Source organism: Acipenser ruthenus, chromosome 3, assembly GCF_902713425.1.
Source record: "Acipenser ruthenus chromosome 3, fAciRut3.2 maternal haplotype, whole genome shotgun sequence".
In the NCBI taxonomy this organism is placed as follows: Eukaryota; Metazoa; Chordata; class Actinopteri; order Acipenseriformes; family Acipenseridae; genus Acipenser; species Acipenser ruthenus.
In genome coordinates, this window is record NC_081191.1 from 27,502,067 (window position 1) to 27,646,245 (window position 144,179).

Sequence of the window (144,179 nt, forward strand, 5' to 3'; positions counted from 1 at the left end):
TTTAAATGTTGAATTTTTTACTGCATCAATAGGCCAAAAAAAAGGTTAATATTGCCTGCTTCTTTTGTGGTTGCACAAAATGGAGGATTGGTAACATGAGAACACCAGGTTACATCATATAGGCTCCTCCTTCTGGGTGGAGTAACTCCCCACCCCAATCCATCATCAATAAGTAGTCAATGTGCACATGATGATTCACATGGTTCAAAACTAGTGACCACCAAATGCATATCCATTCAGTCTACTTTGGTTACCTGGCCAGTAAATCTGCACCAAAGTTTTTGTTTCCAGTTAATTTAATATCATCTCCATTTATTCCATTCGACTTGGCTGTCTGGATTCCAATGGGTTTCAGTAACAGGCCAGAGAGCTGTGATGCTGCAAAACTGCTGTGATTGGCTGGCACTTGCATCATAATTCTCTCTGCAAATCAGAGTAAAGGGGGAGGAGTCCCTGCTCCAAGTGGAGAAGCAGTTTTCACAAATACTCTTAAAGGTATAGTTACATTTACAAGAGTATTCTACAACTATTAAATTGTATACACTTTCAATTTTAAATAGCAAAGAATGATATGCACGTTTACATTCTTATCCTTGGGGCTATCTCAGTTGAAAAACATGGCATATTTTAAACCCACTGGCACTTGAAAACAAAACAAATAAGACAAAAGCAACATTTTACTGAGCACATTTGGAATCTGGGAATAGTGTAAAACTGAAGGAGCATAGTGTCATGTTCACACCAAATAGAAGGTATTAAAAACATCTGTTTCCACAATTTTGTTGCTTTACCTTGCTTCCAGTAAAACAACATATAGTGTTGACTATTTAGGATGTCTTTTCAGTGCGACAGAACTAGTGAAATGCAAAACTAGTGAAGGACATCTACTTGAATTATTTCTGAACATTTTTCTACCCAAATACCTATTCTGTTTTTGTCTATCTGCCTCTTTCACTTTTGTTTTCCAGCTGCAGACATTTGGGATTTCACAATTACATATCAGTTAATCTGGTCAATGTAAGATAAATAGGGACAGATCTAAAGGCTATACTCTGAAAGCCCAATGTATAGGTAGAAACAGTTATGCATTGATTGGTGGTCAACAGATAACAACTCCAGTAGCACAAGGCTGTTTAACATTATGCTACGTCATCACCACTTCCTGCTGCAAGTGATATTCATTGGGAGATATCAGTGCCAGTACTTTAACACTGCTAAGAATTAATGAGCTAAAGTGGTAATACAAATAGTTTGATTTCAGAGCTGATTACATGTATCTTGTTTCCCTCTTGTTCTTCAGGGAGTCCAAAGCTTTGACGCAGGAGATAAATATTTCAATAACACAACATGGTGGGATCTCTCTGAAAGTGAATCACATAGAAGGAGACGGAAGGTATTTTTTTTTATTGATGTACTCCCAGGTTGTCCTTTTCATAAGTGGTTGAAATGCCAAAATGATGTAAATGGGAGTGTGTCAACCCTTTCCAACTGGTAAAGCAAAATATTATAAATTGGCTCTGTAGACACAGGAATTATATTTTATTTGAAGTGGTGGGGCCTATGCGTGTGAATTTCCTGCATTGAAAACCCCTACCAAACACAACAACTGAAGTAATATGTAACAACATTTTCTTGTTGTTTTATGTGTGATATCACCGTGTAACAATTTTTTTTTTTTTTGGTTCCTGGGTAGTAAGTGTTATTTCCTAATTGCTTATGCCTCAAAAGTATAGAAAATGGTTATTATTCCCCACAAACTTTGCTTTTGTGACCAGGACAGTGATATTTTGAAATTTACCTATTTTCCAGAACATTCCAGATAGATTCAGTGCTGAGTAAACTTGGAGTAACTTCTAGAACTTTCCAGTAATATAAATAGTAGTATAAATACAGGGGCCTTAAGCCCACCAGTTCAGTTTAGTTCCAGCTGCCTAAGTGGATACATTTCTGCATTTTTCTGAGATGGCATCAAGAAGCTGCAAGCATCCGGCAGACGCATTTTGCTATGTCTGCGGCCAATTTATCAAGACAAGAGCGAAAAAATACTCCGTGGAAGCATCTGCTAAGATGTGTGAGGCCTACAAGGCATATTTCGGCATGCCTGTCGGGGATCAAGACAAACCCTGGGCACCTCATTTCACCTGCGAGCACTGCAAAAAAACTCTGGAAGGTAAGATGGACAATTGTTGCTCGGAATTTTATGTTATAAAATTTGTTAAAATTTTTAAAATTGTAAAAGTTTTTAATTTTAAAATGTTTTACAATTTTCAATGTTGTTGAAAAAATATATCATATATGAAAAATGTTGCGAGAATCTCTTACACATTAGTCATGGGTGAAATAAATGTATTTTTGTAGGATGGTACAGAGGGGAAAAGAGAGCCATGAAGTTTGCTATCCCAAGAATTTGGCAGGAACCCACTGACCACTCAAGCAACTGCTACTTCTGCATGGTGGACCCTTCCAAACGTCGGACTGGCAAGAATGCACCTGCTATCACGTATCCGGACGTTCCTTCATCCATTGCCCCGGTGCCACACTGCCATGAGCTCCCCGTACCCACTCCTCCTCCGGAGAGCAGCCGTCTTTAGAAGAGAGCAGCAAGTCAGAGAGCGAGGAAGACGTTGTAGATCCAGATGACAATTTCAGAGGTGGAGCTGAGGAGAGAAACCCATACTACCCCAACCAAAAAGACCTCAACGATTTGATTAGAGATCTTGGTCTCACCAAGTCCAATGCCAAGCTTTTGATGCCTAGGCTCAAGCAGTGGAACTTGTTGGATGAAAGTGTGCAAGTCGCAGATCAGAGGAAGCGTCACCAACCTTTTTCCAGCTTCTTCACCCGTCAAGATTGGCTCTGCTTCTGCCACAATGTGATCAGTCTGTTCGAGGCAATCGGAATCGCCTGTAACCAGAATGAGTGGCGCCTCTTCATTGACAGCTCATCCAGGAGCCTCAAAGCCATGCTGCTCCATAATGGTAACAAGTACCCGTCTCTTCCCCTGGCTCACTCGGTGCACCTCAAAGAGGATTACAACAGCATCAAGACCTTGCTGGACGCCTTGAAGTATGATGAGTACGGCTGGGAGGTCATAGGAGACTTCAAAATGGTGGCATTCCTGATGGGTCTCCAAGGGGGTTTTACCAAGTTTCCCTGCTATCTTTGCCTTTGGGACAGCAGGGACACCAAGGCGCACTACCACAGGCGGTACTGGCCACAGCGGACCGAGTTCTCTGTGGGGAGGAACAACGTCAAGTGGGAGCCACTGGTGGACCCCCGGAAGGTGCTGATGCCACCACTGCACATCAAATTGGGCCTTATGAAACAATTTGTCAGAGCTCTAGATAAGGAGTCGGCAGCCTTCAAGTACCTTCAAGACTTCTTCCCTAAGCTGTCTGAGGCAAAGGTCAAAGCCGGTGTCTTCGTTGGACCACAGATAAAGAAGATCCTGGAGTGCAATGAATTCCCCAAGAAGCTCACTAGTAAGGAGAAAGCGGCTTGGAACAGCTTTGTCGCAGTGGTTCGGGGCTTCCTGGGCAATCACAAGGCCGAAAACTATGTGGATCTGGTTGAGACTCTGGTGAAGAACTACGCCACAGTGGGCTGTAGGATGTCCCTCAAAGTCCATATCCTTGATGCTCATCTTGATAAATTCAAGGAGAACATGGGAACGTACTCGGAGGAGCAAGGCGAGCGCTTCCACCAGGATATACTGGACTTTGAACGCCGCTACCAAGGACAGTATAACGAGAACATGATGGGAGACTACATTTGGGGGCTGATTCGTGAAAGTGATTTACAGTATAATCGTAAATCTCGAAAAACTACTCACTTCTAAATCTTTTGTAGTCATTTTTGTATTACTTTAGTATAAATACATGTTAATTTGGATTCATATGTTGTTTTTTTCTGACTTTATGTGAACGAAAATTCACCCGTTTTCTCATTGGAAATAGGTAAATTTCAAAATATCACTGTCCTGGTCACAAAAGCAAAGTTTGTGGGGAATAATAGCCATTTTCTATACTTTTGAGGCATAAGCAATTAGGAAATAACACTTACTACCCAGGAACAAAAATTGTTTTACATAGTGTTATCGGCAGTAATGAATACTAAAATGTACCCAATATCTTTTGTACTTTTAAGTTTCAGTTAATTTTGTATTTGGTGTTGTAACAAGGTAAGGAGTCCTGTATATGTGTTTGTTTATTTATAGAACAGGGTACCCCTCCGCCCCTGTGCAGTTTATTGTTTTGTATTTGTTTTGTTGTTGTTGTTGTTGTTATTATTATTATGATGATTATTGTTGTTATTGTTATTGTCGTTATTGTTCTGGTTTGTTTGTTTATAAATATAACGGCGGAGCTGTGTTTTGTTGTTATTTTGTATTGTTTAGCAGTGTGGATGGGAAGCCCCATTCACATTAAAAACCTTGTGCAGAAGGTGACCATCTCCAGAGTTAATTGTTTAATTGTTGCTAATCGGGAGATGGTCACCTGTCTATAAGCCTGCAGTTCTCCCAGCTCTAGGTGGGTGTTCGTTGGGTGTTTTGTTGATCTTTTTATTTTGCTCGGTGAGCAGTGTTTTTTTGTTCAGATATTTTATTTATTTTTGTTTGTTAAAAATAAACGGCGCTTAGCAGCGTCTTTTTGCCCTGCAGTACCTGCCTGTGTGTTTTCCTTTCTGCTTCTCGCCTGATGTCACCGCTATGTCCATCCTGTCACACGTGGTGTCCTGCGTGGGATTGCAGCGCCTCCAGGACCCAGGCCAGAAAAGATACCACAGGTTTTTTAATTTTTTTATTTTATTTATTGCTTTGTGGAGGATGGGGAGGAGACAGCTGCAGCGCAGGAGATGATGGTCACGAGACCCCACCCAACTGGGACCCCCATATTGGGAGGCCCGAGCAGGAGCAGTGGCGGGCTGAAGGGGCCCCCCTGTGCATCATGTGCAGGGAGTTTGGGCATGACCGGGAGGACTGCCCCTATGACGACCCCTGTTTCTGGGAGGCCTATTCGATGGGGACGGCTGGAGCAGCAGACCCCATCACATCCACAGCCCAAAAGGGGGGGAGGCTGAACGTCCTGCGCCCGAGTGGGAGGAGCCAGTGTGGCCACAGCCCAGGAAGGGAGGAAGGGTGCCTGCTGTTCCCGCCTCAGCCAGCCGAGGGACCATGCCTGCTGCTTCTGCGTCCACCACCAGGGGCAGAGCAGCAGGAGCTGCCTCTGCCTCCACCACTTCCAACAGCAGGAGCAGAGCAGCAGGAGCTGCCTCTGTCTCCACCAGCGCCACCAGCAGAGGTAGAATGCCTGCTGGTCCCACCTCCACCACCCTCAGCAGAGAAAGACCTGCTGTGCCCATCTCCACCAGCAGAGGGAGCATACCTGCTGGTTTCCCCACTGCAGCCAGAAGAGGAGGAGGTTGGCTGGGAAGCCCTCCTCCACAGCAAAGGTGTGCGATGCTGTTGCTGCATCTGTGGGGAGTGGGGGCATTTCCCAGTTAACTGCCCCCTCACAGAAAGGGGGGAGCCCCTGCCGCCTTCGCCGCCAGAAAGGGGGGAGCCCCTGCCGCCTTCGCCGCCAGAAGAGGGGGGAGCCTCTGCCTCCTCTACCACCACCACTTGGAGGAGAGGAGCAGGAGCTGCCTCTGCCTCCACCTTCACCAGGGGGAGAAGTGGAGAGCGCTGCCGCCGTCGCCTCCCGAGGGTCCGCTGCCGCCGTTGCCTGGGATCGCCGGCTCTGCCTTGCCCGGGGATGCTGGCGCGTCACCACCCAGGGATGCCTGCCTTTCTCCGCTCGGGGATGCCACGCCCGCTCCGCTCGGGGATGCCACGCGCGCACCGCTTGGGGTGGCCTGCTCCGCATCGCCTGGGGTGACCTGCTGTATAGTATAGCTATTATGTATATTGCCTTATTTTATGATAATACAACAAAAAATGGACTATGATCTTAATATTTAAGTAACTAGCGCAAATATAGTGTTAGATGGTGGATTGTGCCGGTCGCCGACTTATTTTGAAAACCTTGAATTATTCTTATAAACAAAAACAAAAACAAATCAGTGTTAGATACAGCAGGGGTGATGGACGAAATGTCGAGGCATTTAGAACATGACTAAATGACGTCTTTAAAAGATTTATGATCTCTGATAGGGGTATGCACATTATATTGTTTGAGGTTTACAGAGCAACCTTATAGGCTAGATTCACCTAGGCATTTTATTGTATCAGCAAAAACAGTCCTCCAATAACTTGCAAGTTTAAAGATGTGTTTCAAAGCATTTGTATTCAAGAAATCCCATTCATATTTTCTTTCCAAGCCTGGATTATAGTTGTCTTTAGGTACTGACCTCTAAGTGTTTGTTGCAGAATGAAAAATACTGAACTGACTTAAACTCCCTGAAACAAAATAGCAAACACACATGTAGACTAAAGGCCTCCTACACACCGGACATGATGCAACAAGCGAATGTGTCGTATAACACACCGCACCACAAAAAAAATAATAAAACATGTACTTTTGATACTAGACGTTCACACTGCCTGCGATGCGACGGGCAAAACACTGAAGCGACACAAAAGTGGTGCGAAAAAAAATAGGAATGGTGTCTATTTTTTTGCGATTGTCGTATGGCAGCTAGGGAACTGACCAATGAGTAACAGCTTCCCTTGCATGCCTTAAGTACACAATGGCGGAAGAAAAGAGAATTCTTGCTGTATTAAAATACCCAGAGCTGTACAGCGACACAAATTATAAAGATACGACAATGAGGGAGAACATCTAGTAGTCGGTTTCCAGGGAGCTGGTGTGTGTGTGATTAGTTTACCTTTAACTAAAATAAATATTCTTAAAAGCTATTATGTATTCTACATTTTTATTAGCTGTATAACAGGACTAACACATGAGTGATTTTTTTTTCAGCTGATGATACAATCAGAGACACCTGTCAAACAGTAAAAACAAAAATATATTTCTGCATTTTATTAGTATTTTATCATACTGTTGCTACTTTTCTTGCTTTTGTTATTTATCATCTCTTGATGCTTTACATTACATTGATCTGTGTGAGATTCATAACCTTTACAGTTAAACAAAGCATAAAATATGGTTTAATTACTATTAGAGATGTCACGATAATAACCTTTTTTATCGCAATATTAGTCCAGAAATGATCACGATATATTGAGTATCGCGATATACCCACGTCCGATTTTGAAGTCATTGCAAAGTTTTCCCCCATTTTTTTCTGAAAGTAAAGTCATCATTATTACGAGACTATCAAGAAACACATTTGTTGTAAGTTAGAACAATAGTTATTATTTTGAGTTGTTTCTTACTAGTTTTACAATCTTAAAATGCACTCGCTTTGAAATGGGGCCCTTAGTGTTCTCAAAAATAAATACATAAATAAATAAATAATATCATCAGTCCGAAGTACGGTGTGGATATACTGGATCAAATGGCACGGCTGTATTCTGTCAAAGGTGGTACTTGCAGGTGGCCTGTGTCTGTTTTTTATAATGTTTTGGACCTGGCAGCCATCAACGCTTTGGTTTTGTACAAGGAGTGCACTGGCAACTCAATCACTCAGAGGGACATCATTTTGCAGCTAGCCCTGGAGCTACGGCAGAAACATTTTTAAGAGACAGCATTTTTGTTTTATGCTATTTTTATAACTAGTTATTTATGTTTTATAATTTTGTATGTGCATACAGATTTTTACACCTGTTTACACAGAAGTTTATTGCGTAAAGTTTATTTTATTACAGTTTTTCATGTTTATGTATGTGCTCTTTTTGAAAAAAATAAGAAATGTTTAATGTAAATACAGTGTTTCTGCTCTGAAAATGTTATGTATGATGTTCATAAATAAAAAATATTAAGTTGTATCTGATTAGTTTGTTTTTCATTTTCATATCGAAGCCGTTTTAAAATGGAGCCGCACATTTTGCGGGTGCGGCGGTTGTATGTAGTCCGAAATCTCAGCGGTTCTAGTGTTAATTGTTTTAAAAATATACCCACAATTTTATTGTTGCTACTAAAATACCCAAACTAATGTATTATTTAGCTATTCACACTCAAGCATCATTCTTACAGTAGCTATATAGGGCTTAATGCCCTTCAAAAATGCACATTTTCACAAACAATTTGAACACTGAAAAAGGCATATTTAAAGTTAGTGCATTTAAAAAATAAAGATCTTAGAAAATATTTAATAACCCCCCACAAATTAACAAAACAAATATGATATCCACACTCCTACAGTATTTCTCAGCTGTGCATTATCAGCAAAATAAAGTATCCAGTATTATAAAATCCTAATCTTTTGTAGTAATAGCTGTCTGACAGGTTGCTTTGCAAAGCCACATAAGCTTTAAAATACTTTTTTTTTTTTTTTTCTTTAGTAGACTTTCATTTCCATTGGAAGATGCAGTTCTCACTGTCTCTCCTGTAGATTGGGATGATGATCACTGATTTTAGTTTTTTTTTTTTTTGTTTGTTTTTTTAATTTGCATTGCTTGTCTGATTGCCAAAGCGACATGTTGCCATTTTTTAAAATTATTTTTGCTAGTTTGATTTTATTTTGCAACATTTCTTTGACATTGCTTTTTCAGGTATACTTTTCCATGTGCATCGCGTTTCATAGCTACAGTACGCAGGCTTGCATGCTTCCACAATGTTCAAATTACAGTCAGCCAATATGCATTGATGAGTTTAGTAAACTATTGGCGACGAAAAGTAAAATATTAGCTGTTAAGTCCAAAAATGTGTATTTGATTAAAATTTCAAACATTTATCATTTAGCTTCAAGTGTGTGTGTTTTTTTTTTATTGTGTTGTTTTTACAGTATTTTTTAAATTACTGTTTTTATAATCGTCCAAGCAGCAGGGAGTTTTGGATATTTTAGTTTTATTATATTTCACTTGAGTCTAGCGATTGAATTAAGGGCTCATTTTACAGCATTTTAATTTATTTTAGATCCATTTGAAACTATTCCATGGATATTATACTTGCTTACTGTATACTGTACTGTATTTGGTGGCGTGGAGACGCTACAGACTACTTTTAAATAATTCTACTGATGCCAGCCAAAGCCACGAAGCGAACCTCATATATATATATATATATATATATATATATATATATATATATATATATATATATATATATATATATATATAAAAAATTTGGTTTAATTTATTTAAACAGTTGTGTGTGTGTAAATTACGTTCAAACGATTGTTTCTTTCCCTTACTAGTCAAGCCATCTAGCAGTGCAATAGGGGTGAATTCTGTGTTAGTCTGCCTTTCACTCTGACTTATTTACATATACACATGTTAGTTATGTGTGCAAAAGTATGTATGTTCAATGAAAGTGTCATTCATATCAACTACATTTTTTCACATTAAAAATGTCTTTGTTAGACAAATAAAATACATTAAATATTTTTAAAGTTTGCAATATAATCCCTGTGTGGGAATGGAACCCAAGACATGCAGCTTGCAATGCAGATGCCATAGCTTACACGCCACGAAGTTTGTACTCTATTATCCTGATTTTGTATTGAAATTTTCCATCTGATTTTGCAAAGTATCATAATAAGCTTGATCTGTTGACTTAGTATATTGTAACATTTTCATGTTTAGGAAGTAGTATTCGGCAATGGCATAGCTAGGGTTTTTTTTTTTTTAGGGGTTTGTCGTCGTCCCCGTCCCCCCCCCCCCGAATGAATTATTCAACTATGTGGGACAATAAAATTATCAGCCATGTAGAAAAATCTCGATCCAGCCCCCCCCCCCCCCCCGAAACATAATCACAGTATAGACTTTTGCAAAATATACTTATAGAACAAACTTTAAGTGCAGGCGATTTTTAAACCAACACAAAACAGACTCATAACTTTAAATATGCCCACCTAAAGCATCTTAAAAAATAAATAAAAAATATTTATTGACGATTTTATTTTTATTTTATTTTAATTTTTTTCAAATAAAAACTGCCCGTTGGCTGTAAATGGTGGAAGCTGGTAATGCAAACAGTAAACCTAATCCTGTTGTGCCCAAGCAAACATCACAAGACTCATTGAATACAAGATGAGCTCCCACTTGTTTACAATACATGCATCAAAAGTGAATTGCACATTTATCGGTTTTAAGTGGTACTGCATGTGGAGGACCAAGATTGTCAGGTAAAGTCAGGGAGAAAATCTTAAAACTGTGTGAATAGATTTTACAATCTACTGGGCATTTCTGAAGATTGATTACAGATTGATTACGGACTGTTGTTGATGTAGATCAGTGGTACTCAACTCCTGCCCTCGAGATCTAATCCAGTCCAGGTTTTTACTCCAAGTAGGTTTTAGTGTAGTTAATTGAAACTGCGAAGAGGCAATTAACTAATTTAGGACCTGGTTGGAATAAAGACCAGGACTGGAATTGATCTCGAGGGCTAGAGTTCAGTACCACAGATGTAGATCACGATGGCCTATTTTATTGCTGTTTTGTAGGCAGTCTAAGGCTTAAATTAGTCTCTCTGGGTTATAGGTTAACAATTTGTATCCCCTGTGGGATGCATGTTGGCGTGTATCATAATTTCATATGTCTGTCCAACTGTTCTTACATTTTTAAGTCTAGAGAACTGCTTATCCAAATGTAATTTAAAATGCTAAGAACTTTCTTGAGCAAGTTATAAATGTTCTAAAAACATGGGGGTAAATAGAGGTTGTATTTTTTAACTAGACTATGTATGTAAGTATCCATTCTATGATTCTCTCAGTAATGTTCAGTTACAGGTGGTGTCTAGCAGATGTGATCCATTTCACTGCCACATTGTTTTCACCTCTGGACAGATCCATTTTACTTAATCATATGATATACAAATCATGATATTCGATGATGTCACCTGAAATGCTTTGTTTTTGTTTCCAAAAACTCCTATTTCTAGTTTTAAAATATGTAGTCCTTTTAAAGTTCTCCATGGACAACCTTCATGTTCATGGTACATTAATATTTACTTAGATCAAATACTATGTCAATGATACTAATACTTAACCTTTTCTTATCTTTCAGCCAAGGTACCGCTCCAACACGTTCTGCTGCAGCCTGTGCAAGTTTTGTACAAAAAGATTATGCGCCTACAAAGCCCATGTACTGCGTTGCCATGAGGAGGATGAGGACCTTGAAACTCTGGCTGGCTGCCCTGTCTGTCCATTCGCTTCCCATCCTAAAGTCATCAATCAGCACTTTAGGATCTTTCATACTATGCCACGGAAGAATCTGGCTTCACAGTCTGTACCCAGTTCTGACCCGACACCTCTAAATGCTGTGGATAGATTCTCCTGTCGCAAATGTTTCTTTCAGGACTCTTTGTATTACTGTATGAAGAAGCACATTTTAGTGTCTCATTATCCTACCTTATTGAACAGTTACTATGGGCAGCGATCAGAAAATGAAATTCAGTCCTGTAGGGAAAGTGGGATACCCCCTCTCAAATTTTACTGTAAAATTTGCAATTTGCCTGCTGACAGCTCAGAGGCTTTGCTATATCACATCTTGACGTCAGATAAGCACAGAGAACTGGAGATTCACTTAAAAGCCTTAATTCACGAAAACACAAAAACAGGGAAAAGAAACCAGATGAGGGTCCCACAGATAGCCCCTAAGGTGAAAGTGTCTCATCAGGTTCTGAAACTCTCCATGTTGCCTGGAACCAGTGGGCAGCAGCAGCAGCAGCAGCAGCAGATGAAAATGGTTTCACTTCAGCAGAATAAACCATCTCAAGTCATGGGGCCTCCCAGACCTCCTGCAAATACCCCAGGCGCTGTTGCAAAAACTCGGCTTCCGAGCCCTCCTGTTTCTCTTACAAGTCCTATCCGCACACCTGTGGGTCCACCAGCAATCCATACGGTCCCTGGAGGTGCAGCAACTCTAATACGTGCTCCTGGCAGCACTCAAGCCTTCTACCCAGGGGGATCAACATCTGCTCTCATACAGATGGCCACAGCAGCTGCTAGGAGCTCATTGCCTTCCACTTCGTCCATCACAATCAATTCTCTGCCTTTTAGAAGGACAACCGCTACCTTACCTGCCCCAGCCCGGGTTGTGACATCCTTGGTACAGGCCTCTAGCCACTCAGGGTCTACTGCTATCGGTTCTTCCAAGCAAAATGTCTCATTGCAGCAGCAACAGCGCCTTACTGTGGTGCAGGCAGCGGTTCCACTTAACAAACTGGGGTTACAAGCACCAGGTACTCAGCCCCTCCTTGTTTCCTCACAAAGACTGAACCAAGCCATTTCAGCTGTCAATCAACCCAAAGGTGCTATGCTGGCCTCACAGTCTCTCTTCAGTCAGCTGATTCCAACAGGCAATAAAGTGAATGGCTTACCCACCTACACTCTGGCACCAGTTCAGGTGACAATGCCAGTGCAGTCTAGAAGTGTGCAGAACCTTTCAGCATTACCAGTGCCGGTGCAGATCCCCCAGGGAAATACAGTTTCAAAGCTCCAGACAACTAAGCCCATTCAGACAGTCCCCTGCCAGCCTAATACAAACTCCAAGCAGGCTAAACAGTGGATAACTTGCCCAGTGTGCAACGAGCTGTTTCCCTCCAATGTTTACCAAGTCCACATTGGAATAGCTCATAAACAGTGTCCTACCAATAGCAGTAATGCGCATAGACTTGCAGCCCGGGCGCCATTTTTGAAGAAGATTAAAGACAAAACCCTCAAATGCCTGCTCTGTAAAACTTTGATTTCTGAAAAAGGACTTTTTGAACATTTGTTGCATGGCTTGAACTGCTTGTACTGCCCTGCAATGTTCAACTCTGTTAAACAGTTAGTGGAGCACACAAATTCTGAGCACAATACTAAACAAAAAGTAAATGGTGATTTCATGAATAAGGAATATCGGCTTTACACTGATGACCATGGAGAACTTGTATTTCCCTATTTTGATTTGAACACTGCTGCATCCAAAGAGCAAGTGGGGGACAAAGAAGTTCACCTAGCCCTTGTCACAGGAACTCTGGAGGTCATCTACATTAAGGTGCATATTGAGGCTGGTCGGCCAGTTTGCAGAATAACTCAGAAAGCCCAGACTAAAGATTGCCCTTTTTGTCCTGAGAAGTTTGAGAGCTCTGAGGAATATGAACTGCATCTGAAGATGAAGCACCATATAATGCCTACAATCCACACCATTTTAAAAACCCCAGCTTTCAAATGCATCTATTGCTGTGGTGTGTATACAGGAAAAACTACGTCAAAAGCAATATCTGTCCACGTGCAGCGCTGTAGGTGTGCTCCCAAGAACACCAAGGATTTAGAAAAAACGTTCAGTCCAGACTGCAGCATTCCAACAGTTGTGTCTGTGAACGGAGGATCCCAGAGGTTAGTCATAGTGCCAATGAAACAAGATTCTCAGATGACTTCCAATTCCAAGGCAGACAATCCTGGCTTTCAGAGTAACCTTAGGCTTGAAGTGGCAACGAGAGATTCTGCAGATGCCAGTGCGAGAGAAAGAGAACTTATAGCTACAAAAAGGAAGAGGATTGACTCTGATGGTGGTGCCTTGTCTTCTGCACAGGAGGAGCCTCTAGTGCATCTCGAACTTGACCCCACTGGCTTCGAAATGCGTGCCTATGAGGCCCGGAAAGAGTTCCTCAATGACTACTTCAACAAAAAGCCGTACCTGTCCAAAAATGAGGTGGAGGTGCTTGCGTCCCGCTTGTGGATTAATAAGACTGATGTGGCTTGCCACTTTGGTTCCAAACGTACCAGATGCTTAAAAACCATCCAAAAAAACAAGGCAGTTGTCCTGTTAGGATTTAATATGTGTGAACTAAAGAAAGTAAAACATGACCTAAATGTTGCTGAACTAAATGATGATTGAACTGTTGTGAAATTTAAGGATTTAAGGAACTCCACCCTTCCTAAAAAATATACGCTAGTACTATTTTTATTACATTTTAAATGTACAGCTAAAAACAAGTTACCCAAAGCAAAACTGCAAATATGTATTTTGCCTCAAATGCACTAAGGACAGCAGTGCCGACCAGAAATGATCAAAACAACAAGGACTAATGTTGACAAGCCTGGAAACCTGGGAACTGACTGTTAAATCACACTTGATTCTCATTCTGATAACACTGATGTCTTCTCCAAGACAAAATAAACAGTTACTTGCTCTGTGGAAACTGAATGCGTGCACACAACACATTTAAGTATTAATACAAGGTAGCAATGTCCACATGGGCTTTTTTTTTTTTTTTTTTACATATATATAAAAGTGTGTCATGATGTGTGTTCTGTATTCAGTAAATATCATACTAATTATCCCCCTATTTTGTTGCAATTATGTACATTTCACATACTTATAATCCATTTATAGACAACAGCTTGTTACAGAGTTTATTTTTTATTTTTATTGAACTGTGACCCTTGTTATGCAGGATAATTCTGCTGTTTCTCTTTTGTTGTTTTTGTTTGTTCCTTTAACTTAATTTCATGGTTTGATGTGAGAGGGAAATATATACATGATAATTGCATTGCTTATGGTTTTCTGTACCCTTTGTACGGTCAGGCTACCTTATTTAAAAGCTTTAGATTCACTAAAAAGTGTGTCAAGAAATGTTGAAAAGCTTTTTATAATGTAGGGTTTTGTTAAACAAAACTTAAATGCTTAACAGTTGCATTTTATTTATACTTTTAAAACAGTTTAAAATCCATTGGATACATGTTTTGCTTTAAATTGTGCTTCATAATTTTCTACATGAAATGGTAGAGCCTCTCACTGTGTAATGTGAACAATCATGTTTTGGCTTGCAGATGTACTAGTTTTCAAGTCTACGGGCAGAGATGGAAAGTGTGTATACTCACAGGCCCTATTTTGTGGACATCTTCTAAAGCAAGGTAACAACCTAGCAACCTTTCTCTTGCTTCGCGCTGCATTGAAGAATGCTGGTAAATTTTTCAGTGTTTAAGCCTGGTGGTTTTTAAAGTTTTTTCCCCTTAAAATACCATTGCCTCACAAAAGTCCTGAACAAATGAAGATTTACATGACACATCCCCTGAATTTCAGTCCATAAAGTAAAATAATTCTAGCTTGGTTCCACCCCAGACCATGAAAGCCTTACAAGTGCTTTGTTGTAAATAAATAAATAAATGACAGTATTGGGGGGGGGGGGGGGGGGTGCATTTTGCTATAGGAATAGATAATATCTATTTATATTACAGTACTTAGGCACTGTTCAAAGTAAAATGGTAATGGTTTCCAAGAGGTCATATACCACATTACTATTGTACAGGTGTTATTTATATAAATTATACTTTTAGGTTTGTTTTATTTGGATACGTTTGTTGAATAAAATAGTAAATAAATGCTAAATTAAATTAAACTAGGCTGTAGTGCCTCCCCCCCCCCCCCCTTTTTTTTTTTTTTTTTTGAAAAGCAAATTATAGTAATACAAATAAATTGTTAATTAGACAAAGTGAGCAGCAGCTTCAATATTGGCTTTTTTTTCTTCTTTTTTTTTGTTTGTATATGCAAACAGTATTTAGTTTGGATTTGTTTTTTTATACATATTCTTGGACCATTTTAAGATACACTTTAAATTGTAGAATTAAATGCAGTGCACAATGAAAAGTCTAAACTTGTTTTGTAGTTAATTTCTGGTTCATGTGTAGTTGGAACCGTTCTGTTTGTGGTCTGTATACATCTTTCATTCACAGCACTGTGTTTGGAATAAAAATAAAAACATTACAAAAATGCGTTGCTTGAGTTCCATTCGTGTTATATAACCTTATATTTTGGTGGTCTTGTCCACCCCCTCGTCTATTAAAAGACCATTCAATTGAAGTTGTGCACTATTAAGCCAGATTGGCAATGTTGTTTGATAATGTACAGGTTCTAAAAATGTGGTATGATGCACTGTAATAGAAAACCATTAGGCTTCTACTAGTCTAGCCTAACTCAAGTCAACTAGAAATTGAGTTTTCTCTTAACAAAAAACAACTGCATGTCATAACTGAGAAAATGGTTTCAGTGCCACAAAGTTTTTTTTTTATCCTGAGGATAGTGACAGTGTGACTGACACTGATCGAAAGAATCATATAATACGAACTATTCGTATCATTGATATTAGTTTAAAGCAATGCAAGTATATACATTTTTACTAGAAGTACGAAAACCAAAGAATACAGCTGTGTACTAAACAGTAAAACACTCAAAGTGTACTGTCTGTGCAGCTATAACTTAGTCACATGACCTCAGTGCGGCAGCCATATTCAATCAGAGTTCAAATCATTTCATTATAAACAACACATTTAAAACAAAGGCCCTGCAAATATCACAAAAAGTCACTACCTTATTGTTTCTGAGATACAAAGCTTTGGCACTGTGGTGACATTTTTCTTGTGTGACACTCATGATCAAATTTAAGTAGAACATCACAGAAGTCACATAACCCCATTACGGCAGCCATCTTAGGTCACATATTAAAGTGAAAGGTTCCGGTAGCTCCAGGGAAGCTTAAATACATACAGTAGCAGGGTGCGTAATAACCGGCGGTAGTTGCTGCAATGCCCAAGCTGCTTGCCGCAATGCCTCTCAAATAAAAAAAATTTAAAAACTTATGGCAAAAGTTGCCTGTAAGCCTGCCCGTCATTGCCGCCGATATCCATCAGCACCAGGACATCTGATCTACAACCCGTTCTGTCACAATTCAATTTAATTCGGTCTATTCTCGTCCTGCCATTCTTTTTACTGTGCACCACCCTGCACTAAGTGACGAGAAAGACGTACTGTATCATTGGTTAATGACGGGCAAACAGAGGGAGGGACGCTGTTAGACTGAGCTCAATATGACCGCTCTTCCAGGAATTTTCAATCACGTGTTCACTGGCAGTCACTGATTTTTCTGTCTCTTTGCACCATGCCAACACAAAAAATGTCTGAAATGAAAGGATTGACCTAATGTGCACCTATTTCTTACCTGAACAACTCGACAACAATAATAATAAAAATAATATTAATGTGAACTCAGTTGGCAAGTACTGCAGAAAGGATGAGATTAGACATAATGAAATTGAATTGTGACAACAGGTTTTAAATTGCAATTATTATTATTTATTATTATTTATTTCTTAGCAGACGCCAATATCCAGGGCGACTTACAATTCTTACAAGATATCACATTATACGTTATTTCACATTATACAGATATCACATTATTTTTACATACAATTACCCATTTATACAGTTGGGTTTTTACTGGAGCAATCTAGGTAAAGTACCTTGTTCAAGGGTACAACAGCAGTGTCCCCCACTGGGGATTGAACTCACAACCCTCCGGTCAAGAGTCCAGAGCCCTAACCACTACTCCACACTGCTGCCCAATACTTTAAAATGCCACGATTCAATACACATTCTAACTTATTTCATGTCTTCAGTGTATAAACATTTTATAAAGACATTTCAATGACCGTTGCTGTTTTGTGATTTGGTGTTATTCCCCCCCCCCCCCCAAAAAAAAAACAAACAAAAAAACACACACAATAGGTAGATAATTATTAGTTTAGGTAGCTATGACATGGTTCAAGTAGCAGCTCCCTGCGTTATGAAATGAGTAGGAGATAACCAGGGACAGATTTTGAAGGACATGGGGGACCTATGCATATTAAGGCAAATGTTGTTATTGGCATATTGGTTAATCCGGTCCTGCATTGGGGACAGAGAATGGGGAGCGGGGAGCGAGCCAATTGTATATGAAGTGGGGGAGCGGGGCGGACATTTCCAGCCCGCTCTTTCACAGCACTGCGAAGGACTGAGCACAGTTTTATTTTCCATCATGCCTGTGCATGGTAACAATTCATTTTCCAGTTTCAAACCAAAGTGAGGCACTTTTATGTTTTGCAGATTTGAGAATTTCATTTAAAAAAAGGCTTTTGTATTTAATATGATTGGCGTTGCACTTTATAATTCATTATGGAGAGAAAAATATATATTCTCCCGAATGTAGAGCTGCCATATGAGACTCACTCATATGTGTTCATGTGTTGCTTTGAGCTCCCTATGAGATATTCGGATACAAACAAGCCCAGCATAAAGCTAATTTGTTTTGTTAGTTTACCAGAAAGTCCAGCAGCTAATATATACAATAGCAGCAGAATTGTGGGGGGAGAGAGAGCAGGAAAAAATGAGCTGCTAAAACATTACAATTTTTGAGTTGGCAAAGTCATGAGTTGTGATTTTTATTTGAGTACAATGCTAATTTAATGTTCAGAGAAGACAGGGAGAGCACTTTGAAAGAAAAACAATGAAATAGAAAGAAAAGAAAAACTAAAGAAGACAGGAAAACAGAAATACTGAGATCAGAGCCAGCCAGCCAGAGTAGAGCACAGAAAGGTGAGGGAAGGCTCTATACAACACAAAAAATCAGAATAAATGCAAATACAAAAAAATAATAATAATATCTGAAAAGAAATCAGTATAGCATACTACTAAATGCTGTTGAGAAATTCAAAGAATTCAAAATTACTACTAACTGCTGTGTAAAATTCAAAAAATGCAGAGTGAAGTGACAGTTGAAGAGGGCCTGCTAACTGCCACAGAAATTGTTACAATTTCAAATGTAACAATTATGGATAGACTGAGCAGCAGCAGCGAAATCCAATACCCAGGAGCAATACAAGCAATACAAGAACAGAGTGCTGAGGGAATCCCCAGAGACTCTGACACTGTGGACTACTACACACTGGGTCACAGCAGGACCAAGAACAACCTGCTATTTTACACACAGCACCCCAGCGCCTGCCACATTGCCCTGTGCAGCACCTACAACAACATCAGGAAGACAGGCATCGGTGGTGGCAGACAACTGACAGCGTTCGAGAACAGTGATGCACACCGCACCATGCTCAATGTCAATGTTTACAACAATGGCACTATCATGGTGCAGGGCAGTGAGAGCCGCCTGGGCTCATTTGAGCACAGCTTCCCAGCACTGAGAGAGAGAGAACTGTCACAGCAGCTCAGGGACGAGGTGCACAGGCTGAAGACCTGGAGGAAGACAACCAGGCCACGAAGACAGAGCTGCGGAGACTGAGAGAGGAGCTGACCAGGACAGCACATTACAGATAGCTGAGGAGCCTGCAGAGAGAGCTGGAGGGACTGAGAGGCAGCCTGCTACACACAATATTTATGTTCAATATTTATATCAATGAGTTAGCTACAGTGTTGGAGCAGTCTGCAGTCCCTGGCCTCACTCTACACAATACAGTGATTAAATTCCTGCTCTACACAGATGACCTGGTTCTGCTGTCACCCATAGAGCAGGGCTACAGCAGAGCCTGTCGCTGCTAGTACAGTACTGTCAGAAACAGGCACTGATGGTCAATCTGGACAAGACCAGAGTTATGGTCTTCCAGAAGAAATCCAGATCTCAGGCAAACAGGTACCGCTTAACTCTGGGCAACACCGTATTAGATCACAGCACCAACTACAACTACTTGGGTCTGACCATCAAATTTTGAGCCAAATTTTTACAAATAAAAATTTGGCTCAAAATGTTCAACTCCATCATACAACCAATCCTGCTATACGGCAGTGAAGTGTGAGGGACCCCTCGTAAACCACAAATTCAAAAACTGGGACAAAAACCCAACAGAAATCCTACAACTGGAATTTTGCAAAAATATCCTGCAGGTTCACAGAAACGCCCCCAATAACGCCTGCAGGGCTGAGCTGGGACTGTTCCCCCTTCAAATCCTTACTCAGAAGAGAGCAGCCAAGTTCTGGTTCCACTTAAAACATGCAGATCAGGACTCCTATAAATACAAGGCCCTACTAAGCAACCAGCTCTCCCCAGACAAGGACCCCCTGGGCCAACTGGTTTTGAGGCTCACAAAACCGAGCCACACTCAAACCAGTGAGCCTCAGATACAAGCCACAACAAAAATAAAGATTCCAATAACAATAATTCAAAAAATTGACCATAACTTGAACAAATACACCAAAAATTGGAAAATTGAAATAGAATAAACAAATAAACTGGAATGCTATGGGGCCCTAAACAGAAATATTAAATTAGTGGAATATCTAAAAATTAAAAATACAAAAGAAAGACAAATTCTAACAAAGTACAGACTCAGTGACCACAGCCTGGCCATTGAAAAGGGCAGATATAAAAAATCCTGGGTTACCAGAGAGGAACAGCTGTGCAGTCTTTGTGAACTAGGGAGGATGAAACAGAGGTGCACTTCCTGTTATTGTGCTCAAAATACATAGAAATACAGGGGAAATATATTCCTAAATTTGAGAGCCAAATACCAGAATTTAAACTCCTCTTGGACTCATTAAAGTCCCCATCCTACTGGGAGAGGAGGAGCGGACTGCAAATCTAGCAGCCAAATACGTATCCGCCTGCCACAGCCTAAGAGACAGTGTGTAGACACCCTGCAGCAACACATGACTGTGTGAGGGGGCAGTTGTACTGTTCCTGGGGAAGGGGGCTGTTCTTTTTTGCTCATAGATGTGTAATGTTTAGTAATGTTTATTTGTTGTATTATAAATTTATTTGGCAATACTATACTTGTAATATAGTCATGCCAATAACAAACATTTGAATTTGAGAGCATGTGGCTGCCTGTCACAGCTTTTATCTATTTGTTTATTTAGCAGACACCTTTATCCAAGGCGACTTACAGAGACTAGGGTGTGTGAACTATTCATCAGCTGCAGCGTCACTTACAACTACGTCTCACCTGAAAGACAGAGCACAAGGAGGTTAAGTGACTTGCTCAGGGTCACACAATGAGTCAGTGGCTGAGGTGGGATTTGAACCGGAGACCTCCTGGTTATAAGCCCGTTTCTTTAACCACTGGACCACACAGCCTGAGAAACACTGGGTGAGCACTCTAAACTATGGCACCACTGGGGTTCACATTCTGTTAACTGCTATTCATTTTAATACTATTATAAATCTCACTGTACTGTTGTTGTTATTGATATTATTATTTACTGTTACTGTAAATATTTCCTTTACCATTTAAATTACCATGAACATATTGCTTTATTTATTTTAATCGGTATTTTTCCATCTCATCGTGCAAAACATTAGCAATACTGATATGTTGTTTCACATGCTATGTACTGTAATTGCTTTGGCAGTGCTGCTGATGTTAGTCATGCCAATAAAGCACCTTTGAATTTGAGAGAGAGAGAGAGCGCAAGCAAAACAAAACAATGTTTTATTTTTTTCCATACCTGTTCATAGATTCCTTCTATGGACCAGTAATAGCATTGCATTCAATAGAACAAAACCATGTAGTTTAACAACAAAAAAAAGGGAATAACTTATGTCCTTTACTTCTTTCTGGGGGGTTTCTTTTGTAGTGCGAGAAACAAACACTATGGACTTATACCGTTCTTGCCGGCTGCAGTCACCCACTTTTGAATTTCCTTCGGCCTCCCGCATTGTACACATTTACCCGCTTTTTTTTCTAAAATTTCAACCCCAAAATGAAAAAGGAAATTTTCTAAAATGTAAAGCGGCATACTATGCACATTTAAGACAGGAGAGGTTTTTAAATTGGCCCTAAAACTGAACTAAATGAATATGTAAATTGAGCGTCATGAGTCATACATTTTATCCTGCAGACTTATGCCTCTGATGTAATAGGACTAGGGACTAATCTTTCCCAGGAGGAAGAGGGTGTGGGGCATTTGGTATTGTACATAGCAGAAAGCTGCTTGCATGAGAGACTCAGAGACCAGGTACGCTGTAATCGAGAAAGAAATGCCTAGACGTCTAAAAGAACAAAATTAACCAAAAGCAAGCTTCTGTGCACTCTCTTCCTATTTGTGAGGGCCCGTCCGCCCTCGTACAGTTTTTTGTAAAATGTGCTAAACAAACGGCGACCTTGTGGGGACCCCAATTCTGCTGGAGGCCCTACGCTATAGCGGAATTTGCATATAGGTTAATCCGTCCCTGGTGATAACCATAACGAAACTAAATCCTTTGCAACTATAAATTTCAAAAACTGTAAAACTATAAAGTCTCTCAAATGTAAGCATCTAACATTATGTACATCCAGCTGTTTGATCGTCATTGTGATGCAGAGCACTCTCCATTGCCTGACGAAGTTTCTATGTGGAGTTTTTTTTTATTTTTTTAAAGCCGCATTGTTTGTACAGGTGGCATACCTGCCAACCTTTGGGAAAAACCAAATCATGCGATTTTTGTTTGGGCGGAAGAATCATGTTCTAAATCGGGAGTCTCCCTTAGCAGGTATGAGGTTCTACAGGTTTTGTAACAGCGGTTAGCAAACTCATTTGACCACTACTTTATTAAACTCCAGCCATCGGTAAATCTTCAGCCAGTTTGGCTGAAAATCTCTTTTTTAACTTTCCTTTCACTGGCATCGCTTATTTGTGCTGTTGTATCATTAAGGCTGTATCTAAGACCCCGTTCACACTACTGTGCTGGCTCAAGGCCATCGCATATTTAGGTCTGCAACCCCGTTCACATTTGCGGTTTAAGGCGTGTTCACATATGTGACTGAAAAGCAGGCCTAAAATGTGGCGAATTGCTTTTTTTTTTTTTTTTTTTTTTTAAATGGCACTCAGAATGTAAGAGCTACCGGGATATACAGTAATCCTCGATTTGTAGCAGATGTTTCTTACTAATATTTTTTTTCAATGCAGCACAGTAGCAATTTTATTGTATAATATATATATATATATATAATTGACTATTTTGACAATGTTATGGTGTGTAACAAACAGGGTGACGGTTAGAACGCAGGAAACAGCAACCTGCTAGTGTTCACAGGTATAAATATTTATTTTCGTAATGGATACTTCACTCATTGCAAACGACTAACAGGTTGTAAATACAATGACTAACATTCACAAGACAAGCTCACGACTGACCACCTAATACTACTGCTCCCTCTTAAGAAAAGAAACGGCATTAAATACAAAATTATTCAATAAACAGTTACACGTGGAATCATTTTATATATTACACGTTTCTTCTCAGTTATACGTCTTTGTTTACAAACATGATCGTTAAACTACTTGTTATTATTATCATTGTCATTATTATTCTCTGGTCCCTAACCATTACAAGTAAAGACTGAACATCAGCATTACCCCGATCTTTAGGGTGATTGTTAATGTTTCCAGCATCTTTGAATAGCTCTGGATACTTACTGAAGTAAACTGAAGCCTCATTCAGCACTGAACTTGAATACCTGAAGCAGTTTTATAAGACAGGTATGTTTACGTAAATTTAAAACAAAGTTGCCTGTGTTCATGTTTTGGTACTTGTATTGATTTGGTTATTATCAAACAAACAAAAAAAGCCTTGCCCCTCCTCAAATGTAAAACAAAAAAAACTATGACATCATAGAAAATCCGCGTTTTTACGTGTTATCATAGAAAATGAGATACGAAAAGGCAGTCTGCTTAGCGTTCATACAAATGTAAAGGCTGGCCCTGGTCTCGGATTACAGGCCCCGGGCTAAATCTAGGCCGACACTGATCTGCCTTTTCTTTTTTGGAGTGTTCACATATGAGAAAAGGCAGCCCTGAGTCGCCCTAAATAGCAAGTGTGAATCGAGTCTAAGCCTCTAGTGTAATCTATGTATTAGACGAGTTTAGTAAAAATACCTTTTATATTTATTTTTTGCCAAATCACACTTTGTATTTTTTCATTATGAAAGTTTGTTGTTTTTAAATTGGATTTTTATTTTATACCATTTTATTTTTACATAAAATCACTCGGAAAACATTATTCATTTCATCAACATATCTCTGTACAGTATTTCTTTTGTTGTTTTATGAATGAGTATGAAATTGCCTTGGTGCCCTTGGGTTGGAGTTATGTTTTGCCATTTTGCCCCCTAGAACTGTCTTGCCCTTCATAACCTTAACTTCATTCCCTGTCAGTAGAGACTACCTTGTACAGTTGCAAGGTTTGTACCACAGTTGGTTCATGTTACTGTATATGGAGTCGTGGATATGCACATTCAAATTCATATTAACCAGACAAATACTAGTTTTTTTTTTTTCTTTTTCTTTTTATTATCTACCTTTTTAATTTGTTGTATTGCTTACCGACAACTAGTTAAAAAAATACATAACCAAAAATATATTATATACAGAAACAAAACAAATATTGCATTTGACGGATTGAGAATGTGGCAAAAACAGCATTTTAATACCTTTAACTGGAGGTGAGGGAAGAAGTTCAGTTTCCAAGCCTGTTTCTCTTGTTTATAGCTGCAAAGGTTGGGTTTCATATATTATATATTTTGAAGCTAGTGCATGCATGCAAGGCACAATATGAACAACTTTTTTTCGCCATAATTTATTGTTACCAAGTACAGAAACCAAGAAAACCTTGCACATTTCTGAAGTCACAGATGTATTCACGGTAACAGTTACTAACAGTCCACATAATCCAGAGCCATTTTTGTACCACCAAAATATTCCATAATAAATTTGTATTTAAGACTGCCACTTCAATTGATGAAATCATGCAATAGTCATAACAATCTATTTAATACATAAACAATTTAAAAAAGAACACAGTATTTGACATGGTAGTAAGACCTGATCTATAAAGCTCTGTGTGTCAATTAATTGGCATAAACCCCAATCAATTAGTTTTGCATAACATTTGTAAAACATATTTCAGTAACATTATTACTGCTTAATTTGTTGTGCTGCATATCTAATTTTACTAGCGCTTTCCAGTAATAAAACAGTACATGAAATGTTGCTATTGCATCAGATTTTCTCAGTTTGTTTAACTTAGAAATTCCCCTACAGCACTGGAAGTTAATGGGTTACCCAAAATAAAAATATAAAAAATACAAAAATCCTGAAAAAAGCTACCAAAGAACCAAAAGATGTTCAGCATAACAGTTTTGATTTTAAAGTCTTGGTTCACATTTTTAAGGGACAGCACATGTTACGGCAGCTTCATCTGGAATTTAAATAAGTAACATAACAACAAGAGACCCCAAAATGTAGTGCCATTGCTCTTATGTATATTATTGACGAGTGCCCAAAATACCTAAATAAATCACTCGCCTTTAAGAGAACACACTTCTTTTAAGTCAACATGGGTTGCTCGATGAAACATCATTAAACCTGTTCATTTTGCAACAAGTTTGAGAACCAGAGATGGTTTAAAACAAATATGTTCATCTTTGGGCACTTGTCAAAAATAAACACTGAAAAGTTCCAGCCTTATGTGTATGTACTGCCGACAAATAATAAAAACAATTTTAGCCAAAAAGGTCACACGCATTTTTGTTGTGGTTTGTAGATAGACTAGTTTATATATTTACTATTTATATTTGATCCCTCTTGGTGTTTCATTTAAAAAGGATGCATTTTGAAATTGCCTTTTTCAGTGACAATGCAGTTAAATACTAGTTACACACTGTAGCATTAGAATAATTAAAAGCTTCCAGTATAGTATCAAAAAACATCTACTGTCTACTAGTAGCATTTAAACTGAAAACGTGATTATGTGCAGTAGGAGGTCCAAGTCCTCAAGCGCTACTTTGGAGCATATATATATATATATATATAAAATAAATGCACTTCTTGTATAACTCTGTTAAGCTCCATTTTTCTTAAGTGCTGATGATACCCCCAAAACTCAATACCTTTGAAAGAAACACCAGTCTTCCAAATGGATATGTCTTGAGTCCAGTATATTCAGTGCCTTTGGCTGGAGAGGATGATAAATCATCTCGTGGAAGAAACACACTCTGCTGGTCTCAGATCCATCCTTACTGTCCTGAGTGTGGAGAAAAGTAATCCTCTGTCCTGAACACTGGGGGAGGCTCCTGCTGTCTCCTTGGAGTGGTTGTTTTCTATGGTGAGATGATGTCATTATATTTAACTGTCAGTGTTATTTCTGGAATACACAAAACCTTATTTCAAACACTGACTAAAAGAACGAATGCAATCGTTTTACTGGTACGGGTGTTCAATATTCGATTTGACCCTTCTAAAGTTTGTGTTGGATATCTTCAAAACAATTTTTTATAGTTTTTTGTTTACACTGCAAACCTGCCTAACAGATTACTTTTTAACATATCATCATGGTCGTATCGTGATCAAATAGTTTGTGGTGCTCCTGAAAAAGCATTAGCAAAAATGAACAACAAGAATGTTTCGGTTTAGAAAAAAAAACAAACACCAACTGTAATTAAGACAGAGTACTCTGTTGGTGTGCAACATACTACTTTATTAGTATATATTTAGATTATGTAATGCCTTGTGACATTTTTATTAAAAGGGAGAGTACTTACATTAAGAAACGCTGGGACAGTAATGGTGCGAAAGATCTTTTTGAAGGCACTGGGAAATGTTGCAAGGTCAGATTCTGCTTGTGTTACCTGTTCCTCCATCACAGTCACGTTATGACCAACCATTTTAACAAAGGCCTGAATAATAAGTAAACACACATTTTATTTAATCAAGTGTTGCCCACACTAACAATACAGTGCTCTGTATCCCAACATATCAATGTATTACATAACATATGGTCTGTAGGGAATTGCAAGAAAACAGTTAAATGAAGCATTTCTGTAAATGTACACACAAACAAGTCACAGAATTATTATTATTTATTTCTTAGCAGATGCCCTTATCCAGGGCGACTTACAATTGTTACAAGATATCACATTATTTTTACATACAATTACATTATTTTTTACAGATTATTTGTACATACAATTACCCATTTATACAGTTGGGTTTTTACTGGAGCAATCTAGGTAAAGTACCTTGCTCAAGGATACAGCAGCAGTGTCCCCCACCTGGGATTGAACCCACGACCCTCCGGTCAAGAGTCCAGAGCCCTAACCACTACTCCACACTGCTGAGAATTCCGAGATTACATTATTTTCTTGTATTCTGCGACTAATATTTTTTGTATAACACATTTAATAAAGGCAATACTTCTCTAGCATTGTTGGTGCAAGCTGGTGATGAAAATTGGACATTTTTTGCCCTTAATAAAGAACTAGAGCAACAACAACTTGTAATTCACTACCTTTTTTTGCGTGTTCAAGGCTGCAATGCAAGTCACAATTCATGTGTTATACATGTGAACGGAATAATGGGCCAAATTTACTAAGAAAGTGCTCAAACTTCATGATTTTCTCTGCATGTAATTAATAAAAAAAACAACGAATGAAAAGTGAAAAAAGAAACTTACATCCAGCTTATCAATTTTTTTATATATCTTTCTCATTTCTTCAGACTTCCTGTGAATTTGAGGTAGACTGTCGTTCACAACCTGAGTGGTATCATTTCGAATCTGGATGAAAATGGAAAAAGGACTTAAGCAGAAAGAAACAGCATTATCCAAACACTGATCTGTTTTTTTTTTTTTTTTTTAAACCAGTGACCATGATGCTGATTATTATCCTGCCATTGGGTGAGCTATTTAAGAAACCTTTCTAATCATAGCTTAAAGTCTGCTACTTGTAATCTGTTAAGTTAGTGGGCTTTTTTTGTGTGTTGTAATTATTATTCTAGTTAAATAAAAAATAAAATAAAGGGCAACAAGAAAAGTTAAACCAAAGCCCTGGTTATCACTCCTTTCTGGACTCCAGTAGTTTATTTTGTTTTCAAAATTCTCTTGACTGGTTCAATCCTCTTTTCCATCTTTCTAAGCAGACACGTTTAACTTGATGTACAGTAGGCTATTATGTTTTTAACTTTGCCATTTATCCATGTCATACGCATCAGTATGAGACACTTTCTATAGAACCAGACAATTTCAAAAAAACAATACCATATAAAGGATTGTACATCCATTGTTTACTTGAATTGATATTGTCCGTGTACCCAAAGTGCACTAACTTCCATTTTACATAATACTTACACATGTGAATTTCCTTTGCCAAAGCAACTACTTATGGCATCTCCTGGGAGACTACTTAAACGACAATACAAATACGATCAGCAGCCTCCTCCTACAGTTCAAGTTTCAAAGATAGTGTAACTTTTTAAAGTTACATACCATGTCAAGCATTCCAACAAACTCGTCCACTCTGGTAAGCATTTCCTCCAGACTCTTCTCTAGACTTTCAACCTTTAAAAAAAAATGGTATCATACAATGCTTATTTACAAAAGCAGGACTATGTGTTTTAAGCAGCTTTGCAAAGAGCGAGCAGCTTAATCACCAGCCTTCCCAAGCTCTTCTGACAATACAGATGTCAGGACTGCCCAGTCCCTGACCACATTCTTGGCGCCTCCTTAAGACTCACCTCTTCAAACAGCACCTGTAGAACTCCTCTGTTTGTATCCTGGGACACTATCACCCTTCATGTAAATGTGCTTTATCTGCCCCCTATTTTACTGCATTTAATCCTGTACTTCAGAATACTGTAATCTGCCAAGTGTTTAACCTGTAGTACTTTGTATTTAATCATATCCTGATGTAACTATCACTATTTAATCATATCCTGATGTAACTATCACTATTATCTGCTGTATTATTGAATTGTGGTTTGTCACACTTGTACTTTGCATGAACAAAAGTTATTGTATTTCTTGCTCTTATTGTATTACTTGTATTGTAACACTTGAAATGTATTTGCTTACGATTGTAAGTCGCCCTGGATAAGGGCGTCTGCTAAGAAATAAATAATAATAATAATAATAATAATAATAATACGGCTCTTTAATCACAAACACTTACTTCCTTGGATATTGTTGCTACGTGATTCTAAACAATATGGCGCTCTCAATATTTTCTTCATAGACTTTTTAAAAAACTAATTAAAATTGGAGAAAACTCTTTCAAATCAGGAGATTAACAATCATTCGTGTATAATGGTACACTTGGTGTCTTGAAAACCAAAAAAAATTCAAACCTACTATGTCGAGGCACGTTTCTCGGTAAATTCACGCTCGGATTTTATTATAAACTTATTTGTAAGTGTATATGAACGACTTAATTTATTTTTAAACAACAATAGTAGTAGTTGATAATATTAATGGAAAATACGTGGACTAGCTGACACCGATTTATTATTCTGCTGTACATTTTAACAGTTGTGCTTCGTTGTTCTCTGTAGTATACAGTAATATAATAATAACAATGAACATGATAACATTACATGTCTATACACATATTGTGGTGTATTTTTTTTATTTTATTTTTTGTAGTCTATTATTCGGACAGTTTCCTACAAATCGGCAGATCTTGCCAAAGCCATTTAGGGACCAGCAATACATAAAATTGATTAACGAAATTGAAGTTTTCTTTCTCAGAATGTTTCTGAATGGTGGTTGCAGTCTCCAGCACAACACTAGACCATGCTGTTTACTCTTTTTTAAAAAAAATTATACTAAGAATGACCTCTTACAAATTAATTTACAGAGGTTTTAAAACACACTAATGCCTTCTCCCATTGACTCGCCTGCTTGTTTAGAGCCACCTAGCAGCGGATGTGACGTCACACTAAAGCAGTGCATATCGAAGCAATGTTAAACTGTTTCGAGCATCTCATTGCAACAAAACAAAACAAAAAAGTAAGTAAGCAATATTTTATTTGTTGGACACCTATGTCCCTTGTACCTTATAGGCTAAGTTAACCAGCTAAAATTAAAGTTAAGGCATTGCGGTCTGGCACAATTCTAGACCATATGAAGGTGCACAGTAGCTTTTAAATAAGACAGGAATCAACCACCTCCTCTGCTACGTTGGCTTTGAGGTATGAAGAGTAGCTTTTTGCAGTACGTTCCAGCAGTCTCTCCGGATCCCCGTCCTCCTGCGGGACTGCCGCACTGAAGCTGTGACTCTGGGAGATGTTGCCGCTGCTCAGCCCTTCACTAATTACTGATCCGCTGCTCTCACTTTGTGAAACATTACCGCTGTCTCTGCTCACATCGGTAGCCGAGTCCTCTTCGTCCAGCCGTTGCTCCATCTTTACTGTTCTTGCTAATACAGTCAGCTGATTTCAATCACGTGGGGAACAGGACGAAGGACGGGGGCCGAAAGGGCTCAGCTTCGTAGAATTTGCTGATGGCTTAATGGTAGTTTTGAACTGTAATTGAACATTTGACCATTCGATACAATAATATGTTGAAACCTTAGACATGTTGAAGTACACATTTGCAAGTAACCTGATGATTATTAAATATGAATTGATTGAAAACTTAAATTTAACAAAACTATATAATTAGCCAGTATGGTAGCACAATTTTCATCATATAAAACCATACGACTATATATTCATACAGCATTAGGGGTTGGTGTGAACTATGGAAGACACATACCCATGTATGTTAATACATTGTCATTTTTAGACATTTTTTTTTTACTATGATAAAGAACACGAGTCTTTTAAATGTGGCCAGTTGCATAAAGGAATGTACAAAATACAAGTATTTAGCAGTAGGGCACGGTACCAGGGAGAAACTCTCTAAATCAATAGTCTTTTATTTGTATAAATAGCAACTATGTTACATTGTAAAATAAATAAATAAATACATTTTAAAAATATTTGAACTAGGAACTGCACTTGTACACTTTCTTGCTTCTTAATGAATAATCTACATTGCATGAGCATGTAATATACTAGAATATGTGCAATTCTAAAAGTTTAGCATGACAAGTAAGGCTTAGTAAACGTTTAAGACACATTTTAAACCACATTTTTGGGGGTTATTTTTAGAATACAGTAAAGCTATTATTAATGTCGACGAAGACGTGCTTATACATGTTTACAGGAATCTTAATTTATGAATAGAGTGAAGGAGGGTGTCTCTTGTTTAGCATGGTAATCTTATATACCCCTTGTTCTTATGACCAATTCTTTTTTTGCTTTAGCACTTTTGTATGTGTTACATCAGTATACAGTTGATCTGCCTGAACTTCCATGGTTGTTTTTGTACAGGCCGAATATTGTATCTAGATTTAAAAAGGTCAGATCTCAGTGTGAACAGGGCAAACAAAGAAAATGCAGGACCACCTTTATTACCATCTTTGCAAGGGCGCCCTCTGGTGCTTAAGGTTTGACATAACTATTTTATCCTTAAATTGCGAAATTTTTACTGATCCTGCTGATTTACCTGGAAAATAAAGCCTCTTGGAAGTAAAAGGTGACTTGAGTGCCCTGAGGTCAAAAAACTTCTGTTTCTATTACTAGTGAGCGCCGAGCACTTTAAAGCTTCCTTTTGCCTTTTCAAACTGTTTTTTTTTTTTTTTTTTGTTTGGTTTCTTCTAAAATGCCTGGTCAGCAGGTACCCATATAAGAAATGCCATCAGGACAAAGAATGTGCAAGTATTTAGAAAGTGAGTAATGGAACAATCCTTTCCTTGATCAGATGGAAATATGCCCCATTCGTTCACTGAAAAAGTAATTTAATCCCTCTTTGTCCTTAAAGGTGTAGTTCCCATGATTTTAGTTCAACTTTTCTTCCTAAATAGTTTAGCTTAGAAACTCTGAAGGTACTACAATATAATTCTGCCCTCTTCCTCGTGTTGGTCAGTGAACGTTAAGAGTATTGCTCTCTGACCTTTTCAAAGCAAACATTTAAAGGATAAGCAGCTGAAAATCTGTGTTAAAATGCTTCGACCTGGTTGCTCTTCAGATATAGGCAAGATCAATGCTGACTTCTATAAAGACTTTTGGGCTGATATAGCCTATGTTACATATGATGATATGCTATGTATAAGGCAGAGAACAAGAACTGAAGAGCAGCTTCTGAACTTGGTGAAAGCACTCTAACAAACACCCAAGGAAACAATAATCAAGAAGGCATTTGAAGCATCTTACACTTCAACTCTGGGGTCTTTAAAAGCCCGGCATTGGGGAGAAGATTGCTCTACAGTGCTGTATCTCCAGAGACTGTTAAAACATGCACTTGCATTAACTGTTTCAGAAATGGTACTTTTTTTTTTTCTTCAGTTTGCGATGCAATTTTTACACATGCATGTTCTGCACTGCAAATAATTACTGGTCTTGAAAAGTAAAACATTTGTGGTTTTAAATTAAATCAGTTGCAAAAAAAAGAATTAATATTGTTTTGTTTGTTTTGATAATCTCTTGAAAAACAAATCTGATGAACTTACTTGTTTTTTCATGTAAATCTGAGATGGTCAATTGGGGAGTTCATTCATTGCACAGAATGTAAAACTGTAGAATATATTAAACAGAGAGCCTTATATTCTATTGTCAAATTTAACATAACTGTTGAAAACAAGTTTTTATTAAAACTATAGATTTTATCTTCACCAGTAATAATCTCTTTTAAAAAAATCCTACCTTTATAACCCATGCTTGTTCTGTTTCTACAGTATGCTAATTTCCTCTTTCAGTGATAATCTGTTCACCCCATTTGACCACTTCTTATAAATCATGACCACTGCCTCTTACCAAAAGCACCCACCTTAACCGCCACCATTGTTTAATCTAATCTCTCTCTTTGAACTCCCCATTTCACCTATTTTGTCTTGCTTCCTTTATCTCCCTGCACAAGCAGCACATATTTCCTGAAATGCCCTGTAAAAGATTCAATGGCAAAATGAAAATGTCAAATGATCAGGGTGCAGACAGGTAGCTTGCATGGGAAATGGGCTCCTCGGTTCCAAAGTGCAATAGAAAATGTGTGACAACCCAATGCAACAGAAACACCCCTTGAAATTCAATTGAACCAAACATCATCAATAAGGATTTTGAATTTAGAAAAGCAGGTGTTATTAACTCAACAGGTATTCAAGCATTCATCAGCTGAATTTATCTGAAGACCAGCAATAAGGAAAAATGAATCAATTTCAATACAGCTCTGGTGAATAAAAACACATCACAAACACTGTGCGGACCTCTCTATTTGCAGTGCATTGCATCCCAAGTTATGACATCTGCCAAGATAAATTGAGGTTATCAACCAAAGCGGAGACAGGGGAAGGAGGAAACAAGCACACTGTGCCCGTGTGACCAGACAAAAAAGTAGAAACACATGCCATCTACAACACACATGAAAACAGGTCGTCCCTCTAATGACTAATTTGCTACGTAAATGGTATTCATTGCCTACATGTATTCTTCACTGTATTAAAACTGCATTTCCCAGTTGCAAGTTAGCTCAAGTGTCATGACTCATGATGGACAAGACAGCCAGCCTCTGACAGACTTTGATAGATAACATGTTGTTAGAATTTAGAAATGGTCAGGAATTGCAGACTTCTTACATTATATCAGTGGCGTATTTGCTGCCCCTACACCGTATTATGGCCAGTACGAAACAAGTACGGCTTGTTATCATTCTACTGAAAAAACAACAACTCTGTAACATCACCAATTCAGCTCCCGCCTAGGGGATAATATTAAGAATGCCATTTAAGTTCAACAGATAACAGTACAGAAGCAATGTTTTTCTATTTTTTTATTTTTTATTTATAAGACATTTTGTTTAAAAATACAAAAAACATTTTCAACAGACCGTGGTAAGAAAATAATATTGCAGAGTTGTTTTGCATATAAAATTAGAAAAAAAAACTATTAGTCAGACATTCCATGTCCTGCACTAAACATTAATAAAATACTAGCTCTTTGTCACAAAAAAAGCTTCAAGATCGTAGTCAAACTAATACAAAAAAAAAAAAAGTGAAATGTGTAAGAAAGTAAGACTTAGGTAAAAAAAATAAAAATAAAATAGTTTGATTTAAAAATGATGTCCCCTGTCACACTAACTGTAATCCCAAGTGCAGTTTAACTTGGAAATTGCTTTACTATATTGAAATACAGAGAAGGCTTTTCAAATCAACACTATTTCCATGTAGTTTATCAAATATTTTAAACTTGGTACCACAAACTGCAATAAATTTAGCATTTAAATGTAAGCCTTATATCTTGTGAGAAAAATTCCAGTAAGTCTACACAACTATAACTCAGACATCTCCTCAATTACTTTCCATTTGTTAAATTATTGGTAAAATATTTTTACACTGGCAGTGCAATTGGATATTATATTTACATCTTCCACCTCCCCACTTCCTTTACTCAGTAAGAACAAGCCCCCGTCACCAGTTTTAAATCAGACAACCAATAAACAAAAAATAAAATGTGTGAAAACCTGGAAGTAAATTGTGATGCCAACAAATTAAAGTTTTTGAAAGTGGGTGTAACGATTGACCTACAAATGCTTGAATGAAATTGACCTTTAAAAGATACCTAAAAGCCAGACAGGTGACTCATTGTTGTATGTGTTTCCCAGGACACTTTTCCCTTAACACGTACATTTTAGCTTTTCGCCATATATCTGATTTCTCACAGAAATAAAAACAATTCTACAAAAATGGACTATAATACATTATCATGCCATTATAGTTATTACTGTTATTGTTTGTAACAGGTAAGTCATGGTTTATATGCAGACATACAGTACTCTACAAACCTTGTATGGTGGTACTAAAGAATCCAGCAAACTTTGAGACACATTTGTTATAAATAATAAAACCTTAAACGATACACTATTTCTTTCCTTAACATTAAAAGGTTACATTTAGTGATGAAGACTGATTAGGATCCTGACTATGACTGTTTCCTACCAGCAAGTGGTGCTGTCCTCAATGATAATGAGTGGAAGAGTTCCAGCCCTTTCCTTAATTGTGCTAATCTATATAAAAACCTCTCTCTAGTGCTACTTAAATAAAAAAAGAAAGATTCCAGCTCAGTTCAGCATTCATTTTCTTTTAGCATTTAAACAACAAAAGCAGAAGCAATGTGGTTTTTATATTGGGTCTACGTTAAAAAAACAGGCCGGTTTCAAGTTATTTCTTTACAACCCCCCCCCCCCCCCCAAAAAAAAACTCCACAGCCATACTTCAGAAACAGCAGTAGAAGCCACCTAATTGCACACCTCTGCCTTAGGTGAGGGAAGGCAGTTTGCCTTATTGCACAAGGCGTTTATACCCAAATGCAATTTGCATCAGTTTTTGTTATATAAAATATTTGTTACAAAACTAGTAACAAAGACATTTGAAGATTAATTTTAAAGGACAGGAAAACAATAGGCAACATTGTTTGTTACCTGTGTGGTCCAGTGGTTAAAGAAAATGGTCCCTGGTTCAAATCCCACCTCAGCCACTGCCTCATTGTGTGACCCTGAGCAAGTCACTTAACCTCCTTGTGCTCCGTCTTTTGGGTGAGACGTAGTTGTAAGTGACTCTGCAGCTGATGCATAGTTCACACACCCTAGTCTCTGTAAGTTGCCTTGGATAAAGGTGTCTGCTAAATAAACAAATAATAATAATACTAGTTATGTAACATAAGCACATTTATTTTCCTTTCATGAAAGAATATGCAAATACGCATTATGGTTAAAGCATGTGATGTATCTGGCCCTTTGAGTTTTTCTGGCGTTCGGTCATTGAAACCGTTTAGTTCCGACGACATGGAAAGCATGATTCCGTGTTATATGTTCAGCATCAGCAGTAAAACTATAAGAAACTAAATGAATATGACGAATGTGACTGCCTTCATCAGTGTTATACCTATTGTTTAACCTCAGCATCAATATGTGTAAAGCACTGTGCAAGAGACTGTCCCAAACATCAGGAAATGAAGAAAACATTTCATTCTATTTTTTCTTCAAATAATTTCTCTCCTTTTACATTTCTGCATAAAAACATTAAAACATTATTATAAATGGCTGTTCTTGATCTGACTAATCAGTAGTAAATAGGTGGCAGTAGTATTGGTGTACAATACAGTACTGTATTCTTGTGAATAGAGTAAATATAATTATGTTCTTGATGGTTGCTTTTTTTAAAAGGGCTATATGAAAATTAGCATGAGTGGTTATTTAAATACAATGCGTCTTTACACGACTTACATTGTTTTCCCTGTGCTACTCCCTGTAGCTACTCAATCAAACTTCAAAACGTAAAAAGGCAAGTTTCAAGCACAAAACTTTGGTAATCCCTTAAATTAAAACACATACACAAAATGTGATTGGATTTCAGCAGAGAGAAATCATATGGACGCTGTATTGTTTGATTAAATTCCATGTGCAATTAAGAAGCATCTACTGTATATTTTAAAATGAAAACAATTCTCAATTTAAGTTTACAATGGACTATTGGGAATATCAACCATTATAGCAGCAAAATGTCCTTGGAAATCACAAAAAAGGTCAAAACCTGTTAATCTTCTCCACAGGGAAATTGTGGTCCCCTCATAAACGGGAGCGCCAACCCACCTCTTAGCTTTAAATTACACAGTGTACATTTTTTTTTATTATACCTTAATTATTGTCTCTCAAATTTGATTTTCTGTAAGACAGACAGAGGAGATACAAGAATTAAGAGCATCCACAAAAAAAATTTAAAGTGTGATAACGGTGCCGTCCTCCTCCACTCCTCCTCTGGGCAGGACAAGGCTGTGTCTGGGGTCTGTCCTCAAGCTATTGAGGATTTTATGGAGGCTGCCGTTGCTTTCCCTGCTGATGGATCCCCTGTTGCTGTGGTGCTGGAGAGAGAGTTCCTTGTGCAGTCTGAAGCTCAGGTTGTTGTTGCCGTTGCTGGGGTGGGACTGTACAATAGAGGTGGAGGCGTTGGAGATGGTGGAGGGAGGCCGTGGGGGACTGGGTGGCGTTGGGAGCTGGCCTCTGGAAGAAGAACGTTGGGACAGTGGTTTCGGAGGAGGCGTCGCCGTTTTCTTGGGCTGCTTGAGGCTGCTCTCGATGACAATATCGGCCTCCTCGTCGCTGTCCATGTCGTCCGGGTGGAAGTTCTGAAGAAGGTGCTGGTTGAGGCCGGAGGGGGGCGGCAGGCTGTGGTGGCCGGTGGAGCTGCCACTGTCTGTGGACTGGCCCGAGCTGCCGGAGGTGCAGCTGCTGCGGATGATGTTGTTGCGCTGGTTGACAGGCTTCACGGTGATGATGAGGTTATGGCTGTTGGCTATCATCATGTCTGTCACCTGATCCAAGGTCTTGCCCGTCACCTCAATGCCGTTGACCTCCAGCACCTCGTCGTTGACCGCCAGGAGCCCCGTGCTCTCCGCCAGCCCGCCCGGAACCATGCGCGAGATGAAGATGCCCGGCACCTTCTCCAGACCGTGCGGGGTGACCCGCACACTGGTGCCATCCCGGATGTAGAAGCCCAGAGGCTTGTCAGAGCCGTGGCGGTAGAGACGTACCCGTCGGTGGGTCTCGGGCAGAATGTCCACATCAATGATAGAGGACACAGGACGGAAGTCCTGTGGCATGCTGATGCTGATGTGCGGCCGCTTGCGGTTGACATCGTTGCGGAGGGTCACCACTGCTTTCTTCCGCCTCGTCAGGGTGTTGGTGCCGAAACTGCTGTAGTCGACTTCCTCTGAAATACAAAGAATAGAAAATTCTTAGAATAGATACCTATGGAGGTGTCCATGAGTACTGATAGTCTGTGGATTCATATAAAATCAGTCATTTATCAGAATTTCCAGTTACATTAAACTACCATTTACCATTATTGAAAATAGAAATTATGGATCAATATCACCAATTCATTCAGTATTCAGATATGATATAATCTCCTTCTCCTTTATCATAGCTTGTCATAACTCGTACAAGTCTAGGGATATATTTTGCTACTTATCTCAACTTGAACAAGCAATTTGTTATACATTACACTAAAAATAATTACAGCATTTCTAGACTTCGTTTTCATAACCATAGTACACACTTAAAATTGTAACTGTTTTTGTCTAAATTCTGAAAATAGGTACAAATATATAGTAACAAAATGTAAAGCAAAACAAAAACAAAAAACGATTCCAAAAAGGCAACTACAGTTTAAAGTTCTACATATATTTAATTTCTACACACAAAAATAAACAAATAAAAAGTAGACAGTGACTCTTAAAGTACTGTGAAACACACAAAAAAGAAAAGTAATTGGAAATGTTCTGAAATGGCACCACAACAGCACCACTCCCTGTGCTTACACAGCTGCTGTCTATAGGGCTGCCTGCCAGGTGAAATACCAGTGCTTAGCCAGATAAAATTAAATAAACAAGCACATTCCAGAGAGAAGCAGACTTGCATTGGGCTGGCCTCTGCACATCTGAAAGTGTGCTTATTCTCTCCTCTGGGGAGTTGTGGAGCAGTAATTGACAGCTCTGGAAAGCACTTCAAAAGGCAAAATTACTTCCACCAAGGACAGCGGCACTTCAGGCATCTTGGGAACCAGGCCAGAGGATCATTACATCAAGAAGTGTCGTTCCTCCGGCCAAAAGTGGGCTTAGCTGCTTGCAAAGGTACAGGCAGAGAAGGCACCCTACTGTGTCCTGGACTGTGCTGCTTACTTGCAACTTTCCAGAACTCTGTGTGTCCAGGGTCAAATCTCAGACTTTTTTTTTCTCTGCTTTCCCTGAAGTGTTTGAAATCAAAAGCATTACACTACATGTACAGTTTTCATAAAAAAAGTTAAAGATTCTTAAGTTAACTCTTAAGTCAAGGTTCTGCCTATTGAAAAAAGTACCAGTGCTTTTCTGGGTCGACTACACCACAAATGATCTTTTAATGGTACTGACTCCTACATGATCAATGGAATGACAGCAAAACTCATATAGCTAATCAGATTTTTTTTTTAGCCTTGTCTTTTACTGAAACACTGCATTTTTTTTTCTTTGTTTGTGCAGCTGCCATGTTGAGTTTCAGCAGAGACACGTGAGTGAAGTCACATGATGAATAAACTCAACTTGCCAAAAAAATGCACATGGTATGTCATCTTCAGTTACTATATGATACATTTAAATGTGTATTTTCGAAATTAATATTTTGATTACATTTTTACCACAAATTTTTATCGCGTTTCAAAACGTTTGAGATGATGATATTTCTGAAACAGTCGTTTTTTTTAAAAGGGAACTAAAACTAAAAAAGTCAAAATTATGAGCAATGTGATTTCTACAGAGGGAAATCAGAGAATCAGCTGCAAGTCAGACGCAAATATGCTTATGTTAATGCTTTGCAAGAATGCCCTCAAAATGATATGTTTACCTCGAGATGTTGGAAGTCTCGATTTAAGGTTGATATTTATGATAATAACTTGCGTTTAATTTTGAGACACGGAGCAGGTTTTTGTTCACCAAATGCAGCTCCTCTATCTGCTGTGGTGAGGGTGTATAAATCACTGAAAGTGAATATAACAAACAGGACTGGTAGGATATCAGTATGCTCTTGTATTTACCCAGCTGTGCGGGAATGCACCGGCTGAGTAAGCACGCTTTAGAATCACTTCGGAGACCCGACACTTTGTTAGGGCAGCTAACATCCTTGGTTGGGAGCACTAGTTTAGGCGCCTGTACCAGTGCGGCGACTGAAGCCTCTACTGGTGGAAATTGAGCCAAACCCAGCTTCTCCTTGTCATGCAGGCTGTATAGAGCATCCATTGAGCGGGAAACAGCTGGAGCTGTAGCCGCGTGACTCCAGGAGGATTGTACCTCGAAAAGAAAATCCGGGTGCACATGGAAGAGGCAGCAGGCTCATCAAAAATGGACTGTCTCGTCTCATCTATAGGCCAGGGCACCTGCAAAACCACAGTGGCCTTCTTAATCAGTGGCAAAAGCTCTGCTGGCAGGGAGAGCTTAACCCTTTGAGTAGTGAGTTCTAAAATGCACTGCCGGTGTCGTAGGAAATAAGTTTTCCAGGAAAAAAGTTGACCGCGCAAGCGCAGTAAGGCAAAAATAGACAAAAGTAAGGCGGGGCTACAGTTTGATTAAAGGGTAGGTTCACTTCATGGCTTTTTATTTTTTATCTGGCCGTTTTATTTACTAGACTGTGTATATTGGTGCGTGTTTGTGCCACTGTCTTTTCGTATGAACTTTTAAAATGTGTGATCGACGCCCTTTATACGGTAAAATGTTTTAAATCCCTGTCTTTTTATGTTTCAATAACATCGTTGTCAATCAGATGTAGTTTATGTGTGATCGCGGAGATTTATTTATATATTACATTATTTTACACGTCAAAATGTTGTCAATCTTTAATCAAAATTAAAATGTTTCAGTAATATAATCTGATGACATGCTGCATCCATCATATTAGTATGACAAGGTCGTATTTTTACATTTTAATATTAGTATAGCTGTAACTTTACTACAGTTTAGACGTAGCAAAACCAAGTATATACAGTACCTTGATTTGTCTGCATGTCTTATGTTTACTTAAAAAAGGTTCTAGGTTTAGGGTTGTGGTTTTTAAATTGGGATAGGGTGGAGAAAATTAACCACAAATAGCCAGACGAAAGTTGTTTTTTTTTTTTTTAGAAAGGAATTGTGTCGTGTACTCAGGTTGGGAATTAAAAAAAAATCTCTCATGTTGTTTGCGCACAATACATTAACATAAATGCCATATTCTTCGTAAACGTGACAATTGTATTCCTTGCAGTAGTATTAATAAGGGATAAGATTTGTACTATGTAAAAAAAAAAAAAAAAAAAAATGTGAACACAGGGAGAACATGCAAACTCCAAACAGACAGACCCCTGAGGCCGGAATCGAACCCAAGACCCTGGAGCTGAGGCAGCAGCGCTTATTCTCCTATTATCCTAATGCCTTTATATAGTTAGTATTTTATTAGTATTATTAATGAGATTTGCGTGCATGTCTCTGATTGCAGTATACACAAAGATGCAGTTTTAGTAATAATTTGAAGCTTTAAATACAAATGGGAATATGTGTTTAGAATAGTCATGTGCAAATAGTTCAGAAGATTACATTTAAATACAAATGCATTTACATTTAACACCACATCTGCTTTACATTACACTGTACAGTTCATTTTAAAATACATTCATATTCGTGTATACCCGCCTAAAAAAAAGGCGCAATTTGTAATAACTTGCTACTCCGCTAGCGTTACTGCATAATCGATCTGTAAGTATTTCTTTGAAACACTACCTGTACTTACCTGCTGTCCATACTGTAGTGCTTCCCAAAACAAAAACACCTCCAGAAATGCAAAATAACGTCAATACGTAACACATTTTGCTAGTTAACGTTTGTTACACAATCAGAAATGTAAATTTACATATTCATTTTAAATTATTTATTTGCTGCTAATATATATTACAGCGATATTCACATTCCCTTATCTAGCGTAATATTGTCGAATATATCCGATCTACATGTTAAATGTAAATTATACGTACAAAAGTCATTTTAAATTATGCATTTTTGTTAGGCTAATATATCGGATCTAAAGCGATATTCACATCATCTTATCTGGCAGCATACTGCCGAATAAATCCGATCTACTAATTGATATAAATTATACTTACAATCATACAATTCATTTTAAATTATTTATTTGCTGCTAATATATATTACAGCGATATTTACATTCCCTTATCTAGCGTAATACTGTCGAATATATCTGATGTACATGTTAATGTAAATTATACGTACAAATGTAATTTTAAATTATGCATTTTGTTAGGCTAATATATCAGATCTAAAGCGATATTCACATCATCTTATCTAGCATCATACTGCCGAATAAATCCGATCTACTAATTGATATAAATTATACTTACAACATTAATTTAAAATTATTTATTGTTCATTAATATTTGATCTACTTATTTCCTGGCTCGATCTACATATTTCCTAGCCTAGGCTCGTTTACATTAGAAACAATGGAACCTCCCCTTTAAATTCTAGAGCTTGATCAACTTTTTTTCCTGATCTACTTTTTTCCTGGGACACCGGTCCTATGGGAGTGAGGTCTTCTGCATGCGCTTGATTATTAGGAGTACAGCGTACAAATAAGCTGAAAGCTATATGGTTTGTATGTATGTAATGAATACTGACAAAATACAGACACATAATTTTTACCGTAAATAAATAAAACTTAAAAAATTTTTTTTTTTTATTTAGTCACAGAAAAAAGTTTTGACTAAAAAATAAAAAAATATGTATGCAATAAACAACATGGTTGAACAACCACAAAAAACACGTCCTAACAAAAAAAAAAAAGGGTGAGAGAGCGCAACATGAATAAATCATATCCGGGTAAACAGGTTTGGCGGAGGGAGTGAGAGTGTCTAACGCTTCAGCGTATGATACTCCTTGAAGCATGGAGCAACACACAAAGCTTGGTGCCGCCTCTTTGCTGGACGCCTGTCACTTGATGCTGATGGTAAATATTCTTTGCTTATGTCTTCACTGACACACTCAATGACATGCGATTCAGTGGAAGAATTGTATGTATTTGAATTTAAATCGGAATCTGAATTCAGTATTATTTCTAATACTTCTTTCTTACTGAGCAATTTTCGCCAGTGTACAGACACCGCAGACATTTTTGTGATGGTTTATTGTATGTAATTCAGTCAATATCTGGCAGAGGGCGCAAGAGACCAATAAAAGGTGTTACAGAAACCTAGTGTTACAACATCATGTGATCAGGGGTTTTGTAGGCTCAGTAATTCAAGTTTAAAGTTGCAGAACGTACCGGTACGTTCGTACTCCCTAGGGACCAGAGAGCAGTGAACGTACCAGTATGTTCGTACTTCTCAAAGGGATAACCACAAGGGGTGTGCTGTCTGACTCCACCTCCTCAGAGGGGAATGTCAGCTCTTGTTCGCCATCCTCCTCAGAGGCGGCGATGGGACATCACATCATACTGCTGCCAGTCTGTGCTTGTAGCTCATGTAGCTGCTCTGCAAGCAATGTTCTCTGATGGGAAACAGCTGCCCAGAGTTTCTCCAGCTGTTTGGAGTCCACTGATCTCTTGGATCGGTGACTCTCTCTTCTTTGGAGAAGGAGAGGCAGAGGAGGATGAGGAAGACCATGAAGACAGCTTCTTAAATATAGTTAGCTTAAAATGATTTAATAAATACATGTGCATTTAAAATGGTTACAATTAGGATTTAAAAATAAAACTGTAGACATTAGGTTTGCATTTTATGTTGCACGTCAATGACTGGGAATAAAACAACAGCTGTAGTGGGTGTAAATTAACACTAGTTGCATTGTACATTTATATTGTGTTGGTTTTTGTTTTGATGCCAATACTGCAGCCAAGACTGAACCTTATGCAGGTTCCTTTTCTTGTTCTGTAGGAGTGCCAGTAGTGGAAAGGAAATCTGGATAGAACAGTGCAACTAAAATGTGACCCGCAGGGCACACTGCATCTGGACAATCCAGCAGTGCTTTTGAGTCATCTCTCTTCTCTGAGGCAGCAGGGTGCTCTACAGTGGGAGGCCTTGGCAACAGCAAACAAGCTGGGGCTAGCAGCAGAGGTGAAGTGAGCAATCTTTTAAGGCAGGTTCTTATACATCATAAAAATAAAAAATTAACTAATGAGGTATTTCATAACAATACATTAACAATTACGTTTTGTAGAAAAGGGTTCACATTGGACATTAAAACAGTTTCCAGAGGAACCCTGGGTCTACAAAGTTTGACAACTGGGTGGGACCGATCGACAAGTAAATGGTTTCCTGCCCAAGGCCACAAAATGATCTTACTGGCTAAAGTGTGATTCAAACCCACCACCACCTTGTATCCTTTTGCTCTAGTCTAGACCAAACATTAAAGTACTCTAGTGTACTGTAACACATAGCAAAGAATGAACAGGTTTTTTTCTTATGCCGGCATCAGTATTTGCTGTCCTAAAACAATTGCGGTTTATACAGTAACTTAGCAATTCTTGACAGTATACTCGCTCTCATATCTTGGCAGAATGCAGCGCTGTTCTTAACTCGGCTGGGTGAGTAATTGTGAACACTCTGATCAAAGAATAAAGATGGTCGTTTTGAAGGTAGCCAGATGGAATGCTGTCCTTGGGAAGTCTGGCAGCTAAATGATGAAACTTATTTGGTTTATGGTGTTTAAAACGGCCACAAACCCACACACACGCAATCCTTGCCTGAACGCACATGACCATTCCCAAATTACACTTGAAGAACTCACAGGTGTATGCTGTTGCCTAACAAATAATTGTGTCCAACCGTTTTATTTATAGAAATCAGGGGTATTGTAGAGTTTAATTTTAGGAGGGACACCTTCCACATCCCTTTTACCTTTTTCCACCAAGAGATATTCAGAAAGGTAATGCCAAAAGTTTCTTGTATTTTAATCTGACAGAAAGACTGCTAAGAGAGCTATTAATATCAAAGTTGAACTCAAGCCTGAATAGAGGATCAGCTGTAAAGCTTGAACTTGTCAAAATAAGAGTTCATAAAGCAACTTGTTCCAAAAGTAAAGGTACAGCTAGTGAGACATCAGTGTTTTGTGTCACTAAAAACTGCTGTTGAGCTCTTCCACTGATCTAAAGGAGCAGCTCTTCTACCTCAGGTCAGTTAAGAATCTAAGAACGCTTATTCAAAGTATAGCTAAAACCTATAAGAAATAATGTTGTAAGTGCAACGTTTGTGCCTTCATCACTGTACTGTATGTGGTGGTATTATTAGGTAGGTGTGCCCCCACCCCCTTAGGAAAGGGGCCAAGGTGTGAAGCCTTGTGAAAGTTGGATGGTGGGGGATTTTCCAAAGGAATAAAAATGGCAAATATATCGTTATTTATAGAATAGTCCTGTGAGGTTGTGGCAGAGTGTCCCGCCCCTATTTATTATTATTTGTATTTGTTTGCAGCGCGGATAAAAGCACCGCGTCTTTTGGTATTGTTTTTTATATTTATAATTTAAAAATCTGTGAGGATGCGTGGCTGATCAGCTACTGATTATTTAACTAGCTGACAGTCATGCATCCTTGCCAAACGCGTGGAGACTGTGGCCGAGGGGTAATAAAGATAATTAACAGCTAGTTAACCCCTCGGCCAGAGTATAAGAACCTGCAGCTGTCCGTGTTGTTGGGTGTACAGAGAGGAGGTATGGGGAGATAGAGAGGGGACAGAAATTAACAATTGCTAAAACGTGCTGGATTAGCCAGCATGACACTTACTTGTTTGTCTGTTTATTCGTTTGGCCCTCGTGCCCTTTTGTTTTTGGTTGTTTTGTTCAAATCGTTTGTTTTGTTTATTTAGTTAATAAAAATCAGCTGAACGCCGTTGCGTTCAGTTTCACCAGCCCATTCATTGTTTTGGTTCAGTTACTTCCTGGTCCGTGACGTCACCACACCTCACCACTGCGAGCCATCCTGCCACAGAGGTGCTGTAGGAATATCCCCTTTTGGGTTAACATGTATATTTTCTTTCACTGCATTGCTTCACAAATCTGCAGGAAACAAATTCAAATGCAACACACTAAAAAGTCAATAAGGTTATATGGTTCTTCCAAGTGCTGCAAGGATAATAATACCTTCACCCCTTGCTGTGCTAGAATGGAGATATCAGTCACAGGGTTCCCCTACTCTGTCACGTGATCAAGCCGAGGCAGTCTCCGACACATGGAATTCCTACAGACAGCTCAACAGGGACAGGCCAACAGGCAGCTATGGAATGCGAGGGCCGCAGTTACAACTGTGACACTGCCATTCCCTGCCAAATCACACAGACAAATGAGGGGGTTCAAAAAGAACTGATACCCTTTTTTTGTTGTTTAAACTATGTATTTCACACAACCAAGATCTGATTAAAATGAAACAAAAACATCCTCAATACTGAAGTCAATACTGTAGGTGGTTCAATATTTGGGTAAAAATAACTATTATACTTACTCTCAGGAGGACAGGCACCAAGGCCTGTTGCTAAAAAAAAAACAGCTTTCAGGCTCTTCCCCAGTTGTAAAGTTTGATGGGTCTTATCAGTGAAATTAATATGCCACATCTGAACACTGTGAATGCATGTTTGAGAGAAGATGGCAAAACAGCCCAATAGTACAAAGAGATCTGCAGTGCAGAAGGTTGTGTATTTAAAAGGAAGCCCTCACCCTCTGTTGACTCAGCTGTGAACAGGCCCTTTTTCACATTCTTACATTACTACAGGTATACAAGTCAATGGAATTTCTACCAGCTGGAGGAGACCTAGACTAACCATTCTTGATTTAGAAACTAAAAGTGTGGGAGGAGGGAAAACCCTCCACAACCTTACTGGCTATGAAACCGCGAGATGTCCTGATGGAGATGTCCTCTGTTTATTTCATTTGTTTTTTGTGCAAGCCTCCACCTCAGCCATCTCTACCCTTGCAGCTACTCCTTGGGCTTCAGTTTGCCATTGTCCACATGGCCAGGCAACTGTCCCTCAGTGAACGCAAATTCTTATCCATAAAAACGTACTTAATCCGTTTATTTATTAGTTATTCTCAAAAATTTATACTTATTGGATTTAGTGGTTTTCATGCATGTTGTTGCTATCCACCTGTTAAAACATGACACAATGATACAGTACAAGGAATGTTACCAACAGCTCTGCAGATTTGTTTGTCAAATGACAAAAGCTGCCGTGTGAATGTGCTGCTGTGAGAGTGCAAGGCTATTTGTTGTTTTTGGTGTGGCCGGGAATAATCGTCCTGATAAACAGAGGTTTCGAGTACCTGCAAATTGTGTCTCCCTCCTTCATTTTCCACCGTACGCTACAATATCATTTTGGGAACAAAAATGCCAATATTCGTTATAAGGTGAAACACAAATAATGCTCCTAATCCCAGTCCCTGACAACCGCATTATAACGGGGTAGCACTGTATGTATTGATTTTTGGTTTTAAGCGATAAAACACAATAAAACACCCCCGATACAAAAAAAAAATGAAATTGGTGGATAGCCAATAAACACCGGAAAACACTGGAAAAACTGTGGGAATGGTTAATCTATTCACGTTGACTTTAACCTTTTCCCATAAAAAAATAAAACCTACTACAAAAATAATAATAAATACATTTCCCAGTGCTGCTGTCCCGCCTTCCTGACTTGTATCTATCATTGATTCGTTCTGAAGACTTTAAACCCACCCCAACTACTGAGTGACAGCACATTCCTACATTTGTATTGGAGACTCTGCTTGCAAGATTTAAAACAAGATTACAAATCAGGATGGAGGATTTAAAGCTGTATTACAGTTAAGACACGGAGGACTTAAAACAGAATTGTGGTGAAATGTAAAAAAAATGCCTACACACAAAAACCCCAGAAGAATGTGCCCGTGACCATAGGGATTTCATTGTGGAAGACAGCAAAGGAAAGAAGGTACAACTTAAGTGGGCAAGTACTGTCGAGTCACTATACATATTTTGACAGAAAAAAAATAATCAAGCATTTTGGAAAGTAACCGAAAACACTAATTTCATACAGTAAAAGCCCAGAAAAAAACGATTTACATAAAACCCGAAAATAGCTAAAAATAAAGTAGAGAAAAATACAATTAATAAAAACAGAAAAACAGAAGCCCTATACATATATATATATATATATATATATATATACACATTTTATATATATATATATATATATATATATATATATATATATATATATATATATATATATATATATATATATATTATAATCCAAAAGTTATGGATGTTCTATAAAGCTTTACATCTTTACATACAAGAATATAATTGTTGAAGGAAATCAAATTCATAGAAATTTGTGAATTGTGGGCATCTCCCGTTTCAAAATGCTGAATAAGTACTGAGGAATAGCATGTACAATCTGGCTACATATAACATTATTTCATGGGTTTGAGACGCCAGCACAGAAATACTTTGATTAGCGTAACCGCTTGCCAGTCAGACTTGGTATTCAGCAAAGCAACTGCAGTCAAGTTATTTTAATTACAAAGTTAGCATCCACGTACATTTCTCAAGATAAAACCATGTAATACAATTCACTCATTAAATTCAAATGATACAAGCACGGGGCTCCCACTCCAATCCTTTAAAAGCAGTTGAATTTAATTAGGAGAATGAACTGTGTGCTTCTGAAGGAGTGTAATTCTCTGCATTACTAAGGCAAGGGAGGGGTGCTGCTTGTAAAGAAGAACTTTTCTATGCCAGTTGAAACCACCAATGTTTCGCCACCAACTGAAAAAATGCCTTGTTATGAATGATAAAGCTCAAAACAGTAAGCAATAAAATTGTAAAATGGGCAATCCTTTGCAAAACATATTCCCAGTATTTTTTGGCCGACACATGGCTTCCAGCCACAAAAATCTCAGTTTCAGTAGCAGTTATCCAAGCAAGAGCCAGACGCTTACTCTGCAGTTTAAACTCAAGAAATGTTTTAAATAAATAACTGTTGCCAATACAGCCCCCTCTGCCAACCCCTCCTAGCACATGTTTTCTTTTTTTCTTTTTTGTAATGCCTACAGACATGACAATTTACTGCAAACAAATACAACACAGGGAGCACTTCTCATAGATATGCAAGTTGTTGTGACAACAACAACAACAACAACATCATGTATTTTCTTGTTTTATATCGGAGCTAGAAAATATGGTAAAAAGAAACAGATGGCCACCATAACCCACCTTTGCGTGTCCTGTCAAGAAGCAAAATTATCAATTGCTCACCAATTTCTACTTTCAAAGAAACCATGATCTCTTAATACTCTTCCCTCAAGTTCAAAGACTGCTAAGGCTTAGCTAGACTTTACAGCAGACAATAACATCAGCTCTGCTATAAAGGTTCCCCTGGCAAGACTGATCTCTCACCCACCTGTGAGGTGTACATAACCTAATGTTATTAATACGACCTGCCTACTGGCAGGGTAGACTGCAATGGAACATTTGGACCACTTCAAAGTGACATCAAAATTAGGCTTGGCACACTTGTTCTAAATCGTTTGAAAAAAAAGTGCAATTACTAGCAAATACCAGGAGACTGTACACATTACTATAATTGGTGGGCATAGTTAAAAAAAACTCAAACCTAAAACAGAATTAAATTGCTCTTTTCTTTTAGCTGTTTATTCATGTTTCTAACAGAAATTGCTATGTAGTGAAAATGCTGGCGACTCAAACCTTCAACAGAGAATATCAGGAAATAGAATAAAGACCGGGAGATACTGTGTTTGTCCCTCAGATCTGTCACTGACCTTGAGTCATCCAAATGTGTAATATTATTTTGACGATGACAGTTATTTTCTAATTAACAGGTGGCAGGCATTGCTGTTGTCTAAAGCCCTTGTTTCTGTTGTTGTTGAAGTAGTCTTCTTATCTCTTAAGACAAAGCTGAGCCAACCAACTCACATGCTACATGTAACCCAAGCTGGACTGCGTCCCAGGACTCAACATGTATGGTAAAAGTGATTAGAGAGCCGCCCAACAAATCCCTGAACTTTGCTCCCCCCCCCCCCCCCCCGTTTAACATTTTGGAACCATTTACAAACAATTCACAATTAAAGCAACAATTGTTACTGTAATTGTGACTTCCAAATATTTTGTTATCTGGAAAGGATTAAACTGGATTAAATTGCACCTACAGGCCTTTCAAACAATGATGTTTTGGGAAGCTCTGTAATATAATCCCAGTATCACAAAGGTGTACTGTTACCACACACAGTTTCTGCTAAAACAGAAGGAATATATTTGAGGCCCCTGTAGAGTCAAAACCTGGACATGTTTAAAATACACACGCATGCACCTACAAAAACTATGCTGAGCAGACTCTGCTGCTCTTCCAAAACAGCAAGTGCAGATTGAGAGCCTAACACCACCCCAAAGTAAGTTTACTGTGCTTAAATATTTTTGTAATTAGTGCCTGCCCTCCCACCCCCTCCCCCCCCAAAAAAATCACACCAAAACATCCATCAACCCTTGCTTTCCATTTCCACAGATAAACCTGCATGAGGGTATGCGGTAGTAACAGAAGTTGAGTCTAAAGGGAAGAGACAGCACATTACTAAAAATGGACAAAATCTATACATAGGCAATTCGTTTGATATCACAGAAATGAATTTCAGGCCTTACTTTCTTTCTGCAAGGCACAAAGAAGGAGGTCTTTAAAGGCTCCCTCCAAATGTTTTCAATTGTGTTTCCTCAGCACTGTGTTACCTCCCCCCCCTTCATTACTAGCATGATACTGTAGAAGAAACATCTGGGACAAGTTAAATGGTTGCATAGCTGGGTGGTGTAGTTTTTCTTTCTTTTTTTGTAATGATGAAGTTCTTTTTTTCCCTCCTGGTACTGCTTGTCTTCAGGCCCCTGAACAGAATTAAAATGGAGGAGATATTGCTTGTTGCCCCTTCCCTTCAATGGAGCTATGAATCCAAAGCAAGAAATGTGATGAGTGTACTACTACTTCCTGACAAAACCTAATCAATACTGGGCCTAATTTACTAAGCTTTTGCTCCACTGCAAACTTTGTAATAATCAAAAACAAAACAAAACAAGATATGTCATTGACATAATACACTGCCAAGGATACAAATAAAACAAAATACGAGTCAGAGTCAATCCAAAAGTAAGTTTCCACTTGTCTAAAATAACAGAACCTAAATCAAAACTGGGTGAGTGGAGCCCAATATATCTCAGCCAATCAAGAATCAGTTACTATAGTCTACATACAGTATGTGGATCATGGATCACTTATTGTAAAAATTCTGGTGAGTGGATCTTAGTCTAATCTTTCACCACAAGCTAATGTGGACTCTGAGAAACGGACATGCCAGGTATCCCTGCAACTGGATGAAGTGTTCTGAAGAGAGAGAAACTGCAAGTGTCAGGATAACAAACCTTTGCTGTGTTCAAGAGATTTTTCATTGAGCATTTTAGGACAGTAGCAGAAAATCAGGGACAGGTGGTGTCCCTTACTCCAACCTCAATGAAGGCACCACAACACACAGTTATTTAAACAGCATGCTGTTCAGATTAAATGACTAATTCACACTGCAACTGTATTTCAATGCCCCATCCTAACTACAAACATGGAACCTGGTCTACAGCAAGCTCAGTTGTGAATCATCCATATGCTCTCTATACCAAATGTTCTGAACAATCTGGACTGTCCCTGTTTGTAGCCATTATATTGTATCAGCAGGTCATTCAGAGTAAGTGTGAGCAGTGCTAAAAATAGTCAGGTCACTGTTTGTTTGTAACATATTTTCATTCAGATTTTCATTTTCCACTCCAGTAAACTCCCTCCAAGTGACTCTCTAATTATTCAGACCACTCTCTGCCAGTCCCTTTCAATTTGGAGACAATCACCTTCAATAAAGACCATTTTACTCAGTCCCCGAGAGTGGTCGTAACAGAGCAATAAAGGTAAAACCTACAGAAATCAAAGGCAAGAGCTAAAATTACGTACCTTTTGAGCAATTATATTGATACAGAATACTTTTAACAATTTCGTTGATATGGTTTACCCTCAAATGTTTTGCCATTATTAAAACATTGTCTCTCTTGGGATGACTTAACTAGACTTGTAGCTTGAGTGACCCATTGCCTAGAACACCTTTATTTTTTATTTTTATTTTTTTTACAGAACTCATTTTCAGTACTCAGTTCCATGTACTGTTTGTGGTGATAGTAAAAAAGGACTCTGGTGCAAAGGGTTAAAAATAGTCTGACTACCCAACTCCAGCAGTGTAATAGGAATAGAGGGACACCAGCATTTCACTGTTAATTAAGATAACCGCCAGTTCCAGTAGGCTGTGGCAAATAGATGCTAATTACTCAAAAATACAAATTCTGCATGCTAGATGCCATGGATAAGAATGTCCTGCTTCGTCAAACAAGTCTTGCTCTTGGGCACCAATAAAATGACTAAATATCAAGCTGCAAACTCCTTGTATCCATGGAAACCAGCCTGCAGGCCTAAATACAGCTTCCTTATGCAAAAAAAAGCAATAAACAGGGGATTGAAAAGGCAATTGTAAAAAGTTTCCCTTATAAACTTTGTTTCCTTAGGAATACGTACAAAGCACTGTACACATGGCTATTACAGAAAACTGGCTGCAAAAAGAAACGTGCACATCTGGTGGCTTCATGTCTGTGAACATCAGCAAGATAAAAGCAACTGAACACTGGTGGTCAGGAGTTTGATTCTTATCTAACCATGCAGTGACCCTGTAGATTCCATTCAGAACATCTCCAAATAAACTATGCTGTCAGATCATTTAAACATACAGTACTGCATTTGCAGGAACACGTAAATATGCATTTTCACAGCTGGTAGTTTAAGTCGTCAGTTGAAGTGACTCTACTTGTGCTAAAATTGGACTGCAGAAATGTAAATGATAAACTGCTTTTTTGGTAGACAAGAGTATGAACTGCCAATTGAGTAGAAGGAACAACCTCCTGACTTGCATTTTTTTGTGAAAAGCTCTTTTTGTAATTGAGGACCAAAATTTGGTCAACTCCGTCAGACACTATCAAACAACATTTTATTCTGATATAAACAACCTAAGAGAAGTTTGAGGGATTTAAATCTTTGATTCTGGTTAATGTGTTTGGAAATATGTGATAAAAGTGCGCTATACACATTTATTGTTATACCTATACTTACATGAAATGCTCCATCACCAATTGTTGAAATCCTACTCTCTTTTTAGATAAATGACAAAAAAATATCTTTAAAAACAAAGGAAAAGCACTGGGTGTTAAATAACAAGTATATTGTATAACAACCCTGTTTCTGGGAAAAATCTTAATGTATTTTCCATATTATTCATTAAAAAATCAATCTGACGGAGTTGACATCTATCTGACGGAGTTGACATCAGAGCACATGAACAAGCTACCCAACAATGCACATAACTTTCTCTTCTCAAATTCAAATTCATTTTTCAATGATAATTACTTTGATTCAGGAAAAATCTGCAACTTATAATTTCTAATAAGTCATTTTATTGATCAAAACATTTGATCCTTATAACTGCAGAATGAGAACTAGATAATTAAATGTATCATAACAGTTCATCTCGATACACATCAAAACCATTTAAACATGACTAACATCTCTGAAAACACATTCTGAACACTAGAACTTCTTATATAAAATATGTCTTATGACCACTATTACCAAAACATGGTGACCTTTTAATTTAAATGATCTAGCAAATTCATTTTAATCTCAAAGAATCATAGTGACTTTATTGAGTCTGACAACACAAAATAACTATTTTTTTGCTAGATATGAACTACAGTTTAGCACAACACATGCTCTGAATACACTGGAACACCGTGAAACTTGGAGTTTGATGAGATTGACTTTAGCATGTATGCTTAAGAACAGCAACTACATGCCAGAAAATAAACTCTGCTTCATATATAGAACATATTGAAAAAGACTGAACCCCTAAAAAGTAGTTTTAGTTTAGTGAGATACTGCTCAGTCATAAGATTCAGATGCTATCATTGTCTCTCTAGTAGCAGCCCAAAAACACTAAATAGGATATTGCTCAAAGTCACAAAAGGAAAGTTAATGACTGGGCAGGAGATGATCGATATGTTAGTCTTCAATGAAGTCCATGGCCTCTAGAGAAATGCTGTAGATTTCCCTTGTACTGCTTGATAGAAGCGGCGAGGCATTTCCCATCAGTTTGACAAGGATGTCGGAGACTGGGCCGAAAGAGAGGTCTTTCCTCCCATATTTAGGTTGAAATGGGGGTTAGGACCATGGGGATGCAGAAATTCCACCTTCTCATCATTTTCTTCTGCATCTACAGCGATTGCTTTTGCTAACCACCAGTGATCGTCATACACGACTGCCAACAAGTCTCCATACTCAATGCTGCCAGCTGTGATCTTAGTTGTTGTTCCCTCTGGGCCCTCCTCTGACTCCAGAAGCTCCTCCATCAGTAGCTCCAAATGACTTGTTCTCTCTTGGTTGGCAGATGCATGTTCTTTTGACTTTGAATCAACTGTGGCCTCACTGATCCTAAATTCAGCTGGACTTGATGTTTCGCCCAAATATCTTTCAATACTGGCTCAAAATATGCCCAGATTGCTGCTGCATCTTGTTTTTTGACTCTGTGACTGTGCAGAATCCTGCTTTCTCTGTGTTAGTGTAGTAAACACCAGTGTGGAGGTTGATTTGTGGCAAATTTTGCCCAAAATGAGACGCTTGGATTTCTGAATGGTATTGCTTTCTTATTATCCAATATTTTGATGGTCATGGTTAGGGCCACGGAAAATTCACGATTTCACAGGAAATCATGTATTTGACTGCCTACCGTGAAAAGCTGTTTTGTTACATTACTCTTCACCAGCTTTTATCATGTAGAAACCATAGACAACTACATAGAAATGTCTGCAACAATAATAAAACTACAACTAATAATAGATCTTATATTTATCATGGTGTCCGTCTTGGATGTCACATATTTGCCACGAGATGCAATCCCTGATTTCACAAGCTGTAGAGATGAAATTGAATCTTACAAGCACCATGCCGCTGAAAGTGACAAAAATGTCAATATTGTTGATTTCTGGGTGAGGTCTGAAATCAGATTCCCAAACATGGCAACAATTGCACGCTGCTTTTTGTCAAGTCCACCAAACTCCGTGGATGCAGAACAAGCAGTTTCAGCATATGGACAGGTTTTTACACCACAAAGACAAACCACGATGCTGGCCTTCAACAAATAACTAGTTTTCTACTTAAAGGCCAGATCATTGTTGAGTGTGTGTGTGTGTGTGTGTGTGTGTGAGAGTGTGCGAGTGTGCGAGTGTGTGTGTTTGTGCACAGCACGCTAGATGGATAAAAAGTCGCATACGATTTCTTCTTGTTTTTCCTGTTCTTGTTCATCAGATTATTTTGTATAGGCTGATTCGCTCAAGTAGCACGATGTTATGTGGTTTTAAAACTTCATATACAATTTAGTGTGTGTGAAGAAAAACACATACACATGTCACTTGCACTTAACCCTGTTTTTAACATTTTGTTTTTCAAAGTCAGCATAACGCTGTACAACACAGTCCGTTTAATTACTGTATGAACATCGCCTAATTTTAAACGTTCACAAAACTCGACAATGTTGCCGAATTTGTCATTTTGTTTTGTTTTAATCTTGTTTTGTCTGCTTGTTACTTTTTTCAGCCAACACATTTAAATGACCCTTGTTTGTTGCATTTTAAAAGATTGTTTTAAACGTTACAATGTAAATGTTGACTCAGTAGCTACCATTAAATGTTTCAACCTCGGTGACTTTCTTTGATGCGCTATTAATTGTAGGCAACTTTTTTTTTTTTTTTTTTTTTTTTTAAATAAAATGGCACTTCCGTGAAATGTATATATTTTTTTTATTGTCATTCGTGAATTTTCCGTGGCCCTAGTCACGGTACATGGTTCATGGTACGTATATCAAATTGTGCATGAAAACAATAAGGGTGTTCTAACAGTAAGACTTTACATGAATAATGTAAATTATTCTTATTCCCTTCTATTACATGTTTTGTTTGTAACCTTTTTGCTGATGACAGTTGATATTAGAGGAAAATAATGTGTTGGTCAACTCCATCAGTATAGCAGTCAACTCCGTCAGACAAAAAAATCTGACGGAGTTGACATCTGACGGAGTTGACAAAACACATTTTACCTCTTAACAAAGCAGAACAGGAGCAACCGTTTTGATTTTTTTCAGTCTGCTAACTGGTACTACAACCTAATCAAAATAAACATATTTTGTTCATAAATCAATATCAAATCTTAATGGTTATGGCTGAGTTGACAGCTTATGGTTGTGACCATGATGAAATCATTATATTTTGTTGAAATTATCAAAAAAATGTTAACGCTTACCAGACCATGTGCAGGGCTTTTGCACTCAGTGGCAACAGGAAGTGTGAATGGGGTCCTAAGAACATAGCTGTCTATGAATATTCCTGATATATAACCTTTTTTTAAAAAAAACTGACGGAGTTGACACAAACCCTGTACACTTTTTGTTGGAGGCCTTGCTTAAGCATAAATTTGATTCAATGTCACACATTACTTTGGCCATGTTTTTAACAAGCCTAACTTTCAGTAATTATAACTTTTTGAGAGATTTTACAATTTTTAACCCTTTTTTGAAATACCTTGTTTTGAGGTCTGTTGTTTTGTACAGGGGATTTCTTGGGAGACACAAAAGTTGAATAGTGAAAAATTGTAACATATTTCCAGAATAACTTGATCAGTTGTAAACATATATGCATGTCACTTAGGGTAAAGACTTGACCACATTTTCCAATTTCTAATGTAATTTTTACATTAAATAACATAATATGGTATGGCTGGACGAGTTTTGTCCCAATTCTCAAGAATGCCTGAATTGTATAAATATCTTTGGCTCTGGATCTCAGATCTTTACAGATTTGAATTATGCTCTGGAGCTGGGACCTCCCGATACCATTCCCCAATTGGGTACATATCCCCTGCTGTGTGGAAGCTGATGATATCCCTGTTGCAACTCCCCCAGATCAGGGTTTCAGTACCCCATTAATTAGCCGCCATGATCCCAGCCCCCTCACAGCACCACCAGGCAGCACATCAATAACACACCGCTCCTTTCAGTCATCAAAACTGACTTAAACCAGACCTCGGACAGATGAGCACAGGAGGCTTGAGAACGGGCAAGAAAAATAAAATCCCCAAAAAACTAAACACGATAAGGTATTGAGTCCAGATGGGAAAAAGCTGTGAAACCAATTCCCTAAAATAAGCTTCATACATTTTACAATTGCTGGTATTGTATTTAACAGACAGCTGCTCCTCTTTTGAAGCCTCACACAAGGTACTGTACTGAATAACACAAGAGGACTAAAACAACAAGGACTTCATTTAAATCCTCTACACAACAGACAAAATGTCTTATTTTGAAAAAAATCTGTATTTGTTGAATTTCATGTTAGTAAACTAAGTTTTGTCACAATTATGGTCACAAGATCATTGACCACTGGCGTGTGGTTAATCCTTGTATCTGGTTTTACTCTTCTCGCATGAATATTTTTAATACCATACCCTACTAACTTTAAAATCACACTGTATAACGAAACTATAAACAAGTCTTTAGGCACTGGGTAATTCTAAAGGTAGTGTTATAACGATGAAGTAGTCTTAGGAATGCAAGCCTAAAAGCAACTCTATTGTTAAATCTTTGACTTTAAAACTACACAATGAAAACAGATAATTTCAGCTCTTGACAAATAGTCGACGCTACGCCTCGGGAGAAGTAAAAATATCCCAAATAAGTGGCTGTCCCAATTAAACGCGAGGCATTAAAACGACCTTAGTCCCACTTTTTATTTTTAAATGTAAAGAAAAAAAATGAAATTACATCACATTATGATTAAATATTAAACACGTAATTTAAAATACAAGTCAATTAAATCGCATCATATCATAAGGCGATGTTGAAATGCCAACTTTCTTTGCAACAGCAGCCTGAGAAACCACAGGAGACCCCAGCTCCTTCAAGAGTTTAACGTGGTTTACGCAATTTACGCAAGTCACAGAGTAATCAGGTACTCACAGCACTGTGCTACTGTGAAAAGCGATCTCCGTTCATCATTTGAAAATATTGTATCCCAATTAAACTGTATAACCATCCAACTGAAGTAGGTATGGGAGGGGATGATACTGGTAGACAAGAAACAGAAACTACTAATTAGTTCACAATGACCCCCCCCCCCCCCCCAGGCTGATGCAGGCTATAGACAGACAGACATCAAGACTCTCCATACTGAGATGCATACTGTACAACAATCTTATTTAAACTATTATACTGAATAAACAGTATACTATCCTATTCTAGTTTTCGATAACTAACACCATATTTTTACATGTATAATACTACACATACACAATACAATTTTTTACTGTTTGGCAGTTACAGTATTCTACTGGTTTTAATTAATCCTACATAAATAAAGAGTTTCAATTTATGTTTCAATTACAAAACTACTCTATGGCAGAGAAAAGATCCCTAAATACACTCCCCAGGTACAACCTCTTTTCTGATAATTAAAAGGGCTAATGAGTCCAGGAGCATCCTGTTCTAACAAGAGACAACCCATGCTTTGAAATGCTCCAATACAGCAGCATAAATCATCAGGCACCTGGTTTAACACTGCATGATACTGCATGATGCTGCACCTGTAGATAATTCTAAGCTAATGGCAATGTGTTTTCCCATATTAGCCATGTACAATGCACAGTGATGAATGGAAAATTAGGTTTGTTAAATACAACACAATACACCTTGTGTACAAAACAGTGTTTTTAACGCAATTTTGTATGATTCATTCATTGCCTTCCCCAAGATGGTAGAAATTAAAAATATTTTTCCACAGTCCAGTTGCTTTGATGCAAAAAGCAACTCAATAATATAAAATTATGCATGATATCTTAAATAATCCATGCAGGCTATTTATTTAATACAAGTCCCTACTTTTATTTATATGTAACTACGGGTACAACCCGAAATACACATACTGTACAAGTGTGTGTGGTTACAACAAAACAAAATACAATTTGCCAGAGCTGGATATAAACTAAGTATACTATAGATTAACTTTTGTTGATGGAGATTTGTTATTCTTTTGTGTTAATTTCAAGTTGCAGGAGGTGTCAAATAACTTGCCTTACTCCACAGTTCCTTATCCACTTTCCAGCAAGAACATTCATCCAAGAACGACCCACGCTACCTTTACACAATACCCAGTAAGTTGCCTGTGGAAAAAGTTTGGACACAGATGGGATAGGATAACAAAATGTAATAAAAGTCTCAAGACAATGAGCAAACAGGTTATTTGCATATAGGTGTGGTACTTTTTGTGTGCAAAAATCAGTCTAGTCCATGGCAAAAACAAGTCAGAAAACAACAAGTGCCCACGTAAGTAACGTTTCTGAAAGGAAGAAAAAAAAAATCATAATTACTTCCTCTTCTAGCTAAATACTGTGCTGTGGATACAGTTTACATAAACATTGTAACCCCACATTGCCTCTCCCTTTGTACAGCTACCACAGACAACAACAGTTTAATATTTGTTTAATTCAACAACAGTAGATCATGTCATTTTAGTGACCACATCCTTAATGTTTCCCCTCCACCGAGCAGCATTTAGCTACACTATCCATACAATTCGGAAAAATAAATAAAAATAAATCAGAGCAAGACTTATTTGTGTCACCACCAGTCATGTTTGATGCTGTAGGCTGGGCCCTGGTCCAGTGACCTTCATCACAAACAAACTCTAGTACAGGAAATATGCAAGCCCCAAAGGCTTTATAGGAAGTGAATTTAGGAGCTTGTTTATCAAGACGCACCTTCCGTATGAAAATGGCTCTTTGAAAAGCCAAGGAAAAAAAGGGATGTACTTGTTAAGAGTTTGGGGCCTCTATATATATCCAGTTCTATCTCATCTCAGGTCAGCATTAATCAACATGTATTTCAGGAGGACTTTGTTTAAGTCTGTCTCATTTAACAGTTTTAAAAGATTGGTGGTCTGGCCCATAACAGTGTTCACTACAATTGTCAGTCTCAGGACCCAGGACCCAGGGCTAAGTGGCCAGGGGTACTCAGGCCAGGATTGAGGTACATTTGCAGGGCTGTGAGGAGAAGGAGAATTATATATATATATATATATATATATATATATATATATATATATATATATATATATATATACACACACACATACACACACATATACATACATACAAAACATATTCCCAGTATTTTTTGGCCGACACATGGCTTCCAGCCACACAAATCTCAGTTCCAGTAGCAGTTATTCAAGCAAGAGCCAGACGCTTACTCTGCAGTTTAAACTCGAGAAATTTTTTAAATAAATAACTGTTGCCAATACAGCCCCCTCTGCCAACCCCTCCTAGCACGTTTTCTTTTTTTCTTTTTTGTAATGCCTACAGACATGACAATTTAATGCAAACAAATACAACAACAACAACAACAACATCATGTATTTTCTTGTTTTATATCGGAGCTAGAAAATATGGTAAAAAGAAACAGATGGCCACCATAACCCACCTTTGCGTGTCCTGTCAAGAAGCAAAATTATCAATTGCTCACCAATTTCTACTTTCAAAGAAACCATGATCTCTTAATACTCTTCCCTCAAGTTCAAAGACTGCTAAGGCTTAGCTAGACTTTACAGCAGACAATAACATCAGCTCTGCTATAAAGGTTCCCCTGGCAAGACTGATCTCTCACCCACCTGTGAGGTGTACATAACCTAATGTTGTTAATACGACCTGCCTACTGGCAGGGTAGACTGCAATGGAAAATTTGGACCACTTCAAAGTGACATCAAAATTAGGTTTGGCACACTTGTTCTAAATCGCTTGAAGAAAAAGTGCAATTACTAGCAAATACCAGGAGACTGTACATATTACTATAATTGGTGGGCATAGTTAAAAAAAACTCAAACCTAAAACAGAATTAAATTGCTCTTTTCTTTTAGCTGTTTATTCATGTTTCTAACAGAAATTGCTATGTAGTGAAAATGCTGGCGACTCAAACCTTCAACAGAGAATATCAGGAAATAGAATAAAGACCGGGAGATACTGTGTTTGTCCCTCAGATCTGTCACTGACCTTGAGTCATCCAAATGTGTAATATTATTTTGACTATGACAGTTATTTTCTAATTAACAGGTGGCGGGCATTGCTGTTGTCTAAAGCCCTTGTTTCTGTTGTTGTTGAAGTAGTCTTCTTATCTCTTAAGACAAAGCTGAGCCAACCAACTCACATGCTACATGTAACCCAAGCTGGACTGCGTCCCAGGACTCAACATGTATGGTAAAAGTGATTAGAGAGCCGCCCAACAAATCCCTGAACTTTGCTCCCCCCCCCCCCCCCCCCCGTTTAACATTTTGGAACCATTTACAAACAATTCACAATTAAAGCAACAATTGTTACTGTGACTGTGACTTCCAAATATTTTGTTATCTGGAAAAGATTAAACTGGGTTAAATTGCACCTACAGGCCTTTCAAACAATGATGTTTTGGGAAGCTCTGTAATATAATCCAAGTTTCACGAAGGTGTACTGTTACCACACACAATTTCTGATAAAACAGAAGGAATACATTTGAGGCCCCTGTAGTCAAAACCTGGACATGTTTAAAAAACACAAGTATGCACACACACATGCACACACATAGAAAACTATAAGCAATGATATTTAAAGCAAACCATATTCTATAAGTTCTCATGATCAGATCCCATGAGCTGTGAGGCTGCCAGCAAACCAAATGGTACTGGTTTCATTAAATTTCATGGGACTTGACATTAACTCCAGTCCTATTCAGGGTAAACATAATTTATTCCTGCTCTAAATACAGAGGCTGTCAGGAGGTTTTAGAATCTGAAGTTTTAAATCAATACTTAGCCTAAGCATTATCATGATTATTACAAATAAACCACTTTTTTTTTCTGACCACTATCTACCATTTGTGCAGCATAAATAACTCTGGTTTGTAGGATTTTACTAATACTGTATACTTTTTAGTCTGCTATGTAGGATCAATTCCCATACAGTGTACGGACCATCAAGATTTTGCTGTTTCCTTACAATAACTGATCTTGATGCGTTTACAAAATAAATAAAAAAAAACTCTATGTACTCTGGCTGTTCCCTGCTACTTTGGCTAGCACATAATTTGGAACCTTCAAAACTGGCCAAACTGACAAACTACTGTATATGGTTAGCAAGGCAAATTGAAGAAATACGGATCTACAACGTAAATGTGGAACACTTCAAAACAACACAGCTGTACTTGTGTACACATGTCATGTTTGATTTTGTTCCACCAGTTTGAATTATATTTAGTAGTCTTTCTACAAAGATAACACTTTGTATTTTGAGTACAAATGTAAATCAAACAAACAGACAGGGGGAATCAAGTTTGGCAAGTCAACTCAGTACCTGCCCTGTCAGGACCTGTTAAAGCATGTCCTTGCACCTTTGCAATAATTATTGTGAAACAGAAATATCCGGGGTGTGCTGATGCTTTCACGAATAATTCCCTTTAAGAAGTACTTGGTCGGCAGATATTAAATATAAAAAAAACACACCCGTGTCTTAATGTGTTGATTTCAAAACAGGAAGAACTGCCCTTCCCTCACCTTTAAATTGAGTACAAATTACTAGCTATTAACTTCCACATTGAGCGTTTTAAAAGCCGATTGGAAGTGAATTTTCATCCATAGCGCATACATCTGTACCAAGGCCGTAAACTGACAATGAAAATATGATGCAAAACTAGCAAAGGTAACCCATTAAATGCGTAAACATTACCTTTTGTTAAACCAAACTGTAGCAACCGCTGTGAATTCACTCAATTCACTGCTGAGATGATGCTTTTCTGAGGAAACTAAGGAAAGTGATTTTTTTTTTAATTTCTTATCAAAAGGTTAAAATAAAAGGTAAGATATAATTGCTTATGATATATAAATGCATTTTTAGTTTCATCAGTTTGTTTTTGACAGATACTCAATAATTGTGTAAACAAGGGAAACTGAGGGACCGCATTGTTTTGTGTTGAGTAATTACACAATTTTATTTCATTTAATTAATACCTAACAATTTCCAATTTCTTAAAAGGTAATTACTCAGAAAATACATTTTCCCTCTGAATTCTAGGTTTTAAAAGGGGAAGTCTCATTGGGGCTTTTTAAAAATTATTATAAAAAGAAAAACATTTCGATCTGAAATCGCAACTAAAATGTCTGAAATCTCCTCTTGTTCATGACTGTGTAAATGAGACTTTCTGGTATAAAAGTAACCCTTTTTTTTTTTTTTTTTTTACGGATTTGAGCACTTGGATTCTAAACAGCATGGCATATGAGTTTTTCACACCCATTGTGGATAGGGACGCCTCTGCAAACACTTAAGCAATACAATCCCATTCTCTCTGTTTCACAGCTGCCCTGGAAAATAACCAGATCACTGACAGATGGCCATAAACCTAATGTATTGAAATGCCAATACTCCCAGCACCTGTAACTGGAATCTTTCAACCAGTAACTTCACATATATAGGTCAGGAGCAGGGTAACCCCACACAGAGGGACTGAGAGGAAGCCATGGTTCGCCTCTCTCCAGAATCCTTTGAAATTAAGTTCTCGGATGGTCACGCTAACGACTGTGATATTGAAAGTGATCCAGAGTTATAAAAACACTCAATGGGAGAACTTGCCACTGATTTTATTCTGAGAGCTTCAAAACTATTTGTAACCTGACAAAGTTAGCTACCTTGTGCATTTCTAGACTAAAGGTATTGTTTGTTTTAAAATGATGTCTTCTTGATTTTCCCAAAGCATATATTGTAATCCATCATGTATCCGACTGTGATGGGACCAGAGCAAGGGCAGATATGTAAAAAGTCAGATAAATGAATCCTGTTTTAAATAACACATTGACAGCTGTAACAATTACTAAATTCACACAATTATTGTTTAGAGATTCAGCTTTTATTTGGGAGCCCCCCTAAATCCCTTGTTTAGAAAGATACAGGGTATTAATGCTTGTGACAGAGTAGCCGTCTGCCGTGTGGGTGTGTGCATTCGCTGCTGAGTGACAGACAGGCGATCAAGACTGAAGTTTGAAGGTTGAAGTTTATACGTCCCACAGGCAAACAGGATTTATTTACATATCAACACACTGAACCGCTCACGTGACTCTACCAGCAATGGCAGCGCACGAAGCACATACAACACAGTGTACGAAAACTTTGGAAGGATCTACAATCTCTGAACTAATCTTCTCTGTTCAAAAATAAACTAACACAGCTAAAGAGATTGATCATGGCTAGGGCTGGGATTTAGTCACGGTGGTCGCATTCCGTGACTCTTGCTAGTGTCCTCGATTTTTTTTGATGTGTCTGACTTGTGGGGATGTCAGTAAATTGTGTTCCATCTGTATGTGATTTTATTGGAAAGTGTTTATGTTATTAAACTTCAAATTTTTTTAAAAAACACGTTTGTCGTTTATTAATTTGAATACATAATTACATATTTTGAACTAGCTCCGACACTGTACATTGCTCAGGAGCCGTTGCAGACCTTAACACTGACAAAAATGAGGACATTTTCTCTCTACCACAATGTTCTTAGGGAAAACCGGTGTTCCATTAAGCCCACAAACCTCTCAACATACAACATGCTGTACCAGAATAAAATGTGAAAAGAAATATACAAAAAACAATGAACTTGAACCACGACAGATGAAATCGGGGAGCACGGAGACATTGTTTTTGAACTTTTTGTACTATATTAACTGCCAGCGTTCGCTGCGGGACATACATTGAACAGTTTTCTCTTTTGAATTTAAATTATTGTTCCACTTGTTGTTTAACTGTTGTACGGTTCCACTTAATTTAATGTACATGTCTCTTGTCAGCCCCACACCCTTTGTGTTATCCTCGTGTGTGTATTTCTCACCCCCCGTGTGTTACGCTTCCTGTCTGCTTACCCATTCCCCTGTTTGCGTTTTTATTCTCTGCTTAGTTCAGCGCTTATAAATGCTACTGTTAGTTAGTAGTCACCGTTGCAGAGCAAATAAAAAAGCAACACACTGAAATTCCATTTGTTTGTCTCGTCCTTCTTTGCTGAACCTGTGCGCACCAGGCGACACAATATGCTTTTTATTAAAGACAGTTATTTTTTTTTTTTTATCCCCGTTACTTTATTCTTTCTCTGTCATTTTCTCCGTGATTTTGAACACATTGACCGTGACTGCTCCATGATTTACATCCAAACTTTCAGTGAAAAACTCCTAGCCCTAATCATGGCGGATAAACGGCTAGGGCGGATATGCAACGGATTACTGTACTATGAATAATAATATGTATGTTTACCGTTGTATTTGAAGGCTTTTGTGAAGGGTCTACACACTCTTTTGTTTCTTGCTTTTGAATATAAAAGCAGTAGCCAAATAATAGCAAATTGCAGCTCTAATTGAATGTGACCTGAGAGAGAGAGGTTATACCCCATTAACCCATAGCAAGCTGCCTCCCTAGTGAATAATATCGTAGCCTGCTGATGAAATAAAACTAGTCCCACTAGCAAAATACTTTCCTAAAAGTCTGTAAGTTTGTGTTATGGGATTAATTTAGCCGTCATACATATTAGTAGTGCATGAACTACGCAAACCAGAAATAATGACTTCCATTCAGCATGCTTTTATGTGTGGGTGTGTGTCACTGAACCCATCCAACTGTGACACTGTTCAGAGCTGTTTATACATCTGCAAAGCAGATACGCAGCCACGGTTTACTACAAATCAGTATAAATGAAATCCTTTCCTTTGCTTCTTACAGGTTCTAATTTACAGAACAGAAAACATGTATAGACATTTCATTTTTGTTTATTTATGTTCATTATTAAAGTAATTTTAGCTAACAAAACAGTTCCACAAAATTCCTCTGTCGTGCACCTATTCATTTTATAGGTTTCAAATGTGCAGTTTTGAAAGAAACACATGTTATAGCAAAAGTGTTCATTTCAAGAAAACTCTGTTGGAAGTCATGCTTTTTTTTTTTTTTTTTTAAATCAGCTGTTTTCTCTGTTATTGACATCCTTTCAGCCAGCTGAATGCTTTTACCCAGAAAACACTGCTGAAGTAAAATGCCCCAGGGAGCACAAGTGCAAACAGATAACCCAAGAATAAGGACCCAAGTAGGACAAGATATCATGTTAAAATAAAAATACAAAATAAAAATACAAGTGTGCTAGAGCATGTGTTTCTTTAGAAACTTCACATTTGAGATGGCTAAGACTTATGGAATTATTTTGTTAGCTACAATTATTTTACAATCACAGCAATCAAGTTTTTGTTAATGCGCATTTCAGTAGGGGTATTCTAGCATGTTTACCTGTGTAGGAGATGACATTCTGAATAAAGTATTAATTATGTATTTGATTATAAGTTTCTTTACTTCTACGTTAAAGTTTTATTTTCATATTTTGATAAGCAAGACATTTGCAGTCTCTCGTATCGTCTGTGCAGTGAGCCAAAGTTAGCAGGTGTCTAATCAAGATGTGTGGAGGAGTGGAGACACAGTGTGAAAACAGAACACCACAAACAAAGGACTAGTTTGAAACAGATTCTAACAGATTAGGTTAAAATAATCTGTAAAATGCTTAAATGTGACGCACTATAGAATGTGATAGATTTGGGCGAGTTTCCCCCCTTACCAGGAGGTGTGTTGAAGGTGTGTGATAGCAGGGTGGATCCATACTGATTGGAAGAGAGTATAATAAATGGGGTGGAAATGCTAATATATTCATAGTATTTAATGTAATGTTTTTGTTTGAATCGTCAGTCAATTCTTTGATTTGAATCCACGGACATCTGTGTTATGATACAAACGTATACGTTAGGGCATGCTGTGACCTCCACGTCTTTGCTTGCTTGTATCTAATGTTTATACGATAACATTATTTTCTTTTATACATATAAAGTATCTGATAAATAAATAAAAAAAAAACATTTGTCAAATGTATTTCTCCACACCTGGTAGCATTGCAAACAGGAGAAGCAACTAAGAAGAAATGAATAAAAACACTAAAATATATATAATTCTGAACTAAAAACAAGACTACAGTCTTGACCATTTGTTCCTAGGTTCCTCTTACTGGTTTCAGGCTGTGACTACTGCCTGTCCATTTCATTTTGATACCTATAAATATTGTAATAGATAACCGTGAGAATAACTTCAAGACAAACCGTGAGATGTTGCCCATGCACATCAATTTTAGACAGCTGCGTTTGATGCTACTGCAAGTGCCAATTTCAACAGGGTAATAAAAAGCAAAATCTGCTCGAATCATGGTTTTAGCAAGCATGAGCAGGAACATCTTTTCTGTTAATTAATGTAAACACACAGCCTCCAAACTGTGTCAGTGTTAATGTAAAAAAAAATAATTAGTAGATGTGTGGTGGGATCCATGAAGCATGACCTTTAGGGTTCACCAAGCTTAGCCAGCACAAAACAAATCACATGGTTGGAAAAGGCCATGACTCCTCTGAGGGAAAGCAAATATTTAGCTGCTCTGTGACAACTGATAGCTGAGTCTGGGATCAGTACTGAGATCACCCTGGTCAAGTAAAAGAAAAAGGGATAGAAAGGTAATGCTTAAAAAGAGAGCCGCCAGTTTGGTGAAAGCAAACAAAGAATGTGGGTTTCTACCCATTAGCTTTCAAAAATCATTTGGGTACAAGAAAAATAAAAAAAATACAAACCTGCGACATGCAAAATGACATCATCCACTCTAAAAGGAGGTTAATACAGTTATACGTTATAGAAAATGTGTATTTCAAACGAGTTAAAAGTCAATCAATCATTAATCATATATTTTTCCTATAGCGCCCCAAATACATAATAAAAATGTCTCAAGCCGCTTCACAAAATCTACTTAAAAACAAGAAAATATCTCCATAGAAGCCTGGTCGAACAAAAAAGTCTTCAGTCTAATTTTAAACAATGAGATTGTGGGAACACTCATGATGTTTCTGGGAAGAGAGTTCCAAAGTTTAGGAGCGAGACATCGAAAGGATGAAAAAACTGTCTGAAAAGAAGGTACACAAAGGAAGTAGGCATCAACAGAGCACAGTGCTCGATTTGGGACATAACGCGGTATAAAGTTCAGACAAATTGGAAGGTGCCAGGTCATGCAGATAAGTAAGCAGAATTACCTTGTACTCTATTGTTTAGTTACAGGGAGTTACAAAGTGCATAATATTACTGTTGATAACCAAAAATATTTATTGAAGAGTTGTTGTATATTGGCTGTACTGTACTTTAAAGCAGGTCGAGCTAACAGAGTTCAAAGGACAGCTATTGAGACAATGGGGATCAATATGACCATGTGTACAAATCTTCCTAAACTTTGCTATATCCATCTACAACAGCAGATAAACCATATTATCTTTACGTGTAAAAATGTAAGTGAGACATTCACTACGGATAAAAAAGCTGTTCAGAGTATCAGATTCTGATACTTTCAATAACTTGTATGAAAAATTGTTAGTATGACATATGTATGTACTTAACAGGCAGACAGAGGAGCTCCTTAAATTGGCAGGGTCTGATACTGTAAATAATGTGTAAAAGAATGTCCTAATCCTGTTTCATCACAAATGGATATGCATGCCTCTATTACATTCACAAAGTGCTGCCTCCACTGTATTCGAATGGGGGACAATAAATGTTATGCTAAACCAGCCAACTGCCCTACAAAAACGGAACTATGTAAGGAAGCAAAGTAACCCATCGTTTTGGTAACTGGCCTTGGAATTTGATTTACACTGATGTAACCTCAAATTACCAGCCCCTTTTATTGTTAGACATGCTGCACACAAATAGACACATGTTCAATTAGGCTTGGCAATAATACGACAGCCTGGTGTCCACACAACCAAAAGACTCCGCCACCCAGGTTTTATTGCAGCTTTTGTGCAGTTCACAGCAAGAACAAGGTTTCCCAGAACCAGACAGCCACACGAAGGTGGAACAGTTACATTTTGTTTAATGCTTGAACCGTACTTACAGTGCAGCAGTTTAAACATTTTAATGCTTCGACCAGGAATTATTCATGTTTTTGTGGTATTTACACTTTACCAAATTAACTGATAATCTTAACAGTAGATGCTCAAAGCACAAATGGAGGGTCTTATTATTTTCAGTGACTTAATAAAAAAAGCACTGCATTAATTAAAGGTCTACACTTTTAACTGGAGAAATAATACAAAGAAAATTAAAAAAAAATAAGCTGGCAGAGCTTGTCATAAAATTCCCATCGGCTTTGACAGTAGCTTCAGACAGTTTCAAGCAGTGTGTTCGATACACTGGACAGTTTGGAAGTGTGGATATGGTACCTTCGAGTTCCACTGTGTTGACTATTGATTAATTCCTAGTTAGAAGTTAAATGGTGTTGAACGGCCACTGATTTATGAAACATATGTTAAATAATCTGATGTGTGATGAACTGCAATATAAACTTGGTTTATAATACAAAGTAAAGTTGTAATTGCTTATTCTTATTCATAACTACAGCATATGAATAAGAATATGCTGTGTTCAAACTGGGATTTATTCCCCTCAAGACCTGCAATGTCAAAAAAAATGGTTTACTTACAGCACTGAACCAAGTCCCTGATTAATAACGTAGGGGAACATTGTAACTTCATTTTACAAACCTACTTTTATAGTTATAATAAGGTTTTAATATCAGTTAACCCTTAGCGGTCCATTTATTCAGCGCATCTCAGGCACGTCAGGTCCAATTTATTTTCACACGCGCAGTTTATTTTAGATGCGCTGTTTAGAAGTATTTTTTCACAGTAAAACAGGTTTAAAAGGCACTGCATATCAACAGGACACTCAGTACTGCATCTCCAGCCCCGCCCCACCCCTTGTTTGCTGTATTTTTCACATACCTCTTCATAGTCGTGCATACCAATAAATCATCTCCTGATCACTTGTTTTATCACCAAACTCCTCAATAATGCGATCCAAGTCATTATTTTATTTCTATAACATCTAAAAAAAGCTCTGCAAATGTTTGTAATATTCTTTGAGCGCTGGATGCGGAAGCAGCTATCTTGTTTGTTTATGTCTGTGTTACCTCTGTGGTGCCGGGGTTATGTGTATTCAGCTTCTCTCGGCTCCTATTGCTCTCACTCGGCCATTGAATGGTTTTCTCGGCTTTTTCCGGGGAAAAAAACAACTTTTTGATGATGTCGGACCAGAAAGGGAAAATTGCAATGTCGGACCAGGTCCGACATAGGACCACAAAGGGTTAATATGTACAGCTGACTGTCTTACCGGAGTACAGTAAGTGTGTGTTCTCGTGAGCACTTTGGAAGGGCAATCGGACAGCAAACGAAGCCGAGTGGTTCTGTCACCCAGAGTGACAAACGAGACAACTTTACATATTAGCCTATTATAAATCATTTTTTAATAAAAGAAAAAAAAGAGAACAGTTATCCATCTCTTTAGAATGTTTGTCAGTTGGTAGTCCACAGTGTATGAGACAGCACTTACAGTCTGGCAAAATACGATGCACTGGAATGTTCTGAAATCCGGTGTTTTGATTGGCTGAGAGTGGATTTATACTTTCATTAAGTATGTCGCCAGTAGAGGGAATCAACAACATGAAACAAAGATAAGGGCCTTTAGGTTTGTAAATGTCTGAAGTGTCAAAAGAACTGAATGCCCCAATTCCATTACCCTCATTAGTTTTTAGTGGTGTGAGTCATAGTTTTGTCTCCTCTGGAGCATGTGCTCAATTGTTATCTACAGCAAGCCGATAGCAGGGAACGTCAGACATGGAAAGCCCCTCTGTATTTTCAACAGTCATGAGTATAACACAGAGTCCACATCATATTAACTGCCGGCTGCTTTGTTCAATGATAACACTATGTAACACAATTTTTGTTCCTGGGTAGTAAGTGTTATTTCCTAATTGCTTATGCCTCAAAAGTATAGAAAATGGCTACTATTCCCCACAAACTTTGCTTTTGTGGCCAGGACAGTGATATTTTGAAATTTACCTATTTCCAATGAGAAAACGGGCGAATGTGTCTTTTCGTTCACATAGTCAGAAAAAAACAACATATAAATCCAAATTAACATGTATTTATACTAAAGTAATACACAAATGACTACAAAAGATTTAGAAGTGAGTAGTTTTTCGAGATTTACGATTATGCTGTAAATCACTTTCACGAATCAGCCCCCAAATGTAGTCTCCCATCATGTTCTCGTTATACTGTCCTTGGTAGCGGCGTTCAAAGTCCAGTATATCCTGGTGGAAGCGCTCGCCTTGCTCCTCCGAGTACGCTCCCATGTTCTCCTTGAATTTATCAAGATGAGCATCAACGATATGGACTTTGAGGGACATCCTACAGCCCATTGTGCCGTAGTTCTTCACCAGAGTCTCAACCAGCTCCATAGTTTTCGGCCTTGTGATTGCCCATGAAGCCCCGAACCACTGCGACAAAGCTGTTCCAAGCCGCTTTATCCTTACTAGTGAGCTTCTTGGGGAATTCATTGCACTCCAGGATCTTCTTTATCTGTGGTCCGACGAAGACACCGGCTTTGACCTTTGCCTCAGACAGCTTAGGGAAGAAGTCTTGAAGGTACTTGAAGGCTGCTGACTCCTTATCTAGAGCTCTGACAAATTGTTTCATAAGGCCCAATTTGATGTGCAGTGGTGGCATCAGCACCTTCCGGGGGTCCACCAGTGGCTCCCACTTGACGTTGTTCCTCCCCACAGAGAACTCGGTCCGCTGTGGCCAGTACCGCCTGTGGTAGTGCGCCTTGGTGTCCCTGCTGTCCCAAAGGCAAAGATAGCAGGGAAACTTGGTAAAACCGCCTTGGAGACCCATCAGGAATGCCACCATTTTGAAGTCTCCTATGACCTTGATGCCATCTCAGAAAAATGCAGATATGTATCCACTTAGGCAGCTGGAACTAAACTAAACTGGTGGGCTTAAGGCCCCTGTATTTATATTACTATTTATATTACTGGAAAGTTCTAGAAAGTTCTAGAAGTTACTCCAAGTTTACTCAGCACTGAATCTATCTGGAATGTTCTGGAAAATAGGTAAATTTCAAAATATCACTGTCCTGGTCACAAAAGCAAAGTTTGTGGGGAATAATAGCCATTTTCTATACTTTTGAGGCATAAGCAATTAGGAAATAACACTTACTACCCGGGAACCAAAAAAAAAAAAAAAAAATTGTTACACAGTGTAAGCAGGGACTATTTGAAATTTCACCTATTTTGATTTTCTGACAAGCATGGGGGGGGGGGGGGGGGGGGGGTTGTAACACCACATACATCAGTATTTTAAATGTTAATCTTGCCAGAAAAAGCCAACCCAAACACATACTTTTAGCTATTGCTGCTTTACAAAAAATTGTTCCCAGCAACTTCAAAAATACAGAATTGCATCCCACAATAGCTCCATATTCTTTTTGTGGAGGTTTTAACTCCCCTCCCAAGTCTTTTACTTTGCGTATAATTTACTCTATTCTGCACTTGCAAGTTAATAAAATGCTTTAAAGTGTGCCTGTGTATAAAGGCCTGCTTTATAATGAGGGACTACTGTATATTTGTGTGTGTATTAATAACAGTATTGTAATGTGTATTCATACTTTGCTCAAGGTGTACAGTAAATGTTTACCTGATGCTGCGTGCTCTGTTAAACCATCTATTATTTACTCTTCACAATTGTCCTTTTTGATGTTAACTGCATTTAATACAGACACCCAGGATAAAAAATAATGGTGACCCACCCAAAAAAAAAAAAAATTCAAAGGCACTGCAAAGGATCACCAGTCTGCAGACCAGACCCTGTTTGAGCACAAACCTGTACCATTGGTGAAACAATTTACAGCTTTCAGTTGTTAAAATGCTACAGGTTTACAACCATGTTCCTGCCTGCAGTTTAAGCCTTTTGCCTTTAAATTTATAAAAATTATCCTTTTCCCTTTAGAAACCAATACAACGTAACCATAAACTTACACCAGTCAGCACTGAATTGTATTGTTGGTGTTTCTTTAATAAAGCTTTACAATGCCTTTATAATAAGTGGTGTACTTTTATTTTCTTATAAACTTCACAGTTTAACAGTCTTACTGTTTAGAACCAGCACGTCGGACTGTAGTTTATCATAAACCAGAACCTCTTGATGGAATTACATTATTATGTACATTATGTACAGTTGTGTGTACATTATTTATTATACAGGATTGCCAAATACATGACAAAAGCAGCTATTTAGCAACAACATATGACACAGAACACTATTCAAGCACTCCTTGGTATGTCTCTTTTTAATTATCGTGCCTTTCGGCTCTTGAGTTTTCTGAAACCTGTTAAGACATCTATGTCACGAAACTCCCACAGGTAGTATTCAACACGAAACTCCCACAGGTAGTATTCAGCATCACAATGCCTCCCCTGGTAAAATAATACATTTTTGTTGTCTACTATTTCAATAAATGATACTTTCCAAATTCTGGAAAAAAATATGCAATACAGTAGAATCTTTTCTATTATATTTTGGGAAGTTTATTCCAATTAGGTTTGAAGTTGGGGGAGGGGCCTTTTTCCCCTTCATATTTGTTTAAAGTTTAGTCTAGGATTGACTCAGGAATTTCCCCCCAAAACAGCAATACTACTCAGTAATGACACTTGCAAAAACAAACCCTAAACTCTACTGCTGAAGAAAAACAAAAACAAAAAGTACTGGATTTTGCCAAAGAACCTGGTGCCCCTCTCCTGTGAATCCACTCCCGTTAAAAATAAATAAATAAATAAATAAAAAGAACAATCTGTTTTAAAATGACATCTGGATAGATTAACTTTGCAACTTAAATGCTTGACTTTTTATATATGTCTGCTGGTCTCCAAAATGGGGTCTTACTAAACCCTGAGGTCAATGGCTTTAGCAGCATGTGAAACAACTTGAGCTGTTATTGGCGTGACAAAGCCACACAAGTGGTGTCCCCCGACCCATGAGTAATGTGACTGACCAATGAAAGCACATGACTGCCCAGGTACAATTACATTGTTAACTGACATCCAGATTCTGCTTATACAATGGAGAAGCACACAATGGGGAGGCACTGTCTCTGGAATGGCCCCCAGTCACTTTATATAGGTGTGGGAATGCACCAAGACTTACGTGGTTCTGTGAATTATATCCAAGCTTTGCTTCATGGATGCAAGAAACGCACTCCAGTGAAGATTATAGTAGTTACTGTACGTACAAGTATGTCAGACTTCCAAGAAGTATTAGAATAGATAAATGTATATGGAATGACTGGAGAGGGGCAGTTGTTGTCTATTTTACCACACTCAAATTCCTTGTTTGCTAAATATATTGGTATCCACATAGATCATCATCGCAATTTTTTTTTTTTTTTCTCAGTGATCTATCTGAACCAGTACAGTGGATATTATCCATTTACATCCATTTATTTTTGGCTAGGTAAGCAAAGTTGCCATAGGCTCATTTTTGTTTCCACCTCTATTTGTACATCATTCAATCTCCCTTAATGGTGTGCTAACCAAGGCTTAAATACAGATTTAACAAAAACAACAAAATGCTTCCTTATTCCTGCTACCATCACAACCTGTGGTAAAGGTCAAGTTGTATGGATGGTCTGGCCAGAATATCTCACTTAATGTATTTATTTTTTAACAAAGATAGAGAGAACCAGTGATCATTTTAATAATGTTGAAAAAGAAAACGTTCAGATTTTGTTGCTTGAATTTTGCACTGGGGAAGATGCTTGAAAATGTCACTGTAGTACCACCAGTACTGTAGTTCAACAGTTGTCAGAAAAAAAAGTTTCCTGAAAGTTGCCTGGTCTTTCATAGGCTTCACAGTCACCACCGTAACATATGCATACTGTAAGTTTGTTGATTTTGATGTTGTGAAAGTAGCCCCATGTCTGAAACGTCGTAATATAACAGAAGAAAAAAGTCCCCTCCCAAAGCAGACACCATACATGAAAACTTCAACAAAATGTGGGTTACAGCATGTCCATAAATTTATAAGGATACAGAATGCACAACAACTCCTTTGCCTAAAACTTCAATTCAGACTTCTGAACTTTTTTCAGCTCAATTGATAGAAAAATGGGGCACCTATCTGGTAACAGTCAGTCACTCTGCATGTGGCCTGACAGCTGTGAACATCAATGATGTTCTTTATTGAACTGCAATCGAGGTGCTTGTTTGAGAACAGCTTGAAATATTTAATGATGGCACAGAATGGTAGAATTTGGGGATGGGGATCTTTGCAAGCCAGGAACAAGCCATGTCACTATAGTAGTTCAATCAATCAATCAATCAATTTTATATAGCGCCTTTCACAGTGGACCACCATCACAAAGCGCTTTATAAAGATGCAGTAATAACAAGAAAATATATAATTAGCTGCTGCTATCAACCAGCCACTGAAGAAATAGTTCCCACTGTGCAGAGATTACACTATGTTAACCTACTAAATTTTCTACCTTTTAGATTTTACTTTTAGCAGCACTGTGATGTGCATTGAGGATAGCAGGTTTTCAATTGCTTCTGCAATTTTGTTGATAGTTTGTTCCCTTCTCATGATTATAAATTGGCACCACCACTGAATTACAAAAAAATAAATAAAAAAATAAAATAAAAGAATAATCTGTAATGTTTTCTTTATTTTTTATGTCAAATATTTATTGGAACAGGAAATTATGGTACCAATATACCGTATTTCTTCGAATTTAAGACACAGCCCAAACTTCCCAATTTGAGGAGAAAATGAAACATAAAAAAACATGCATTTACAAAGATACAGCCTTAATTATGCATATGGAAGCAGTTTGCGGCCATCTGCTATCACGCAGAGCATTACAGTTATGAGCTGCTTCTCATTACTCACACCTGTTTTTCTCCCAATTTGTGAGCTGTGGTATTGCTTGGCATGTCGGAAAATACGGGGGTCTGATCAGCATTTCTAATCTGTTCAAGCTGGTACTGTTTGTTAGAAACGCTAAAATTGTAAAAGCTTCTCTTTAAATTCCTCAGGAAGCTAATGATGCTTCTTTGAAAATGGCTGCTTGTATGTCATGGATGATTCGAGATCGGGCAGTAACGTTTTGGTTCATCTTTTCTCGGCAGTCACTCACGTTGCTGTCAGTTGACTGTTTGAGTACTTGGGTAGTTGCGTCTTTTGTTGTCGATTTTAATACACACACCACTATACTGTAATAATAATAGGCCTAATAATATCTTTATTTTTATAAAGCGCCTTTCATAGTGGACCACCATCACAAAGCACTTTGAACAGGCTGTGAACTGTGCATGCAGAGTCACTTACAATAGGACATTGATTTAACATCTCATCTGCAGGATGGAGCACAAGGAGGTTCAGTGACTTGCTCAGGGTCACACAGTGAGTCAGTCAGTGGCAGAGGTGGGATTTGAACCGGTGACTGTCAGTGGCAGAGGTGACTTTCTGGTTACAAGCCCTGGACTTTAACCACTGGACCACACTGCCTAGAATTTAAGACACAGGCTATTTTTGAGAAGCAAAAAATGGTTTAAAAAGTGAGTTGTAAATTCAAAGGAATACGGCAAGTCTTAATAAAAACAGAAATCTGAATAAGCAGTCGAAGAGAATAAACATAAGCACCCTATTGCGTATCTACTGACTGTTGTAAATGTTACTGAACTTATAAAAAGGGGTAATTGAATATCAATTAAATGATTATTTATGAGTTGCAAATAAAGTGTTACACATAAAATCACAATTCACATCAATTCACAAATGTAGGCAGTTTAGTGTTAGTTTGGTCTAAGAACCAGGAGTGCTTTGTATCTAAATGCCAGTTTACTGACTAACACAGTGTGAGAGCAAATGGCATAAATCTGACCTACACACAGTACACCATAAGGGCATGCTCATGCTACACATTTCTAATAGCGAGACTGGTTACGATTGACGATTATTATTTATTTATTTATTAGCAGATGCCCTTATCCAGGGCCACTTACAATTGTTACAAAATATCACAATGCAAAGTACTGCATTATAAAAATATCACATTACAAGTTATCACATTATAAAATATCACATTACAGGCAGCAGTGTGGAGTAGTGGTTAGGGCTCTGGACTTTTGACCAGAGGGTCGTGGGTTCAATCCCTGGTAGGGGACACTGCTGCTGTACCATTGAGCAAGGTACTTTACCTAGATTGCTCCAGTAAAAACCCTGGGTAATTGTATGTCAAAAATAATGTGATATCTTGTAACAATTGTAAGTCGCCCTGGATAAGGGCGTCTGCTAAGAAATAAATAATAATAATAATAATAATAATAATAATAATAATAATTACAGAATATCATAATACAGATATGAACAGTTATAAAAGTATGATAAGATCACATTCAAGTAACAGCAAAACAAAGACTACAGTAAACCGATGTTATAAACTGCATCAGTTACATATCGCTCTGTCTCATTAATACTTCTGGCAAATGTATAGATCTCATGCATTACCCCATTTATTAATAATGACACAACAAATTTTGCACAAAGGAATTCTGCTTCCCCTTCTCTTTGGCGCCTTCTAACACTCACAGCGCGTCACTTAATCCAACCCAAATAACTTACAAAACCACACAGTAATAATTCAAAGATGTGTGTCTTCGACACATTTGCACTAACCAATTATATAGTGTTTGAGAGTTTGGAATTTGGTATTGAAATAACGGCATACAATATTTAAACTTTTTTTTTTTAATGTTCTGACTATCAGAATAATGTGAAAACTGAGATTCAGAAAGATTAAAATCTATGAAGTTTATTTTATTGCCGTTTGTGTGTGTTGTATAATGAAGTTGGTGTTTTTTTTTTTTTTAAATAAGTAACCCGCAAACGAAACTGAGCGTGTCACAGACATGGCACCACGGCTAAATCTGGAAATGCTGTTGCCGTGTGTCTTAAAAAGAGACTGTTATATAATACAATCCACTTAGAAAAGTATGTAAAACATAATGCTGATGTACATACTGCTGGACAGGTTTCCCCAAAAACTCTCATGTTTAAATACTTTCCACATGTGGTAAAAACATCCTAATCAAGTTTCATCAAAATTGGCTATGCAACCCAACCGGGGATAATATATTCTAAGTTATTTTGTTTTGTGACCAGGAATGTTTATTTGCCTACATTATTGGTAAACTACTGCAAGTCAGCTTCATTCATTGTCACTATTTATGCTCCGTCCCTTTGAAGTACATTAAAAGGATCCGACTGCATGGACATATAATTGCTTCCCATTATATAAGGCTGTAATGATATTGCATAAGCTGTGCTATGGCCGATGTGCTACGACATACACTTTAAATGCTTTTAACTAGCAAGTATTTGCTACCAGCCAATGCTAAATTTAGCAAATTACTCTTTTGGAAGCAAAAGCAGTCTGCTTTTCAACATTTGTATCTCAAGGGAATGTTACAGAATTACACAGTGTTAAAAATAATAACACGCTGGAATTCGTAATATCGATGAATCACACAATACAATAATAGCCAGTGCTCCCAACAACTTTTTGCCAACTGCCCAGTTGAAACAAAAAGATTAACCCTTTTGTTGAAGCTGAAGTCTCCACAAACAGAAAATGATTTATCTTCAAAGAAACCCTGAACTGTTTATTAGTGCTTCTTAAATGGTTATAAAGTTATTTCAGAGCTGTATACTTTTAATAGGAGGCCTTTGGCACAAGCTAAAGGCGCCTAAACGGTTACCTTATAAGTAACGTTTTCAGCATTTATTTAGTCTATTTCAATGTTTATTAATTCCCTTTTCCGGTTTATATTTCTTTTTTTATGTTTTATTATATATTTAGTTTGCTTTTATTTTTAGAAAAAGTGAACTGACTGCCTCTTTCAGGTATAAAAAGTTTTTATGTGTTTGCTTATCGCATCCTGAGAACTGTTGGGCTTGTTCCTCTACTTCAACAAAACACCGCAAACTGCACAGTGAACGAGGTGGCTGTTTTATCAGTGTTTATTGTTAAAATCAAAAACTTTACTTACTGTATAAGCCCATGGTGATAATACTATCTCTATAGGAACGTCCTAGAAAAGGGGTTTTGCTTCTTAAGTTGCAACACAGGACTTTTTTTTTTTTTTTTACCTCCTACTGTCCAAAGAAGGAAAGTGGCGTAGTGAAAAGAAGTTTTCAAGGAAAGAAGAAGTTTGTGTTGCTAAAGCTCAAAATAACTTTGGGAATGTGAAAAGCCAACATGGTCAACTGGTAGAACTGACACAAGACAAGCTATGGACCCCATGTATTACACACTGACTGCAACTTTTCAATGTTCAATAGGCTTTATCAAAAATGCTACTTTTCTGTTGTTTACTCAGATTGGTATCCCTTAAATGTGACTCATCACGCCACAACTGTTTTTATATGCTTAACTTTCATGTAATGAAGCACCACTGGTAAACTGCAGACAGAACCCCACATCACAAAACCACTAACATCTGTGTGCGATTTTGCAGCCTCAATAAAGTAAATATAATGCAGATGTGGCAGGGGTGGGCCAATGGAAGGGGAAGTGTAGGCCGAGAGAGTCTTCTCCGTTACTCTCTCTGCTGTCTGAACCTGAAGCAATACACTACTTTGTATGAAATCCAGAGTTGATGTGCCTTTTCTCATATTTACTCTTTTTCGTGCTTCAAATTTTTTTTCCCCTACTGTCAGGGGTTTATTCATACATGTGTAAACCCATCCTGGTGTTCTGTGAAAAGGATCCATAAGGGTACTGTACCAGATTCAAGTAGAACAACTATTTATGGGCAGTGGAAACAAGTATATTTAAAATGTAATATTTTGGTCTTTGGCAGCATTTTAACCTTTCATGTAACTACATATATGCATGCTAATAAAACTTTTTTTTTCTACATATTTTGGGGGAAAAAAATATTTTGCACTATCCAATCCAGTGGGTATTACCTACTAGAGAACTGACTGCAGTTTACAAGACTACTTACTAAAAGCCACAGTTAGTGAGAGTTTAAGATTAAAAATCTAAATCAACAGCCTGATGACCACTCGACTCTACTTTTGGGTTCTTTCCAACTCCACAGCAGACAAGCAGATCGATAAAGTCTTACCTTGTTTCTGTATGAAGACCCTAAGCAAGGGGTTGGCCATGGAGACAGCCTTGCAGAAGTTGTCATCGTTGTTAATGGGTAGCAGATCTCCGTGGACGTCAGCATAGCCGAGCATGACCTCAATGTTGGATAACCGGTGAATGTGAAGAATGAGCTTGTAGAACTCTTCAAATTTGCCAGGTTTGAATCGATCCAAGGAGAATCTTCTGAATTCTGCCCCATACTTGAGAGAGCAAAAAATAAATTAAAAAAAGTATGTTAGAGACGGTGGAGTAACCACACACAGTAAACACTCTTAGTGCATGATAGTGTGGAAGCAACAGCATGGGAGAAGTACAGTCGTGGAAGAGTACAGAGCAGTAAGGAGGAATTACATGTTTAAATTACATCTTGAATTGCTTTAATCAGAAAACACTACAGCTTAAAAAGTCTAACAGCTGCGTGTCTTTTTCTGATAACAAGCTGAACTCAGAACAGCTGATTCAAATTCGCTGCCGGTCTGAGACATGGGGAAGGGGCGGAGCCAGCAGCAAACAGAAAACAAAAGCCAGCCAGTGTTCACAGCGACAGCGTGGGATAAGTACAGTCTTGGAAAAGTACTGAGCAGTTTGAAAGCAGGTTGACAACTGCAGAAGCTAACCTAAACTTTAAAAAGGTCTTCAAGCCAGTAATCTGTGACAACTGCATGATGTGGGAAATCCGAGAAAACCCAACAGAGCTCAACCAAGTGTGTGTAAAGTGCCGCACGATCCAGGACTTGCTTAAACAAGTAAGTGTGTTAGAAATGGAGCTGTAGGAAATGAGACAGCAACAGGAGTTTGAGGAGCTGACACACCCACAATTCATGGAAGTCTGCACCCCTAGCAGACTGAAAGCCACCAGGGAGATGGAAGAGAGTCGAAACAGCTGGGTTCAGATAGGCAGAAGCAGGGAAAAAAGACACTTCGTCAAACACAACCACCAGAAATCCAAACATCCAACAAATTTGAGCCACTTCAAAATTTAGATGACCAAAACCAACATCAAGAGAACGAAAGGAACAACATCCATGACCCTATAAACAGCGCTGGCCAGGCAACAAAAAGAAGGGATGTCATGATTATTGGGGACTCCATATTGAGAAACACAGCAAGTTCAGTTTGCAGTTTGGACCCTCTTACTACAACAGTGTGCTGCCTTCCAGGAGCCTCTGTCAAGCACATCACTGAGAACGTGGACAGGCTCCTAGAACGAACAGGAGACGACTCGGTAGTAGTCGTCCACATTGGTACAAACAACATTGAAAGAGACAGGCCAAGATCACTGAAAAACAAATTCAGAGAGCTAGGAAGGAGTCATACTTGCCCCTGCCATCTGATAACGGAGGCCATAAGGAAACAAGCTGACTGTGACTGCATTAGCGCTCAAAGAATATCATGGACATTTGCAGAGCTTTTTTCAGATGTTATAGTAATAAAATAATGACTTGGATCGCATTATTGAAGCGTTTGGTGATAAAACGAGTGATCAGGAGATGATTGATCGGTATGTAAGACTATTATTATTATTATTCTTATTTATTTCTTAGCATATGTGAAAGCTATAGCGAACGAAAGGGTGGGGCGGGGCTGGAGATGCCTAGTGAGTGCTTTGTTGATATGCAGGGCCTTTTAACCCTTTGCGGTCCATTTATTAAATGTGCGTCAGGCGCGTCCAGTCCAATTTAATTTTCACACGCGCAGTTAATTTTAGACGCGCTGTTTAAAAGTATTTTTTTTCACAGTCAAACAGGTTTAAAAGGCCCTGCATATCAACAAAGCACTCACTAGGCATCTCCAGCCCCGCCCCACCCTTTCGTTCGCTATAGCTTTCACCTATGTAAGAAATAAATAATAATAATAATAATAATAATAATAATAGTCGTACATACCAATCGATCATCTCCTGATCACTCGTTTTATCACCAAACTCCTCAATAATGCGATCCAAGTCATTATTTTATTACTATAACATCTCAAAAAAGCTCTGCAAAAGTGTTCTCTGATGCACTGATCAGCCAGCTTGTTTACTTGTGACCGCCCCGTTATCTGATACCAGGGCCATGTATGACTATTCATGAGATACGCCTTTTTTTTTTTTTTTTTTTTTCCCCCGACTTGTCTCGGCTCCTGTCGTTCCCACTCGGCCATTGAATGGTTTTTCGGCTTTTTCCAGAGAAAAAACGATTAGAAACCTGTTTTTTGCGTTTCTAAAATGATGTTGGACAGGGTCCGACATTGGACCTGATAGGAATAATTGCAATGTCGGACCAGGTCTGACAATGGACCGCAAAGGGTTAAACCTGTTTGACTGTGGAAAAAAAATACTTTTAAACAGCGCGTCTAAAATTAACTGCGCGTGTGAAAATGGAAATGACGCGCCTAACACGCACTTAATAAATGGACTGCAAAGGGTTAAAAGACAAGACCAAAACTGTGGTATTTTCTGGAATACTGCCGGCACCTTGCAAAGGACCATATGGACAGTTGGAAATACAAAATCAAAATGCATGGCTGAAATTGTGGTGCACACAGGGAGGCTTCATCCTTTCTTGAACATTGGAGCACATTCTACAACAAGGACTATCTATATAGACGGGACGGACTGCACTTAAACAGAAAGGGAACCAATCTACTTGGAGAAAGGATCCTTGAGGAGGTCCAGAAGCATTTAAACTAGAAAGGAAGGGGGGAGAAAACAAAAAAAAAACACAAGGGAGACCACATCAAAACAAAGGCAACAACTCAGGTAAGACAGCTATTAAATGCATTTATCTTAATGCTAGAAGTCTCAGAAACAAAATGTTAGAACTTGAAGCTACTGCACTAACAAGTAACTACGATGTGATAGGTGTTACAGAAACTTGGTTGTCTGAGAGTGATGGAGACGAATATAATATTAGTGGGTACACACTGTATAGGAAAGACAGGCAGGACAGAAGAGGTAGAGGGGTAGCGCTATAAATAAGAAATAGTCTTGAAGCCCAGGTGTTAAATCCTGGGCTTCAAGACTATTGTGTGTTAAATCTGAAAACAAAGCCGAGTCAATATGGGTCAGAATAATGGACAAAAATTCAAAGGGCATAATAATAGGAGCATGCTATAGACCGCCAAAGTCAGACGCTGAGCAAAATAATCTGTTATACAATGACATTAGAAATGCGTGTAGAAAAGGAGAAGCCATACTAATGGGGGATTTCAACTTCCCCCATATAAAATGGGAGAACCCGGTGGGGAGCACGACGGACGAAATTGAAATGGTGGAAATGACAAATGACTGCTTCCTAACGCAATTTGTCAAGGCACCAACTAGAGGGGAGGCATGCCTTGATTTAGTCTTTTCAAATAACAAAGACAAAATAACTAAAACAGAGGTCAGAGAGCTATTGGCAAACTCAGACCACAACATGGTCTCATTTGAAGTGATTTTTAAAACCCAAAAAGTAATGACTAAAGCTAAGGTTTACAATTTTAGAAAAGCAAACTATGAAGGTATGAAACAGAGACTAACAGAAGTAGATTGGAGTAAAATAGAGAAAACATCCACAGAAAAAGGATGGCTGTTTTTTAAAAATATAGTACTAGAGGCGCAAAACAATTACTTCCCAAAGGTAGACAAATCTAAATCTAAAACAAAATGGCCAAAATGGTTTAATAGTTCAATTAAAAAAAATATTCAGCGAAAAAAGGCACTTTACAGAGCGTTTAAAAGGGACCAAAAACAAAGTACACAGAAAGAGTACTTGGAACTGCAAACAGAAGTCAAAAAGGAAGTTAGAAAGGCCAAGAGAGAGATAGAAATCAATTTTGCTAAGGGGACTAAAACCAATTCCAAAATGTTTTTCCAATATTATAACAGCAAGAGAACATTCAAAGAAGACAAAGAAAAAAAAAATAGCAAATATATTAAATGATTACTTTTCACAGGTTTTTACATAGGAGGACACAGACAACATGCCCCACATGTCGACCTGTTCCTATCCAGTTTTAAATAACTTTAGCATAACAGAGGCAGGAGTGTTAAAGGGACTAGGAGCTCTTAAAATAAACAAATCCCCTGGGCCGGATGAGATCCTCCCAATAGTACTCAAAGAAATGAAAGAAGTTATTTACAAACCGCTAACCAAGATCATACAACAGTCTCTTGACACAGGGGTTGTACCGACAGACTGGAAAATTGCAAACATAATACCGATCCACAAAAAGGGAGACAAAACCGAACCAGGTAACTACAGACCAATAAGCCTGACTTCTATTATATGTAAACTTATGGAAACTATAATAAGATCCAACATGGACAATTACCTATATGGTAACAATATCCTGGGAGACAGTCAGCATGGTTTTAGGAAAGGGAGCTCATGTCTAACTAACCTGCTTGATTTTTTTGAGGATGCAACATTGACAATGAATAATTGCAAAGCATACGACATGGTTTATTTAGATTTCCAGAAAGCTTTTTACAAAGTCACGCATAAAAGATTAATTCTCAAACTGAACGCAGTAGGGATTCAAGGAAATGCATGCACATGGATTAGGGAGTGGTTAACATGTAGAAAACAGAAAGTACTGATTAGAGGAGAAACCTCAAAATGGAGCGAGGTAACCAGTGAAGTACCACAGGGATCACTATTAGGTCCTCTGCTATTCCTAATCTACATTAATGATTTAGATTCTGGTATAGAAAGCATACTTGTTAAATTTGCAGACGACACAAAAATAGGAGGAGTGGCAAACACTGTTGCAGCAGCAAAGGTCATTCAAAATGATCTAGACAGCATTCAGAACTGGGCAGACACATGGCAAATTACATTTAATAGAGAAAAGTGTAAAGTACTGCACGCAGGCAATACAAATGTGCATTATAAATATCATATGGGAGATACTGAAATTGAAGAAGGAATCTATGAAAATGCCCTAGGAGTTAATGTTGACTCAGAAATGTCTTCATCTAGACAATGTGGGGAAGCTATAAAAAAAGCCAACAAGATGCTCGGACATATTGTGAGAAGTGTTGAATTTAAATCAAGGGAAGTAATGTTAAAACTTTACAATGCATTAATAAGACCTCACCTAGAATATTGTGTTCAGTTCTGGTCACCTCGTTACAAAAAGGATATTGCTGCTCTAGAAAGAGTGCAAAGAAGAGCAACCAGAATTATCCCAGGTTTAAAAGGCATGTTGTATGCAGACAGGCTAAAATAACTGAATCTATTCAGTCTTGAACAAAGAAGACTATGCAGCGATCTGATTCAAGCATTCAAAATCCTAAAAGGTATAGACAATGTCGACCCAGGGGACTTTTTTGACCTGAAAAAAGAAACAAGGACCAGGGGTCACAAATGGAGATTAGATAAAGGGGCATTCAGAATAGAAAATAGGAGGCACTTTTTTACACAGAGAATTGTGAGGGTCTGGAACTCCCCAGGTAATGTTGTTGAAGCTGACACCATGGGATCCTTCAAGAAGCTGCTTGATGAGATTCTGGGATCAATAAGCTACTAACAACCAAACGAGCAAGATGGGCTGAATGGCCTTCTCTCGTTTTTAAATTTTCTTATGTTCTTCTTATGTTCTTATGATTGATGGATACAGGCTTGGAAGCAAGTGATGCCAAATGAGGCCAAATTAAACAGACCCAGAACTGAAGCACTTGTTTAGAGATTTCAACAAGATTTTGCACGCCCACACACAGCAAAGGTTGCCCTGGAATACTTTCAGGAAACAGTACAATGATTGTATACCACGGTCAAGCCAAGAGTTATGAATTTCAAACATTTGTGGCAAATTGGAAAACACCAAGATACAGGACTGAAGAAAAATTATGGAAATAATAATGTGATGCAGTACCAAATACAATTGGTTTGTACTAGAGGCCCAGAAGTACCACACAAACATTGCATTGCGTTTATTTACATTGGCTGAACAGCAGATAAAACATTATCCTACTACTGAGCTTGCTAATCTTACAACAGTGCCGTCTATTTAGTAACTTGCATTCAAATGACTAAAGATTTAGACTTTGTATGGTGACAGGCTTGTTTTGGCACAGATCTTTCCAGTCAAGGGTCCTCCTCCAAATATAAGCTTGGTCTGGCAGAAGAGTTGGGTTTTGGCCCCCCCCCAAAAAAAAATACTTTCGTTGCTTTTATACTAATCAGTGAACAGGTTTTTATTTAGTTATTTTTTGTACTCTGACAAACAAGGTCAATACAGTGTTATTGCATCATTCTTATCAATGCATCATATACTTAGACACAATGTAGAAATAATGAAATAATGTATTAAGAAACGTTCAACTTTTTTTCTTTATTAATATACTGGCACCCCCCAGTCCTGTGTGAGCAGAACTGCAGCTCATGGTTTTCCAAATTGCAACTATATCAACATGTTGGCTTCAAAGTGACAGAGGTTGGCAGCATTTTAAAATAGTTTCTGATGAGAAATCACTTCTAATTTAAAATGTCAACTAGATTTATGTCAGCAAAAAACTAAAAGCATGAACCCAAGCCCTCCGCCAGTCTCCCCAAAAAACACACACAAAGTTCTTGTTTAGTATGCTGGTTTAATACAGACTATTACTACATATGACTCTGTGGATAAGGCTTTTGCACTTGAATTCAATAACTATGCTGACAGAAACTCAAAGTAATCAAATTAAACTAGTTTCAATGCATGCACACTAAATGAAGCTACCTTAATAAAAATAAACCGACCAGCTCACAGAAGCATATAATTTCAAGCAGCTTCCACGTATTTGTCTGCAGTATCCCTTTTGCTTGTTCTCCAGCTGCACCCATTTACTGCTTATTCTAGTTACACAATGGTTTGGGACCTCAACTAACATTTAATTTTATTTCATGGGCAGCAGTGTGGAGTAGTGGTTAGGACTCTCGACTCTTGACCAGAGGGTCGTGGGTTCAATCCCAGGTGGGGGACTGCTGCTGTACCCTTGAGCAAGGTACTTTACCTAGATTGCTCCAGTAAAAACCCAACTGTATAAATGGGTATTTGTATGTAAAAATAATTTGATATCTTGTAACAATTGTAAGTAGTCCTGGATAAGGGCATCTGCTAAGAAATAAATAATAATAATTTCAATACTTTTCTATTTGGCTGTTTCAGTCAGTTTAGCAACATTATTTAATTTCTTAATTCACTTTTTTTTTTTAAATCAAAAACTTCCAGTTTCAGCATTTTACTGCTTACAATGCATTTCTTAACAAGTTAGGGTACGCAGGCTGAGTGTTTGCATATGCCTACTAGTACTCGTACCAGCATCTTTCACCAACAAAGCCTTTTAGAAACCTAAAAAAATGCCCTACGCATCTGAACACCCAGAATAAGTATGAAGCTGCGGTTATCCCTACTGAGGGCAGTTAGAATCAATCAGGTAAGTTGTCATAACTTTGGATTTATGTTACCATAGTAAAATGATTAAGGGATGTTAATATGAATGGTTTACATGCAGTAAAGTGTACGATGAGCTCCTGAAAATGCCACCGGCTTAGCTGGGACTGTCGACATCTTTTTCATTGTACAAAAAATAAAAATCAGTTTCGGTTCTGTTTTATCTTTTGTCAGTATCTTGGTTTGGAATTTTATGCAAATGACGGTTTCCGTTCAGTTTCAGTTTGGGAAACCATAACCATGACCATTTTGTAGCCCTACCTTAAATACATAAAAAAGGACTGTTTTTAGAAACTCTGAAGGCAAACTTATTTTTAGCAGTTTTATCCCATTGTGTTTTGTTTTGCCTCTTTTGTATTTCTTTCGTTTACACTGGTGTGTATGTCCTTCTGCACTAGGACTACCATTGCTGGTTGTTACTGCAACTGCAATTGCATAAATATAGTAAATAAATCCTGCTTTCCTGCAAGCCATGTCAACATCAACCTCTGTGTCTCTGATGTTTGCCAGCAGATTCCCTCACCCCTGTTACAGTGAACAGCAAAATAACATGATTTGGCAGCTCATTACTTTTTCTGATCTTTGGCTGTATTTTCTCATTTCACAAGCATATACTGCAACTCACAATAATGTTCCAATGTGGCTTACAGGATAACAAACAGATCATTGTAACTATTTAAATAATGCATAATATTCAAATTGAACACTCACCTGGGATAACTGAGTACTTCAGCATTGCAAAAAAGGTAACATATTTATAACTTCAGAAACAAAAACAAAGACAGCTAACGATAAGCAGTGGTTTGTACTGACTGAGGAATAGACTTTGGAGGAATGTGACCTCAATTTCAACACTCCTAGGTGCCATGTGTACTAAAACAACTCAATTAAATGTGATTATAGAGTCATGGCACATGTCTCTTAGTTAAGGGAAAATGCAACCTACTTAACTGACAAAGAAAGGTGTTATGTAATTAGTTTTCTAATTTGTCAAAAGAATAGCAACATTGCTTACGAATGATAAGGGACAATTGCATTGGTTACAGGCAGACACTATGCTGACAGGCGCCTTGAGAGCTTGAGAGCAAGCACACCTCAATCCTGACCTGAACACCCTCGGCCATTCAGTCCTGGTCTTCTCTAAGCCACAATGTCATTTAGTTATGTGATTTGGAATCATTTCTGCCGCAAAAATTCACATACTGATACAATGTATGGTAAATGACCTGCAACAAATTATCTAAAGCCCTACTACTGTATCAATGCCGTTCTTTATTCTAGTTAAATATTTTTGGACCATTTTAAAAAAGCAAAGGTGTTTCCTGTTTTTGTCCCTCATTCTAAAAATAAGGCATAAGCCTAACAGGAATATTTTCCAAGAAAAAGTAATTGTACAACTCCTATATAAAAGTGCCTCATAGTAAAACCATAGCAAAGTGTAATAAATTATAGTGGAAGCATGATATAACATGGATAAGCAGTGTAAAGCCCAGAAGGGTATGGTTAAAAAAAAGAAATTGCCAGTATAGTATAAGCATGGGAAAACTGCAAAATTACCAGTGTCAATTTCTAGGGCTGTAGGTAAGCAAATGCAGATATGGTACGATGAGTTAATTACCGTATTCCTTCAAATTTAAGACCCACTCAAATTTAAGATGCAGCCCAAATCTACCATCCTCAATTTGAGGAAAAAATAAAACATCGCTTGTTTATCGTGCTGCGCAATGTATAATACTTAAGATGGCGTCTATATCATACACACACCACCACTCACTTACGGCATCACACATGCAGGCAACAGCAAGCACGACAACAGCATTGAACATTGCTTGGCATGTTGAAAAATACAGGGTCTGATCAGCATTTCCGATCTCTCCAAGCTGGTACTGTTAGAAATGCTGAAATTGCAAACGTTTCTCTTGGAATTCCTCGGGAAGTTTGGTTTGTTTTTTCTCAGCAGTGTCACGTTGCTGCTTGTGTATTCGGGCAGACACCTTTGTTGTCTTTCTTGGCAGTCAGTCACGTTGCTGTTGCTGTTTGTGTACTCGGGTAGTCTTTTGTTGGTGATTTTAATACACGCATCACTATACTGTACTCGAATTTAAGACGCAGGCTATTTTTGAGAAGCAAAAAATGGTTTAAAAAGCGTGTCTTCAATTCAAAGGAATACGGTACTATAGGTTTATGCACTGCTGTAAAGTTAAGCCTGTTTTTGCATCTTTTGCATTTTTTTGTACATATTTTATAATATTTTTAGTTGTCTAGGACTGGCCAAAAATTATATATATTATATATATATATATATATATATATATATAATTAGAAAATACCCTAGTCTGCCCTATGTAAATTCATGTGATCAGTCCCAGTTATGTGATCCACTAGACCAGGGGTGGGGAACCTTTTTCCTATCATGGGCCATTGGACCATGGAAAAAATCCATTGCAGGCCACACACAAAATACCAACTTAATTTAGTTTAAAACAACACAGAAATTGAGACTATTTTTTTTCTTTAAATAAAAAACTTTAAAGTTTAAACTCGCCCGCATTTTTTTTTTAGTGTGATGGTTGAGATTGCTTTTCCTTGGCGAGCATTGTGATATCTGCTGGCACTGAAGATGTTGCCACTCGCAACTGGTTTTGTAAATTGTCGTCGTTAATCTGGCAAGCTTGGAAAAGAACTGTTCACAACAATATGTTGTACCAAATAGTGATGCAATAGTAGTAAGTAAGCAGGAAGCCCACTCAATTTTTCAAATGGTAATTGAAGCCCGTGCCCTGCCGACGTAACCTTCTCAAAAAGATCTTCACCTTTGGTGGTGAAAAATGGTGGTGAAAAAGAGAGAAATCCTACCGTGCTTCAAAACCTTGTGTGATTCCTGGTAAAAAAAAATACATAGCTGGGCTGTATTTGTTACATCTGTTGTCTCATCAATAGCCAGAGAACAGAACTCAAATTCCGTCGCAGAATCTTTCAGAGACATTTATATATTCTGAACCATATCATGAATTCGATCTGACACTGTTCTGCGAGATAAACTCAAAATAATTTCAGTTTCTCAGGTGCCAATAAAGCGGTGGTTGCAACTATGCACTCCTTTACAAACTCACCTTCTGTATGAGGCTTAAGTTTTTTTAAAAAAATAAGTTCACTCACAGCATAGCTTGCTTGTACAACGCTTTCCAGCTCTTTTCTTGGTCTTGTAAAAATAGCTTACTTAAAATTATTTTTAAATGCTTTAATTTTGTCGGCACGCAGTTGTCCCTAAAATGCTTCATGCTTTGTGTTGTAGTGCCGTTCTAGGTTAGATTTTTTTCATGACAGAAACTGCAACGGGCTTGCATTTCACCTCCACAACATAAAAGAATTGGTCAATTTTTCATTAAAAACACAACACTCCACATCCACTTTCCTTCATTTGTTTGCAGTATACATTTTTTTAACGAAAGAAGTACACTGTAGTAGTAGAAGCACAAAAAAAAGTTGTTGATTTTTTTTGCCCGGGACAACTCTATCATGAGTATGGAACGTGCAGCAAGGCCGGTGTCAAGAAATTACGCTGCCTAGCAACCACGTAATGTGCGTGATGTTCTAAAATTCAAAACCTGTTGCCACATATCTAATATAGGACCGTTGTGTGCAACTATTCAACAACAACAACAATGGAAAGCACAATGTTCTCTGTGACTTCACAAGGGGTAAGGCAGTGGGTGCCCTTGCTGCCGGCTTGTCCTTTAACACAGTGGCTGCAATCGCCCATGTGTCCATCAAGAACATTTTTGGGTTACTGGAATGGCAAGTCTTGCAGAAAACCACCGCCAGTGGCAAGAGGGTAATGACGGATTGAGCCGGCAGGCGTGTGCAATCGTGACAAGCAGAAACCTTCAGCACTGGAAGAGACACACCTGTCTCCACTGGAACAATGGACCAGGCATTTTTGTAAGTTTTTGACTAGTCAGTGTAGAAGCCAATGCTGAGAAGATCTTCTCTGTAGAGGTTTCTGAAATCTTCTATCTATAGCAAAAATACCATTTAGGAAGAGCGGGAAAAAAGCAATAACCTTTAATTTCTACCATGTTTCCTGAGTTTGAAAATTGTATATATAACCTTCCTGCTGCAGGCAGAAGCATTCAGCTAACAGAACATGGGTACCATAGAAGAAAGCAATGGAGGAGGAAGCATGTGCCCCTGCAAAAAGCTACAAAGAGCGTCCAGATGAACGGAGGAATTACATTGTACTGTAAAACTGAACAGGGTCAAGGACAAGTAGTCCTACAGTGATACTTGCAAACAGTGCTTCTTTTCCATAACTTATCTCCATTAAAATATTCAAATATAATAAATAATACAGACTCACTGCATCACTCATTCAGAATCATTTCACTTCTAAATCCTCTCTCTTTTGCAGTGTTTTCACGGCACCTTAGAAATGAGAATTTTGTATACTTGTCTTTTGCATAATATTTCTTTTCATATATTGCCTTTTATTGTAGGGTAATTTAAAACTTTGGTTTCATTGCACGGAATTACAAATTGAACAAAACGGTGATCATAAAAAATACGTAATCTTATGTGGATTGCACGTGTCTCCCTTAATTACAACTCGTCTTGCACGGACTCAAGGTACCTTACACAGACATCGGGTCACGTGACTGCCAAAATCCATGGCAATAATGTTTTAATTCTCACACATTCTCTGTACCTGCCTGGGATGAGAAACGTTGTTACCTTGCACAATCAGGTTATCTCATCCAAGACATCACGCCACACCCTTGGGTATCGCCCTCATTAATGTATACTGTTTTAAAAAAACCACACAGCCTATCCCGAAACTTATCTGGCCGCGGTTTAGTTCCCCTGGACAACATTGAGATGCTATAAACACAAGTCACAAAAGAGTTAACACACAGACACTGACTGATTAGTGATATCAGGCATACGGCTGGGTCAGGTTTGTTCAAAAAATCCTAAAAAATAATACAGAAGTCTGAATAAAGCAGCGAGTCACTGGAATAAACAAGTTAAAACAGGAGTTAATTTTAAGTAGAAAAAAAGGAAACCAAAACCCGCGTCTGACTCACAGCACTGTTTTAAACCTAAACGGCAACAACAGAAGCTCGTCTAAATCGCATTTAGTTACTGTACTGAAAAGCACAGATGGGCAACTTGTGTGAAAATTATATTTTCTTCCTTATCTTGTTCACAGGCCCATACGTTATTTTTTTCTGAAAATTTAGATATTTGTAATTGTCGGGTCTCTCAAGCATGCATCTACATTTTTCTAACGTTACAAATAAGCACCGAATTGTCTTAATTATTAGCCAGCGTCTCAGTTGTAGCGTCTGTTTTAAAACCATGCACACCAATACTTTTGAGATGAGCACAGAAAATGCAAAACAAGTTACTTAGTATGTAACCAGAAAAAGTAATCTCCTTACCTTGCTTTTTACTTCCACCGCAGTACAGTCCAAATACCGCAAGGTCTGAGATTTATTAAAACTCCGGTTCATTTTGTAAGTATCCCACTCGCCCTCGCCGACAAGGGCTTGTTGTAGATCTGTCAGTGAATTGCTTTGTTATTTACGATGCTCAAAGTTAAGTTTCTTTAAAACTCTATTTCCCGGATGGGTAAAGTTCTAAAGGAGCTCTGTGAGTTTCGATTATCAGAATGAACAGTAGAACACTCCGCGTCTGAATGAGGACTGAGTGAAGTTTACAATGACATCACCGCAGCCCATTCAGGATACAAACACTATCCAAGAAACTGGATCTGTGTGAATGAGGGAGGGAGAGAGAGAGAGAAAGAGAGAGGTGAATAGTCACTGGACCTCCACAACAGTAGAGGACGCGTTTTTTCAGGTTTCCCTAGTTTTTTAAACGGCTTGTACAAAAGGCTAACAGAGAGATACGATCTTGTTACCACAGTGAAGACTTGCATTAGAGATTATAGGATTTTAGATATGCTTGGAATTCATAGCGGTGGGGGAGGGTTATTGAAACCAACGTTGGCATTACGTGCAAGTTTTCCGCCCCTCAACTTCTATTAGTAAACAGATGTTTTATATAAAAGCTGATCAATCATAACTGGTAATTTATGGACTTTGGAAGTTTGAGAGTGCGTAAAATGAGTTGGTTTGTCAAAAAAAAAAAAGAAAAAAAAGGAAGGGGATGGTGGGGTGTTTGTTTCGGTCCGTTCCTTTTGATAAGTTATATTCTGTTTTCTTTTCTACACACACAAAAGCCAGAGCTCCATGAACACTAACTAGGGTCACCTCACAGTGATTACGCCTCGATCTAGTATATCAGCAGTTTGGGAGGTAGTCTACCAAATGACTAAACAAACAGCAACTGAGATGAAATTAAGTGAACTGATTCGGGCATTTTTAGATTTAATAATTGCACACAGAGATCATGTTTTTTGTGATATGCCTTTCAGTGATAAGCAGAACAGCAGCACACCGGTAATTGAAATGTAATCCTGATAGAACTGGAGCAAACGTACACTTCACAAACCTACTTAACACCAAAACACCCAAGGCATGTTATGTTTTCAGTTCAGTTACACTGTCTTAGAAGAAGAAATAAAGCGCATTGTGTACAGAATCAATTGGTTCTATCTGTCTTTTGCCAAAATCTTTGTTTTGTTAAGGTCCTCTAAAGAACCATTCGCATATACTGAACAACAGAAGATCCAATTCAGTAAGCAGTAGTTAGGATCTGATGAGTCAGTTCTTTAGTTCGTCTGCTGGAAGTGTATAAGAATGATGGCAAACGTTAGTATCATAACCCTGGTTGCCTGAAACAGGAATATTAACTATTAGAAAATGGGCGTTTCCCCTTTAAGACACCGGAACCTGAAAACTTTATATCAAAGACACTCGTCAGAGGAGGGTGACGTGTGCTGCTCCGCCCCCGCGACCATAAACTCATTACTTGCCCTGACAGTATCATCATTTTCCTTCAAGATCTGCGACCTCAAAGTTGATATTCCTATTTCAGGCAACCAGGGTTATGATAATGACCTAACATTCCCTTTCAAATTAGGGAATATTAACCATTACAAAATGGGTGAGTATACCCAAACTGTCGCAAGGACATGGAGCATACGTAACATAACTGCATAGGACAAGCCAAACCGCCTTGTACCTGAATCAATTACCAGCATAGCTGGAATAAAACAAGTAAGGACCCATCTCACTGTATATGAGTATACCTAACTGTCACAAGACATGGTATACAACATTGAGTTACAAGCCAAGCAAAGCCGCTTGTGCAACAGCAATATTCCCGTAACTGAAAACATTAGGAATTCACCTCTAATTTTATATCGTGAGGATGGACTGGGAAACCGCTCTCAATATTTTCTCCAAACACAACGGTAGCAGCGGAAGCAAATAGAGTAGACGGACTGGCCACAGGTGTGCCAGTGTATCTATCCCTAGAGGTCCTCCTCCTTTTATGGAGAACCACAGGAGACAGTGCATCAACTCCTGAGAGGCAAAGAGGTCTACCTCCGCCCTCCCGAATCTCCTTCAAATAAGGCTCACGACCTCGGGATGGAGTCTCCACTCTGCGCCGCTGGGGACCCCCCTCGAGAGGAGGTCCACAGCGCAGCTGGTCACTCCCGGCAGGTGAACTGCCCGAAGTGAGAGGAGGTTCACTTGGGCCCACAACAGAAGCTTGTGGGCACACGGTGGAGACTGGGTGACCGTAAACCACAGACGTGCTGTCCGTACGGACAAGCACGTATCTCCCCTGCACCTGCTCCAAAAATTCCTGCAAAGGCCAGGAACACTGCCTGCAGTTTAAAAATATTGATGTGGTGACCATCCCACGGGGGCTGCCACACACCCTGTACGCCTCGGCCATTCCACATTCCACCCCAACCCGTGTTGGAAGCGTCTGTGGTGATGACCTGTCTCCTGGTGACTATGCCCAGCACTACACCTAGGCGTAGATGGTCCGGCTGTCTCCACCAAGAGAGAGACTGTAGACAGTGTCGGGACACTGTTAATAGTTGCGGTTCATAACCGGTTGACAAGCCGTGCGGTTGAACCAAACCTGCAGAGGGCGCATATGCAAAAGACCCAATAGGAGGGTGTTTGATGCTGCTGCTATCAAGCCCAGAAGCCTCTGGAAGACCACTATAGTACCCTGCCAAGCTGAAACAGCTCTAAGCAGGTGGTTACTCTCAGCACTCTGTCGTCCGACAAAGTTGCCAACATGCGTTTTGAATCCAGGCAAACCCCCAGATAGGTCACTATCTGGGTGGGTGCTAGCTGGCTCTTTGCATGGTTTGCATTAGTATTGAGCACCCAGGGGTCTGTGGTGCACTGTTTCCAGTAGTCAAAATGACTTTTGGAGAAGGAGCCCTGGGCTTGTGGCAGCAATGTCCTAGGGCTGCTGCTTGGCTTGAGGCGCAGCCTGCGCCTGTTACCTAGGCACAGAGAGCTTGAAAGGACCCTTGCCTCCATGGAACGTGGTTGCAGGCTGCCTCCTGGCAGTACCACCGGAGGTGGGAGCACCCTATTGTACCGGTTTCCTCTGAAATTGAGGTTTAGGCTGCCACTGGGCTGCAGGCTTATGTGGTGAAGGCGGTCTCTTAGGGAGGTGCACCAATTCCTTGGGGAACTCCCTTGCTCGTGAGATTGCTGTAGCATGTCATCTACCACGGGACCAAAGGTGTGGCCTGGAGTGACCAGAGCGTCCAGCAGTGCCGTCTTGACAGCGTCAAGCACGTGTGCTTGAGAGAGCCAGAGCTGTCTGCGTGCAGCCACCAATGGTGCCAGGTTTCTGCCTATTGCTTGTCCTCTAAGCTTCATACCGGAGGGGCAGCAGGAGTGATAGAGGGCTGCTCGTCATAAATTGAGCGCCTCTTGTCCTTTGTTTCAGGCCAAGGAACCTGTAACGCAGCAGTAGCTCACTGCATTAAGGGCATGACCTCTGATGACAGCGGAGGCTATGCAACCGGGATGTCGGATTCAGCACCATCTAAAGGGAGCCCCATAATACGTCACCCTCCTCTAACGAGTGTCTTTGGTATAAAGTTTTCAGGTTTGGGCATCTTAAAGGGGAAACACCAATTTTGTAATGGTTAATATTCCCTACTTGAAAGGGAGCCACTTTCACAATTTTACCGCATCAGGTCAGACAGGTTTCCGAACAGGTTAGGCTAATGGTATGAGTGAAACCTGTTCAATTCATTCAGATTTAGTGTACATGTTTTGCAAAGGGAGCCAAGCAACAAAGTTGTATAATTAGGTGTTTCTTAAGCACTGCCAACTTGTTAATTGTTTCCATTTTGTAAGACTGATATTTTTATATTTTAAACATAGAAATCAAACAAAATTACAGAAAATGTGAATAAAAATACAGATCAAAGAATCATGATACGTTTTCAGTATGAAAGGTGACACACTGTCAAAATGATTTCCATTACAAAGTTAGTATTGGGTATGACCTCCCTGAGCATTAACACAATCCTGGCAGCGTTGACACATAGACCTGATCAGCCTCTGGACAGACTGCTGTGGGATGTGCCGCAACTCTTCCTGTGCAGCTGCAGCCAGCTGGCGAAGGTTGGCTGGTCGCTGTTCTATTTGACAGGTCAGGAGAAAAAGCTGGCCATGGCAAGACCTCGACATTGTTTTCTTGAAGTCGTACAATTGTAATCCTAGCACTGTGTGGTCTTGCATTGTCCTGCTGGAAAATCGACACTTCCAGATTGGCTTGCAGGAATGGAAAAACTGTTGCCTCAAGGACTTCGTCAATGTATCGCTGAGCAGTAAGGTTGCCCTCAATCTGCACCAAAGGCATTCTTCTGTTAAAGGAGATTCTTCCCCAAATCATCACACTTCCACCGCCCCACCGGTTGGCTTGAACAATGCAACAGTCAGCATAACGCTCACCACAACGTCTCCACACACGTTGTCTTCCGTCAGGTCTGTCAAGGGCAAAATGGCATTCATCTGTGAATAAAACACTCCACCACTCTCTCTGCCGCCACCTCAGATGTTCTCTAGCCCACAGAAGACCACCTCAGATGTTCTCTGGCCCACAGACAGGCCACCTTCAATCATGCCAATAGCAACCACGCGATCTTCATTACTCAAGCAGGGCAATGGTCGTATCTTTCACTGTTCTTGCGTTAATTAAAATCATATATTTTCGAATGGCTATTTATACAGATTCTTAATCAACCCATTTTGGCAATTTTAACTCAACTCAAATACCAAACACTGAGCACCTGGCGCTTTTATGAAATCACATGACTTGAGCTCAGTATTTTGTTATCCCAAGGAACAATACTACTCAAACAATCAGCAAACCTATCTGCTCATTATTTATTTATTTATTATAAATAACATTATGTATGTGCCCAATGAGCTATTGGTGTAAAATTTAGACTGTTTAGTAGTGAGCACAAAGGTTGTCCCAATTTGTATGCCTCACTCACAATGTGGAACTCTATTCATTATAAAACTATACTACAGTATTTCTGAATGGCAATTTTGTAGTTTTCTCATGCTTATCCTACAGTTATATGCATTTACCATAGTTTGCCATGTTTTCTTAATATGCTTCACCATATCTCTCTGGGCTTTACCATGCTTTATTATACTTTGCTATGCTTTTACTACATTGTGGTAGACTTTATAAGGGACCCACTGATCCTGTCCCCTGTCTATCACACTCTATATGCTGAACATGATAACTGACTTTTATAATAGACTCTTAGCCTCTTACAGACATTTCAGATTGCATAATCTGATAAATGTACAAACTTTACAAATATGCAACCCATAGGTTAAAGTAGTCAGAGATAATCATATACTTAGTGGTCCAGTGGTTAAAGAAAGGGGCTTATTACCAGGGGGTTTCCAGTTCAATCCCAGCCACTGACTCACTGTGTGTGACCCTGAGCAAGTCACTTAACCTCCTTGCTCTGTCCTTCGGATGAGACATAAAACTGAGGTCCTAGTGTAAGTGACGCTGCAGCAGCAGTTGTGATGCATAGTTCACCCCCTAGTCTCTTTAAGTCACTTTGGATGTGTCTGTAAAATGACTAATTAACAATAATAATCAGAATCCAGCTGAGCACCTGTGGGACAAACTTGAACACTGCATTTGTGGCTGAAATCTACTGCCAACCCTTTGAAACCAGTTGGGGCCATACTCCTTTCAGACATCTTGCTGAGACTGCGGGACTTCATTGTGAGTGTACCTGAATAACCCAAAACATCTAATAACTGTGTACCCAACTGCCTTTAAATCTGACGCCAATCCGGCAATGAACATCAAAGACATAGAGCTCTCTCCCAGACTAACACAATTAGTGTGTTTAAGCAAAAAATTACAACATACTGTACTGTACTACAGTGATGTTTGGCACCCACCCAATACAAATGTCAGAAAATATATAATCTAAATCCAGACAGACAAGGTATTTTACTAGCAGTTTGCTAAGTGCTAGAGGTGCCTTTTTAAAATGCCTTTTTTAAATGGTTTGCCCATCCTCTAGTGGTAGAACTTAGAATCTGCTGGGTTTAACACACCTGCAATGCTGGTTTTCTAAAAAATGAATTAAGTAACAAAACAGTTGGCAGATACACAAGTGATGAAACATTGACTTATTTTTTATTGTATATACATAAAAAAATACAGCAGTTTTTTTCAAGCATTAAAACCTGTCAAACCTGTGTTAAAGACTGTCGGTGACCATCTGACTATAGTGATGAACATGTTCAATACATGTTAAATCATCTTAATAAACAGACCACTTTAGGGTGGCCTTTGAGGGGTTGCTATAAGGTTTCACTGCAAAAAAAGTGAATGTGGTGCAGAGCTGTGTACAATATGGTATAAACGTAACCCCCAGTGAACTTCACTATTTGACACAATTGTCTGTTTCTATGTTAGAGAGGCCTAGGATCAAATGGCAGAGGCAGAACACCTGGTGTTTTACCAAACCAGTACCACTGTCCTTTACCTTGCATAAACACTAAATTCAAAGGCTCAAAGCAAAGTACACAGAACTTGATTAAAGACAATTAGTAAGATAACAGTAAACCACAATATACATCTTTTTAAATGATCAAAATCTCAATAACAATGTTAATTTACTGTTCTAACACAATATACATTGTAATGAAGGTTGTCATTTTGAGTATTATTATTAATGATACGATTATGTCAAGGTGGTCATGACTTTCACAGAATCTGTGAATTTTGACAATCGTTTGTGCATACAGGAAGTGAGCAGTAGACGTCTTCTGAATTGTCGGCAGCAGAAAGTTGCAGCGGTTAACAAACGTCAAATAAAGGTGAATACTTACACAGAACTACAAAAAAGTGCCATCATTAAGTTCTAAGCAACTAGGTGAGCAATATCCCAAACAATGTCATGGAAGTGGAGGGAGCAGCTTTAAAGGTGAAACAAACTTTTCCAATTAACCAAAGCCTTTTATGCAGAAATGATACCACTGTATACCCTTGATATATGGAGGACAATTTACAGTTTATGAGAAGCGTGAAACCTCGATTTTCAGCTCTTGTAGTAGTTGCCCTGCGGTACTTAACAGTACCTGTCAACAGTGTAGATGCAGAACGATCCTCCTCATCCTTTAACAATGTGTTGAGGGATGACAGACGTCGCATCAGAAGTGAACTTCTAATGTACATCTTGTAATAGCAAAACCACAGCTGTGTTTAAGTAGATATATTTACAACCAGAACATTTTTTGAAAATGTAATTTCAGCATTCATATTATTTTTTACATCGGTGAAGGAATACATGTTAATTAAAAGGTGTAAGCATATTCCTATTACGGTTGTTTGAAAAGGTGTTAAAAAATAATGTAATGATTACTTTTGACTAGGAGCTTGTGTTAAAAGAAAAACACATTAAATACATGGTATAAATGTTTATTTAGCACAAATATTACAATGTGATTTTACATATATTTTACTGTGACACAATCTTATCCTTAATTTTTGCACAAACATTATATATATATATATATATATATATATATATATATATATATATATATATACAGTATATATATATATATACAGTACTGTGCAAAAGTTTTAGGCAGGTGTGAAAAAATGCTGTAAAGTAAGAATGCTTTCAAAAATAGACATGTTAATAGTTTATATTTATCAATTAACAAAATGCAAAGTGAGTGAACAGAAGAAAAATCTACATCAAATCAATATTTGGTGTGACCACCCTTTGCCTTCGAAACAGCACACTTGCACACAGTTTTTGAAGGAACTCGGCAGGTAGGTTGGCCCAAACATCTTGGAGAACTAACCACAGTTCTTCTGTGGATTTAGGCAGCCTCAGTTGCTTCTCTCTCTTCATGTAATCCCAGACAGACTCGATGATGTTGAGATCAGGGCTCTGTGGGGGCCATACCATCACTTCCAGGACTCCTTGTTGTTCTTTACGCTGAAGATAGTTCTTAATGACTTTCGCTGTATGTTTGGGGTCGTTGTCATGCTGCAGAATAAATTTGGGGCCAATCAGATGCCTCCCTGATGGTATTGCATGATGGATAAGTATCTGCCTGTACTTCTCAGCATTGAGGAGACCATTAATTCTGACCAAATCCCCAACTCCATTTGCAGAAATGCAGCCCCAAACTTGCAAGGAACCTCCACCATGCTTCACTGTTGCCTGCAGACACTCATTCGTGTACCGCTCTCCAGCCCTTCGGCGAACAAACTGCCTTCTGCTACAGCCAAATATTTCAAATTTTGACTCATCAGTCCAGAGTACCTGCTGCCATTTTTCTGCACCCCAGTTCCTGTGTTTTCGTGCATAGTTGAGTCGCTTGGCCTTGTTTCCACGTCGGAGGTATGGCTTTTTGGCCGCAAGTCTTCCATGAAGGCCACTTCTGACCAGACTTCTCCGGACAGTAGATGGGTGTACCAGAGTCCCACTGTTTTCTGCCAATTCTGAGCTGATGGCACTGCTGGACATCTTCCGATTGCGAAGGGAAGTAAGCATGATGTGTCTTTCATCTGCTGCAGTAAGTTTCCTTGGCTGACCACTGCGTCTACGGTCCTCAACGTTGCCCGTTTCTTTGTGCTTCTTCAAAAGAGCTTGGACAGCACATCTGGAAACCCCTGTCTGCCTTGAAATTTCTGCCTGGGAGAGACCTTGCTGATGCAGTATAACTACCTTGTGTCTTGTTGCTGTGCTCAGTCTTGCCATGGTGTATGACTTTTGACAGTAAACTGTCTTCAGCAACCTCACCTTGTTAGCTGAGTTTGGCTGTTCATCACCCAGTTTTATTCCTCCTACACAGCTGTTTCTGTTTCAGTTAATGATTGTGTTTCAACCTACATATTGAATTGATGATCATTAGCACCTGTTTGGTATAATTGTTTAATCATACACCTGACTATATGCCTACAAAATCCCTGACTTTGTGCATGTGTACCTAGAAGAATTTATGCTGTTTTGAAGGCAAAGGGTGGTCACACCAAATATGGATTTGATTTAGATTTTTCTTCTGTTCACTCACTTTGCATTTAGTTAATTGATAAATATAATCTATTAACATGTCTATTTTTGAAAGCATTCTTACTTTACAGCATTTTTTCACACCTGCCTAAAACTTTTGCACAGTACTGTATATATATATATATATATATATATATATATATATATATATATATATATATATATATATATATATATATATATATATATATATATATATATAGAGGCTGTGTGGTCCAGTGGTTAAAGAAAAGGGCTTGTAACCAGGAGGTCCCGGGTTCAAATCCCACCTCAGCCACTGACTCACTGTGTGACCCTGAGCAAGTCACTTAACCTCCTTGTGCTCCGTCTTTCGGGTGAGATGTAATTGTAAGTGACTCTGCAGCTGATGCAAAGTTCACACACCCTAGTCTCTGTAAGTCGCCTTGGATAAAGGTGTCTGCTAAATAAACACATAATATATATATATATATATATTAAATGAAATAAAGGTATCTCAAATTGATTTACAGATATCTTTAAAGAATCTGGAAACCATGTGGATTTTGCTAGCATGGTACACCAAACTGTCATTTAGAGATATCTTAAAATGAGGGTTTTAAAGATATCTCTAAATCATTTCAAGATATCTGTAAATGCTCTACTCCCCTTCATCTCCTCCCTCCTCAACACCTCTCTACTTTCTGGTATCTTTCCCTCTGCCTTCAAACAAGCCTCCATCACTCCCCTCCTCAAAAAACCTACCCTCGACCCCACCTCCCTCCAGAGCTACCGTCCTGTCTCCCTCCTACCCTTCCTCTCCAAAACCCTCGAGCGGACTGTACACCACCAGCTCTCTGCTTTCCTGTCCAACCACTCTCTGCTTGACCCTCTCCAATCTGGCTTCCGCTCTGCTCACTCCACTGAAACCGCCCTCCTGTCTGTCACCAACTCACTTAAGTGTGCCCGAGCTGCCTCTCTCTCCTCTGTCCTAATTCTCCTCGACCTCTCTTCTGCCTTTGACACTGTTGATCACTCTATTCTACTATCATCTCTTGCTGACCTGGGGATCTCTGGCACTGCTCTGGCCTGGTTCTCCTCCTACCTCTCCAACCGCACTTACCAGGTAACCTGGCGTGGAGCAACCTCCACACCTCACCCTCTCTTAACTGGAGTCCCCCAAGGGTCAGTCTTGGGTCCTCTCCTGTTCTCTCTCTACACCCGCTCCCTGGGCCCCCTCATCGCATCCTATGGTTTCTCATACCATTTCTATGCTGATGATGCTCAGATTTTCCTCTCCTTCCCCACCTCTGACTCCACCATCTCCTCCCGTATCTCTACCTGTCTGTCTGCTATTTCCTCCTGGATGCACTCGCATCACCTCAAACTCAACCTCTCTAAATCTGACCTCCTTTTCTTTCCCTCCTCCTCCCCCTCCTCTGATCTCTCTATCTCTGTTCCTCTGGAATCTACCACACTCTCTCCCTCTTCCTCAGCTAAGAACCTTGGAGTCACCCTGGACCCCTGCCTCTCTTATTCCCAGAACATCTCCACTCTGGCACGCACTTGCCGATTCTTCCTGAGCAACATCCGAAGAATCTGACCCTTCCTCACCAACTATGCTACCCAGCTCCTGGTCCAGGCCCTGGTCCTCTCCCGCCTAGACTACTGCAACTCCCTCCTGGCTGGCCTCCCTGCGTCCGCCACCCGTCCGCTCCAGCTCATCCAGAACTCTGCTGCCCACCTGGTGTTCTCTCTGCCTCGCTTCGCCCACGCTACTCCACTACTCCGCTCGCTCCACTGGCTCCCGATCACCGCTCGCATCCAGTTCAAGACTCTTGTACTAGCCTACAGATGCCTTGACCAGACTGCACCCAGCTACCTCCAGACCCTCATCTCTCCCTACACCCCCACTCGACCTCTCCGCTCCGCCTGCACTAGAAGACTAGCTCTACCTCCGCTACGCTCCCCTGCCTCCAGAGCCCGCTCCTTCTCCACCCTTGCCCCGCAGTGGTGGAATGACCTTCCCTGTCAGGACTGCCCAGTCCCTGACCACATTCCGGCGCCTCCTTAAGACTCACCACTTCAAAGAGCACCTGTAGAACTCCTCTGTTTGTGACACTATCACCCTTCATGTAAATGTGCTTTATTTTTCTCTTATCTGCCCCCTATTTTACTGCATTTAATCCTGTACTTCAGAATACTGTAATCTGCCAAGTGTTTAACCTGTAGTACTTTGTATTTAATCACATCCTGATGTAACTATCACTATTTAATCATATCCTGATGTAACTATCACTATTATCTGCTGTATTATTGAATTGTGGTTTGTCACACTTGTACTTTGCTTGAACAAAAGTTATTGTATTTCTTGCTCTTATTGTATTACTTGTATTGTAACACTTGAAATGTATTTGCTTACGATTGTAAGTCGCCCTGGATAAGGGCGTCTGCTAAGAAATAAATAATAATAATAAATAAATGACTTCTTGTTCATTTAGAGATCTCTAAATCATTCAGAAATATCTCAAAATATCTTCAGTTGGATCAAAAAACCAGGAGGGACACCGGCCCTCCAGGACCAGGATTGGAGACCCCTGCTCTAAATGATTTAGCGATATATCTTATATGGAAACCATGTGGATTTTGCTAGCATAGTACGTCTAAGAGATATCTTAAAATTAGGCTTTTAAAGATATCTCTAAATCATTTGAGGATATCTCTAAATAACGTCCTGTTCATTTACAGATATCTCAAAACAAACAGGAAGTCATTTCAGGATATCTCTAAATGAAAGGGAAGTTATTTAGAGATCTCTAAATGATTTAGAGATATATTTAAATGAACAGGAAGTTATTTACAGATATCTCTAAATGATTTAGAGCTATCTGAAAAGTATTTAAAGATATCTTAAATAATTGAGATCTTTAAATGTATTTTAGATATATTTAAATGATTGAGATATCTGTGAATTAATTAGAGATCTATAAATTAATTTGAGGATATCTCTAAATGATAATTTGGCTTGCCATAGACTTGCAACCCATTCTGCCTTCCGAGGGTTACAAATATATACATTTTTCACATACCACAAACGCAGCTCCTGCTTACTAGCAGAATATTGTTGCGAGTTGCAGGAGAGCTGAGGGAGATGTAGAAACAGTGTATCGCTTCTAAAATTGTTGATTTATCCATAAATATTTATTTAGCCAACAGTTATTTTCATGAAACTGTGCATCTACTGTATGTGTGTATAATACATTAGTTTCCCGAACTGTATTTGATAACTGAATTACTTAACATATCCTGCTTATTATCTGATATAGTAAAGTATTGAAAAATAATATTGATTTTTCCCTCTTCAGGGAGCAAAAAAGGCTATCATATACTGCTGAGAGTAGCAAGTGAGCTGGGATATAGAAACGATGTACCGCTTCTAAAATTATTGATTTAGCCCAACAGATTATTTTTTTTTAGCCGTATATATAATTTCCTATCTTAGAATTACTGCATTATTTACAGTAGCCTGCTTATTGCCTCCTACAGAACAAAAAATGATTTTATTTTGCAAGTTTTAAAAAAAGATGTCTTTCATACACAGTACTAGGCCGCCACTATTGGAGCAGTCCTTGTTGACTTGTAGAATCGATGCCTGAGGGAGACGACAGGAATTTTTGAGTAAATGTGACCCCCACCCTACTTTACAGGACTTTGAAACTTTGATAACAGCACTATTTAGATTGACATTGTTTTTTTTTTATTTTCCGAGAGATGCAAATTCATATTGAAGCACAGGTATGTGTTGACAAACTGCACCCCTTTTCGCCTTCCATGTGAGCTCCAGTTATTGCTGTTAAACAAAACAATTATTGATGTTAACAAAATTACTTTGGCTGATCTAGCATTTGTTAATATGTCTATGGCTGTAAAACAGAACTGAAGAGCAACTTCTGAAATCGGGTAAAAAAAAAAAAAAAAAGCTTGTGGACACATTTATTAAAAGAAGCAGTATTTAAGTAATTGGAAAAATAACTATTTAGAATTAGAGAAAAAATGCGATGAATACAAACTTTATTTAATCCCTTAGGGAAACAAATCGTAAAATAACTCTGAGAATAGGGTCCAATTTATTTGGATGCCAGACTGTTAAAATGAAACACACAAATAAGATGACACATGTTTTTCTCATGGATCTATCTGCTTGTATGTTTATTGCATTGTATCCTACCTTCTGTTTAGATTATGATACAAAACTTTCATAAAAAAATCCTCAAGCTCTCTGGGCAATATTGTATCCAATCCTGCCCATCCCCACAATACCAAGAGTAGTACCACTGACTTCACAGCCCATAAAACTTGGAGGTAAATGTGAAGGGGTCATGACAATCTTATAACCTGCCAACAACAAAATGGTCATAAAAACTTAATTCACTTAATAATATAAGTATAGAATAAGATTAGCTGTGCTGGTCCACATACCAGAAGTACAACAAAGTTTTTTTTTGTTTGTTGGTGAAACCTTTTAATAGCATCAGCTGAACATGTATTTAAAATACATTACCTTCCAAGAATTCAAAAGTAACTTCCTCAGATCAGAAGTGGAAACCAAGGTACACATTTAAAACTAACCTAAAAAGCTGAACTGATGTGAAAGATGAACTTTTTTGACCTCAGTTACCGCTTTTCACCTGAAGAAGACATCTTTGTAGTCTTGAAAGCTAGTGTTTTATTAAAAAGATATAAAAAGCAAACAAACCAAAAAAAAAGTATGTTGTGCTTCTATTAAAAGTGTAGAAATGTGACTAGTTTTTGTAAGTGCTCGTTTGGGATTCAGACTCTAGTTTTTGTAAGCACTCGTTTGGGATTCAGACTCTTGTTTTTGTAAGCGCTCGTTTGGGATTCAGACTCATGAGTAGCTCCCAACAACAAAGCAAACGGCTTCCAAACACATGGGTCACATGCGTCTACCTCCAGTCATGTCAGTGTTTATGTTAAATGTGCCCTGCATTTAATTTAATTTTATCCTGGTAGAAAAAATATCCAGCCAAACTATACCTCCAAACCAAACCAATTAAATAAATTGGACCACATGCTTTTCATATCTGTCTCTAGGATGTCATGTTTTCAATGGAAAGCTTTGTCTGTGGTGGTGGGGTAGAAATGAACTAATTCATATTAAAATTTGTGGTGGTTGTAGAGATTAATGTTGTTTATAGATGTGTGCTGTTCTGTCTAAATTAATGTGGGTTAGATTAAAAGAATGCAGAGAAGGTTGGTCTTTTTAATTGGGGTGTTATTTATACCACATCCAGTGTCTAAGGTGATGTCGGCATGGAACTCCGAGGGAAAGACATCATCAGCAAAGGGCAACAGTGGGAGGAAGCGCATACTCCAGGATCGTGATATCCATGCATTAATTCGAAGTGCAAGGCAAAAGAGGCGAGCAACTGCAGATCATTTGACTGCAAATTTCAACATGGGGCGCGAGCCAGTTTCAGCAAAAATGGTACAGTATATATATATATATATATATATATATATATATATATATATATATATATATATATATATAGTGCTGTGAAAAAGTATTTGCCCCTGTCTGATTTTCTGCATTTTGCACATTTTTCACATTGTATTTGGTCAGATTTTTTTGTGGGTTGTAGTAGTATATAGAGGGAGTCTGAGAGAAAAATGACACCAATGTTTGGTGCTTCTTTCATTTGTTTGGTGTGCAACTTAATCAAACATGCAATCTTCAGGTGTGAAAAAGTTATTGCCCCCCTCCTAGTTAACTCAACCCAATTAAAGGGAAAATTAGGGTCAGCTGTTTGAGTGCTTTGGTTAACAACCAGGCCTGATTTGGGCCAGCCCTGCCCAATATAAATCTGACTAACTTTGGCCCTTACCATCAGAGTGAAGTTGTCAGCACACAGGTTCTAGAGGCACATCATGCCACGAAAAAAGAAATTCCTGAAGACCTCCGGAAAAAAGTTGTTGATGCCTATCAGTTTGGAAAGGGTTACAAAGCCATTTCTAAGGCTCTGGGGCTCCACCGAACCACAGTCAGAGTCATATTGTCCAAATGGAGAACGTTTGGGACAGTAGTGAATCTTCCCAGGAGTGGCCGTCCTGCCAAAATCTCTCCCAAGAGCAAGCCGTAAAATCGTCCAGGAAGTCACAAAGAACCCTAGAACAACATCCAGGGATCTGCAGGCCTCTCTCGCCTCGGCTAAGGTCAGTGTTCATGACTCCGCCATCAGAAAGACACTGGGCAAAAATGGGATTCATGGCAGAGTAGCAAGGCTCACTAAGAAGAACATGAATGCTCGTCTCAAGTTTGCCAAAAAGCATCTGGATGATCCTCAGGAGTTCTGGAACAATGTTCTATGGACAGATGAGTCAAAAGTGGAACTTTCTGGCCGACATGGGCCCCGTTATGTCTGGCGAAAACCAAACACTGCATTCCACAGTAAGAACCTCATACCAATGGTCAAGCATGGTGGTGGTAGTGTCATGGTTTGGGGATGCTTTGCTGCATCAGGACCTGGACGCCTTGCCATCATTGAAGGAACCATGAATTCTGCTCTGTATCAGAGAATTCTACAGGAGAATGTCAGGCCATCCGTCCGTGAGCTGAAGCTGAAGCGCAGCTGGGTCATGCAGCAAGACAATGATCCAAAACACACAAGCAAGTCTACATCAGAATGGTTGAAGAACAAGAAATTTAAAGTTTTGGAATGACCTAGTCAAAAGTCCAGACCTAAACCCCATTGAGATGTTGTGGCAGGACCTGAAACGAGCAGTTCATGCTCAAAAACCCACAAATGTCACTGAATTGAAGCAGTTCTGCATGGAGGAGTGGGCCAGAATTCCTCCACGGTGCTGTGAGAGACTAATCAATAACTTCAGGAAGCGTTTGGTTGCAGTTATTGCTGCTACAGGTGGCGTAACCAGTTATTGAGTCTCACACGGGGGAATTGCGTGTTGCATAACTTTCTTTAATAAATAAATGAAATATCTATGGCATTCAATTACATTTGGTGGCGGGGGGGGGGGGGGGTGTACTGTCTTGGGCTTGGTTTGCTCAGCCACCTCCACCTGCCAATAACTAGAAGTAAGATCAAGGGTAGAGAAAAACTTGGCATTACCCAGAGTGTCTAGGGCTTCCTCAATATGTGGCAACGGAAAGGCATTTCTAACTGTACTGGAATTTATCTGATAGTAATCAATACACACTTAAATGGAGCCATCCTTCATCCATCCTTCATCCACACTATTGGAGAAGCATAGGTGCTCTAGCTCAGTGTTATCGCTCCTGCATCCACCGTGTCTTACAAATGCTTCCAGAGCTGGCAGTATGGTTAGCTCACTGGCCTTGGGTCTACTAGGTGTATTTCATGCTTAACAGTTGAAGTGCATTCCGAATCAAATGAGTTCTTGGAGAACAATCAGCATTCGTTCTCAGCATGTCCTTCAATATCATGTGTTGGCCATTGTCTGTTATAGCAGATTTGCACAGGTCCACTTCTAGACCACCCAGGTCTGCCTCTTCAGCCTCAGCTACACTTGAGCCTTCACCCTCTTCTAGCTGGTGCTCTAGGTTCCTCACTGCTTCAATACTGCTCACGACTGATAGACCTGCCAATCTCTAAGTACAATGCTTTCTTCACTTTTTTTCTCCAAACAAACGTTCTGCTTCAACAAATGTTGGAAATAATTACTTCTTTTTCTGACTATTGACATTATAATGCAGTTTAGTTACTGTGTAATGGTTTTCAATTAATGACTATATATTTTTAATTAGTTCTATAACATTTTTATAGACTTTTAATGTCATGAATTTCTTCAAAAAATTTGAAATTGCTCAAGGGCTTTTGTTTTCTTTATAAAAAAAAAGTGTTTGTTAATCTACCAGAAATTGTGTATTTTGGTCTTTGTCATATTATTTAGTGGCTGATGTTTACTAAATGCTTGTTTTTAACGTTTTCTTGAACGATCTTATATTAAGTGCACCCACAGCAGCTCCTCTATTATAAACCCTGTCCTACTTCCTGCCGGCCACACTAGAAGACCCTGTGTGTCCCCCATGGCGGCTTTTTATAGGACACTGGATCTATAATGGTACAGAAGTCAAGTAAGCAGCTGCTGTCTACAGCATTGCTTTCCTAATACCTAACTACACGAACACTACTGTATATAACTGTGTGTGTTCTGTATCATTGATATGAGTAGAGGATATAACAATGTGGCAGTGTGGCAGGGCAAAATCCTGCCGAGGCACGCGTGTATGTGTTGGTGTGGAGAATAATGGGTTGGCAGGGAGGGGGTTAAATTTCTCCCTGTCAAAACACGTGGGAATGTGACTGGAGCCGTGAATTGATTAAGTGGTTAAATAATTAATTAAGGCTCCAGTAATAGGTGTATAAATACGATCACAGATGTTAGTGAAAAATTGTTAGAGTTAATGTTGGTGAAGGTGAAGGTCTGTGTTATGTGTTCTGTGTTCTGTGTTCTGTGTTCTGTGTTCTGTGCTGTATTTATGTCCATGTCCGTGTGTGTTTACATTCGTGAGTGTTTTGTATACCCATTTGTTTTGGCTCTTGGTGTATCGTTTATTTGTTAATTAAAGTGCGCATTAGCGTGTTTAAACCTGCAGCTTCCTTGTCTCTGAGTCTCCTTCCTGGTTGAAACAGCTTGCCAGTGACACTGTCCTGTCACACAGTGAAACAGTGAAGTAGCTATTTTATACTAGACAACACCTGTAATGGAACATGACTGCGAGAATTATAGAACTGTGAAGACACTATCTCAAAGTGTGTAGTATGTCAGAGGTTAAAAAAATGTGGCAGTGGCTTTTTTTCTTTTTTAAAACCAGTAATGGAATTTGACTGATAGAATCATAAAAAAACAGATGTGTATCAACTATGAAGATAATATTTCAAAGTGAGCTGTCTCCATCTAGACACCTGAAAAGTCATATGACCTCAATAAAATGCCACAAATCTGTACATTGTTCTTTTTCAATAACCATAAAGGAACTTGACCTAGATAATCATAGGGCATGGTTTTAGTACAAGTAGGAAGCCAGATTCTCAGAGTAACCGGCAACATTTCAAATTAGAATTTTTCTAAAACAAAATTAACACAAATCAAATTCAAGTATTTTAAGGGAGCCCTCTTTAAACAATGAAATTAACAGATTCATTAATTCTATTATGTGTGTCACATGAGTGACACACATCTGAACACGAGACCCATGGAAATCGAAATGCCTATAGACTTGGTCTGGAGATCAATTTTTCATAAAGTGTAAACATTTTCCATATTAACGTCTCAGTATGGAGTATGGGCTCTGCTGGGGTTGGTGCAGTCCCTACATCGAATGGGGGCATGCTTCTAATCAGGAGTCAGATGATGTCTTGGGGTATCCTGTCCAATTCTTCAGTCAGTGCAACACTTAGATCTCTGGTGTCACATGGAGGGTTACAACTCTAACAAACATGACATCCTAGAAGGTCCCAAAGGGTTGTTTTTTTTTTTATTTAAAGTCTGGACTTCTTGCTGGCCAGTCCATAACCTCTATAATCTCCTGCTCAAGATAATTAATGACAATCCTGGCAGTATGACCATGGACATTATTTTGCATTAGAACAAACATCAGCAAATGGTCTTCCTACAGAGTCTGAGACTGTGTCCTGCAAAATCCGCCCCTTAGACACATAATAAGATCCTTGCGACCTCTATTGCAGATGTCTCCCCACACCATGAGCGAGTCCCATCCAAAACACTGAATTGAACAAATCGTTCTCCTTGGACTCTTCATATTTGAACGCGTTTATCATTAGTGGGCAGATCATTAGTGACTAACACTTTAGATCAAGTTTCTATTTCTGAGAATAGGGCAGCAGTGTGGAGTAGTGGTTAGGGCTCTGGACTCTTGACCGGAGGGTTGTGGGTTCAATCCCCAGTGGGGGACACTGCCGTTGTACCCTTGAGCAAGGTACTTTACCTAGATTGCTCCAGTAAAAAAAAAAAAAAAACCAACTGTATAAATGGCTAATTGTATGTAAGATAATGTGATATCTGTATAATGTGAAATAATGTATAATGTGATATCTTGTAACAATTGTAAGTCGCTCTGGATAAGGGCGTCTGCTAAGAAATAAATAAAATAAAAAAATAAAAAAAAATACATTGATGTGCGCAAGATGGTGCTGCTGCCTACCAATATAAAAACAGCCTACATTATATACAATATGTTTATGGCAGGCAACTAAAACTGAAGATCTGTTTCTTAACACAAACTTAGCACCTAACACTTTAAAAATATTTGAGTAATTGCAAAAAGAACACTCAGAATTATTGGAAATACTATAAAAGAAGTATAATTTAAAGCCTGTTTTAAATGACGCCAAAAAATGTAATGCTACTTGCATGCCACCAGAGGACAGTATATACCAGATTACAGTGTAACAAGGCCATGTATACTTGATGTGTCATGACAGCTGCTAATCCCTGGAGGGGGTTTTGTATTTACAGCATGTGAATTGTTTACAGAAATGGCTGCATGTTTTTCGGGGTCTTTTGACCATAAATATAGGCCATGGCAAAGGCTGCTCTGAACAAAAATATCAGAGATTCAAATTATGAAAGCCACACTCGACAGCTGGCAACTCCATGAACAGCAGAGAGAGACCCACCCCAGCTACCTTTAATAAACCTAGTAAAAGTCCAACAAATTAGTGTAGCCAAGCTAATGTAAAATGTAAACAAAAACTGTAAACATACTAAAACGAGTATAATATCATCTGTTGTGACAGTCAGACTGCTTGCAAAGCATTCTGTTGTTAGGGGAAGGTGAATTTTTCTCCACTCCGTCAATGCCTTCTTTCCTGTCATTAACCCTTTGAGTAGCGAGTTCTAAAATGCACTGCTAGTCCTACAGGAGTGATTTTTTTTTTCTTTTGTCTTCTGCAAGCACTTGATTATTACGAGTATTATTATTATTATTATTATTATTAGTTTATTTAGCAGACGCCTTTATCCAAGGCGAGTTACAGAGACTAGGGTGTGTGAACTATGCATCAGCTGCAGAGTCACTTACAATTACGTCTCACCCAAAAGACGGAGCACAGGGAGATTAAGTGACTTGCTCAGCGCCACACAATGAGTCAGTGGCTGAGGTGGGATTTGAACCGGGGACCTCCTGGTTACAAGCCCTTTTCTTTAACCACTGGACCTCCATATGTGAGTACAGCGTACAAACAAGCTGAAAGCTACATGTTTGTATTTAATGGACACATGAAATACAGACAAATACTTTTTACCGTAAATAAATAAAACAAATATAATTATTAATAATTATTTTGTCATAGGGAAAGGTTTTGACTAGAAAATAACAGGTTGACAATAAACAACGGGTTGGAACAACCACAACAACATGTCCTAACAAAAAGAAAAGGGCTGAACTAGAGGGAGAAAGTGAGAGAGCATGCGAGAGAGAGAGAGAGAGAGAGAGAGAGAGAGAGAGAGACAGAGAGAGAGAGAGAGAGAGAGAGAGAGAGAGAGACACGAATAAATCATATCCGGGTAAACAGGTTGTGAGGGAGGAGGGAGTGAGAGTGTCTAACGCTTCAGCGTATGATACACCTTAAAGCATGGAGCAACACACAAAGCTTGGTGCTGCCTCTTTGCTGGATGCCTGTCACTTGATGTTGGTGGTAAATATTCTTCACTTACGTCTTCACTGACACACTCGCTGACATCCGATTCAGTGGAAGAATTATATGTATTTGAATTTAAATCAGAATCTGAATTCAGTATTATTTCTAATACTTCTTTCTCACTGAGCAATTTTCGCCAGTTTACAGACATCACTGACATTTTTGTGCTGATTTATTGTATGTAATTCGGTCAATATCTGGCAGAGGGTGCAAGAGACCAATAAAAGGTGTCACAGAAACCTAGTTTTACAATATCTTATTATCAGGGGTTGTGTAGGCTCAGTAATAAGTTTAAAGTTGCAGAACGTACCGGTACGTTCGTACTCCCTGGGGACCAGACAGCAGTGAACGTACCGGTATGTTCGTACTACTCAAAGGGTTAACCAACCACAGGCTTTCCCTAATGACTGGCATGCTGGCAGCCAGTGCCATGTGTTATGTTTAGAGTTTTGCGTGTTCGATGCTACAGCGGTGACGTAATTGGGGACTGCCGTAAATCGGGTGACTGCTGTTGTTCCTGTTGAGACAGCGTGGGCTAGGAACACAGTGTCAGGCAGTGTAATATAAAGCTACGTGTTAGTGAGTGTTTGTTCTGACATTTAATAAACAAAAACCACACCCCTGCCCCTTCAATTTTCTACATCACTGCTACTGGTGCCAATTTGATGGGGCTGGACTTATTTCAAAGTCTACATTTCGGCTGTCTGATTCCTGCATGTCACAACCACCTGGCACCACACGTTCCCCACATTGTTTACAGGCCTGGGTTCCATCACTGATTTTGTACACCAGCCCACAGTCAACCCGGCTGTAATCCCAGTCATCCAACCACTGCAGAGAGTGCCTCTGTGCCTCCAAGATCAGGTCACAGCAGAACTACAGTGCCTCCTCGACTCCAACATCATCGAATCCATCAACGGCTCCCCTTCAAACCTGGCTATCGCACACTAAACATCTGGAGAACTGTGCCTGTGTGTGGACCTCCATGCAGTCAACAAAACCATAATTCCAGATAAATAACTCCTGCCATCCGCAGAAGAACTCACCACACATTTCTATGGCTCCACTGTTTTCAGCAAACTGGATTTAAAGCAGGGCTACCTTAAGCAGGGTTATCCATCTACTTGGACGATATTGTAGTTCATGGAGCCATCCAGTCTCAAAATGATGCCCGTCTACTTCAGGTTTTCCGTCAGCTCTGTGCCCATCACGTCACGCTCAACACTGAGAAGTGTCTCCTCGGTGTTCCAGAGATAGAGTTTGTAGGGTACAAGCTCTCAGGGCAAGGCATCACTCCTATCTTCTCGCATGTGGACGCCATCCAGACCCTCTCTGACCCACAGTCATCCCACAGTATCCCAAATGGCATCTTTTCTGGGCATGGCTACATATTACCTCTGTTTCCTCCCACAGTTTGCCTCCACTACGGCTCCACTATGCCACCTCCTCAAAAAGGACATACCATGGGAGTGGACCACAGCTTGTTGCCATGCCGTGCAGACTATTAAGCATCAGCTCACTTCCACCCCTACACTATCACACTTCAGCCTTGCAGCACCCAAAGTTCTCGTTGGTGAGAGGGAAGCGTTGGCCTGTATTTGGGCGTGTGAGCGCTGGCATCTCTACTTATACGGCAGAGCCTTCACAATGCGAACTGACCATCAAGCTCTCGCTGCAATTTTCAGGACATAAACCACTACTACTACTTAGATGGGCTGACCGCTTAAACTAGTACAATTATTCTCTAGAATTCACACCAGGCCGACAGAACACAGTTGCTGATCTTCTGTCAAGAACAGTAGTTCCACCGTCAACAGTCCAGCAGGTAACAGACACCAAACCTGACCTAGTGCAGCTGCTTCTAGCACCCCTGTCTGCGGTTGTTTCCATGGAACTGCTGCGTAAAAGCTCCCAGGACAATGCACTGTTTACCACGCTCCGTACCTACATCAAAGGCAGGTGGCCATCCAATGTGGAAGGGGAGCTGTTGCCCTACTACAGAGTGAGAGCAGAGTTATCCTGCTGGGAGGACGCCTGTATTGCCAGGGGTCACCACATCCTGATTCCAGCAGATCTGAGACCACAAGCCTTGAGAATGGCACGTGAAGGACACCTTGGGGTGGTTAAACTTAAACAGCACTGCAGGGACATTGTCTTGTAGCCAAACATCAACCAAGACATCAAGCTGATGGTCAAGAATTGCACTGCATGCCTCCTCAGCGGCAAGTCCTCTCCACCGACTCCTCCCGTTTCCATTTAGAGAACGATGAGGTGAGACACCACTGAGACCAAATGAGTTATTTAAAACAAAAATATATACATGGAAATGTACCCTAGTAACCTTTCATTCTTGCTGAACTGATTCATTTGCAAAGGTAACATTTTAGGAACTTAGTAGACTGTGATGGGGTGCAGCCTATTTTGTGGTGGTTTTGTGTTTTTGTATTGTTTAGAGTGGATATGAGTGAGTTTGGGGTGTGGTTCAGTGAATTTGTGTGAGGAATGTGTGGAATGTGCCTGGGCTAATGAGGTGCGAATTGCCCAATTAGCCCAGGCACCTGTATAAAAGGGAGTGGTTGAGTATGTTAGTGGGTGAGTGTTTGGAACAGTGAAAAGACGTGTGTGAGAGAGTGAGTGATTCTTTCTGTATAGTTTGTGTTTAAAGCCTGTTTTTGTGTTCGTCTTTTTGGTTGGCCACCGTGCCTTTTTATTTGTGTTTTGTCAATTAAAATATTTTGGTTTCACTGCATTTTCTGTCTCTGAGTCTTCCCTCTGCTGCTATCCTGCCACATAGACCCTTTGATATTGGATTTGCAGTTGCTCTAAATTGCTGTGCTGCCTCTGGGACACACACTCGCATGTGTCAGCATGTACCGAATCAGGGTGATCCCTGAAAATTATTACCCAGTGATTAAACCAGCCAGACAGGAAAGGCAGATAATGAGGCAGGGATTTGAAATATGCCGTGTTGGCTGCTGCAGGCAGTTCCTCTTGTAACACTGTCACTGCATGTTAGGAAGGTGCATAACTGATAGGCTAAACCCTGCCCTTCATAAGAACTGCCATCCAATGGTTTCTATGTTGTTCTTACAAACAAAAGCAACTCAAGCTGTCTTTGGTGTTTAATCAGTCTGTAATTGAATGGAGAAAATGCCTTGTTACAAAATTAGAAAGAAACCAACTTTGAAAGAGGTGTTTTTGTTTCTTTTTAAAAAAAAATAGGAATCAATTGAAAACTAGAGTAAATACTTTGCAAAATGTCTCCCCTTTGTATACATAGCTTTTCCACTGTAGTGTATGTGCAGGTGATTACTGATTTGAAGGATGCTATTTAACAGTATTAAAGTGTTTCAGAACACCCTTTAGTGTTTACAACAAACACAAAAAAACTGTGCTTATTGTCACCATTTTTGTCCAGTCCCTTGGAAGTGATTTTTTCACAAAACCAGGCCTTCTCACTTGCTCAAAATGATACCATTGCAAACACATTTCTTTGCATTTAGGGAACTGTAATAGAGACACTTCATAGTTTTTCTGTGTTTGTTTTGTTTGTTTTGTTTACAGCACGTTGCAGTGTATATGCCTCAAATTAGTACCAGCAAAATCACCAAATGCGCAGATATACAGTATCTGTTGACACATATTCTACGTTGATACTTATTATACACTACAATGTCTTCACATGCTAGGTGTCATGTTGGAACAAAAAACCTTTGTCAGCAATGTAGTAAGTGAATTTTATTTGGATACAAATGACAGAAGTTTTCACAGTGTTTTTTTTGTCTTCTACCAATTCACATCGAAGATTTGATAAGTAATGTGTTTGGTTTCATTCTTCAGTAGACTTATGACCCTGGGTATATGAATGAAAATATCAAAACAATCGTTATTAGGTTGAAAAAGATATTTCAGTAATACATATAGCAAAGGAGACAGCAATTGTAAGTCACGTGTTTGTTGTAAACAAGGGTCTTCATTAAGGGTCTTCTGTTACTTTTAATATTGTCTTTATGATGGAACTCTCAGAGACAATTGGTTCCCTTACCAAGCAGTTCATTTAATAAGATCTGTTACGGATTCTTTCCCCTGTCGGTGAGATGAGATGAAGTTAAAACCATGAATGCAGATGAGCCTGACTCTTTTGCCTAGCGGTTGAGATGCTCGCTTGCAGTGTGCAGGGTCGCCAGTTCATGCCCAGCTCTGTTACAGTACAATACCACAGCATGTGGTGCTGTAACTGAAATGTAGCTGAAATTAACCTTATCTGCAGATACAACCCACGGAAATGATAGAAATCTAGAACACCAAACCCTATATGTCTACCCACACGCTATAACCCGTCAACTTGTTATTATTTATTATTATTTGTTGATTTAGCAGACGCCTTTATCCAAGGCGACTTACAGAGACTAGGGTGTGCGAACTATGCATCAACTGCAGAGTCACTTACAACTACGTCTCACCCGAAAGACGGAGCACAAGGAGGTTAAGTGACTTGCTCAGGGTCACACAATGAGTCAGTGGCTTAGGTGGGATTTGAACCGGGGACCTCCTGGTTACAGCCCTTTTCTTTAACCACCGGACCACACAGCCTCCTTTGTTGGTGCCAAAAAAGTTTGAAACCGGGAAGAACGAGACAAAAAAGAAAATGATGATCATCATCATTTCTCCGCCTTTTTCAGGGTATATTCCATATTTGCAGTGTTCAAAATACACACAGCCTTATTTCCGAAACAAATAGCAGTATTACTCTGGAGGCTAGCTCTCTCATGCACAGAAGGTCCATCCTAGGGGAGGCATTTTTATTTTTCATATTATTAAGTTAATCATAATTGCAGTGGGCAGTAAACCTGATTCAATTTGACCCCACATAAATATATTTTTTACAGTATTTGTAAATGTTTTAAACTCACTCTAGAACGACTTAATATTAAACAAATACACATTTTGTATACAATCTATGAAGCAGAACATGTTACTAAAGAATTATAAATGAAACACCTAGAACCAAACAACTACCATATAGTCACAGAAATAGGTAGGTGCATGAGCTTATACTAGGGTATAGTTATTCCTTTGGTTTTATATATAAGCCCATGTACCTGAACACTATGTTTGAAGATGAGTGCAAATGCAAGATGTGGGGGCTAAGATGTGTATGAATCGGTATTACTTTACAACAGCTTGGTAGGTCAAGATAGTAAAACTGATAGAAGACCAATTGGCAGCCTTTGGATTGTAGATTTCTAATATATTCACTTATTTTCTTTCTCTTCAGCTCTTCTCTAAAACAGTCCTGCATACAAGTCTTTGCGCTTGTCGGGTGTATAAACGCACCCCCACATAGTGCTATTTGCAGTAAAATCACAAATGTCATTTAAGCACCTCCAATTTTCATGGGCCTCCCCTATATAAAAGTTCACCACAGTGCATTTCCACAGATATTTTGCAGTTTTTCCATGCTTTTCCTACGGCTAGATTACACATTTACTTTAGATTGCTATGTCTTTTAATATGCTTTACCATACCTCTCTGGACTTGCAATGCTTCCCAATGATTTACCATGCTTTCACTATGTCTTAAAAACACTTTCCTATGTTTTTACTATTGGAAACTTATATAAGGTGTTCATTGCTTACTGTATAAGGGCAGCAGAATAGTTTACTTCTTGTCATACACATCTCAGAATTTAAGTTCAAACCTATTTCACTAAATATCTGTTTTGTCTCCCCTCAAGGAGGGGAAAGCCTACTCTCTAAACACAGTGTAATTTATTACAATGCAATTACAATGCAAGTACACAACACAGTGCCATCTTTCTAAGGAAACCAAAATGAAAAAAAGCTAAGCAGTATCAACACCACACTCCAGTTTAATTGGATTTCCTGTTGTGGAAAAAAAAAAACCTTGGCCTAAAGCTTTGAAAAACTTAAAAAAAAAAAAAAGATCAAGAAGGATGATTATTTTAATATTAAACCAATTATTTGCTTTCACACAGCTGTTCCTTTCACTTCACAACTAAAACAGATTGACCACTGACCCTCAGCAGAAGAAACTAAACAGATTGACGTGAATTCATTAAAAAGGTCTTTTTTTATTTTATTTTTTTATTCACTGCTGCGAGACCACATAATTCAGTAGAAATGAGAGATTAAGGCTCAGGGATTAAAGACCCACTCCAGTGTCCTTGTGCATCACCCCGGGCTGTGTGAAGATCAGATGCTGTTTGCAAAACTCAGGAGGAAACAACTGCTGTGTCAGAGCGCATGATGGTCATGGAATAATGACGGCCGCTGCTGCGTGCCAAATGTGATGGAGGCCAATGCCAAGTAGTCCTTCCACATGAATAAATCTGATACACTGCAAGGGCTGGCTGAATAATGTAAGCAAGCTCTGACAGCAGCAGACCCTCACTGCAAGCTGCAGCATTGTCATTCCAGCCTGCCTCTCCTCCGGACAGCCTTCGGCCCGCAGTCTCTAATGAAGTCTAGCACACCCAGAGACAAAAAGCGTGGACTTTGCTGCTTTAATTACTTTTGATGAACAGTCTCTATCGCTGTGCATGTGAAAAAGGTTGCTAGCATCACGTCTGTGTGTGGTGGCTGGGGTTAGAGGAGGGGGGGTAGGGTGCTGCTTGGGACTAGAAAGACACTGAGAGACGGTTTAAGTGTAGATAACTAATAAAGGGCAGCAAGGAGAAAGGCTGAAAACGCAGTGACATGCATTCAGAGTTATCTCCTTCAAACACGTTACGTTCCTCTCAATGTAAATCTTATTACTGTGACTGTGGCACAGACACAGGATATTACAGGGTAGGCAGAAAAAAAAAATGTATAATTGAAGCAGTGAGACAGGGAAAATAAAACACAGACCCTTACCAAGTGACTTGGCCCAAGGCATTGTGGCCTCTCATAGTAGGCTTTATATATAATTCCTGAAAAAACAAGAAGTAAATTGGAAACAGATGCCATAACATGCTAACTGAAAATCTAAGTGGACACTGTCTCCATGAAACCTTTGATTCTGAAGCAGCCAGCTACTGGTTTCCTGATACCTTATCACTGAGGCAGATCAACTCCATGGTCTTGCTTTTATTCCCATGGTAAAGCCTCATTCTGGAAGCAAGACCATGAGGCTGAAACAGGAAAGTATGGTACCAGGAAGCAGCAGTTTGAACTTCCTTGATCCACGGTAATATCACAATTAAAGTAAAAATAAAAACCAGCAAAGAACAAAAGACCAGTGATGATGTTAATACTTGAAGATGTACAAAAATAACAATATCCAAATGAATAGAAAATACATATAGCCTTTCTCAGAATAAACCAATGCAATGTGTTTCAGCCAGAAGAAATCAGGGCTATAATTAATTATACGACAGTACAGCTCACATAGATTAGCATTTGTAGGCAGCTAATTAATTAAACTGAGTGTTAGGTTCATGTTCTTTTTTCATGTGTGCTGAATGCATTTTATATTTACCCAAGTTTAGCAAAATCAGTCAAATTCACATTCACTGTGGACTTAAATCAAACAAAGGAAAGCAATTGTTTTTTTTTACGTTTGAAAATGTAGATGTATGTATATATTTATATAATACATGGAAGAAGGCTATATTTGCATTCTGAGCCATTCGAAAAAAAGTGATAATACCACAGTAGTGACGTCAAAAAGTGATAATTCCTCTAGAGTAAAATATACTTGAACTTTGACCCATCCTCGAGACCATCACTTTCAATTTGTATCTCTGAGAAACTGGAGAAACGGATAACGACATAGAACGCCTGTACAGCACTAAAACACTATTAAAAAAAAAAATCTCTGGTTTCTGTGACAGTTATAATTACTCGACCTTCGGCCTCGTAATTTATGACGTCACAGAAACCCTTGTAACTCACTGAAGCTCATCTATTATCCTCTCTATATTTTTTTGCAAAACATACTGTAATAGAATTTACTTTCAATATATTGAACACTAACATTTTGCAGTTAAAGTAGAGCTAATTGAACAGGTATCTCAACACTTATGATAATTGGGCTGGATTGCCACTTCATCAAAACTAACCTAGAGGTAAAATTCAATTCTACATAGCAACAAGCTCAGAACTAAAATCCCAACCTCTCAAACAAACACATTCAGTAACAAAGGCTCAAGGACTTACATTCCATTATCTCCAGGCTTTAATTAGCTCATATTTTTTGAAAGGAGAAAATATCACAATAATGCTACAAAACTAAGAAACCAACAGTGTTAAAGAGGTATTTAATTCCAATGCTTGGTTCTAGTTTGGTTTTAGATGTGTGTCCTATCACAAAAGTTAAATAAAGACAGAGAAAACGCCTTAAAAATATGCCGTAGATATTCACATTGACGCGTATCACTACAAAAGCATGTGGAAATGCCAAAAACCACGATGTTCTGTGTCTACAAGGTTGGTCAAGCAGTTAAGTATGGAACATATTTTAACCCTAATAAAGGAAAGTCTGATGTTCAATTAAATCTGTGACTATTCACAAAACTTTAACTTCTGACCTTTAAAAAAATATTTATTTCAAAGAATGCACTGATGACATAAATACAATTTGATATTCAAGAAACTGTACTTGATTGTTGTTGGCCTAAGTGTCTGCACCCAGACCCAGCACCACAGCTGTGTGGGATATCTGCTTTATAAACTGTAGTGCTCCAGTGAAAACTACTGATTTATATGGAACAAAAACATTTTAAAATAAAGTAAACCTCGTACCTCATAACTGCCCAAAGTAATTCATTCAAAAGCTCTTTCTCCTCCCTCTATATACAGCCTAGTTCCGAACATACTTTCACAGTACATTTTCTCATGTTTTTAGTGGTTAAGTATTTCAACAATCAGTTAGGGATGGAGCTCAATGATTTAGCAGTGTGAGGCTTGTACTTTATGCCCTCCTTATTTAACTGATGGTAGGCAGTCACAAGCTTTAATTCATCACTCAACCATCAGAGGGCAGACTCTACTACGGTATATATGGAGACAGCTCCTACTGAATGGTTTTAGACACCAGACCCACAGCAGTATTACCATTTACAAGTTTCATTACCTAGGTAATTCAGGCCACTGGAAATCTTGATTTCTTTAACAAATACCCTGCATGCCTTTGTATGCCTGAGTGTGTGTGTGACAGCAGTACTCAAACTGTGACTTAACTACTCTCAAGGTTCAGATTGTAATGAGTAAAACCTAGGCGAACCATTAGTAGACCTAGCAATGTCAAGTGAATTTAAAACAAGTATTTTACAGTACTCTCATATACGGTAACACACTTGTACTTAAGGTACTATTTTGCTGCAGTGGATAACCTGTTTCTGTTGGTTCTATGACCTATCTCCAAATATACATTTTTTACCACTATGCCAATGGCAGCCTCACGACATTGTAGCTGCCCTTGTGTTAACAGTGGTGTTGCTGTACCACCGCATTGCCATTGAAGGTCATTTGTTAAGGGCACAGCAGTGTGCATGCTGATCAGGCTCAGTGCAGTGGCTCAAAGCTCTAATTCGAAAATCCTCAGTGTGTCATCTCTGTGTGCTCCAGTGCCAGGAGTTGAAGTCTCACGCATGGTTCTTAAAACTGGTGACGGAAAAGAGGCGCTGATTTTACTAGAGAAAGATGATAGAGAAGTTTAAAATGTTTCACTAGTCCCTATTTATAAACCTTTAAGGACTATATTACAGACTTTATTTAGCACTTTGAAAAAATAGAATCGGCTAACAAACCCTCTCTGACACTGTTGGAAAAGGGTTCATGACAAGCAAACATGTAAAAACAGTTCTTTGTTTCGTGAAATGGGTCCATTATAGTAAATTACATTTTTAAAAACATTATTTCTGAGAGTACTGTAGACTTTCAATTCTACAAATCTAGTACTGAAAAAAAACAGCATTAGTAAAAAAAAAGTTTTTTTGAAATTAACTTTTTTTCCCTTTCAGATTCTACATTTCAAAGTACGAGTTCAGCATGAAAAATGGTCTACCATGATTAAAGTTTAAAAAATAAATCAAACCCCTGTCATTACTGGAGCAAATATCTACACTGACGAAACTCACGAAAGTCCAGTAATACACAGGTTGAAGCAGACACTTCAATCCACTGAACACAGACCAACCAGCAAATGATAATAATGAAAAAAAAAGCTTTTAAGCAGCATTTGAATTTAGTGTTGATGTAATTAATATAGAAAAGTAAACATGGATGAAAATAGGCAAGGGAATTCAGGAAGGCTTTAAATGACTTGTCATATAGTTTATTTACATTGTGCTGCTAACAAAACCCAGACCCTGAGGCCTGTATGAGGAACCGCTCAATTTGGAGAGCATGAGCTCCTCTCACACTGAGCTGGAGGGGCCTTGTGCTGAAAGGGATTACAACACGTGTAGCTTTATTTAAAAGCCTGCCAGGTGCCCCTTGCTGAGAGTGAATGGAGAACTAGGCAAAAGAGTGAGCTGGAATCTACTGTCAACATGCTCTGTAAACACACAGAGTGGCTTTTTCTTCAGAGACGGCGTTTCTTTTCTTTGACTTTACACTCTGCAGTGTAGCAGCTGAACAACTTGGCATTGGTTTTTTTGTTTGTTTTTTTTTTTAACCTTTTTTTTATCTAACTGTGGCAGGGCTCAGGCCCTGCACCTGTAAGTAGTATGTTTTTGTTTCTTGTTTGGGTTTTTGTAAATAAAGTTTATTGAAAATAACTTTGTGTTAGATTCCCCTTGCTAAATTAGAACAAGTATGAAATGTGGCCAGGTGTTAACTGATTTATTGATTATCAATTAACCCTGGCCACATGCCTTTAAAAAGGAGCGCTGGAAAACCAACTCCTTTACTCTGGAAGCCAAGAGGTAAACAGCTGCGTATTGGCTGGGGGGACCTGCATGTCTGTGTGTTTAACCAGGGTGAGCAATGCCATTGAACACTATGTGTTTAACTGAGATCAGAGCTTGGAATTATTTGTATTAGAACTGCTGGCGTCAGTGTTTATAACCGGTGTCAGGGTTTTAATTTGGTTAAGGAACAGGAATTAGTTTAGGGGATTTTAATCCCACCAAATTATAGAAGGGTGTGTGAGGAAGAAGGTTCCTGGAGCGAGACCTTATAGTGTGGTAGCACTCAACAACTCTTGGTCAACTTTTATTTTCAAGCATTGTTTGGTAACTGTGTTTTGTATTTACTATTTTGCTTACACTTGTGTGTATGTCCTTCTGCACTGGGTCTTATCATTGCTGGTACCCTAGTGGCGGCCACCTGCAATTGCATAAGAACTTGTAAATATTGTAAATACATCTGCACACTTGGGTGGTGTGGCAAATACAACCTCCAGTCTTTTTCCAATCTCTGTTTGTCAGCAGATACCCACATACACCCCTTCTATACGCCCTGTTACAATAAGTCTGCACAATGATGTATGAAATATATTTGAATTGAGATTGACTTGACAGAAAGGACACGGTTGCAAACTGAAAAAAAAAATATATATATATACAAAAAAAAAACTTCAAGTAAAAAACAAGCAAAAATATGAACAAGATGATATTTTTCACTGCTTATTTCTCCTAATCTATCAATAGAGAGTAAAAATAATATGCATGTGAGTCTCAATGGTCATTTGTGAATATAGTGCATGCAGTAGCTAGAGAATTGTAGCCAGCCTGAGAATTGCCAGAAACACATGTCTAATAAGTCTGGGTTTATGGTTGAATCCACTCACTTGTACTGCGTGTTTGTGACTGGTGAATAAGCGACTAGATTCTTGATTTTGGATTCTGGATTTCTCTGCGCCGTCTTAGTCCCCCTCAACCTATTCTACCAATTTGCCTATCAGACACATTTTTGGAAGGTAAATCTATATAATATATATAATATTCTGTGTTTGGAGTGATGCTTTACAGTGCCTTGCATAAGTATTCACCCCCTTGGACTTTTCCACATTTTGTAGTGTTACAACCTGGAATTAAAATGGATTTAATTAGGATTTGTTGTCACTGATCTACACAAAATAGTGCATAACGTCGAAGTGGGGAAAAAAATCTACATATTTTTCAAAATTATTTACAAATAAAAAACTGAAAAGTCTTGATTGCATAAGTATTCACCCCCTTTGCTGTGACACCCCTAAATAAGCTCTGGTGCAACCAATTGCCTTCAGAAGTCACATAATTAGTTGAATGGAGTCCACCTGTGTGCAATTAAAGTGTCACATGATCTCAGATTAAATACACCTGTTTCTGGAAGGCCCCAGAGTTTGTTGGAGAGCATATCTAAACAAAGCATCGTGAAGATCAAGAAGCTATCAAAACAAGTCTGGGATAAAGTTCTGGAGAAGCACCAATCAGGGTTGGGTTATAAAAAAATATCCCAAACTTTGAACATCCCCCGGAGCACCGTTAAATCCATTATTAAAAAATGGAAAGAATATGGCACAACCGCGATTCTGCCTAGAGAAGGCCGTCCACCAAAACTCAGTGACCATGGCATTAGTCAGAGAAGCAACCAAGAGGCCAATGGTAACTCTAAAGGAGCTGGAGAGATCCACAGCTGAGATGGGAGAAACCGTCCATGGGACAACTATAACCCGGGCGCTCCACAAAGCTGGGCTTTATAGAAGAGTGGCCCATTTGGATTTTGCCAAAAGGCGTGTGGGAGACACAGCAAACATGTGGAAAAAGGTTCTCTGGACTGATGAGACCAAAATTGAACTTTTTGGCCTTAGCGCAGAACGCTATGTGTGGCGCAAAGCCAACACTGCTCATCACCCTGAGAACACCATCCCCACTGTGAAGCATGGTGGTGGCAGCATCATGTTCTGGGGGTGCTTTTCATCGGCAGGGACTGGGAAACTGGTCAGGATTGAGGGCAAGATGGATGGAGCCAAATACAGGTAAATTCTAGAGGAAAACCTGTTTCAGTCTGCAAGAGACCTGGGACTGGGGCGGAGGTTCACCTTCCAGCAGGACAATGACCCTAAACACACAGCCAAAGCTACACTGGAGTGGTTTAAAAACAAGAACCTGAATGTCTTAGAATGGCCCAGTCAAAGCCCAGACCTCAGTCCGATTGATAATCTGTGGCAAGACTTGAAAATTGCTGTTCACCAACAGTCCCCATCCAACTTGACAGAGATTGAGCAATTTTGCCAAGAAGAATGGACAAAAATTGCAGGATCCAGATGTGCAAAGCTGGTAGAGATTTACCCAAAAAGACTCACAGCTGTAATTGCTGCCAAAGGTGCTTCTACCAAGTTTTGACTCAGGGGGGTGAATACTTATGCAACCAACAAATGTCTTTTTTTTGTTTAATTAACTTTTGTGTCACAATAAAAAATATTTTCCACCTTCAAAGTGTTAAGTATGTTGTGTAAATCAAATGGTAAAAATCCCAATTAAATCAATTTAAATTCCAGGTTGTAACACTACAAAATGTGGAAAAGTCCAAGGGGGGTGAATACTTATGCAAGGCACTGTATATTGCTATAGCAAGGCAATCAAAAAGGAATACATTTCCTTATAAATATATAGTATGTGCGTGCAGGCCTTTTGTTAAGTATATTCCATCTGCAGCATTGGGATAAAAAAAAAAACCTTCTGTTTCTGTGTTTATTTGCTTTACAGCCAAATTGTTTGTGGTCAGTAAAGCATATTAGAATAATTGTTGTTTTTGTTTTTATTATAAGACCAAGTTTTTGTACAGTAGTTCAAAGTAACATTATAGTTAAAATGTAAGGCTGTAGTTAATGCATACCCCATAAATTAGCATTAAAGTATGTACAGTATTTATTGAAAGTATTAATGACTTTAAATCTAACATTACATTATTAATTTCTTAGCAGACGCCCTTATCCAGGGCGACTTACAATTGTTACAAGATATCACATTATTTTTACATACAATTACATTATTTATTTATTTATTTATTTATTTTATTTTTTTTACACATTATTTTTTACATACAATTACCCATTTATACAGTTGGGTTTTCACTGGAGCAATCTAGGTAAAGTACCTTGCTCAAGGGAACAGCAGCAGTGTCCCCGACCTGGGATTGAACCCACGACCCTCCGGTCAAGAGTCCAGAGCCCTAACCACACTGCACACTGCTGCTTTAAAGTAATGTTGCATTTTACTAACCCAATATACATTTTACTAAAACTGAAAATGCACTATTTTAATAATTAACAACTTTAATAATTGAAATTATATATATATATATATATATATATATATATACACACTTTGGTCACAGTTGTTGCTCCGGCCATTATTCTAACTTGGCAAGAGTAACAACAGTGACTCTTCATAACACTCTCTAAACACAAAGCCATTTTCCAACCACACTCCTCATGTGAAGAGTTTAAGTAACAATACTAAAATATGCTGGATTTGAGCTAGTTTCTAGAAAATGTTTAACTAGTTGCTTAAACACCTGGCAGAAAAGGTTGTCTGTAAGTTTCCTTGTGGTTCTTGGCTTTGGCAAACAGGACATAAGTCAAGAGAGGTCAGTGATACAGATCTAAAACATATAACACAAAACATTAAAAGCATTCCAGGTTTGCTCAGGATAAGCAAAAGAAAAACAACTCTTGATATTATTAACAGCAGCCTCTCGTTAAACAGATTTGAGTGCCAAGCTCCCTTGTGAATCAAACCAGACACAGAAGGGAGCTCACGGGGGGGGGGGGGGGGACGGGACGGGACTGTCTCACACTCCGCTACAACTTAAGGTGTCACCGACACTAGTTACAGAAATCACATGGAACAGGTACAGGGGGAACAGGGCATGTCAACACAGCATTTACACAACTATTTACATTTATTTACAATGTTCCGGAGCATTTAGATAGTGCCACTGGCCAAAACAGTACCTCCCATCATGCTCCACTCCGTCACTCATGCAAATGAGCATCCTGGTTGAGTTAGAGTCCTGCCGTGTTAGTGGGGAGGCTGTCCGACAGGTGATCCGCCGGCTCGCTACACTGTACCCTCTCTCTTCCCATGCGTGCCCGGCTCGGAGTAGTGAGGAACCCGCAGGCTGAGACGAGTTGGCTGCCTTTGGCCTTCAGGGGTTCCTTATGGCTGGTTCTGCGCTTTTGGTAGGACTAGTGGTAGTCCCCCGAAGGTTGAGCTCCGGTTCCGGCTAGTTAGGAGTAAGGCTGCCTGCGGTGCTCGTCGCAGCGCCCCCATAGTTGGGTCCCCGTGGAGCACCACAGTCCAATACCTGGTGCGGCGCTTCACCCGGTAAACCACCTCTGTCAGGCGCTCCAGAACGCAGCAGGGCCCTTCCCAGGCGCTCTGCAGCTTTGGACCGAGTCCTCTCTTCCGGTGTGGGCAGTATACCCACACCAGCTCCCCTGCTTGGAACCTCCAGTCCGGGGCGGGGAGGTCGTACGCCCGCTTCTGGCAGAGCCCAGCCCCCTCCAGGTCGTCACGGGTGAACGCATGGATGGTCTCAAAGCGTTCCTGGAGCGCAGTCAGGTAATCTGGATCCAGAGGCCCCCTCATTTCTGGTTGGGGTGGTTTCCCAAACAGCAGCTCCACCGGGGTGCGCAGCTCCCGGCCGAACATGAGAGCTGCAGGGGTGCACCCGGTGGACTCTTGGACCGCTGTGCCAGTATGCCATGAGGACCAGGGGCAGGTGCATGTCCCAGTCATGCTGGTGGCTGGAGGTCAGGATCGCTAGTTGGGTGGCCATCGTCCTGTTAAAATGCTCCACCAGGCCATCACTCTGCGGGTGGAGAGGGGTGGTCCGGGCTTTTTGTATCCTGAGGCGGTTGCAGACCTCGCGGAGGATCTGGGACTCAAAGTTCCTCCCTTGATCGCTGTGCAGCTCCTCGGGGGCTCAGAACCGACAGAACATCCCTTCCAGCAGGGCATCGCGCAGGTGGTAGCACTCTGGTCGGGGATCACGTACGCCTTGGGCCACGTCGTGAAGCGGTTACCCAGGTCAGTCTAGGGAAAAGGGCCCAGGACATCGACCCCCACACGTTTCAAGGGAGCCACCACCTGGTATTGTTGCAAGGTGGAGTGGCCTTGGTCCAGGGGTCCTTTCTTGGCGGTGCAGGGGTCGCACCGGCGGCAGTGGGCCTCCACGTCGGCCCGGCAGCGGCCCCAGTAGAAGCACTCTCGGAGGCGGGCCAGCGTCTTGGATATGCTGAAGTGTCCGATGCCCGTGCCTCCATGAACAGCCTGCAGCACTTCAGTGCGGAGGCTCTGTGGGACCACCAGCTGCCAGCGATGGTGATCCTTGGCCAGGTCTCGCCTGCAGCAGTAGAGGACTCCTTCCTTGGTCTCCAGCATGTTCCATTGGCTGTAGAGTGCTTTGACTGAGGGTGAGAGAAGGGCGAGGTCTTCCTTGCGGGGTAGCTGTGCTGCCAACTTCCACTGAAGGACGGGGCTCACCTCCGGGTCTTCGCGCTGCTGTTGGCTGAGGGCTGAAGGGCCGAATGGTGCTGATGGGTTGCTGCTGATGTTGCTGGCGGTCTTCACCTTGGGCTCTTGCAGTTGCTTTTTTTGTTCCAGAAGGGAGCAGTACTAGCACTGGGTCTATGCGCTGGGGCGATGGGAGAGGGCATCAGCGTTGGCGTGGCGGTGGCCAGCTCGGTGTGGATGCCAAAGTCTTAGCCTTGCAGGGCCTTGATCCAGCGGGCTACCTGTCCCTCAGGTTCTTTGAAGGACAGGAGCCACTGGAGCAAAGCATGGTCGGTGCATAGCTGGAACCACCGCCCGTATAGGTAGGGGCGGAAGTGCTTGATCCCTTTCACCACCGCCAGCAGCTCTCGTCGAATTACGCAGTAGTTGTGTTCTGCTTTTCCCAGCATCTTGCTGAAGTAGGCCAGCACCCGCTCACCTTCTGCTGTTTCTTGTGCGAGCACTGCCCCGATGCCCACATTGCTGGCGTCAGTGTCCAAGATGAACCCCTTCTTTGGATCAGGGAAAGCGAGGACTGAGGTCTTGGTCAGTGCTTCCCGGAGCTGGTGGAAGGCCTCTTGGCATTCACGGTCCCACTGGAACGGGCGCCCTTTCTCCGTGAGGCGATGTAGGGGTCTGGCCACTCATGCAAAGTCTGCAAAGTCCTGCACGAACCGCCGGTAGTATGAGGCCAGACAGAGGAAGCTGCACACCTGTCCCTCCGAAGTGAGTACTGGCCAATCCCGCACCGTCTTCACCTTCTCCGGGTCTATGGCGATTCTGTCAGCCCCAACGACGTGCCCCAGGAAGGTGGTCTCCCTCTGCAGTAGGTGGCACTTGCCTGGATGGAGTTTGAGCTGGGCCCCCCGTATTCTAGAGAAGACAGTCCGCAGGTTGCCCAGGGCTTGCTGGAAGGTGGCAGCATGCACCATGAGGTCATATAGGTAGACCACACAGGAGGTCCAGGGCACACCCGCCAGGACCCTCTCCATCAGGTGCTCGAAGGTGGCTCGGGCATTGCACAGTCCGAAGGGCATGACAGTAAACTGCCGCAGCCCTTGCCTGATGGAGAAGGCAGTCTTCAGACGAGTAGAAGGGTCAAGTTCAACTTGCCAATACCCACTCCTCAGGTCCAGGGAGCTGAACCAGAATGCTTTCCAGGACCTCGTCTATCCAGGGAAGCAGGTAGGAGTCTTTGCGGGTAGCTCCGTTGAGGCGATGGTAGTCCACGCAGAACTGGTACGTGCTGTCCTTCTTCCTGACCAGAAGAGCGGGGGCTGCCCAAGGACTGTTTGAGTGCTCAATGACTCTGGCGGCAGCCATCTCCTGTACCATTCATTCTGCGTTCTCCCTCTTAGCCAGGGGAAGATGGCGGGATTGCTGTCGGATGGGGACTGTGGTACCAGTGTCGATGGCGTGTTGGACTTGTCCGGTGTGGCCGCAGTCTTGGGGGCTGGTGGAAAAGATGTCCCGGAACTCTAGCAAGAGCCCCCGGAGTTGTTGCTGCTTGTTGGTGGTGAGGCCAGTGCAGTTACGTTGCCACAGTTCGGCTATCGCCCCCTCGAAAGCCGGCGGCCCGGTGGCGGTGTGGGAGTGCTCGGGCCGGGACAGCGGCTGCTGTCTTTATCCGAGCCGTGGTGGTGTGCCAGGTCTCTGGGTTGCCCCCTCTGTCGGGGAGAATGCCAGGGCCGATGAGGCTTATGGTGGCCCCTCTGTGAGTGCCTGGAGTGGGAGCCCATTGAGCTGACACAGGGCATACAGGCTCCTCCCCTGACCTTGGCGTCCGATGGAATCCAGGGAGCCTGGAACGGAGGGTGCAGGAATGTGGTTCGGCCGTTCCTCTTTTAGGCCGACCCGCTGGCATTTCCTGATGACCCGGCAGGCTTTGGTTGATTTCCGACCCGGGTAGAGCATGCCAGTGTGAAAGGGGCTTAAGACAAATAAAGTCATGATTTGATTTGATTTTAAGATTCTCAGAAAAAAAGCAAAATAACCCTGTGCTTTGTAAACAAAGTTATTTGTTACGATGCATAGTCCAAAATGTAAACTATAAAGAAATCCAAAAAAAGGTCTGCACTCAAAAATTAGACATTATTTCCTTTATTTCAAATTAAAAACATTTTTTAAAAATGTTTTTAATTTGAAATAAAGGAAATACTTTCTAATTTAAGATTCTCAGAAAAAAAAATCTTTATAATGTGAAAATACTTTGGGCTCTTTTAAGGATTGGATACGGAGGAGACTTTTTAGTTCATTTATGTATTTCCCCTAACTTTCTTCATGTCTTTTCTCCCCTCAGAAAATAAAACAAATAAAAACAGACTGAGCAATTGCAAGATAAGAACATATTGTTAATCTTGTATTTGAAGTTCAATTCTTGAATTGATTTTTTGGGTAGAACAAGCATTTTATTGGTAGAGATACTTTTTTACATTTTTGCAAAACATTCAAATCTTGACCCTGCACATAGAGGGCAAACCTGAATAGATTGTGTGCATTCTTTTGTCATATCCCCCTTTTTCATTCAAACCATTCTTCCTTCAGGTAGATCTCAGTGAGGCGAGAGAATTCTTCTCAAAAATTCCTTATGTGTGCACAAAAACTCTCATTACTAGAAGAAGGGTTTTGATCCGACACCCTCCTTTATTCGCAAACCTCTTAATCCTATCATCTCTGACTGGCACTTGTCATTGCCTTCAATGACTATAAAGTTCAGTGCCTGTCAGCTGGCTCCACCTCCTGACCACTTGTACTTACCAGCCCCAGGGCTATCAATGATTGCAGCGCCATTTCCTAACAGAAATCTCCCTGTGTAATTATTAGCTGGCTTTTGTTACCCACCAACGGCCATCCATTTCCAAACCTTTGGCTCATCAATAGAATGTCTGATGGCTTCTGGCTCCAGGTTCCCTGAACGGGTATAGTGAAATAGCTTTGCATAAGTAGCTTAGTCGTTAGAAAGCTGTTTATGCAGAAAGTACTGGGTTTAAGGAACCCCATCAGGTCAAGCAAACACCAGCCAAGCTGGGAATGGAAAACTCACTTTAGACTATAAATACTGCAACCACAAAAATAACCAACGCCAAATTCTCTGCCGTTGCTACATAATGCGATTGAGAATCTGGAAGAAAGGTTATATAATCACAACTAGTTTACCAGTCTGTGTCAGGATGCAGCACTCTAAATGGGTCCTTTCCTTTTTCTTTCACCTTTTATCCGGGAACCAAAAATTAAAGGACGGGGAACCTTTTCACTACTGCATCCTGACACTACTGGTAAACTGTAATGAATACTGTGAAATTAATTAGTCAGAAAATGCAGAAATGTAGCAGGTGAACATTTACTGTATACATTGTTGTCTCTTTATATAAAAAAATACTGCAGCTTTATGAACCAGTCAATATGCTACTTAAATATTTTAAATTGTATTGAGCCTGATGGCACCAGAAGGGAATTTTCCTTTTCCACGTTGAATTCATCACAGACTACCGTATTAAGCTGGCTCCTCTGTTCTCTAATGGCTTGGTTGAGTATGGATTTCCTATTCTTTGTTTCCAGGAAGAGCAGATTGCTTTGGGGTACACTCTAAGGTCTCGTCTTATCTACCACAACAATTAAGCAGTGAGGAGAGAGGATGCACTTTGATTAAGATAGTTCTGCAATAGTTCAATGTACAACCCAAGCATAGTAATAGTACATTGGGATGTGGTTCATGAACATTTTTTAATGTCTGTCCTGTGTAATGGATCTCTGACGAGTTAATAATACTGCCATCCGTATAATTAAGACATGTACTTACCTGGAATAGCTTGCCTTTGGGAGTCATTGAAATAAATTGGCATGTTATCATTTCATCATCTTGTCATTCAACTAAACAGCTAGCTTTGTAGTCAAGAGGTAGATGTCTTATGCTGATATATTATTAATTCTTCAGTCGGTAGGAGGAGATCCAACTGTTTAGATCATTAAAATCCACCCAATAACTTTACCTGAAGAACTAGGAAGTGAAAATTATCTTAAATACAGTAGGGTAGAAAATGGCATCAATCCTCTTCGGTATACATTATCATACTGGAAATATATATTATTATTGATTGGTGTAAACAGGCGATGTTGAAACATATTTTATTTATCTAAAAAAAGTTGGGTCCCGCAGCATATTATAATGGTAACTGTGAATAGGTTGTTAATACTGGTACAACAACATGTATACATCCATTTTGTTATCAACTGTTTGAATTTAGAGCTTCCCACATGTTTACACACCAAATTTGAAATGTGCCATTTTAATGTTGCTTCACAGCTGCAGCCCACTTACCAATCAGGAGAACTGCAGATCAACAGACAACCTTTGTTCCATCTCTCAAGCCAATTTTCTCTTTTGATCTGCCAAACAAAAGCAACGAATGTTGCTCGAAATTATACCTTAAGAGGACATTCCAAGTAAAGGCAATTAAGAAATAATAACCTAAAAAAATTGAATTGGTAAATTATATTAAAGATACCTGCCTAATTCTACAGGACTGCAAAGGCCAATCCAATAGACCTCCAGTCCAAAAATCAGAACCTCCTTCCAAAAAAGATCCCTAAATTCCATGTGATAGTACTTTTACTAGATGAACCACTGGGGACCATAGTGCCAGAATTTATCATGTAATTACATAATTTGATATCTATTTTCCCCTCACTGGCTGGTACCTTTCAAGGGCGGATAAATGAAGGTCTCCTTGGCCCACAACGAAATACACAATGCTGCTTCTCTAGGCTAGGGAGATCAAACTGTTCCAATGCAGTTTGATAAGTTGTCTGAAAGTATCTCTGAACAAGGTTATCTTGTCCTTTCTTCAGTTCTTTATTTCTTCCCGACTTGCCTTGACATTGGAAGAGTAGAAAGGGCTCCACATTCTGATAGTGCCTGTCTATTCAGACAGAGTTTATCATCACCTCTAATGAAGTGCTTGTCTGCAACCTCAAAGCTCCTCAGTTTCAAATAACACTTCTAATCAGCTTCAAACCTTGTCACAGGTACCTGACAGCTGTATCTTTGAGCATTAAAAAGATTTTCTACGTAAAATCTATTCACAATGACAGTGAAGTGTACCATATTTATATTTTCTATGACCCACAGAGAACCTCTGGATATAAAGGTCTGACAGGTAAAATGAACCAAATCGACAGATGGTTAGAAACTGAATTGATACCAGCACCCTCTGATCTACAGAAAAGATACCAAAAAACAGCCAGCACTCTGGCGAGGGACGTTGGCTGTTCAAATTGTGTGAAATGACATCTCTTACTACAATCTCTTATTATAATTCACAAAAACAAATATCACACTCAGGATCTGCTATTAAACATAAATGTTTTTTGTTTTACTTTAGAATTGTACTATGCACAGGATGTCGATATGCTGGGATTTTGACAAATCAGGAACTGTGAGTGATTGATTGATTTCTTATATGTGATTTATAATACCCAAGATATAAAGCAGCTAAATTAAACAATTGCTCTCAGTAATATATGTTTCTTATAATTAAACAAGAAAAAGAGACATAATAGAGTCAACTTTTTAACTCAATTGCATGGATTACCTAGACTAACACACCCTCCTACAGCTGATCTCATCGTTCTAACTTGACTGTGTTTTTACGTGTGACATGTTTTTGACTAGTAGAATGGAGCAAAATGAGGCAACTTTCATTAATTTGATAATATTGTCCAATTCTATTTGTAAAAGTGCACCGGAAACAGATACAAATAAAACCAAACCCTCTAATGGACTTTATACTGTGTGTGTGGGTGTATTTGTTTTTCATGTTTCAAAGGTCAGCTGTAGCAGCAAAATCACAATAACAGCTTTGCCACGTTTTTAATTCAGAGCTCCCCACAGCACTGGCACCCTACCTGTGACATAATAACTTATAAATATAATACTTAAATACATCTGTCATCATAAGCACATTTTAAATTATCCATGGGATAAACAGAAAATGGTTCTTCATGAGTTTCTAAAAAAAAAAGAATTGTGAGTAAAGACACAAAAGAACAACTCTGGACTTTGTGATTATATTTACATTACCTATGTCAAACCATTGTGTGTCCACTTGGTTATTTCAACAAATACATAGATTCACTTTCTGTTTCCTTTTGCTGAAAATGTATTATTATCAGTAGTAGCACTATAGAAGAAGTAGAAAGGCTGGGATATGGAAATGATAAGGGAAGTCTCAAATCATTACTAGTAGGGTGCACCAGTAAATGTGACACATTTGCTGCACCTCTGTTACATCACAATACCTGCAAAATACATACCTCAGCAGGTTTTCTTTTACAGTCCTCTGCTACAGTAACCTCCTAGTAATTTCATCTGACAACTGTACATGCTCATCTTTCCTAAACCCATAAAATGCTGAGCCACCGCAGATTAAAGTCATTTAAAATTTGCTTAAGGCTACTTGATGACATTGAATCTTTTTCACTGGTTACTGTACAAACTGTGTTTGTGTTTTTAACTGTGCCATATCTTACGATTACTGGATGAGGCTATATCACATGATCAGTAGTAAGGGTTCCTGATAATATGAAAAGTTCACACTGAGGCTTCAGTCTCTTTCTCAACTGTATTATAATCCCGCGGGGCCTCCTGCTGCTTCAGGAATGTGGAGAAGGGATGCCATCATGTAACAGGGGTGTTCTGTTACTGTGTGGATATCCGCTGAGAGACGAGAGAGACAGAGGGTTTGATTGAAACGCCGCTCAGGTGTCCGGGTTTTATTAATACAAAGATGCAGGCAGTTGCAGTGGTTGGTGGCCACCACTAGGGTACCAGAAATGGTAGTCCTAGTGCGGGAGTATATATACACAAATGTACATAATACAAAAACACAAAACAAAACACTGTTCAAAAACAACTAAGAAAACAAAAGGTGGCCAAGCTCAGGCCATGCGCTACTCCCACTAAAAGGGAGGTCCCTTCTTCCTACCGTAAACTAAATAAACATTGGTGGGATTAAAATCCCATAACCTAAATCTGCGATCCCGGTTGCACACGCGGTGATCGTTCATAGCTCAACCTGGTTCAACCTGCAGTGATGAGGCTTTCATCACAGCACAGCACAAAGGCAGGTGACCAGGGTTAATTGACTGTCAATTCTTCAATTGACTCCATGGCACCTGCTGCACATTCCTTTCAATTAGGCAGGGAGGGAAGTTTAATCATAACAAACCATATTTATAATGAAACAAAATTATATTTTACAGCCCTGCCACACTTCCTTTTTTTCTGAAGTCCTTGTCATATCCATGTTTTCACTTTTATGTAAGGTTTAGTGATTTACATTTATTTAGATTTTTTTTTTACATACACCAATACTGTGGTCTATTGACTTTGTTGTTGGGAAACAGAGAGTGACATTAGAAAAGAGAGTAATGTTCATCCAGAATATAATGCCTACAAAGTGCAGACGTTACGTACATATCAATGACAATTCAATGGCTCTTTAATATGGTAGCACAATCATTTAAACAAATGAACACTGATAAACAACTACAGTACCATTATATCATTATGCTACAAGGCAGTTGTTAGGAAGCCAAATATTTTACTATTAAAATAGTGGATACTGAAAAACTGGGAAACACCCAACTATGGTTTTGTAACAGGAGTAGCTTTAGCTGTGATTTGGTATTAACTGGATCCATTGTTATTATTACTATTTATTTCTTAGCAGACACCCTTATCCAGGGCGACTTACAATTGTTACAAGATATCACATTACACAGATATCGCATTATTATTTTTACATACAATTACCCATTTATACAGTTGGGTTTTTACTGGAGCAATCTAGGTAAAGTACCTTGCTCAAGGGTACAGCAGCAGTGCCCCCCACCTGGGATTGAACCCACGACCCTCCGGTCAAGAGTCCAGAGCCCTAACCACTACTCCAAACTGCTGCCCTAAAGCAGGTTCTAGTATTATTTATTTATTTATTTATTTATTTATTTATTTATTTATTTATTTATTTATTAGCCGATGCCCTTATCCAGGGCGACTTACAATTGTTACAAGATATCACATTATTTTTTTACATACAATTACCCATTTATACAGTTGGGTTTTTACTGGAGCAATCTAGATAAAGTACCTTGCTCAAGGGTACAGCAGCAGTGTCCCCCACCTGGGATTGAACCCACGACCCTGTTCCATTAATTGTGATGAAGTGGGGTGCTTATGGTTCTGCTAGTCAAAAATTATCTAACAGAATTAGGTCCTATCCATGTTCCTTTAAGACAAAAGGCTCTTTAGGGTCTCCCCATATGCCTCTATTGGCGAGACCTTAAAGCTATTTTTGAGAATATAGTATTTTCATTATTTTCATTCACTGATCAAGGTCATCTCTTTGTGCTAATTTGTTATTTTTTTTTCTATATCAGTAGTGGTGGTGGTATTGGGTGATGTGGGTCAATGCACATGCTGAATCCAAATTCACTTTATTCTAGATTCAAACCAGGTCCCAGACGACCAGAGTAAACAACAATTTCTAATTGCTAATTGAGGTCTGTGAAACCAGCTGTTGAGGCAAGCAACTGAATATAACAAAAACATTGTGGACTATGTCATTTGTAGAAAAAATATTTTTACAGCCCGTGGAAGATTTTTTAAATCACTGTAGCCCACAGAAATCCACTGGGAAGATGAAGAGTCGGTTTGAAAAACCAAACTGCGAATACTCGCAGTCAACCATTTCGTTTTTTTCATGACATGTGCAATTAAAAAGGCAATTTTGTTTTGGTCCTCCCTGTTGAAGAAGGTCCAGTTTAGGCTTTGGAGGACCTTTATTGTTATTTTTTATTCTTATCTTTTCCTCAGTTGAAAACAAGGAAAATGGCGTATGAATTAAAACAATCTACAACGTTATAAAAAATATACTACGTACTCTGTAGGGAAATCGAAGCTTAAAGGAGTAGCCACATGTGACCCATAACCTGCCTTTGCAATAGACATGTCAAGATTTAGTCTAATTATGAGTGGTAGAGGATAGTCGCAAGCTTGCATTGTGTAGCCAATAGAAATACAGTAAAACTTGACAAACAGGGTGATTGCAGGTGGAATACACACAGAATCCCACCGATTTTGAGGCTATATGCAATAGCAATACAGTAGACCTTGGAAAGCATGACTTAAGGTAAGCTTTTTTTACTTTTACAAAATTACACGTAGGCTTAGCTGCCATAGCCTCTTATGATGAGCCACCACTGGTGTAGAGTGTTAGTCGTGCTGGGATGAACATGGTATGTTCATGTTTGGATATCCGTTCAAAATTAGTATTCGAATATTCGAATATTCATTGATTTGCAAAACATTATCAAAGCCATTATATGTACTAATACTGAATTAAAGAAGAAAAAAAAAGAAGTAAGAAAATGTTGTGAAGGCCTTACTTTACCCCACTAAATTAACTATAAAACATAGGATGCCTTATAGTACATAAGACATCTTGTTGTTTTTTTATTCCTGACATTGCCTTTTCTTCGCAGGAAACCGTGGAAATAGACACATTTTCATGAAGTAATAACATGATTTCTGAGGTTTACGTATGCTTTTTTAGCCGAACAAGCAAATGAAAACTGTTAAATTGACCTTGAATAAACACATCAAGCCAATCTGAGATGGAGCACGGCCAGCCCTATTTCAAATTAAACAAATGTGGAAAAGGTGTTGTACAATGAAAAAAAAAATCATCATTTTGGTTTATTACATATTACATATTAGATATATTTATTACATATTAGAAAAAAGCACCAGAATCTAAATAAATAAATAAATAAATAAAGTTGAATACTACACATACTACGCATTTCTGAGTAACGTACCTGCAACTATATCCTGCTTCTGACTTGCTCCCCAAATCTGAAGCAGCACCTCTGGCTATATATATATATATATATATATATATATATATATATATATATATATATATATATATATATATATATATATATATATTAATCCCACACATCAAACTGAGCTCTTTTTTCACTTGCCATTTTAGAAACTGTTGTGCAAATTATGGCATCATGGTAAATCGGTGCAAGGACGGGGATGGGGGTCAGATTAGCCATGCTGACGTCACACTTAGTCTCGTGCTGTTAACTGTGAAAGTCCCCAAAATACTGTTTACATGAGCAGAGAAAAGTTTCATGAGAAAGAATCCACATGTCATCCTGTGTTATGTAAATGTATATTATAGATCTGATTTGCTGATGGATAGTGCCTACTTTTTTAATACCTTGTTTTGGTGTTGTTGCCCACACTACACTGCTTTTCACACATCATCTGTTGGGGGGGGGGGGGCTATTGCAAGGGAGGAGGCGGATACTACTGAAGTGTACTGAAGTGAACCACGAGCTTGTTCCCCAAATTATTCCAGCCTGCTGTATCCTGCACAATCTGTGCTAGGACCGTAAGGAGGTGTTCAGGCAACCAGAGGAACAGCTACCTCAGCCTCAGAATTGCACAACAGCGATATGAAGAGGGTCCTGCTATTAGAGATGCACGGCTATCTTTATTTTTGTAACCTGACTATATACTTTGATTTTGTATTACATTTTTGTTTCATTAGCTTATTTTGTATCTCTCTATACCAAATATAGCATCCTCATTTGCACTGTACTTGTATGACTGCTTCTGCTTAATAAAGAATTGGAATATTGAGTATTGTTGATTCCTAATAAATAAGTCACGAAAATTCCACACTGCATTTTATTTTGAGAGTGGGTTAAACAATGTTCGTGTTGTGCATTTTATCAAGCTGCCCCATCATATCTTCTTCCCTTATGGATATTAACACCCGACTCTCTTCATCACTCCAACTGATGTAAGTGGAGGATGGACACAGGTTTTGCTCAGACATAAGTAACTAGGAGAAATTGCATTGGAATATAGTTATATACATTTAAACATAGTACTAAGAAGTACTTTACAATAAAGACGTTTTGACAATTGTTTGGAAAGCTATTTGCAAGTGTATTCTGAAGTACTTTGCAGTAGCTGTAACCACCTGAATTCACAAGCCCACGATGCAGTTTATCAAACATTTTTAGTAATAGTTTTAAACAGGTCGCAAAATGTGCTTTTGAAAGAAAATAATATTACAGTAAACATGTATTTTCATTTTAAAATATGATGGGGGTTATGCATAAAATTGCTACATGTGTACAATCAATTATTACAATTATCTGAGGCATTCATTTGCTGTTGCTCAGCCACTGATAGCGGGAATCTAATAAAAGCATGAGTTATTTTTATCAAGGCTTCAATTACATCATTAATGATCTTGCATACTGAAGACTTGGATACTCCCTGCCTTGCAGCATTAGACATCTGTGCTAGTCCATAGCCATAAAAATGTTGGGTGTGTTCTGTGGTGGAAGCTTCCAAATTCGCCTTAAGTAATTCACAAAGATCATGGTTTGATTATCAAACTGATAATACCTCAAAACTTGTTCATTGGTGGCATCCATTCCAGGCAACCCTGGAACAAAAAATATGTTCAGCAGGATGTGGTCTGGTCCTCTGTTGTTCTCTCCTCTGCAACGAAAGCAACAAAGCCACCTTGCCTTTCTCTGATCAAAAATCCCAGTTTCAGCAGAGGTTTATATAATATACGTACATTTACACCATTAACTTCAATGGCATAAATTTACACATTGAAATTATGTGACGATTGGCCTTAACAAGCTTGAAAAATCACTTCTTAAGATTAATAAAGCCTACATTTATTCAAAAACGTAAATTTACGTGGTGTGAGCAGGCAGTTAGTAAAGTACATATACTAAAAAAAATGAACGTAAAGTATTCTCTGTGCAATGTTATACTTGTGTTTTTTAATGTGGAATAAATGTCTAACAAGATCAGAATAAATAAAACTTGTGTCATCCCTCAATACACATGTTAGCCACTGTAAATAATTAGTATCACAAAATGCATTATATATGATCATTTGACAGCTAAAGAATATTGCATTCAGACATTGGAAGGAGCTAGAAGTGGCACCTTCACTGTAGACTTACAGCCTGTTTTGATATTGGAACATGATGAGATTGAGTTTTGCAGACTGGTTTTATGGTTAAGATATCATTTTTGTATGGTGATGTACACAGATTACACAGTAATCCAAAATCCACATATTGAAGTCTCAGTGGCAGTAGGGACTTTTTTTGGTAACACTTTATATTAAGTTGCTGCTTATTAATGTTTTATAAATATATAATAGATGCTTAACAACCATGTCATAGAGTGTTAATAAAGCATTAGAGATGGTTTATAATCATGCAATAGCCATCGACGGAATTACATTTAATTAGCCCAAAGTACAATAGGTGGCTAAACACTGTCCCCTTTATAAAAACGTAATTTCGTCTATGGATGTTGTATGGTTAAACATCCCAAAGTAGAATAGGTGGCTAAAAACAGTCCCCTTTATAAAACTGTAATTCCGTCTATGTTCAATGGAAAGCAATGAATGAAAATTGAAAATGAATATTAAAGTCCTAGTTGAAACAAAAAAGGCAAACTGTTAGTGGTCCTAGAGAGAAACAAGTTCGAGACCTTTGCATCATGGAGTGCGATGAGGATTAGATTTAGTGCTGGGGTTATTGACCCTTTTAATACTGTTTTGATTGAATCCCTCTATAGAGGGTGATTTTCAAAGCTTGGTAATTTACATTGACTACATCTCTGTTAATAGACTGCCGTTTTAAGTAAGACATTGCAAAAGTCTACAATACAAACCCCTGAAGCAGCTTCAGCAGAGCAGCAGAGTATCTACTGTAGCTGTGTGCTACTAAAACTGAACTACAAAAGAAAAAATATGTTCTCACAAAATGCAACTGCTTCTGTTTACAAGATGTTTATACAAGTTGAAAGCAAAGCAAGCACTGAATTAGCCAATACAGTATGTTGTACTGTTTTTTTTTTTTTTTTTAATGTGTAGACTGAACAAGCCCCTAATTTTCTACGATCAAAGCAATTTGAATCTGAATCAACCCCGACAAACAAATGAGCTGACAGCTAAACTGAGAACCGGATTAGAAATACTAATTTGTGTCATTATGTACATATCAACACAGTTATGTAGGCAATTGTGACCGTAGTATTTGTATTTCCTGCTGACAAATTCTGTTTTATTTGACTATTTTTATATTTATGTCCAAATTAGCTCTTTCTGCATGCATTTTATTCAGGTCGGGGTTGGTAGGTGAATTTTTAAGCAATAATTACATTTGGGGACATACGTTTTCTCTTTGGTAAGAAATAGGTATCTTTGAAAACAAAACAGTATTTTTTGCTCTTTTGATTTTTTGACACTAAACTATAAATGATGGGCTGATTGGATCCTACACCTATTGAATCAAGAGGCATCCACTGAGAACTGAGCAGTTTTTATCCAAGCTGATTACCTCCAGATTTACTAGGAGAGTTTTAGATTAAATCCTTGGTTAAAGCTGATTTGTTCATTTGTTCCGTAGGCCAGCTGAAAGAAAGCCATAGAAATCGTATGCGTAAAATGCTGGAGCCTCCTGGGATGTAGATACTTTCAAATGCAAAAACATTTTTTACAAGAATAATAAACATGGTATAGTTTTCCTGATAATTAGTTCATGTTGACTCAGAATATTATGTGCAAATGAATCAATATTGTACAGATTAACAGATGGGATTAGAGAGGTTCTTTAAAGTTCTATTTGGCAAGTTCTTAGCCTTGTCAGAACTCCTCTGCATTAAGAGATTTCTGGAAGAAAGAGATTTCACTGACTGGCTGCACTGTCTCTCTCTCGCTCTCTCTCTCATGAATTGTATGGGTGTGCTTCAGGTGGTAATTAACTGTACACAAAAAAGAGTGTTTGTATATGCTCTCACAATTTTTCCTTCTTTCATAATCTGGTTTATGTGAGCACACAATGACTGACAACATATTAATTGGACGTTTTGGCCTTGCTGTACAGCTATGGCCAAAAGTTTTGCATCACTCTAGAATGATCTATTTTTGCTTCATAAAGTCGAATGAAACCTGCTAAATAATGTTTCGTTAACCTATTAAACTACATACCACTTTCAAACTGAAAAAAAAATTGAAAAAATGTGACATTTCGAAATCTAACATGAGAACACATGGTACTCAATTAGAAGTAATCAAAAGTTGACAATTAGAAGGGGTAACGATTAGATTTAAGCTATATCAACACGATTTTTACATTTTTGCACTTCATAAGGAAAGTTCTAGCAGTCGTCAGATGGTCAGCAGAGGTTATGCCAGCCAAAGCACAGTATCCAGGATTATCCAGATATATAAGTATATACATATAGTTTCTTTTTTAAATCATCTCAATCCCAAAATCTTAGGGTGGCAAAACCTTTGGCCATAGCTGTAGTTTGTATTGCATAAGAGCTCCACAGAAACACATTAAATGTCAGCCCTAAAACCGACTTTTTTGAAGCTTATTGCAAAGAAATATACATTTCAGAAAAAAAAATATGCTTGTGGTGTAGCGTTCCTTCCGTCGGACATATCCCCTTAACTGTTTCTTTTTCTATTT

At 39.0% G+C, this 144,179-nt stretch overlaps 3 protein-coding genes across 3 annotated transcripts in view; 1 reads left to right on the plus strand and 2 right to left on the minus strand.

Annotated features, from left to right (window-relative positions):
- Positions 1-15,760, plus strand: part of LOC117435299 (activity-dependent neuroprotective protein 2a-like) — an 18,990-nt gene extending 3,230 nt beyond the window's left edge. The window contains exons 3-4 of the mRNA XM_034058351.3: positions 1,301-1,393; positions 11,069-15,760. Coding sequence (XP_033914242.3) covers positions 1,301-1,393; positions 11,069-13,885 — 2,910 coding nt within the window. The 3' untranslated portion in view covers positions 13,886-15,760. The remainder of the gene's footprint in view (positions 1-1,300; positions 1,394-11,068) is intronic.
- An 8,294-nt stretch (positions 15,761-24,054) lies between these two features.
- Positions 24,055-30,036, minus strand: bloc1s4 (biogenesis of lysosomal organelles complex-1, subunit 4, cappuccino). Its single transcript, XM_034058813.3, has 5 exons — positions 29,726-30,036; positions 28,050-28,121; positions 27,240-27,341; positions 26,329-26,463; positions 24,055-25,887 (listed from the first exon to the last, which is right to left on the minus strand). Exons 1-5 carry the CDS (start codon positions 29,960-29,962, stop codon positions 25,804-25,806), a joined length of 630 nt encoding a protein of 209 aa, XP_033914704.1. The 5' UTR covers positions 29,963-30,036; the 3' UTR covers positions 24,055-25,803.
- A 4,798-nt stretch (positions 30,037-34,834) lies between these two features.
- Positions 34,835-92,915, minus strand: LOC117394271 (partitioning defective 6 homolog gamma-like). Its single transcript, XM_033992390.3, has 3 exons — positions 92,368-92,915; positions 79,500-79,722; positions 34,835-37,359 (listed from the first exon to the last, which is right to left on the minus strand). Exons 1-3 carry the CDS (start codon positions 92,437-92,439, stop codon positions 36,368-36,370), a joined length of 1,287 nt encoding a protein of 428 aa, XP_033848281.2. The 5' UTR covers positions 92,440-92,915; the 3' UTR covers positions 34,835-36,367.
- Between the last annotated feature and the right edge of the window lie 51,264 nt (positions 92,916-144,179).

What these genes read in the sequence shown, in the direction of transcription:
- bloc1s4 (XM_034058813.3), bottom strand. Translation starts at nt 29,962, where the DNA reads ATGGAGCAACGGCTGGACGAAGAGGACTCGGCTACCGATGTGAGCAGA. An exon ending in AAGCCAACGTAGCAGAGGAG is followed by an intron (nt 28,122 to 29,725) that starts GTGGTTGATTCC and finishes TTTTTTTTAAAG; the next exon opens with GTTGAAAGTCTAGAGAAGAG. An exon ending in TTGTTGGAATGCTTGACATG is followed by an intron (nt 27,342 to 28,049) that starts GTATGTAACTTT and finishes ATTTTCATCCAG; the next exon opens with ATTCGAAATGATACCACTCA.
- LOC117394271 (XM_033992390.3), bottom strand. Translation starts at nt 92,439, where the DNA reads ATGAACCGGAGTTTTAATAAATCTCAGACCTTGCGGTATTTGGACTGT. An exon ending in CGGTGGAAGTAAAAAGCAAG is followed by an intron (nt 79,723 to 92,367) that starts GTAAGGAGATTA and finishes TGCTCTCTCAAG; the next exon opens with TATGGGGCAGAATTCAGAAG. An exon ending in GGTCTTCATACAGAAACAAG is followed by an intron (nt 37,360 to 79,499) that starts GTAAGACTTTAT and finishes TTTGTATTTCAG; the next exon opens with AGGAAGTCGACTACAGCAGT.